Below are 144,179 nucleotides of genomic sequence, written 5' to 3' on the forward strand. Positions count from 1 at the left end.
AAGAACATGCCAAATGCAATATATACATTTATGAAATATACTTACTACACATTGCAAGGCCACCATCCCATGGGGCCATCCCTTACCTCTTTTTGAATCTTTAAATCTTCATTTCAAGAGAGCTTCCATCTTCATTTTCTCTATCTAAGATGGCATCCCAAAAGAAACTTACTTTACATTCAAGCATACTTAAAATAAAGAGAAGAAGGAACAAAGCTTATCTTGATCCTTTCTCTTCTTCTTCACTTTTTCTTTCATGGGAGACTTTCTTATCTCCCTTTCTTTCTTTCCTTCTTTATTTCTTTCTCCAAATGGCCAAAGGAAGACAATACTTCCTTACTTTCCATTTTATACTAGGCCTCCACATTTCAAGAATAAATCTAGGCCATTCACTAAAAGCACAATCATTGTGCTTAAGGGAGATTTAATCTCAACCATCCTTTTCAAATAAGCCCATCCCTTCTCTTGGAGAAAACACAAAAAAGCACAATCCATGTGCTCATTTCTTTTTAAATCCAAGCCTTTGGATTTTCAAGAGCCATCCACCACCCTTGGATCAAGTCCCATAAATAGATTTCTTTTCTATTTATTTAAATTGGACTAATTTCAAGACAAGTCTTGAAATATATAATCACTTTCTTTTCCATTAAAGAAATTCTCTCAAATTTCACACCATTAATGAATGACTAATTTCTTTTTTTTTTTAGATTTTCTTCACCTTTCAAGAGAAGATCTCAACCTTCAATTTAAAGCACAATCCAAGTGTTTTGCTAGGATTTAATCCTAGCCTTCCATCCTTTTTAACTAATGACCTCCACCATTCAAAAATCAATTTTAAAGAGAGATTCCTTAATTGAGTTGGCAATCTATGCCAACTTGAAGGATTTTATCTCATCCATTAGATCACTTCATTTTCCAAGAATAATCCTCCACCCTTGGATCATCTTGAATTTCCATTCCCTTTCACATTTAATTAAATCTCATATTTTCCAAGACATTAATGGTGACCATTTACCATTTTCTTTTGAATTTTCTTTAATCCATATAATCATGCCTCTCATTAAATGCTTGAAAGACCAATTATCATTTCTTTTGCATTTAATTAAATCACCCCATTTATACTTGAACAAGACTTTGCCAAGTGTCACATTTAGACATTAACCTTGGCTTCCAAGCTTCCATCTCCACCATCCATGTGGCATCACCACATTAATCCATTATTTTAGGGAAAATTAATTACTCTCTCAAATAATTGAATATTTATCATTTTTCCTATTTTTCATAATTAAATTCTTTTATGGAATTAATTCAAAAATTACCAAAATACCCTTTGTGAATTATTAATCCCATATATCTCCACATAAATACAAAAGTGGGATTTAATTCACTTACTCACCTAATTCTACATAGGAATTATTTTCAATTTACCAAAATACCCTTTATTGGATTTCACTATCCAAATTACCAAAATGCCCCTCTCATAAGGCATCCTTATTCTAAAGGATCCATCACATTCTCAAGGGTATTTTTGAAAATTTCATACTTCCTTTCTCATTCTCTTAACACCGGTTACACCGGGTGTTACAAAGGCATAAATTTCCCATATGTGGGGGGGTCCCACACAAAGCGCACAAATACAATAAGTCCGATATTTAAAAATCCTTTCGAATATTCCAAGAAAATGATAGATAATTATCCATAGCGAATTCTAAATTCTAAAATGGTTATGAAATATTTGGATAAACATTATCCCTAAGAAATTTTATCCCTAAAAAGGATAGGATAAATACCATCTATCAAGATAAACGTTATCTGTAATTCTGTTACATTTTAAATCATTTCATATTTCTCTATAAATAAGAAGTAATTCATTCTTGAACGGGGGAGGTATTTGATACTATTTGAATACCGTTTCTTTCATCATACTCAATGCCTAACTTAAGCATCGGAGTATTTGCGCGAGGACCTCATCGCGCCCTCTGACTGTTTTCTTATTTTTGCAGGCTCAAGAGGCTTGAAGATGACATTTTTATTTTACAAATTTATTGTTGTATCCATGTCACAACAACCATAATCTGGAGGATGTGGTTCGGTCTGACGAGGTGGGAGAGGAGAAGAAGGTACCGGAGGAGGAGGAGGCGGATGCGGCGGATGGTGCTCCTCGTACAAATACGATGTCAAGCTGTAGGGCGGAGCCAGGACTCCCTCCTACTACGCAACGCGAACAACACGGAGATGAGGTATGATAATGCTAATAAAATTGTTCATGTGTTGTAATTTTGAGATATTATTATTAACATGTTTTATATGTACACATCTAATAGTTGTCATTGCCTTTTGTAGATCACCGATAAGCTGAATCTGACGTTGGAGATGTTACGGTCCATAAACGGTGAACTCAACCAGATGAGCAACACGTTTGGACTGGGAAATCGATCTAATGAGCTCACGCACGATGCTGACTGAGAGGAGGTTAGGGCATGTGGGGTGGAGGTTAAGGAAAGTAGAGATGGGGCAAGAAACACTGCTTACCTAGCTACGCATCCCGCCTATTGTGCATTCCCCAACTGATGTCGATAGTGGTTAGGATGAGGAATCAGATGGTCAACATACACCTCCAGTTGACGATGAAGTGGATGACTAGACATCACCAGCCAGAGTAGGCTCGAACTTCACTTTGAATACGTATTACATTTCAGTCTACAATACCATATTGTAAGGGTTAGTGTTTATACAGTTGCAATTGTAGTGTTGTCGGCCACCATACACCGATCCCACCAGACTTAAGCAGATAAGGGATGTTGTCACGGTGGACAAGACCGACGATCAGCCAGCTCTACTATTGGATGTGAATACAGTGTCGCAGTCCAAATTAGAGGGGACAGTGGACGATGTTCCCGCTCCTCACCCGGACAGTGGGGCAGTCAGTGTATTAGATAATGCGGGTGATGTTACGGAACACCAGCCGGAGCTAGGGAGGACAGGTGATGAAGTTCCTTACACTCTATCACCCACTGATGCTGTCGAGGTGGTGATGCAGATAGCCGTTGAAGTAGCGCATCACCACTTGGACCCACAGGAGGACGATGATCCTAACCCCCCCCAAGGGCTACGGTGATTACATACAGTCGAATGAAGAGATTGCGTAAGTATTCAAAGACCTAAGCATTTTTTACTTGCTAATTCTATTTATATATGTACAGTCTAACTCTTAATTCGTTGTTGTTGTAGGCGTGGCACAAGGTACTTTGTCCATCTATTACCCAATGACCTTCAGTGCATAGCAGATGCACTTAACTAGGTAGAGGCGGTGCACATTGACAATTATATGTGTTGCCTCCGATAAATAATGAAGACGCAGTCTAGTGGTGTGTATGACGTCAACTACGCACTGATGTCGACTTCACTATTTATGAGTGCTATACAGAAATCTTAACTTACTTCTTTGTTGCATATATATTTTATCCATGATCATATATTCCGTCCAGGTACTCATGATATTGCACTGGAACAATACATATAGCAGGAAGCAGTTCGTGCTTGGTAAGGCGATTGTCCCGAACAGTTGGCTGAATTTTGTCCAAGGCCAGGCTAATGATGAACACCCATGGTGGACTATGGACTTTGCAGGTGTTATTTTAACTTATTTATGGAGTTATTCCCTTACAAAAGCTAATGTTATATTATATGTTGGTGTTGGTCCCATGCAGTATAAATAATGCTCACTGGGTCTTTGCGAAGATTTACCTGAATGAGGGGAAAGTTGTTGTATACGACTCCCTTGCGCGGTCAGCAGATAGCAGGAAGTCCAAAGTGACGACCATGCAGGCATTGGTCAGCCTCCTCCCCATTCTCCTAGTGCACAGTGGATATCATAAGCATCTCTCCAAAGCTGTGCTTGCATACAAAAAATGAGTTTTGGAGATTCTTGATCCGAGGAAGGTGTCGTTGCCTCAGCAACCAGATGGGTACTTAAGTTATTTACATTAAATTAATTTATTATGGAGTCAATTTATTATTACTGTCATTCAATGTTTAACTGAATTTGAATATTTCTAATACAGGCACAGATGTGGAGTCTATGTTATGAAATACATTATGGACATCTTATAGCACACCGAGGACCAGTAGGTGAGCAATCACACCATGGGTGACATGAGTACACTTTGCTGGAAGGTTGCGATGCATTTGTATAGATATAGCAGTGTAGTTGATAGTTGAGTGTATATGTTAAATAGTGTATCGTTAAGTTGTGTGCTTATGAATCTTATGTTCCCTTATGGGTGTAGAACAATTGTAATCACAAAGTTACTATATTGTTCTTAATTACCCATTAGTTATTTCTACTTATTTGAATTAAGGGAAAGACAATAAGGCTGCGTTTTCTTTGTTGTTTTCAGAGTAATTTTAGTTTTTAATTTTCTAAAATAATGAAAATGTATTTACTTTATCATTTTAAAAAATGCATTTTCGAAAATATAAAAAAAAAAATTATAAAGAAAACTCAAAACAACAAAATATTTTGGTTGTTTTCAACCAAAACAATCCCTAAATCCATAACATGGAAAACTTAGGTTGCATTCTCTTTGATTTTTCAATTTTTAGTTTTGAGTTTTGAATTCATTTTCAATTTTCTATTTTGGTAGTTTATTTTTAGAAAAATGAAAACGCGTTCTTTTTGTCATTTTGAAAAACTATTTCTTAAAATTGAAAATTAGAATATGCATTTTCTTTAAAATTTTGAAAATAAATTTTTAATATTATTTTATTCAATAAATTTGTATTGAATAAATTAGAAATATTTAATGTTAATATATTATTAAAAATATATATACATTTTAAAGTTAATGAATTTTGTAATATTTTTTTCCCATTACAATAATAAAATATTAATAAATAAATAAATAAATGTGTTTTGAGTTTAGAGTTTATTTTGCATGAAAACACTCAAAACAACTTTTTGTTGTTTTGAGTTTTCTTCACAATTTTTTTTTCTTGTTTTCAAAAATGCATTTTTAAAAACAGTAAAGAAAATGCGTTTTCATTATTTTAGAAAATCGAAAACTAAAAATGACTTGAAAATATCAAAGAGAACGCAACCTTATATGTTTGTCATTTTGGTTACTTTGTCATTTTGATTGTTTTGGCTCTAAAAAAGAAAAGGGAAAAAAAGAAAAGAAGGAAGAAATGAAATTTATTCTTAAATTTTAAAAATAAAATTATATATATAATATAAATTATCACTAAGATATTAGCAATTTATTAATTTAATTTAATATTTAAACGTAATAGTAATTTTTTTTAAAAAGTTAATTTTATCATTTACTAATTAAATTCATTAAATAAAATATTATAAAATAATTTTTCTCAAAATTCTAAAATAGACAATATGTAAAAGGTTCATCCCAAAGTGTTTGTAAAAGGTTCATTAACACACAAAATGAGGTAAGATAGGTATCTTACCTACTGGTGTACATACAAGTCGTAGTCGGGTCGCGTTGGTGTAGTAGCACGGCGGTTGGCAGTAAGGTGGCTCGCGGTGTTGAGGCTTGCGACGGTTTGGTGGTTCTCATCGCAACGGTGATGGTCGCTCACGGCGATAGGGTGATGCTACCTGTACAAACTGAGTTTCGAAGGGCGATAGGCTTGATAGCGGCTAGCGGCAGTAGTAGCACCGAGGTGCAAGTTCAAGCATCCTGGCTGTCGGATTGGAAATGTGTTGAGAATTGTTTTGTAATGGTTAGGATATTTTGGTCTTTGTAACGCTAAGGTCAAAATTATCATTTTCTCATTTCGGTCATTCTTTGGGTAACCTAATTTATATCGGTAGTTTCACTCAAATTAAAATATTTGTGGATAGAGAATCTGTGTGAAATCATGATTCCCAACTATTGTCCATAATGATTTGCAAACGGCCAAATTCATACCTTTTTTTTTTCTTTATTATTTTAATTATATTTTAAAATTTTTATATATAATAATAAAATAAAGTAAAATATACATTATATTCAATCATATAGAGAATTAAATTGATTCAAAAATATAGGTATAAAAATATAATCGAAACAATAAAAAATTTAAATTATGATATGACAAAAGTCAAAATATAAAAGTTAAATTAAATAAAAATATAAGTTTAAATACGTAATTAAAATAATAAAAAAATATATAATTATATAAAAATTAAAAATATAAATATAAATTTAGCAGTCTGCAAACTAGTGGGTTTCTTATTTTATTCTTTAGTTGACATTCAATTACTAGTGGGCACAGAAGCAGTGCATGTGACGACTAAGACTTTAAGAATTAATTCAGCTGTCCATAGACTTTTTAGAAGGAATATAACATCAGCCTTTGCTTTTAGTGCAGGAAACTGTGTTATTTGTAAACATTCGCCAGCCATTAATGTTTGTCTCACATTGCAAAAGAATGTGAGAATGTGAGAATGCAATTGAGTATAAGCATATATTAAACTAAATAAAGTGAGAATAAAACTATTATGTTAATTTATAATAATATTTAAACATGCATGCATCCACGCTGCCGTTACCGACTCTATATATAAAGAACCCTCCCCCACCTGTCAACTTCCAACCCAAAGCATCAAACAAGTTCACCCAGTACTGACAAATTAGTTGAAGACCACAACCCACTAAGCAGAATGGGAGCCGAATTCTCTGTACCGCAGCACGCAAACAAATCTCTGCCGGTGGACGGCCCCCCCGCTGCTTCGCCGGCGATGAGAACTTCGAAGGTTCTTGCATTCCATTCCCTGGCAAGATGGAAAGCCCACTTTGAGGCCTCTAAAGCCTCTTCCAAACTGGTGATCATGCTTGACTACTCTAATTGATTAAACATTGCATGGTAATTAAATTTCTCTGATAGATCATCTGCTGGAATTATGCATGTAGATGTAGTTAACCTTCTCTATTCTGATTGACATATTATATATAATTGCTTGGGCTTTCTTTTGCAATAAACTAAAGATGGTGATCGACTTCTCGGCCTCATGGTGCGTGCCATGTCGAACCATGGAACCTGTCATTGAAGAGTTCTCCGCCGAGTATACTGACGTCGAGTTCATCAAGTTAGACGTCGACGAATTGATGGTATATATGTGTGTGTGTGTGTGTGTGTTATCCTCTTCGAATTTATTGTTTATATTAATTGATTGTGTGTATGTGATTAGTTGCTTGAACAATTTGAAGTTAATTAATGAACTGCAGGGTGTGGCGGGCCAATTTGGGGTGCAGCTACTGCCGACATTCGTGCTGGTGAGGAAGGGGATAATAGTGGATAAGGTTACAGGGGTGAAGAGGGAAGAGTTGCAGAAGAAGATCGAGAAACACAGATCAGCTAGCTAATTATATTATTACTCCCGATCAATTAATTAAAGCTATCTGATGCATGCACCCAGCTCGAGTTTAACTTAAATGGATATAGCAGAGGCCATATATATATATATATAAGTTTGTAACCTGAAAGTGTCAGATATAAAATTAAATAAATACGACACATGCTAACTTATATGCTCCCTCTCCTCTCCTCTCCTTTCCTATGAAGGGGATACGTACCATGTATTACGATGAATAAAACGAATTAGCTCTTTCACCCATGACCCATGCATGTCAACTATATATGATTAAGTAAATAGAAATTTATGCCCCCCCAGGTGTACTGGTCATTTGTGTTTCTTTTTATATCAGATGAAGATATTATTTTCCTTGAAGGTTCTAAAAGATATTATTAACACAGTAGTCAAATAAAGTCTTTATGTGGATTTCAACAACGGAATATGGTCTTTAAGAATGAAGGGAGCGACATTGTTTGAATATTCTCTCGTTAAACCATCAATATCCACTAGGAAACAAGAAAAATAAACGCATCAATGTCCTTTGAAAGACGGCATGCATGTCACCGATCAGTTGCGGACTCTATTCGTCAGTGAATTAGTATTGAAGCAATTCACATATTTTTGTCTTTAAACTTTTAGGTTGTTTTCTAGTGAAATTCTAAATTTATCATTGTTTCAAATGTACTAATAAACTGTGCAAAATCACTTCATTTAGGTTGTCTTCAACACACGAAAAAATTATGTTGACTTGACACTGTGTGTAGTTTTTTTGGATGATTTTGAACTAAAACTCTTTATATTTTTAAGTCTTAATCTCTTTGAAGTTTCCAAAGCAATGTCAACCAAGTAGATGAAAAATTGAACTTAGTGAAGTGGATAAGAGGATGTGAGTGTTTTTAAACCTTCAACAATATCATTTGCCCACAATAGCGTTGAATGATGCGAAACTCTATCATCCATCCCTTATTTGTCAAAATCTTTTCTGACATATATATGTATAGGTTGAGAAGGATTCAAAGTGAATGCTTTTTGATTGAAAATGGATATACGAGAGAGACAGTGAAGAGAGAATACTTTCAGATTGAAAATGGATGCGAGAGAGGGCAACGAGAGAGAATGCTATGAAACATGTCTCATATTAGTGAAAAAGTATAAAATAGGATTAGAAAAGAGAAGTTTATTGTTTGTTCATTTTTAATTCAAAAAAAATCAAGGTGTGCAGTTTTTACTCATATCACTCTCCTAATAAGTACCTATTACTTACACGTTGGTTGTCATTCTGACCAAATGTTTAAATGGAGTGATTTTATATAGTTTAAAGACATATTGATAAAAATAATAGAAAATAATATTGATAAAGTATTATATGTGGTAATGAGATGTGGTGTTGTGTTTAAATTAATGTTAAAAATAAATAATAAATACTTGATTAATATTTTATTGTCGTATTATAGATTTACTTATTAAATAAAAAATATTAAGATATTTTTTTTTTCTTCTTCTTTTTTTCCTTCTAATATGTTCTGGATTTGATTAGTCTAGATCTGAGTTCCATTAAACTCATATTCTTCTTTTTCTTTTTTTTCTTTAGTTTCTATTCTAGATTTGACGGAACCTAGATCTAGATTCCGTCAAACCCCAAATTCTTCTCTCTCTCTCTCTATGTTTTATGTTTGACGGAACTCAAATCTAAGTTCCATCAAATCCAAATTCTTTTTCTTCTTTTCTCTATCTATATTTTGGATTTAAAGGAACTCAAATCTAGGTTTCATCAAATCCATATTTTCTTTTTCTTCTTCTCTTTCTTCCTCTTATTTTATCTCTATTTTGGGTTTGACAAAATTCAGACGAATCTGGATTTTAACTAACCTTTCTTGTTATTCTTCTTTCTCTTCTTCAAATTTATATGGGTTAACCACAATCTGGATAGAACCAACTTGGTTCATTATTGACGCTGATAATGAACGTTTCAGCAATGAACCTTGTGGGTTCCATGCTGGTACTGTTTTATTTTTAATTTTTATTTTTCAATAAGTGTAGAGAAGAGAGAAAAAAAATAAAAAAGTAAGTTGATCATTTTATCTTTTTATTTAACAATTATTACTATTTCGCAAATACCAGGTGATTTCTTACAATTTTGTCAAACCTCAAAAATATTCTTTACAATTTTCCCTAATATAATATATAACATAAAAATTATATTGTGCACATAAAAATACTGTACATAACTGTATAATATATATACATATCTCTTGTATATCATATACCTTTTATGGTATACAATATACTTAAAATTTCTAGCTTCTCTTTCCTCGTTGATTGATTGGGTTGTCCTGTAAGTAACATGCCGAACAAGAGAGGTATCACAGGCTGGAAGCCAATGAAGCTAAAGCACCGAATGTCGTCTGCTAGGGGATATAAAAATGTGCATAATTTCCACCAACGGCCCTTATATGTTGCCCGCCCGACGCAGCTTGAAAGGGGGGTCCCAGACCCTCCCATCCGGCCCACAATCCCCTCTTAATTTTGTCTGTGTCGAATAATGTAAGAGTTGCTCAACACAAATAACATAACAAAAACATTCCACTCACTCTCTATTATGTCATATGAATTTGGGAGTATAAAAAAAAAAGTAATCGTTCTTGCATTTGTTAATCTCTTATTGGATGAATTAAAGTTAGACATCATACTCTTTGACGAATAAGTTAACAAATACATAAAGAAAAAAAATGTTGAGGTAGAGAAATTTTTATAAATTGTATTATATTTAATTATTTTTTAAAAAAATATTATTTTTTAATTAATAAGTCATGGTTCATAAGATTGAACTTATATCTATGTTTATTTGAATGTATTACAAAAGTTATGTTTATTTTTAAATTAAATAATTATTTTTATAATTTTATATATTAAAAATTATATTTATAAAAAAACCTCTATATTTTTCTTATTTACTCATTTTCCCATGTTTATGATTTCTACTATTTTGAAAAATATCATTTTTCTATTTCTATTTTATATCATATTTATTTTTTACAACCTCATTATCTATAAAAATTGAATGACTTTAGTAGATTTACTTAAAATTTAGTGAGTGATTTGACACTTCACCCGTCCTAAACTTAATATGTAACATTTGAAATTTTGAAATAAATGTAAATATTTAAATATAAGACTTAAAATTTAATTTCAAATTTAAAGGCAAAGATATTATAGAAATATATTTGACTCGACCCATTTAATGTCTCTACAATTGTTTTAGTCCCAACTTTTAAACTCCCTAATCACATTTTATTTTCTTAGATAATACTTGTTAAAATAAATAAAATAAGATTAATTAAAATATTTTTTGGATCAAAATATGGAATGGTTAAAATAACATTTGAAAGTACACTACAAGAGTTTTGACTTTTTCCGGCGGTGAGAAAACCGCCGGGAAAAGTTAAAAAACTGCCGGTAAAAGTTTTACCGGCGGTTTTAATAACCGCCGGAAATACCTCCGTCGGAAATTCTTACCGGCGATTAAAAAACGCTGGAAAATATCTTTTACCGGCGGTTGTAGAACCGCCGGCAAATGAAATATTTTACCGGCGGTAAAAAAACTTTTCCTGGTGGGTTAAAAGCGGCTTAGTAAAGTGCTGAATATTTTTACCGGCGGTTTCAAAACCGCCGGTAAAGGTTTTACCGGCGGTTTTTAAACCGCCAGTAAAAGTAAACCTCCAAAAAAAAAATTTAAAAACCTGTATATATTCATTATAAAAAAAAATATAAACCTGTATTGTAACAAAAAACCATGACTGAACACATAGCAATTTGAACTCAGTAAAATGAAATACATAGCAAGCAGATAGTATTAAAACTAGAAACAGGCTGCCGATGCAATAAAATCAAAGCCAAAAGAATTAGGAACCACAGTGAAGTTCAATAGTGATGATAATAATTACCTCATTCAGAGTATCCAACTCTGAAATGGCCTCATCAAAAGCTTGCTTTGCAAGATGACAAGCCCTGACAGAAGCAGCTTATACATCAAATAAGACATTGACCAATTTGTACAGATTTCAATTAAATAAAATGCACTGCTAACCTGGTGAATTCATAATCTCCTAATAAAAGACTGAGAAATTCAAGGCCAATCCCAATCGGATGGGATGTGTTGGAGGCAAATCAGCCTCTGCTGTAGCGGTAGCTGCCTGCAAGAACATTTAGTTAGAGAACATGAGAAAGAGAGAGAGAGAAAGAGAGAGCAGCATTTTTCATGCCATGTCATTCAACCGGAATGACATTGACGATGTCACACTAATATGGCAACATGTACTCCCAGATTTTATTTTCATGCTTCTGACAGGACAGAAGCCTTTGCCACACTAATATGGCAACATGTACTCCCAGAAATAAAGGAAATTTAAATTTGTTATTTGTTATCTTGATTCTGGCTAAATGTCATATAAAACTACCTGTAATCGTCACAACAATGAAAAAAAGAGGTGCAATGCCACTACTAGCAAACTAACAATAATTGTCTGTTAACATTGATGGGCATTTTTTGATCTTTAGGATCTGCTGGTTTTAACCGGGCAACAATGTTATTTGCAACTTTAATCAAAACAATAAAACCAATTCCTGAAAAATGCATGATTATTGTATCTGCTGTATATGAAAGAGACAGCAAGGTACTTCATCAACCGTCTTTTCATTGAATGATCTAATACCATTTCCAGAATCTCCTTTTCCCCTGATGCAATGCCGAAGAGTGTGGATTATTAATGTGAAGAAAAGGAAAATTCTGGAAGCTTCAGATACCTTTCAGTCTCAACCTATGAATTTGATGTTCCAAAACTCTGTGCAGGAATTTTTTTAAGGATTATCCTGAAAAATTGTCTCTTCAGTCTGCTGTGCCTTGAGAGTAGAGCCCGAATAGAGAGAAGTAATCCAAGGTGATGTTTGAAAGGATCATCTTACTTTTAGTAAAGTAGACTCCTTAGCTCGATTGCTATGTCATCTCGAGTAGTAATGAACAGAAGCTGTGGAATGTGGAAACTCTCTATTCTGGAATTGTAACAGAATGATGTGTTTTCTTGTATAAAAATCATATCCGGAATGATGTATGTCTTGTTTATATTCATTCAACTCGGAGCTAAAAGGGGATGTAACAGTCATTTATAATTACAAAAATGTCATTGCAAATCATTTTTAACTCTCTAGATCTTATGAATGTTTTCTTTTTCCTAAATAAAAGGATAAATCCTAGCCATAAAGGACACTAACAGGCTGTTGAAGGACTTGGAACCCTTGACGACTTCTCTACGTTCACTTAGCACCCATGAATCCCTCGATGACTGTCAAGCCGTCCTCGTGCTCTAGGTTAATCCCTTGTTATTTATAGTATCATAGACTCACCCATGAATCTCTCGATGACTGTCAAGCTGTCCTCGTGCTCTAGGTTAATTCTTGTTATTTATAGTATCATAGACTCTCTGTCTCTGTCTCTGTCTCTTTTATCTTCGTTAAATTCCTGGTCTATATAACTAAAAACTTAATCAGGTACAAGGTGAGAGTGCATGTTACAACTTTTTGAGTAGAACTCACCCAAGACGAAAGTGTCTAAGAAATTATAAACCTCACACTAAGAGCTTATATTTTTTTGATGTAGAACAAATTTCATATCTTAAAATAGACCATAATATACGGCCACATTCTACAATTCTGACGTTCACGCCAGCAGGTTCGAGCCACGCTCCACAGCCTCCATGATTTACCTACTTCAGCACAAGCGTGAGAGTATGACCGCATTGTCTGGCAAATGCTGGGTCCAAAAATCTTATTTTTAATGATATATATCTGCTTATGCAATGCATTATTCAAGTGCAGGTAGGAGAGTGCCCCATGTTTAAGATTTCCAATATACATAAAAGGTGATGAGATCACCTCTACCATGGTTTGAAGGGTCATTCATGTCGGAAAGCAAACACACATTAAAGGACAGAAGCAATTATGACAACATTTTCATAATTGCATAAAATGAAGAATAATCCATATAGGCATTCACAAAGCCTACGAGGCGCTATACAAACATTGGTGAAAGACACATTATGGTGAAAGACTTAACGTCAAAAGCAATTCTAGCTCTGTCGAGAAGTATCTCAGCCAAAAACCCTGCCCTTCTGCTCTTAAAAATGTTAACAATAGTAACGCTATCTTTGGCAACAGGCGCCAGAAGGCATAGCATTATGACAACATTTTCAATTTTTACAATCGATTAATCAAAAAAAAACCCTAACCCAAATTCGGATAACGCCAATGCCTGAACAAAAATCAACACGTAATATTCACCCAAATAACTCAGATTCATAACATAAAGGCACGTATACGCGTGAATACACATAGAATTTCAGGGATTTGGAGGAGAATCTACCTGTTTGCGAAGGGAATCCCAAGAAGTGGTTGGATCCATGTTTGCGGAAGAAGAGAAAGGGAGCAACTGCGGATTCTTCTCCTTCCGGTTCCGAATCATGGCACAGCGCTTCGAATTGCAAGGAGCAGAACGAGATCGACCAGTTCTCAAGAATTCCGAGAGAGGCGCTCTCGTTGAGGAAGAAACGAACCAGTCATCAAAGACCACGAATTTGCTACCATTATTAATCAATCAATAGACTAATTAATCTGGTTTACCCACCAGTAATGACACCAAAAAAAAAAAAACAGTAGTAGTTGTTACCATACCAAATGGAGCAGCAGGTAGCAGCGATCGAGCAAGGGCAGTGAGTGAGCAAGAGCGATCGAGAGGCAGTCAGGTAGCGAGGGCAAGCGCGACTGAGAGTGAGCAAGCGAGGGCGAGAGCGACTGAGTGTGAGTGAGCGAGCGAGGGCGAGCGACATTCAACGGCGAGAGTGAGCGAGAGAGACACAGCGAGGCTCGAGCAAGAGGAATTTTGGGGGTTAAGGTTTGCAGAGGGAAATTTTGGAAGAGAAAGGGAGGAGAAGATTTGGGCGCGGGCGGGGGATTTCAGGAGATTTATATAAGTCATATCCCCGGCGGTTTCAAAACCGCCGGGGATTGGTCTAAATCACCAGCGATTTTTCAAACCGTCAGGAATGGGTCTATATTCCCGGCGATTTATAAAAACCGCCGGAGATATCTGTACCATAGCCAGCGATTTTCAAAACCGCCGGTTATTGTGTTAAATCCCCGGCGGTTTTGTAAACCGCCGGGGATTGTAGTGTTTTCCCGACGATTTCTCAAACCGCCGGGAAAAATTCGCCGGCAATACCAATTTTTCTTGTAGTGGTATTTCAATATTTTTATAAGATTGTTTGTTAAGTTTTTTGAAATACATTAAGGGACATATGTTATTTTTTTTCATATTTGTAAAATTTAAAATAAATTTATCTCGAGAAAAGAGATGAATTTATCTGAATAATTTTAAAAAAGAATCATATGATTTTTTTTTAAAGATTGTCAATTTAACAAATACAATAGAGAGTTTTATCTGAAATACTTTTTATATATATATTTTTTTAACATATGTCTTAATTAATAAATAGAAAACTAATGATAACAGACCGTTAAAAATCCTTGTAAGACAAGAGACGGCCTTATCTTATAAAGGTATTCAAAGAAGTGAAAAACATTAGTTTAGACAATCGGATGGCCTAAATTAAAATATTTGGCGACAGAGAATCTCTGTGTGCAATCTTGATGCCCAGCTGTTGTCCATAATCATCAAACACTAAGCACTGTTTCATTGGTATTTTTTTTTTTTAATGAAAAATGGTCATTTCCCACTCAAATTCTAGTTTTTGAGGTATTTGATTGGTCAAATTTTTCATAGAAAATGTTTTCCATATTGGAGTCACGTGACCCTCAATTCTCACTTTTGCTGGAATTGATTTTCCCATGGAGGGCTAGATTTCATTTTCTATGGAACCACACAGTTGTTTTCTCTTCATCCACTGTCCACCAACAGAGAGCAATGAAGATCGGTCATCGACAGTTGCAGCAGCCATCAGTGATGGCGGCGACAGCGATGGGCAGCGAAGATGGCAGCGGTGATGATGGTTGCTGCAACCAGCGATAGGGCGAGGCAGGGAGCAGAACTGGGTTTGGGAATGAGGGGGAGAGAGAGAAAGAGAGAGAGAGAGATGGGCAGCGAAGCTTACCGTGAAGGCTCTAAAAGTGAGTTGGTCCTTCCATGGCGGCACCTCCTTGACCTCCTCTCCTTCCTCTGGCGCCTTCTTATTCTCTAGGTCCCAATTTGAGGTAAGCTTCCATGGCGGCACCTCCTTGAACTCATTTCCTTCCTTTGGCGCCTTCTTATTCTCTAGGTCCCGATTCGAGGTAAGCTTCCATGGCAGCACCTCCTTGACCTTCTCTCATCGACGCTTTGCACTCGCCTGGCCGTGTTGCCGGATTTCTCCATTCTTCGGCAATGGCAGTGATGGGGGGAGGCAGGGAGAACTGGGTTTGGGAAATAGGGGGAGAGAGAGAGAGAAGGGGACGAGGGTAGGTTTGGGGAAGGTTTTTCATAGAAAACAAAATTGTAATCAAACACTTTTAATTAATAATTTTTATGTAAATAATTTCTAGATAATTGAATTGCCTAGAATTTATTTTCTTTCTATGCAAATTACATGCTTGTAATCAAACGCACCCTAAGTCTACAAACGATCCAAGGTAAAAGAAAAAGAAAAATTGAGATGATAAAGGACATGTTATAAAAATTAAATTAATTTAAAAATATATGTCTAAAAATGAAATTAAAATAATACAAAGTTTGAATTATCACACTAAAAAAGGTTAAATTGATTCAAAAATATAAATTGAGAATTACAATTAAAATAAAATTTAAATCATCACCAAAAAAATGTAAAAATATAGGAATAAAAATATAGGATTGGCCGTCTACAAACAAGCTACGGGTTCCTTATTTTATTCTTTAGTTGACATCCAATTACTAGTGGGTACAGAAGCAGTGCATGTGGAGACTAAGAATTTACGAATTAATTCAGCTGCCCACAGACATTTCAGAGGGAATATAACACGACATCAGCCTTTCCTTTTGGTGCATGAAACCCTGTTATTTGTTAACATTCGCCGGCCATTAATGTTTGTTTCACATTGGTAAAAGAATGTGAGCAAAAAGTGTAAATAAAACAAGAGACGCATCAGATTCAAAACAAATGCAATTACGTATAAGTATTAAACTAAACAAAGTGAAAATAAAAACAATTATGTTAATTTATAATAACAATATTTAAAACATGCATGCATCCACACGCTGCCGTTACCAACTCTGTATATATAGAACCCTCCCCCAGCTCTCAACTTCCAACCCAAAGCATCAAACAAATTCACCCATTACTGACAAATTGGTTAAAGCCCATAACCCACTAAGCAGAATGGGAGCCGAATTCTCTGCGCCGCAGTACGCAAAAAAATCTCTGCCGGTGGAAGCTGCTTCGCCGGCGATGAGAACTTCGAAGGTTCTTGCATTCCATTCCCCGGCAAGATGGAAAGCCCACTTTGAGGCCTCCAAAGCCTCTTCCAAACTGGTGATCATGCTTTACTACTCTAATTGATTAAACATTGAATTATAATTAAATTTCTCTGATATATAGATCATCTGCTGGAATTATGCATGTAGTTAATTTTCTCTATTGTGATTGACATATTATATATAATTGCTTGGGCTTTCTTTTGCAATAAACTAAAGATGGTGATCGACTTCTCGGCCTCATGGTGCGTGCCATGTCGAACCATGGAACCTGTCATTGAAGAGTTCTCCGCCGAGTATACTGACGTCGAGTTCATCAAGTTAGACGTCGACGAATTGATGGTATATATATGTGTGTGTGTGTGTGTGTGTTATCCACTTTGAATTTATTGTTTATATTAATTGATTGTGTGAATGTGATTAGTTGCTTGAACAATTTGAAGTTAATTAATGAACTGCAGGGTGTGGCGGGCCAATTTGGGGTGCAGCTACTGCCGACATTCGTGCTGGTGAGGAAGGGGATAATAGTGGATAAGGTTACAGGGGTGAAGAGGGAAGAGTTGCAGAAGAAGATCGAGAAACACAGATCAGCTAGCTAATTATATTATTACTCCCGATCAATTAATTAAAGCTATCTGATGCATGCACCCAGCTCGAGTTTAACTTAAATGGATATAGCAGAGGCCATATATATATATATATATAAGTTTGTAACCTGAAAGTGTCAGATATAAAATTAAATAAATACGACACATGCTAACTTATATGCTCCCTCTCCTCTCCTCTCCTTTCCTATGAAGGGGATACGTACCTTGTATTACGATGAATAAAACGAATTAGCTCTTTCACCCATGACCCATGCATGTCAACTATATATGATTAAGTAAATAGAAATTTATGCCCCCCCAGGTGTACTGGTCATTTGTGTTTCTTTTTATATCAGATGAATTAAGATATTATTTTCCTTGAAGGTTCTAAAAGATATTATTAACACATTATTCAAATATAAAGTCTTGATGCATGTGGATTTCAACCACGGAATATGGTCTTTAAGAATGAAGGGAGCGACATGGTTTGAATATTCTCTCGTTAAACCATCAATACCCACTCAGGAAACAAGAAAAATAAACGCATCAATGTCCTTTGAAAGACGGCATGCATATATGCCACCGATCAGTTGGGCACTCTATTCGGCAGAGAATTAGTATTGATGGAATAAGATGTAAAGTATTATTTTCGGCAGAATGCATATATATTTTTACCCCTGATCTTTTACTTTTTTTTTTTTTTTTTGGGAATCGTTGTCCCAAATGTACCCTTAAATCGTGTTAAATCACTCCATTTAAATATCTGACCAGCCAATGATTTGCATTTTCAACACACAATCACTACCATGGTAATTAATAGGCAGAAAAACTCTATTAACTTAGCACTTCATGCCGTCTTTTTGGAAGATTTTCAATTGAAACACTGCTTATTCTTATGTTTTAATGTCTTTAAAGTTTTCAAAATAATATTAACCAAGCCCGAATAAAAATTGAACTTAGTGAAATGGAGAAAAGAACATGAGAGTGCCTATAAACCTTCAACAATACCATACCATTTGCCCACAGTGGCAATTAACAAATCGGAACTTTATCAAAGCATAATCCATTTCTTATCTTTTGAGATTTTCTTGAGATGTAGTGTCAAAAGGATCCAAAGTAAATACTTTCAAATTGAAAATGGATGAGAAGGGGGGGGGGGGGGGGGGGGGGGGGGGGGAATCCTATGAAACATGGCATGTCTCATATAAGGGAGAAAGCAAGCATAAAATAGGATCAGAATAGATAAGTTTATTGTTGGCTTATTCTTAATTAAAAAAAAAAAAATCCACATATGTAGGTTTTTATTCACATGACTCTCCTACCAAGTGTGTGTTACTTATGTGTTATTTGCCATGCTGGCCAAATGGTTAAATGGAGAGATTTTGCATAATTTAAGGGTACATTTGAAACAATGATAAAAAAAAATAGTAAAAGTTCAAAGATAGAATTATGCGTTTTGTCTATTTTTTTTGTTTGGAGAGAGCTAGAAATTAATATTGATAAAGTACTCCGTGGTGTTGTGTTTAAATTAATGTTAAAAGTAAATAATAAATATTTCACTAATATTTTATTATTGTATTATAGATTTATTTATTAACTAAAAAATATTAAGATATTAAATAGTTATTGCAGAAAGTGGCATAATTATAAAGAGATGAAATAATTATAAAGATAAATATTTTATTAATATTTGCGAATCTCTTTAAAAATTGTATGCTTTTCATGGAGAGTAGGGTCCATTGCTTTTGCATAAAAATGGCTTTTTTTATATTTCGGACTCTTTGAATTATTATAAAATATAGTGTTTCATCCTCGTCTAATTCATTCTATTGTTTATCCTTTAATTAATATTTTAGGTCATTTTTAGTCCAAAAATTAACTGAGAGTAAATAGAAAATTTAACGGTGATACCTTAGTGACTTTATATATCTAAGGCTTCCCAAACTATAAAAAAAAAAAAAAAAATGATGTTTCTTTCCTCATTTAATTCATGCTTAGTGTTCATCTTTAAATCACTATTTTAAGTTATTTTTAATTAAAAAATTAATTTAAAATAAATAAAAAAAATTAATGATAACACCTAATAAAATGAATAAAAAAAGATATTAGACACACCTCAAAAACATCAATTATAACACGAGGCTCAACTACAAACACCTAAAATACACTACTCCTAAGGTACATTTCAAGTGGTTGAATCACGATAAGTTAAAATTCGCATTAATAGGTCATGAGTTTGATTTTTTGTTCTGCGTTGTAAGACAAAATTTATATATATGATTTATTTTTTTTATTAAAATAAAAAACACAAATAACATAAGACCGCGCATGGAGAATAACCAAAAGAAGTGATGCACAGCAAAGAAAAGCAACAAAAGTGGGGACTCAGCAGTCTGCAGATTCTTAGAAATGTTTTTAAAATATTGAATGTTGATTTTGATGTCTCGTTAGGCTTACAGTTGCACCTAAATGAATGCTGGTTGTAGGCTTAATTAACAATATTTATCATTATTTATATTTTGTTGAGTTTAGATATATTTAGAATAATTTGGCCAGACTCACTTTGATATGTCATGAACACATCAGAATGAACTCAACTTGGTTTTTCAAAATTTCGTATATACAAACTGTTTCAATAGAATTAATTGTCAATATACTTTAGAGAGATAAATTTCATATTTCATAAAATATCAAACTTGCATTACAAATTTATAGTCACAAAGACTTGGACAACCTTAATTTCACAATTGCATTTTCTGATGTATCATTCAAATGTTGACATGTCAGCTAAATTACTGATGACATGTCATTTAAATTATTGATATCATTTCAAACTTACCTTTATTTGTATCAGAAGGACAATAAATATTTTAATTACTAATGACATGTTATTTAAATGCTAACATGTAAATATTTTTATAATATGTACAAACTTTTTTGACGAGTATTTGGTATCTTTACTATTTATCTTATTAGGTGACACAATTAAGTTTTTCGTTTATTCTGAGTTAACTTTTAAACTAAAAATAACTTAAAATATTAGTTTAAAAATGAATAGTAAGTATGAATTAGATGAGAGGACAAAAACATCATATTTCTTAATGGTTGGGAAAATCCTCGGATAAATAAAATTACTAAAATATCAACGTTAAGTTTTTTGTTTACTCTCAATTAATTTTTAAATTATTGATATTATTTAAAACTTACCTTTATTTGTACAAGAAGGACAATAAATATTTTAATTACTAATGACATGTTATTTAAATGCTAATATGTAAATATTTTTATAATGTGTATAAACTTTTTTTGACATGTATCTGAAATCTTTACCATTCATCTTATTAGGTGTCACAATTAAGTTTTTCGTTTATTCTGAGTCGACTTTTGAACAAAAAATAATTTAAAATGTATTAGTTTAAAGATGAATAGTAAGCACATGAATTAGACGAGGGAGAAAAATATCATATTTCTTAATAGTTCAAAGAGCCCTCAAATAAATAAAATCACTAAAGTATTAATATTAGGTTTTCTGTTTACTCTCAATTAACTTTTGAATTAAAAATAACTTAAAATATTAGTCAAAAGAGATAATAAGGATGAATTAAATAAGAGACGAAACATTATATTTTGTAATTATTCAAGGACCCCAAATATATTTTACCTATATAAATAATTTAACCTGCTTTTTAAAAGAATCAATTGTGTTTTAAAAGCACATAATACTTATCCAATGATTTTTTTAATAAATTAACAAAAAAATTACTTTACTTGAAAAATAAAGCAATACTAAATACACTTTTTCTTTCCATCCTCCCATTTGGATGATATAAAAAAAAAGTTTGAATAAATATAAATATAAATATGATTTCATATTTTTCAAATAAATATCGTCCAATGTAATTTAACCGAATACTTTTAAGATTAATACTAACTATTGTTCTTACAGCAAAGATTAAGAGGCAATTAATGTACTTTATTTTTAGATAAAATAAATTTATTATACTTTTTTTTTTTGCCACAAGATATTCCAATAGATTGATAAATGTGTTAGAATATGATACATTTATCATTCATTAATAAAATCATTTTGTAACAAATTTATATTTCATAAATACACCTTACTTGAACTTTATTACACTTTAACAACAAATTTTATTGTTTTGAACATAACCACCAGCCTTATTTTTTTGACACATGAGAAACAATTATAACCTAATGGTACCAAGTAATTTGTATAATGTAAAAAGTGTGATATATATTATAAATATAATATTAGAAAAATTATATACAATATCCTTGATGTTTGAAATAATTACAAAAATGACCCTTAATGTTTGAAAATGTCTAATTAATACCCCTTGAGATTTAATATTATGCTGCAAGTTTTTTCTCGTCGTTTATTAACCCCAAAAACATTATGAAAATGACCAAATTAATTTTTTATATAAAATTCTCTTTTTCTTTCTTTTTTTTCTCTACTCTTCTCTTTGATTTCCTTTTCCATTTCTTCTCATTCTCAATGTTGTTGCCTTCATCGCTGGACTTCCTTCACTCAGTTGCCTCCAGCCTCTCTCTTAACCACTATTGGTATTTTTCTTTCACCCAATCTCTCTCTTTCTTTGTTTTTAGTTTGATGAAATTTGGATTTGAGTTTTGTCAAACTTATATTATTTTTCTTATTCTTCCTTTCTATCTCTCTCTCTCTCTCTATCTTTTTTTTTTTTTTTATCTATTTTGGGTTTGAAGAACCTAGATATGGGTTCCATTAAACCTAAATTTTCTTCTTCTCTTTTTTTTTTTTATTCTAGGTTTGACGGAGCTTACAAAACCCAAATTCTTTTTCTTCTTATTATTTATATCTCTCTCCCTCTTTCTATTTTAGATTTGACGAAACTCAAATTTAGATTCCATCAGATCCAAATTCTTCTTCTTCTTACCTCTCTCTATATTTCTTGTTTAAAGAAACCTAGATTTGGGTTCTATCAAATCTAAATTCTTATTCTTCTTTTTCTCTTTCTATTTTGAGTTTGACAAAATTCAAACAAATCTAGATTTGGACAAACCGATCTTCTTATTTTTTTTTTCTTTTCCTTAAACTCATATGAGTTCACCACAGACTAGACAGAACCCACTAAATTCATTGCTAACACCAATAATGTTATGTTGAATGCATCAACAACGAACCCTGTGGGTTCCATGTTGGTACCGTTTTATTTTTATTTTTTCAATCAAATGAGAGAAGAAAGAAAATAAAAAGTAAATTGATCATTTTATCCATTTATTTAATAGCAAAAGTGATTATTACTATTTCTTAAATATCAGGTGATTTCTAACAATTTTGGCAAACCTCAACAATATTCTTTACAATTTTCCCTAATATATAATATAGCATAAAAATTGTATTACACACATAAAAATACTTTGCATAATAACTATATAATATACAAAAATATTCTTCTCCCCACATCAAGTTTGCCCGATCGGGGGACGTCCTTCTTCTGTCGTACAAACATTATGTTATTCGATATAAATAACATAATAATTTGAGTATTATGTATATCAAATACCTTTTATGGTATACAACATATTTAAAATTAAAAAATACTATTGATACATCTTTGTGTATATTTTGAAGTACACAAAGGAGTATCAATGACAAAAAAGTCTTTTATGAGACACGTAAAAATACGTGAGGCGCATGAAGACGAGGGATATTTTGATCATAATATCCCTTCATATAACATAAAACATAAAATATACAAAATATACATGTAACATCACGCCTTAAAATTTGTGGCGTCTCTATCCTGGTTGATTGATTGGGTTGTCCCGTACGTAACATCCCAACCAGGACAGGCATCACAGGCTGGAGGCCAATGAAGTTAGAGCACAGAAAATGGTCCGCTAGGGGATCTAAAAATGAGCGTAATTTCCACCCGTCCATTTTGTCATTGTGCAATCAACTATATATATATATATATATATACACATATTGCCAGCAAAAGGAAAGAAGAACTATTATATAAACTACAAAGATTATATTCTCCCGCCGGTGTTTTTTCTTTAACTTGTGACCACAAAATTACAAAACATTAAACTGTGTGTGTGGGCATAGGTTTCGAAGTACAATGGACTCTGTCCCCTTCACCAACGTACACTTTATTCGCACCCAAACAAAGTCGTCATGAACATGATGTTCTATAAAAGCCGTTCATATAGAATTTTCACGTATGAATTAAGATAATATATTTAATATTCATTTATGCAGAATATAAAAAAGAGAGGTATCAAAGTGGAGTATAATAATAAAAAGGTCATACTTTGTCAAGTAATTGCCAGCTTCCAAATCCAAAAAATAAATAAATACAATAAGAAATGTGAGTGCCCAAGGAATAGACTACTAAAGTTTATGCCCCTACAATCACTAATTTTGATTACTAATTATTTAAAATTTATTTTTTTAATTATAATATCATTAATTCATACTCTATTTATTTTATTATTTTATTTGAACGAGAAAGCTCTCTAACTCTTCTAAGTCTATAGATTATTTTTTAATATTAAATAATAAATAACAAGATGTTATTTAAACGATTTGATAAACAACTTTTTAGACAATGAAAATTTCACCCGGAGAATCCCCACTCATCTGCGCATTAAAAAAATTGATAATTTTTTAATTTGTTAGAATTGGGTGTGGACTTTTCATATTTTTTGTTTAATGAATTCTTATATATGTGTTTTTAGATCTTTTTTTCTTATTTATATTGTTAATTAAAAAATATTTATTTTTTAAACTTGAATATAAAAATTTAATTAATAATTTTATATCTAAAAAAAACAAAGAAAATAAAATTTAAATAAATTTCAATATTTATTTATATTATTAAAAAACTATTAAAATAACTCATATCTAAATGTATAAATATTCTTAAACCGGCCTTGAAAGACGCAGCGAGATGATGGCTTTGGTGCAGAAATATTTAACTCAGCCCGTTTATGGACAGAGATGGTGGCTTTGGTGCAGGAATATTAACTTTTTATTAATCACTATGGCGTTCCAGCCGAGCGAATTTCCTGACAGAGACTTGTTTCAAAACAAAAGCAAAAACTGATAGCATCACTTGATTCATAACCACCATATCCTACGTATATATTAATTAGGATCATCTAGGATAGTGTATAATATAATTTTGGTTTTAGAGGTACATTGATGCTTCCATGTTGAACTTCAGCCGTTGAAAGACAAAAGGGTTGCCTTCCGAGAGCATATTATATGCTTAATTACTTCATATTTTTGGTAAGGTCGTCTCCACTCCCCCATTATTCACCATCACCGACCCCTATAAATGGCCTTCCCACCCTGCTCTTGAATTCCAAACCAGATCGGTGTGGTTGGTGACGATCGAGGAGGAGAGAAAATGGCCCGTTATTCGGCGATTTTCCCTTGGCAACTGCAGCAAGGAGGAGTGGCAGCGGCAAATGGGTCGCCGATGCTGTCGGTGAAGGCTTCCGGCCATGTTCTTTCCTTCCATTCCCCGGCCAAATGGATCGCCCATTTTGAAGCCTCCAAGGCTTCCTCCAAACTGGTAACCTATAATTAGTAGAATACATATAATGAGATAATTAAATAGAGCTTGATATATATAATGTTGTTAGTTTCCTGCTATATATATATATCTAGCTGGCTCCCTATTAATTGTTATGCCTTTGCTTCTCGAATTGGTGTTTGTTCTGCATGGAATTAACTCATGAAGATGGTGATCGAGTTCACGGCATCCTGGTGCTTGCCATGTCGAGCCATGAATTCAGCCATTGAAGAGTTCGCAGCCAAATACACAGAAGCTGATTTCATAAAGATGGATGTGGATGAGATGATGGTATGTATTGATATTGCTCTTCAATTAACGAACTGATCATTAAGAACACTAACATATAATCTTGATATGATGGGTTAATATAATCAAATTCATATACTAATTAATAAGAAATATACATATTGCAGGAAGTGGTGAGTGAATTTGAAGTGCACATACTGCCAACATTCATACTGATGAAGAACGGGAGGGTAGTTGACAAGGTTACAGGAGTGAAAAAGGAAGAGCTGGAGAAGAAGATTAAGGACAACCACCGGACCCCCTACTATTATAATTAACTACGTACTGGACCACTGCTGATGCTAGATGATGCTCTGGGAGAATGATTCTGGCTTATATATTAATCATTTAAAGTGTTCTCGACAATATTATATAAATTGGAGGCCAATCTGAATTTTGTATCAGATATAAATAAGACGGCCATTGATTTGCCTTTTGTTTTGTTGTAATTTATTCCTTCGATATTAAGAGAATATACCCATCTCTACGTTGTTATTTTTTTTCTTTTGCAAGTAATTAATTAATATTACTCACTATTTAGATAAGATCTTTTGCACTGTTTTAATTTTTTGAATCTCTCTCTCTCTCTCATGGAAATTTAATTCATAACTCTTTTCTCTTTCCTTTTTTTTGTTCATTTCTTCATCTAGATAAAAAAATATTTAATGTGGAATTCAAATAATAGAATCAAACAAAAAGTGAATAAATCATTCCAACAAATGTAACCCCTAGGGGTAGTATAGAGGGTCTTTGCCGCATGCATTTGGAAGTTTGAAATATTATTAGATCGTGAGTTTAATTCTATTTTTATATAAAATTGTATAGTTATCCGTGTCTATTCTAGGAAATTAGATCTCGGAATTTAACTCATGACCAACATGTTCGTACACTTAAGTTTGGTCAAGATAGATTATAACTTTTAGACTAGGTGTGAGACGGTCCGGGTCGAAAGCAATATGTGGTTGAGGATCACTAGATTTTTTCATGTTTCAAAAAAAAAAAGTTTAAATAAAAATCGGATGCACAGTCCTTTTATTTATGAAAAAAATAAAATAAAAGCTACTAATTCTCTGATGGCAGTCACACTAACAATTGCTGGTTGGAATCCGACATATATTGTTTGGGTTCAAAAACTTAACCTAATCTAGGGTTTAGTAGATGGTCGACCAATTAAGAACGAAGACAAAATGACTAGTTTACATATTTTTAATAATAGGAGAGATTGTTATAAATTTTTAAATTAAAAAGGGTCTGCAAGGCCAACCTCAAGAATGAAAATTTAATTTATTCTAATAATAATAACAATAATAGTAATTAATTTATTCATATTTATAATGCCTACTTTAAAATCCCATTTCTCGCAATTTTGCAAGTCTGATTTTGACCCGTGGGCTATCCCACTCTTATATATCTCAAAAGTATCTTAGGTTATGTATACATAGAATTGGGTTGCAATTTAGGTGAGGTGATGTGAGATAAGTTAAATTATGAAAAGATGGAGTTAGGGGTGGATTTGGTTATTAAATTGATCAAAATTTAAAAATAAAAAAATGAATTGCTTTTAAGAAAATTAAATTGAACTAACTGAATAAATAAAAAAATCAAACAAATCGAAAATCAAAAAAATCAAATTAATCAAATAAACCGAACAAACACACAAAAAATTGAAAAAACCAAACAAATTGAAAGAACGAACAAATCGAAAAAACCAACAAAACGAATAGGCCGAACAAAATGAAAAACCAAAGAAATTAATGAAATTGAAAAAAAAAAAAACAAGAAAAAATGAAAAACCCTAACTAAAAGTCACCTATGTGGGTTGCAAGATAGAGCAAAAAGGATATGGTATGTGGGTTATGTGGGTTTGTCGCTCGTTGGAGAAAGGAAATGATGGGTTGGTCTTGTAAGGCCCGCTTTCAAATATTTCCACTCAGCATAGGATATTCGAAGGAAGGTTATTACAGAGATGATATAGGACAAAATTGATCTAAAATGACAACTCATTTCATTTCTAGCAGCGAAAATTAAATTAAATTAAAGTTCTACTGGACTCGCCCCCAATAATAGACTTTCCTTTACTTGGAATGGCAAAGAAGATCGAGTGAGCCACAGCTCAACAAGCTCGAGAAACAATGAATAGTATATAGGATCCAAGAATATGATGACACTAAGAAGAGTAATCAAGAACTTCACAATTATATACAAGATTCGTAATTCATGAATTTTATCAATTGAACTTAATATATTATGTCACCATGTATCACTATACAAATGCGCATAAAATTCCAATATCATTATCAATTCTCACAAGCTCGCAAGCCATCAATCAAAACCTATAAGAGTGCATCATTTCATTATCAATATCAATTTTCTCGGCTCGTAAGCCATAAATCGATGTATGTAAAAGTGCATAAGTTTCATAAAACCTCACAATTAAATATGGAGCCAACCTGCCGGGCTATGGCCACCTTGTCCCCCGCCAGATGCTCTATAGTACCCTTTCTCCCTTCATGTAAAATAATAGGTGCGCAAAACATATATATATATATATATGTAATATGTACATGTATGCATCATGTATGCATTTGCCAACCACATGTATTTAAATTCTTGTTTCTCAACATTCATACTTTCAACACCATTTACTTATACTGGGTATTTTACCATCATCAAATAATTCAACATATCTTACTTCATAACATTTACAGCGATCAAGATGTAAATTATAACACATAAATAATTTTAGAAGATGCTATTTAAGGTTAAATCTTGATTCACCATTTGAGGACTAATATAGATTTAATATGTTATTTTTCCCATCATAATAATCTTCAATGATTCATTTAATAATTATGCTAAATTGACATTGATATATATTTTGGAAAATTAAATAGGGTATTCAGATTTTAGCATGTATATTCGGGTATGTGAGAGTGAATTCGAATGGTTTATGGCCTATTCGGATATATTGGAGGAGCATTGAGTGGTATTCGGATAGGTGCAGGTATATTCGGATGTCTCTGGGAGTGATTGAGAGTGATATCCGGATATGGGATGAGACATCCGGATGTTCAAAGTCAAGTTTGTGAGTGATATCCGGATGTTACAGTAGCACATCCATATGGGTATCTGGATATGGGCTAAGTCATTCGGATGCACCATGTTTCAGAAATTCAACTTCGGCGAGGTTTCGTATTTTAGGCATAACTTTCTCGTCCGAACTCTAATTGAGATGATTCAAGATGATATGAAAATAAAAGAAAAATATATACAACTTTTATGTTTTGAGTTTTCAAAGATTTAGGTTTAATAGAGGTCTAAATTTGGCTTGAAGTTTGCTGCTATTGCGTTATATTCGAATGTGAATATACAGTTTGACAGCATTTGGTATTCTGAGCATATCCCTCTCATCCGAACTTAGATTGAGATGATTCAAGATGATATGGAAATACAAGAGGAATATTTACAACTTTTATGTTTTAAGTTTTCAAATATTCGGGCTTTATAGAGGTCTAAAATGGGCTTGAAGTTGCTACCATGGTGATCTATCCAGATAAGGCTATCTTTGGAAGGTAGTATTCGGATGGGTTGATATATATCCGGATGAGACACACACTCATTCAGATGTTACTCACATGGCTTCTCAAGACTCATTCAGATAAACCATTTTCTATTCGGATGACTGATAAACGATTCAGCAACTTGTTTACAAAGACGACGATTTATACAAATATATATATCTATATAATAAGGCACAATTGTTTTTGAAAATGTGTTGATAGATGTCAAATGGAAGGCTGAGATCAATTTGGCTGATACTGATGGCTGAGATTAAAAATTTTCCCGCCTACAGCCCACTCATCTTAGTGTCTCTCTCCATCTTCCTCTATCTTTCTCTTTCACCCACCCATCCATCCATCCCCGTCTCGAGCGCCCTTCCCTCTTTCTTTATCTCTCTCCCACCCACCCATCCCCATCTCCAGCCCCTCTCATACTCCAGTTGAAGTTGTTCGTCGCCTCTTGGTCGCCGCTGCCTAAAGCTCCATCGTAGTCTCCTCGCTGCTCAAAGTCGTCGGCGCTTCAAGCTGCCTCTACGCCGCCATCGCCGCCGCCTCCTCGTTACCTCAACGTCATCGTCGTCGTCACTGCCTCCAACTCCATCACATCCTCACCGCCTCTGTTGAATCGCTTCCGCTGCCTCAAAGGTATATGTATTTTGTGGCCCTATCGCATCCTCCTCACCGCCTTTAGGTACTGGCTCTGTCGCTGCCTTCAGCTCGCGGCCTTTGCGCTGTCATCGCCACTAGCCACCCGTGGTGCTTAAGCCATCGCCGCCTTAACTTCTACCGCTGCCATCAACACTTGCTCCGGTTGCGGCCGACGGATTAACGTGGTCATCGTCTGCTACTTCTTCCTCTTTTGGCTTTCTGGGTTTACACTATTTTTGTATATAAAGCTTCCTCCAGAAGCTCCCATATGTATATATTAAAGGGCTGTTGGAATTTCTCGAAGGACGAACACACCATTGTGCGTCGCACGCATAGCGTGTTCTGCGTTGGAAACGCAAGGGAGAAAGAAAGAGAAGGCTATCTTGACGCCCAACGCACTTTTGAAATTATTGAGGAAGAAGATGCTACAGAAAATATACAATATATACACAACGCACTTCTTGCTGTTGTCTTCTTAATTTTTATTTTAATAATAATAATAATAATATACAATATATACCACCTCCTTTTTCCAATCAATCTTCCCTTTTTAATTCTAATTAAGGCTTTTGAATTCCCAGCAACCCTTCTACCACAATACTTTTTGTGTGTTTGTTAAAATGATTATTATAAAATTTTATTAAAATAATTTATTTATAAATTTAAGATAAATTTTATTTGAAAAGAAAGAATAGATAAATTTATTTTAAAGTTATGTAATTTTTTTTAAAAAATTATATAAATATAATAAAATAGTTTTTATAATTTATTTTTTATTTATATATTTTGATTAAACTTCATTTATATAATAAAGCAGAAGATACATTTTCATTAGATGAGTTTTGGACATTGATGAATGGCTTGCATGAATTGTTCTTCCTGCCCAAGCCAAGCTCTGCCCCCATTTAATTTTTCTATGCGCAATCATGCGCCATTCACCATCAAATCTCATAATAAATGAGTGACAAAATTGCATTTTGGATATCTAAATGAATGCATTATCTTCAATAGTGGAGTTTGAGATTCCCAAAGCTTCTGCAACGTGCATTGCGTTTGTGTGCCCCAATTAATTAATTAATTAAATTAAACAGAGAGGGATAGAGAGTCGCTGACCTCAAGTCCCTACGGCAAGATGGTGACTCTCACAAATACTGCTAAATCATATTGTTTCTGGAATAATTGTAATATGTCATATTGTCATAACTAGGTAACATTATAATTTTATTTAATTAAATATTTTTTTCTTAAAGTATATATCTATATCTATTTTTATTTATTATTTATACTATGAGAGATATTTTTTAAATGATTGAGATGGGTTTCTTCTTTCTCAATGACAGAGATCAATGATTTTTTTCCTCCAAATACATCCCATCCCATCCTCCCTCTCTGCCCAATGTACTCTCTCTCTCTCAAAGCCCCTCCATCATCGCCCTTGTTGCCTACCATTGTCACCCTCCGCCAACCATCCTCCTCCTCCTTCGTCACCCTTGCCGCCCACCGTCGTCGCCCCCACTCGACCACCATCGTTGCTTCCCGCCAATGCCGCTCCATCCCATCCCCCTCTTCTTTCTCTCTTTGTCCCTCTCTCTCAAAGCCATCCTCGCTGTTGCCGCTGCCAGGCGATCGCCTCCACCCGGCCATCGTCGTTGCCTCCCGCCAACGTCGTTCCATCCCTCCTCCCCTTATTTCTCTCTCTGTCCTTCTCTTTATCAAAGCCACCCAGCCAAAGCCACCGTCGTCGCCCCCCCCCCCCCCCCCCCCCCCCCGCGTTAAACCCACCGTTGGCCCCTCCATCTTTGGCAGCCACCATTTCCCAAGCCCTACCTTATCTCTCCCACTTTGACAAAAACACCTCCATCTCACTATCTCCATTGTATCTCTTTCTGTTTATATATATATGTAATTGCCGGCCGAGTTGCTGGGGGAGAGGGGTGGTCGGGGGTGACGGGTGGGTTTGGAACCACAAGAAGAGGGGTGGCTGGGGAGGGATGCCCTATCCCCGGCTGCACGCGGCTGGAAAGGGCACCTTTCCTCGGCTGTTTTTTTATTTTATTTTATATTTTTTTTGTTGTTTTTTTATCCTACACTTATAATTTGTGTAAAAATATTTTTACACAAATATTTAAAGTTAGATAAAATAAAAAGTAAAAATATTTAAAGTTCCTTAATGGATAAAATAGAAAGTAAAAATATTTTTAAATAAAATTACCTCAATTGATTTTTAAAGTTAAAAACATTACATTTATAATTTGTGTTTATTTAATTATCGCTTTTGTTAAATACAAATATTAATACAGATATTAATAATTTAACAAAAGTGATAATTATTGGCTTATTAATACATATATAATTATTTGTGTCTACTTACATATGTCTATTTACTTTTGGAAAATTTTATTAATTTTTTTTTATGTAATAAGTAAAAAGAATTAAAAAATATTTATTTTATGTCTCAAGTCCAAGTAATGATGCATAAATAAAAATTTATTTTCAATATTATTACAAAATATTATAGCTCAAAAAATATTAATAAATAAATAAATAATACTCTACTTTGGTGAATTGATGTTGTGATATTATGACAATTAAATGTTTTTTAAAAATGTTTTGTTGTATTTTGTTTAAAAAATAAAAATTAATTATATAAAAAATATTTTAAACTTATGATGTTTAAATAACAACTAAATGATAAATAATTTTACCATTATATCAACAGACTAGCGTATACCCGTGCCTAAATGCGCGGTTTAAATAATATTAACAGTGTGTGTGAGAATATGTATATGTTTGTATGTGTGCGTGTGTGTGTGTTTGCGACCATGAAGGGGGAAAGTGGTCATCAACGGTCTCGAGGGGGGCGGACATCAACGGCAGCAGGCAGGAGAGGGGGGGTTGCGAGCGTCATGGCCGTCGTAAGGGCTGGCGGTTGCCATGGGGAGGGGAGGAGGGGGGGCTAGCGGCTGATGGGTTTAGGGAATCAAGGTTCCCCGAACCTCAAAAATCGGGGAACCTGGCTCACGGGGTTCGAGGAACTCGGGATTCGGGGAACCTCGATTCCCCAAACCTCGAAAGTCAGGGATCGAGGTTCCATAAACCCAGCGGTCGCCAATGCCTCCCCCCGCTCGTTGGCCGCCACCAACCCCTTCTCGCCCATCAATGTTCCCCAAACCCAGCAGTCGCCATGGGTGACTGCCAACGCCCCCTCTCCCCCGCCTGTCGATCGGCCGTTGATGGTCGCCACCAACCCCCCCTCGCTTGTCGTTGATGGCTACTTTCCCCTGCTGTTAATATTATTTACACCGTGTCTTTAGGTACGGGTATACACTAGTATATATATATATAACACAAGCAATACCTATGGGCTACACCATTCCGAAAAAAGATTGGGGAAAACAATCCCAATGGAAAATAAAGACAATTTGGGGTGATTCAAAGCTAGATTAAAAGTGAATATAACTGGGTGTATATATGTATATATATATATATGAACAATAAATTTACAGAGAAGGAAGAAGAAGATTAGTTCAACTAATCATCTAAATGCATACTCTTATGATCAAAAGAACTCTTGAATGGAAGAATGAAATGAAAATAAAAGAGTGGTATGAGGAGAAGAACTTGCCTGATGAGACTCCTCCATTGAAGCTCCAGTCGTCAACAACAAAAATGGGTGGAGAAGAAGAAGAAGATAAAAGTAGAAGAAGAACATGGAGAAGAATGAGGTGAAATAGAAGAAGAGGAAGGCAGAGAGTAAATAAGGAAAGAGAAATGGAATAGTAAGGAAAGAAGAAGATGATACGCACTAGAATTAGGAGATTTGTATGCGAAACTGGTTTGCACGCCAACTTTGAAAATTACCAAATTACCCTTCCCTTCATATTAGAGACAAAAATATCTAGGAGCATTAGTGACAAATGTTGACTTAATTTATTTATTTATTTATTTTTCCAATTTCTTATTACACCACTAATTTCATTATTGTCAAATTATTTATCAACATGGGCCTAACCCCAAATCACATATACCCCATATATATACCAAGCCCACCAAGCTTGATTTCCCACCCGGGACAACCTGTGACCTCATTAACTAACTAATTGCGGCCCATTACATTATTGCCAATTTTTTTTTAATTTTACCCTTACACTTATTTTCACGATCACCTAAACCATAAAATAAAATTATACAGTCTAAGAATTCTTTCTATGCCTTCAAAGCAGGTTATCATTAAATATTAAGATACTTAAACCCACATTTAAAATACCATTAAACTGACATTAAGTAATAAAACACCTAGACCCATTTTAGGGTCGTTACAGGTCTTGATTGCAACTTGCGGGTCATCGATCAAAGTAGAGAGGAAGGGTTCGGATCGGTCAAGATAGCAACATCTGATGGGAGACTCAATGTAATACCCCATGTTTGTATGAGGTTGCCACATAATTTCGATAAGTTTGGAATACCAAAAGATCAGTTTAATGATAAATTAAGTCGTCGAATCAACTGCAAGGAGTTCCCTGAAGCCGAGATGCCAAAAGAAAATGATACGACATTTATGAGCATCCCGAGATAGAATTTATGGCATCGGAAGAAATCGGATTGAGAACGATTTTTGGTACAGCTAAAATACAGTTGTTATTTAGGTTGCAAAATCGAATTGTCGTAGAGAACCTCCGAGAAATCAACGAAAACATGAGGGGGCTTCAATTTCTCATAAGAAACAATCCTTTAGTGGTTTCAAGATAAAACAAGAATCCGATGAGGGCACATGGACGAAATCGTCCTTATGGAGTAAACTCTGAATTATTAGTTTTAGATTTTCAGTATCAGAATGCAATCTAATTCAGCTTTTGATGATGTAATTGCAATTAAGAAATTGTCCTAGTGAATTTAGGATAAAATGTGAAGTTTAAATGTATAAATTAGTGTAATTTATAGTTATATATATATATATATGTATGCTCGTGCATGAGGTCATTCATGGCCATGCCCTGGAACCTTCACTCCATGTCTTGCAACGTGATGGTTGGTAGTAAGGAAGGATTTACACCCAATAGGTGATGGCCATAGTAGGTTTGGAGCGCTGGGTTGGCTATAAATAGGATGAGAATTAAGAGGGAATGCAAGCAAATAGAGAAGGAAATGGAAGCCGCGACCGAGAGCTTGAGAGAAAGAGAGAGAGAGAGAGAGAGAGAGAGAGAGAGGGAGTGAGAGAGCTAGAAGAGAGGTGGGCAGCAACCATGGCAGCACCGCGATGAGTAGGGGGAAATGACGAAGCAGCAGTAGGTGCGCAAGGCAGCTCGACTGGCAGTGCGTGCATTCATGGAGGAGGCTATAGAGCCCGATGAAGGCCCGAGAAGTGGCCAGAAGCAGCGAAGCCACGGCCATGGCCGCGAGCTTCAGCAAGCCGATGGGTCGCAGAGAGGCTGGCCGCGGTGGAGAAGGCTGTGTGGGTGGTGGTTATGGGGTTCATATGGCCAAGGCGGCTGGCGAAGGGCCGAGTGAGGGCTTGCGAAGGGCCGAGTGAGGGCTGGCGAAGGGCCAAGCGGGCGGCGGCCGCATGGCTGGTGCGCTAGTGCGTTGCAGGCGAAAAGAGGAAGAAGATGGTGGAGAAGAATAGAAGAAATAAAAGAAAAAAAGAAAAGAAAATGAAAAGAAAACAAGGAAAAGAAAAAAAAAGAAGAAAATATGGAAAAATAGGGAAAAAATCCCCCCCAAAAAAAGGAAATGAATATTTATTAATATTTTAGAGATTTTGGATAAAAAAACGGTTCGAGCACGCATTTTTGAGGATATGACACGCAAACCGAGGAAGCCTGAAAAGCTAAGTTAAGGTAAGTAAAATTTCTTAAAAAATTTTAGAAATTCAGAAATATTATTTTATGAATTTTCATAGTGAAATATTTGAGAAAATATTTACTTTGAATTTATTGAGGAAAATAGGAAGAAATAGAGAGAAAAATAAAGAAAATGCAAGAAAGTATAGAAAAATATGTTTTAATGCTTATTTAAATAAATATGGTGATTAAAATGATTTGAGGCTTAAAGTTGAAGTGACTTGTATGATTTTAGGTTGGCACACAAATCAAGACGATACACAAATTTCTAGATAATGCACGAATATCGAGGTAACCCGATAAACTTAAGAAGGTAAGTGTACTTCTACAAGCTTTGTACGATTGTAAATGATATACCCTTAAGTAAGTACTTAGTACTACGTAAGTGATTATATTTAAAACTCGATCCTCGAGAATGTTTTCATCATATTGACATACCCTGATATATATCCATCACGTAGATTGCATACATGACATGACTATGAAATGCATATGTACATGTTGATATCATTGATCATGTGCATTGAATCCGTTGGGAGTACGAACTGACACTGCTACTTTACCAAGGGTGCCCCCATACACCCCGGTTTCGAAAGATGTGGTTGTAAAAATAGTGAGTAGCATGAAGGGTGCAGTTGACCCTTACGAAGAAGAGAGACATTGCATATATGCATGATAAAATATTTTGTGACCTTACTTAGATGATTCATCATCTAACTTGGGTTTTGCCCTTGAAATATTCAAACGTTCCAAATGGAGATTGTAACAGAAATGAGAATGAATGAGACATGAAATGGCACTTAGCAGAGTGCATGATGAATGAAATGTGTGTTATGTAGCCCATGTATTTAAGTTCTACTACTTTGAATTCTGAACGTTTTGAGGAATGATAATGTATAACCTTATTTAGGGTTAATGTTAGTTGAGAACTTATGCTTTGTATTAAGTTATGTTGAGGAGTGATGATGTAAGAACTTATTTAATGTTAAAGTAAGATATCAAGTTTGATCCTTGCTTCTGCATTTGATGTGTATAATGATTATCTTTCGAGAAAATGATCGGGAATTTTGGGACGGATATGAGGAATGATATGGTTTAGTATTAGGTTTTGAAGAAAAAAATTTATTATCCCAGAATTGTCCGAATTTATAGCGTGCCCGAGAAAACAGGGCGTTATAGTTGGTAACAGAGCTTAAGTTTAATAGGAGACTTAAGTGACTCTAATGTAATTGATATGAAAGTCAAACCCTATTTGGAGATTAGGGAATAACAATTTGGAGATTTAAGGGGATCCGATATTGATAGACTCAATTAGTAGGAACCCCAAGTAAAGACTTAGGGGGAAAAATAGGCTAAGGGTTCGTAAGACGAAATCCCTGTTTGGAGATTTGGGGATTGTCGATTGAAGGCTTAGAGATTATTGAATTTAAGTGTTGTGTAGTGGAAGTGCATGTCTAGGAAAGTTCTGGCTAACGAAAGAATTGGTATTTAAATGTGTCCATTTGTGATCCACCTCTCTTTCCTAGGAACTTACCTGATATACTATTCATATACAGACATTATTCCAATATACGGTTACTATTCTCAGTGAATAGTGGAAGCCTGATGAAAACTAGTACAAGCAGAATGATCTAGCTATTGAAGTTAGGATCCGATGATATGATTCAAGTGTAAGGTTGACTTGATAACCATGATTATGGATCCGAGAGATTTAGAGATTGTTGATTTTAGGTCATTAGTTGAAATCCTTACAATGAAAGATAAGATAACTATGGTTATCGAGGATGATTGAATCATGGATGATTAGTCTGATGAGACAGAGCCTAGCTAAAGAGTTGAGATCAAATGATAAGTATTTTCGAGGATCATTTAGTGTCTTAGAAATGAGATGTAAAGATCAGGGATCAAACAGATTAGGTGAAGCAAGAGGCCGAAAATAGCCAAATGATGGTGTATGAGTTGCTCCAATTGATGAGATGACGGTGGTACAACCAACGTGACTCGCAGAAACGGGATAAGGAACCTTAGCAGCGTGATGGCACTACCGGTACAGTGTTCACAATGATAGATCTAGATCTAGGGACCCACGTGCAGAGGGCTGATGGATGGCTTGCGATAAGGTACGGGAAGCTCGTCGATCAAAGCATCATAGCAGACTACATGAGAGACGATCAGATGTTGAAGATCTGAGACAACCCAATAGGGTATGTACCTTGTATGGTTCTAAGTCCCAATGGTCTAGGACGCGAGGTGTGCCACTAGCTGTGATTGATTGAGGCCGGAAGCCTAGGGAATCAACCCAAAATGAAATGGATTGAATATGGACTGAGTGTCCTATTTAAAGAATTGTATCAGGGTTCGCGGTCATCTTGAGAATGGTGACACAACGAACAGTGTGAGGCTTGAGGAGTAGAATACCTCGATATCCAGTATGGCAATGGGATCGTGAGATGGTCGCATTTGTAATTGCCTCAAAGAAAGAGTTGGGTTGCAAAGAAAAAGCTACCCGACATATGAAATGAACATGATAGATTCATGCTTGTGAGCCATTTAGGCGTTACCTATGAGGTGATGAAATCATCGGGCGTGATGAGGGCAAAGAGTAAATGTTCTTGTAAGAGGAGTTAAACTCAGGGCAGCAACGACGAATGATAGTTCTGGGAGGACTACGATGAGACTGTGCAGTTTTCACCCAGGACGTGCCCGTGTGAGGGTCGACGTGTGATGTAGGAATAAGCCTCCTATGTGATCGGGGTGATGATGACAGCTTGTGCTGGCTGACGATAAGTGTAGTGCCTAGGAAGAACTAATTTAATGGTCATATGCCAATAGTCAACTGGATCTGAAGAACAAAATGCGAGAGTCAGTGGATTCTCAATAAATAAGATTTCAGGTAGTGGAGCATGGCTAATCTAAAACCTTGACAATGAGTTGTGAGATGGCAACCTCATACAAACATAGGGTATTAAACTCAATCAATGGGAGACGAAGATGACAGGTGAAGGTCAAAGGCGAAGGGAAAGGTGGAAAGAATGTCGAAAGTAAAAGGGACTCGGTTATCCATTTGACTCATGGGTCTTCAATTGGAACAAAGGGGAAGGGTCAGCAATTGGGATCAATTGAGATGACGATTGTTGACGGGAAACGAGTACGACAACGTCAACGAGTACAGGCAAAGGGGAAAGCAACAGAAGAAATGTTGAAGGTGAAAGGAAGGGGACTCGATTTAGGGTCTCTTTTGTAACGCCTCGCTTTCTCAGGCGCGTTATAAATTGGGACAATTCTGGGACAATAAATTTTTTTTCTTTCAAACTAATCTTAAACCACATCATTTCTCGAATCTGTCCCAGAATTCTCATACATTTATCTCGAAAGAGAATCATTATACACATCAAATGCGGAAGTAATGTTCGAAACCTGATATCTTAATATTGATCATAAATCAATTCTTACATCATCGTACCTCAACATAACTTAATACAAAGCATAAGTCATCAACTAACATTAACCCTAAATAAGGATTATACATCACCATTCCTTAAAACGTTCAGAATTCAAAGTAGCAGAACTTAAATACATAGGCTACATAACGTACATTTCATGCACCTTGCTAAGTACCATTTCATGCTTCATTCATCCTCTTATCTGCTACAATCTCCATCTGGAACGTTTGAATATTCTAGGGGCAAAGCCCAAATTAGATGATGAATCATCTAAGTAAGGGTACATAATGCTATATCATGTGTGTATGCAATATCTTACTCATCGTAGGTGTCAACTGCACCCCTCATGCTATCTACCATTCTTTTTTTTTTTTTTTTTTTTTTAACATAGGAATTGAAGGAAGCCCCGAAACATAAGCCTTTGGCAGAGACCGTCAGCTTCTCCCCTATAACCTATGGGCCCAGCCCAAACCAAGTAATCAGGTCGACTATCTACCATTCTTACGGCCACCTCTTTCGAAGCTGGGGTGTCTGGGGGTACCCTTGGTAAAGTAGCGGTGCCAGTTCGTACTCTCTATGGCCTCAATGTGCGTGATCAATGATATCAACATGTACATATGCATTTCATAGCATGTCATGTATGCAGTCTACGTGATGAATACATATCCGAGCATGTCAACATGATGAAAACATTTTCGAGGAACATAAATCACTTACAAACCAAATATTTTCCATAAAACTAAATTCATTTGGGAAGTACCACTTACCTTCTCAAGCTTATCGGGATACCTCGATATTCGTCCCTTACCTCGAAATACGTGCATCACCTCGATTTGCGTGTCGACATCAAAATTCGCACAAGTCACTTCAACTTAAGCCTCAAAGCATCATAATCACCACATTTATTTAAATAAACATTAAAATCTAATTTTTCATAATTTCTTGCATTTTTTTTAATTTTCTCTTTATTTCTTCCTATTTTTCCTCAATAAATCCAAACTAAATATTTCTAAAATATTTTCTCAAATATTTCACTACGACAATTCATAAAATAATATTATTGAATTTCTAAAATTTTCTAAGAAATTTTACTCACCTTAATCTTAGCATCCTTAGCTTCTTCGGTATGTGTGTCATATCCTCGAAACGCATGCCCGAACTATTTTCTAGCCCAAAATCTCTGAAATATTATCGAAATATAATTTCCTATTTTTCAGAATTTTTTTTAGCATTTTTCTCTATTTTTTTTCCTTTCTTTTTTCCTTTTCTTTTCTTTTTTTCTTTCTTTTCTTATTCTTCTACTATTCATCATCTTCTTTGCTCCTTCTTCACTACACCCGCGCACAGCTCCACACGAACCAGCCACGCCACCGCCTCTCGCTGCCACTATGGTCGGCTTCGCCGTCGCCGGTCACCACTGACTCCACCTCGCACTATCACAGCCACCGCAGTCAGCCTCGTTGTGCGCGACCACTGCTGCTTGCTTGCGCCTCCAGCTGCATCCGGCCACCACAGCCTCTTCGGCCTCCATCGCGGTCCCTGCCCACCGCGTTGGTCAGCCCTCCGCAGGTCGCCTTCGAGCTTCCATAGCAGCCTCTGCCCTACTCGAACTTGCGGGAGCTTGCGGCCATGGTTGCTGCAAGCTGCTACCTCCCTCTTGGCCCCCCCTCCCTGCTCCAGCACACACACTTTCTCTCTCTCTTTGATGCTCTCGGCCACCACTCTCTACAACTTCACATTTCATTTCCTCTTGATGCTTCTCAATCGGCCAAGATGGCTGCCAATTTATAGGCAGTGATGGCTTAAGCTTCACGCACACTCAACACACAACATGCAATCCCCCAAATCCTACTACCATTTCCTCAAATCTTGCTACCATATCTTCCTTAAATCCAGCTGCTCAAATCCTACTGCCATTATCTTTCAATTTGCAGCAAAATCTCAACCAAAAGATGGCCTCACGCGCACAGTCGTATATATAAATATATATTACACTTTAAATTAAGAAAATTTACACATTAAATCTCAATTTTATTATAATATCACTTGGGTAATTTTTTTTATTACAACCATCCCCTCAAACATCAATTAAATTTGCATTTTAATACCGAAAATCCATAATTAATAACTTAAATTTTACTCGATATAGACGATTTTGCCTTTGCGTTCTCTCGGGACCTTTGTTTCATCTCGAAACCACTAAAAGGTTGCTCATTATGCAAAATCGAAGCCCCCTAGGGTTCTGTTGATTTTTTGGGAGCCTCTTACAATAATTTGGTTTTGCAGACTAAATGGCAGCTGCATTTTAGTTGTACTGAAAATCATTCCTGATTCGATTTCTTTCGATACCATAAATCCTATTGCGATACACTCGTCGAGACCATATAATTTTCTTTAGACAATTTCACTATAAGGTATTCCCTGCAGTCGATTCGATATGTATAACTGCTATCAAACCGATTTTTTGATATTCTAAACTTGCTTAAATTGCGTGGCAATGTTACGAAAATATTAGTTCTTATATATTTTCTATTCTTCTTCTTCCTTTCTTTCTTCTATTCTTCTCCTCTTCTTCTTTTCTTCTTTAGTACAATAGTGTCAGAAGAAAACGACGTCATTTTAAAGTTTGGTTAGTTTGATTATTTCAGGTATTTTTAACACAAAAATCAAACCGAACTGAACCAAACCATAATAATCAAACTTTGCAAAAATTAAAATCAACTAAAACCAAATCTTATCAAAATTCAAATCAAATTGGTAATTGTCAAGACCCGCTCCCAAATTTTCCTGCTAGAATAGGAAGTCTGAGAGAAACTCCATTCAAAATGGAGACAAATACAAAAATACTCAAAATTATCAAAAATTTCTTTTCATTTACATATTTGCTCACTATCAATAGGAATCATAATAAATATTATAACATTCTTTACATCATCATCTTAGACTTACCACCTATACATTTTCAAAATAAAAGGGCACTAAGACTTTGAAAAATAAAATGAAACCCTCTATTCCTGCTCTCAATATTACACCTATGGATCTTGAGATTGGGACATCTCTATACAGATCTAACCAGAAACAAAGAAACAAAGTGAGTCACAAGGCTCAACAAGTATATAGAAAAAGGAAGTATCCATAAAATGATATATGAAAGCATGAATAAATTAGAGTCAAAAGAAAATTGCTACTCGACATTTAGACAACTATTGGGTTCATGTCTTTTACACTAGACAACAACATCCTCAAAGGAATACACTTTCTTATGTTTCATCAAAACACATTTTTCAAAGTGAGCCACGAGGCTTGGCAAGTGCATAAAAACAACAAAAAAATGGATATGACTAGATTTTCCTTGAACATCATGCATATCATGCCGTATATGGAAACACACGAACAATATCTCATATACATAAACAACACACAATCCATGCCATGTGGTCATATAACATGATACCTAACCATAACATAAATGCATAGATGCACACATAGGGTCCTTGGGGGCCCACATAAAATGCAGACACTGGCACCTAAGAATCGGTATACAAACCTGCTAGCAACCAAGAACAGGCTACCAAAGACTCCCGAGGTATACACCAGATCAATCCCCGAAGTCTTAAGAATGCCCATGGAGTATACACCAGATCATTCCCCACAGGGCCTAAACAATTTCAATGTCCCCAGTCCAATACCCCCAGCCTTTGGTTAGTACACGATTCCCAGTCTAGTATCCTCAGCCTTTGGCTAGTACACTGTACCCGGTCCAGTATTCCTAGCCTTTGACTAGTACACGATTCCCAAGTCTAATATCCACATGCAATGTAGCATATAAGGAATACAATGGATCTTGCAACATTAACATAATGTTAAGGCCCCCATAAACCAAGTATCAGGCCATGCTACTCTCATGTAGAAATTCAAACACAGGAATGTTTTAATGCATATGCTCACCTAACATATACAAGTTAGCACTCACATGCTAACCGTGTCATGCCAATGCTCATGCTCCCAACACATACAAAGCATGACCCCCCCTCCAATGAATGCAACTCATAACCCAACATCATAATGCGAAGCAATATAGTAATACAATGCAATGCACGTAGCCACAAGCAATATTATAACAAGGGACATTCACACACCCAATATTATTGTCCATTAAGGTTCTTGGCCATTTTACATAATTCACATTTAAATAGGTTTCACCACATCAATTAAGGGCAATTATTTGATAATAGTGGTAATCGGGTCAAGATGGAAGTATTTGATTCCATAATTTAAGTTTGAACGAATTTTAAGGAAGAAGAAAGTTACAGATCAAGCATATATTTCCAAGGAAGCCCATAAGATCAATATTTTCCCAAATAGCACAAATCCTATACCAAATTGAAGATTATCGAGTTAGGGTTGCAACAAAAAAAAAAAAAAAAGGATCTTAATTTCGATATCAAGACAAAAATTTATAATCAAAAGAGTGCAACATGTGTAGTGTTAAAAGAAAAGGAATAGTCGACTAATGGGAGAAATCGTTGACTAATGGAAGGAATAGTCAACTAAGCATTAGTCAACTGAGCAAATTGATTAGTCGACCAAGCCGAAGGCTGGCACAAAAATGAGAGAAAACTGACCTCTACTGGGTCGACTGGACCCCAAAATTAATTAACTCGACGCACACAAAACGCACAAAATGGACCCGAAACACTCCAAAACAACATCCACTAGTTTCCTAACCCACAAATGTCATTCCTTGAACAAAAATGGGGTGAACAAGCCCCAATGAGACCAACAACAAGACCCAACAAAAAGTTTTGACATGACATACGATTAGAAGAAAATATAAAATCGATAATAAAAATAATTTTTAACAATGAGAGGATGAATAACCATGAAGCATTTTGACGTTGCAATGAAAAAGAAGGAAAACTTGCACAAAATAAAATAAAAGTGTAAGGAAAACTTACCTTTGAAGCTTGAACCGAAGAGAAGAAGAAGAAGAAAAAGAAACCTCCTCAAAGCTGCAAATCCTCCCACCTTTAAAGCGCTCCAATTCCACCAAGAATAATGGAAGAAGAAGAAGATGATCTGCAGAGAAGGAGCAAGGAGATGGAGAAAAAGAGGAGAAGTTGGAAGGAAACAAAGGCATGGGAGAGAATGGGCTATATGTCCTTTCTCCAAATTCTAATTTTGCTTCTCATAATGCACACATACACCACCAAATATCCATGCCCTTATTAGTAATTTGCTTCATTTTTTATTTATTTATTTTTTTTAATCTCTCCAATTATGAATTTTCTTATTTTCCCTCACCTTTTTTTTTATAAAGCATGCATCTTTTTGTCATTTGTCACAAATTTTTATTTTCTTTTAATTATAATGCCACATTTTATATACATGAGCCCAAGCCTAAATCAAGGGCCCAATTAAACAAAATAGCCCACTTCCACCTTAGGGCCCAATGGACCTTGCAACTTCATTTCTCATAAATCACAACAAAATTTATATTAGATTTCAACCCAATTTCAAAGCCTAATCTATTAAATTAAACACATAATTTTCTTATATATATTTTGTCATATAAAAATATTTTTCACATTTAATTTAATAGAGTAAATTTTTTAATATTTATAAATAAAATATTAATAAACTCTTAAATTCATTATCAGGTCGTTACAGTAATTTTTATTAATTCAATAGGATTATTTTGATTAATCCAAAATATTGCACACGGCTAATTGGGGGCTGTAGGTTTTCAAGCTCCTCGTGGGGTCATCTTGGATGGGCGCCGCCTTGGTTTGCTGCTTATTTGACTTTCTAGATAAGTGTCGGGATCAGTTTTACGGATAAATTCAAGTTTTTTAAGTTATTTGTGGATCTTTTTTGTATCATGTTACTAAATTTGTTTGTTTAATAATTTATTATATTTTGATAAATTAAGCTTTACTAATTGTGTACTCTTTTGGAACAAAAAAATTAATTAGCAGGGTGACATTGAAAATTAATCCACTTAGGTTTTTTAATTAATATATAAATTAAAAAAAATATAAAAAATATTTCAAATAAAAATATTTTTTATTATATTTATTAAATTTATCTGACGATTTTAAAAAAAATCGCATTACTTTTTATTTAAATTTTTTTAGATAAATTTATCTCACCCCTCTAAATAAATTTATATTGATTCTTATAAATAAAAAAAATAACTTATGAGTCCTGTAGTGTGTCTTAAAAATTTTAATATATAATTTAATAAAAATCTTAAGATAATTTTTAATATTATTTTAATTATTTTATATATTAATTTAAAAAATATTTTAATCTTTTTTTAATACAACTCTATCTTATTTATTATTTTTAGAAATCCTCGAGTACTGAATTAGTATAATTAAAAATTAGCAAAGTTGCTGTTATGATAAGACACTCTTGTAATGTATTATTATTTATTATTTATCTTTATCGAATTCCTGATGGATTACAATACAACCCATAGTGACGGGGTTCAGGATCACTCTGTGATCAAAAAGTGAAATCCCTCGAGGTTCAGGATCACTCATACAATAAACTGAAAGCCAAGAAGTAAAAAGAAACATAGAACACCATAAAATCGAGACAGTAAAGAGAGAGGGAGAGAGCAAGTTAATTTGGAGCAGATTGGGCTTCGGCTTTAAGCCTGGCTTGTTTAATAATGTGAGCTAGCTCAAGGAGCCTCTCAGTCTCCGGAATGACACCCTTCACAGCCTCGTGTGAACAGAACCTCTCCGACCATGCCGCCAGCCCCGGCGTCGCCGCCTCATCTAACAGCTTTAGACCCTCCATCTTCTCCCCCGCCTTCAGCCACCCCAAGAAAGACCCAAATGCGATGTCAACATACCCAATTCTTTCCCCTCCGAAGAAACCGCTTCCTTTGCTGCACTTAGTGAAGGCCTCCTCCAGCACAACCATCGCTTCCTTTACTTTCTCAAATATTGCCGCTTTTGCTTCCTCTCCCTCCGCTGTTCCGAGCTCCCTCATCAGAGGATGCCACTGGAAACGTTTGAATTTCAGAACAACGGCTACATAATAATAAAAAAAAATCGCCAGTGATTATTCACTATATATTAAATAATCACCAGTGATCGATAGATGCAAGGAGAACCCCAGCGAAAAATCACACAGAAGGTCACTTCAGAGCCCGTTTGGCTTAGCTTAAACCGTTTATAGGAGTTCATATGTTTTAAGAGCTTATTTTTATCTCTTAAAAGTCTTTAAATGAAGATCTCATTTTATTGAGGGTCATTTGGACAAATAGGTAGAAAAAAAATTTAAGCTCTTGATGAAGAGCTCACAGCCTCCTCTGATGTGATTTTCAGATAAGCCAAACAAGCCATTAATTCTGCGAGTTCCTAAATTTGTATGAAATAAAAATGATTGATTATTCAAAGTTTACAATATTCAATAGTATTTTACTGTTTTTAATTAATATATTTTAGTCTAGTAAAAGAGCATGGATTAATACCGATTTGGATTATAGATCTAGCGTTGGCTTGATCCAACCCGTTATAATTACGAACAGATTGCTAAAAACGGGAGTCAAAGAAGAAATTAAGATACCTTATCATCAATATAGGCAGCCCAGAAGCGGGCAGTGGCTCGATCGTACGGATCACAAGGGAGAATAGAGCCACCACAAGTCCACACTTCATCTATGTACTGTACTATGATAAGAGACTCACAAACAGGCTTATCATCATGGATCAGAACCGGGACTTTCTTGTAAACCGGATTGGATTTGAGCAGCAGCTCGCTCTTGTTGTCAAATCTCTCTTCTAGGAACTCGTAGTCGACCGACTTCAAGTTGAGGGCTATTTGAACCCGATTCACATACGGGCTGGCCCATACACCGAGAAGCTTTATCTCACTCTTCGCCATGGCAATCAGTTTCTCTGGTTAATAAAATAAATAGTGTTGCCTGTGATGCCTGTGAGTTTGAGTTTGAGCTGCTTTGAAGTTGCCTATGATGCTGGGTTGGGTTAGAAGAAGAACAAGAAGGGGTCGACTTGACTTTCAAAGTCTAGGTCTTGGAATTTTGGGGTGGAACAATAAATAATTAAACACAATGACTCTGTCTAGTTTTGTGCTGGGCCCAAAGAGAGAAGAAAAAAATAGGTTAAGCTACAAAAGATTGTCCTAAGTTATCACTTGAATATCAATTTAATTATGTCTAAACTATGAAATCAGAGGAAGTTAACTGCCTTTTAACAGTGTTAATTAACGAGGACTATAATTAACAGCAGCTAGTTTCGTCCAAACTAAAGGGTGCAAGTGCAATATATATAGTTTCAAGGGTATTTAAGCGTATACACCCATATATAGTTAATGGAATCCCTGCAAGGGTAGTTAATAAATTTTAAAGTATTCTAATAAAATTTAATATTTAATATTTAACAATTAATATCTAATAAAACATTGACAAGTCACATGAGTTTGGTATCTACTGCATTTTCAATCTCTGTTCCCTGAGAAATCCAAAAGGCAGCCAAGGAAGGCATCACCATCAGGTGTGAAAGGCTGAAAGCCGCGGCCAAGGCCCCCCCACCGGTCTTCAAATGTAATAGATTTTTTAAAATCTTTCTTATGATGATGTTATATTGAAGTTATTTAATTTTCTTAAAAAATAATTTATCCTTGGTTCATAATTGATAAATTATTCTGGGTAGGTTACTGAATCAGATAGTAGGTAAAAGGATAAATTTGATTATGCATATAAATCTGAGTTCTCAATCTCAGTTTTTCCCCGGTTTCAGGTTCATTATGTGTGTTGCCATTGGGTTATATTTTCCATAAATGTGACATTTCTAAAAGCTAGCTAGCTATGAAGTACGAAGCAAGAACAGTGATTAATATGAATTATCGGCTGAGTTTAATCCATTCTCTTTCATTTGTAACTGCAAAAAACTTACAGAATCTGAACACTTTTACTCTCATTGTCAACATCTAGATAAAAGTAGACAGAATGCTATTCTGTCATCTGATTTTATGTATATTGGTAATGATTATTTTATTTATCTATATCTATTTTTTGATTTAGTACAGTACAGAGCACAGCCCCAGTAATGAGGCTGAGGAGGGAAGGGGACCCTCCTTCCAACAAACTCAAGGGAAACCAATAAAAAGGAAACATGAAACGCCAGCTTCGAATTAAATAGCAGTAAAGAAAGACAGCAAATTCACTATTTGGGAGCAGATTGGGCTTTAAGTCTGGCTTGAATGATCTTAGCCAGCTCAACGAGCCTATCAGTCTCCGGAATCACACCCTTCACGGCCTCATGCGAACAGAACCTCTCGGCCCACGCCGCCAGCCCCGGCGTCACCAGCTCACCCACCAGCTTCAGACCCGCTATCTTCTCCACGGCCTTCAGCCACCCCAGGAAGGACCCGAATACGATGTCAAGGTACCCAATACGTTCCCCTCCAAAGAAACCCTTTCCTTTGCTGCACTTAATGAAGGCCTCCTCTAGCAAAACCAAACCTTCTTTCAGTTTCTTCGATAATTCGGCTTTTGCTTCCTCTCCTTCCGTCGTTCTAAGCTCCCTCAGCGGAGGAAACCACTGCAAACATGAACTCAGTTTTAGAACAATGGCTTGGCTACATGAATTACATCTACCATATTAAAAATTATATATTTACTGTTAATGTAATTAATCAATAGTACTCTTAAGAGTTAAACTAGAAGAAATTTAGATACCTACCTTATCATCGATATAGGCGGCCCAGAAACGGGCAGTGGCCCGATCGTACGGATCAGACGGGAGAATAGAGGGACCAGAAGTCCACACTTCATCTACGTACTGGACTATGATAAGAGACTCACAAATAGGCTTATCATCATGGATCAAAACCGGAACTTTCTTGTGAACCGGGTTGGATTTGAGCAGCAGCTCGCTCTTGTTGTCAATTCTCTCTTCTTGAAACTCGTAGTCGACGGACTTCAAGTTGAGGGCTATTTGAACCCGGTTCACGAATGGGCTTGGCCATCCTCCGAGAAGCTTTACGTCGTTCTTTGCCATGACAATTTCTGTGGCTGCACAGAGAGAGAGAGAGAGAGAGAGAGAGAGAGAGAGAGAGGGGGGGGGGGGGGGGGGGGGGGCGGCGCTGATTAGGCTGGAATAGAAGGATTTGAGCTGCCTCTAAAGTCCATCCGGGGTCATATATGTATGGTTCTGGCTTGGTTTACACGATTGGGTTCATTTGACTTTCTAGAGTGTTCCGTGGGATATGTGGATATAATAAATAAGTGTTGAGGTGGTCTGAATATATTATGTCACCCAAGTCGTCATAGTACGTCTGGAAAGGCCCTTGGGCCAAGCTCAAATACAGAAAATAGGGTAAATTGCATAAGATTCTCCTCCATTATCACTTATTATCAGTTGAGGCCCTCCACGTTTGGCTGTTAAGTCCAAGATATGAAAGCAGAAGTAGGGGTATACTTTGCTCCGTTAACAGCCTTAAACATGGGGTGGAATAACAGTAACGTCCCAAAAGAAAGGGTGCAGGTGTAATAGTTTTTAATTCAGGGGGATGTAAGTGTATAAATCCATATATAGTTTGAAGGCAGTCGTAGCAATGACAAAAATACGGCACCACTGTGACATATTATAAAGTACAAACCACTGTTTCTTGGTGGGTTTTGGAAATTAGTTTAATTATCTATTAATATAATTATTTAGGTAGTTATATTTATTTGATAAATATCTTTTAAACAATTAAAAATTAATCTCTTTATATTTATCTACTATCTAACAGTGATAACTGCTTTCAAATTAAATTTAAACTAACTTAATGAGCTAGTTTTGATAAAGATAAATATGTGCTCAGTTTATAAATAAAAGAATTTTTTTATTAAAAAAATATATAAAAAATAATTTGAATCTCCCATGAAAGGCAAATTTGAGAGCATACACCATCAATGTGCAATTGACTCATTGATTGGAATAATCCATTTGTTGACACATTTTTGTAACACTCCGCATCGAGAGATATGAAGGTTCGAGATAACTTACCTTAATGGGTCTACGCGAACTTCTAAGGGGGGTCACCCATCATTGGATTACCCCAGGTCAAGTACGCTTAACTTGGAGTTATTTGCCTACATTCAATTTAAAAGGTATCCAACTGGTGTTGTTTCCTTCCTTACTTATTCTCGATATATACTACTTTCCTCTGAGCTCTCGGGGTATTACACATATCGTGTTATCATGGGCCCACAATCACGGTTTAACTCATAACTATCACCATTCGACAACCAAGAGTCACGCCACACTTGTGAGCCTCTCAATCACCCTCTGGGCGACCAAGGTGGGACGAGCCCTGTGCTAACGCACCACCGCCAAAGCCTTGGTTGACGGTGATTCGTTGGCCCGTTCTGGTGTGGTGGATTCGAGAGGGAGAAAACAGGATACTTGGTTCAACGCCTTGACCCTCCAGCCCTTCCCTGCAAAGTATTCCGATGCCCAAGTCAGTAAGCGAGCAAGTAAGTGTGCAAGGTATTCGTCCGTGAAAAAGAAAAAACATACCCTAGCTCTCAGAAGAGCTGGCTGATATATATTTGAGGACATGCCTCCCTACCTATCCTGTACGTATACAAATGATGGGATGGAATAAAGGTGTTGGCGGGGACGACTATGCAGCAACAAGATGTCAACGAGACCCTCATTAATGTGGATAAGATCTGTCATTAATGAGGATGGGATCTGAGGTGAACGCACGAAAACCCAGATGCGGCTGTAATGATATTATAAAAAAAAGGCCAAGATGGGACCGACGTGGGCCGGCCAAATGGGCCGAAATAGTCCAGCTGGGGTGGCCCCTAGCCTACTGATATACCGTGGCATACGCCTTTTCTGTTACGCGAGCTGATCGGCTGTGTCAACAAACTACAAGGATCGCTGGGAGCTCGCCCAAATACGTTGATAAGTTAAAGGCATTATCGGGAGCTCGCTTGGTCCTACTGTATGAGGCTGAGCTTTAGCAGTGACTGCGCTTAACCTTGTGCCATTAATTCAAACAAACACATAAAAATAAATAAAAAAGAAAACAAACATGCAGGCACAAGATGTTTCTACTCACCAGTGTGCGAGTGTACGTTGCAGCACAAATTTATTTACTGGCTGAGAGTCCAGGTCGATTTACTGGGAGATCTTTATTAAGACGGAAATCAAAGTGCGAAAATTTTTATGTGCTGAACAGGTTTGTCAGACCAATTCAACTAATTTTAGGCAAAAGAAAATTGAATGTGCAACTGAAAAAAAAATGTCTCGGGTCAAGACAATTTCAGTGCCAATCCAAATATTTCCCAAGACTTACAACAGATGGTATCATCGGGTTAAATTAATTTTAAAATCTTTGCTATTGATTACGTTTCGGGATGATGATGGTTCTAATTTTAGTAACCGACATACATGGCATGACAACTCTAATTTAAGCAACCACCATAAATCGAATTGTATATATTACACACTTAGATCTGGAGGTGAGAATATTTTCAAATTAAGCAACCCACATACATGGCATGAGGATTCTGAGTTAGACATATACTCCAATCCAAATCCAAATGATTTTGCAAAAATATCTCAAAAATTAAATCAACACCTCAACTATAACGAAGTTCGGTTGTCTCGGGAAATTTTGGCTTTGGACATTGTCTTCGTCTTGGCCCGAGATTAATTAACCACACATGTTTATTATTAAATACAAAAAAATTAAAGACAAAAAAAAATTAAATTGCGAAATTTAAATTACAGAAATATAAATTATTGAATTTAAATTGACAGAAATTAAAATACAAAATATAAATTGCAGTATTAAAATAGGCAAAAATTAAACATTACAGAAAATAAACTACTGATCCTAAATGTTGAAAATTAAACAGAATTGAAGTTCTTAAATTGAAATAACAAGGACTGCAAGAAGAAATTGAAGACAGAACAAAACATGATAACAGAAATTAAAAACAAAAAAAAAAACAGTGCTCGAAATTAAAGACTAGAAACTCCCTTCTATGTGTCTTCTCTTTCCCCAGCACACTGTTCGGTCCTTATTTCTAGCACTATGCGTGAACTTCCCCTCCCAGCGCAGAGTCTCCTTCCAGCACTCTCACTATGCTGTTCCGAGAAAACCAGCGCCGTGCCCCCTTATTCGGATCGCAGAAAGTGGTAAATGGGGGCTTAGGGCTCTCTGTGCGCCCGTTTGTATATATATATGTATATCATGCCCTCCACATTGCCCTTGAAATTGAGTGAGAATTACAGTAGAGGGACCGCATGTTGCTGCCGTGCCTGCTGATTCACGCTGCTGGGCTTTAATTCACATCAGTGGGCCTCAATTTGGACTTCAATTGGCTGGACTTTTAAATCAGGCTTCCAATTAAACATGCGGCTGGGCTTGGGGCTTCCAATTGCAATTTAATTGCTGTGAGCCTCCAAGATTTGGACTTCACGCCTGCAGGTAAGTTTATTAATATATTATATATTATAGCATGGGGTAAATATGTATTAGCTTATATTATATATATATATATGACATGAACGCATGTATATGTATTATATAGATATGTATTATAATATATAATATATTATAAAGATATATTATGTATATTTATATATATATTGTAAATTCTTTTCTTTTTAATTTCTTTTATCAAAAATTAAAGAAGGATATTCTTTTTTTTTTTCCCTAAAATTTCTAATTCACTTCTAATTCCTTTTTAAATTTTATTTTCTTCTAAACCTATATATAACTACTAATTGCACATAAATATTCAATTCAACTAGTTTTAAAATCAAAATAGATGTATAATTAAAATAATTTTTTTACAAAATTAACTACTAATTACACCCTCAACTTAAATATTGTTAGTCCCATAACAATCAGATTTCATGATAACTAATTTTTATTCACAATCTCAACATTAATGTGTAGATTTCAAATTTGATACTAAAAAGTATAAAACAAGAATAAGTTATTATTACACGCAATCAACCATTCCTTGTTAGATTTTCGTCAAAAGACACTCAATCGTAGAAAATAACAATCAAATTAATTATCACACCCACATTACAACTTCTAAAATTTGACTTCAATCCTCTCGGTTATACTCTCAAAAAAGAAAATGATCTCTCATGATTAATCTCGATAATGCATCGTAATAAGATAAAATATAAGCAACTTTCAAATTGGTGTCATCCTAAAATGAAAAATGGAATTATACGAAAGAAAATGGACTTTGACATAACTTCATGATAGAAATAATACACAAATGCACAACTTTAGAATTCAAATTCTAAAATTCAAATCCCAAGCTTCCATGTAACATATGATCTAGAGGGATTGCATATAGGTTGTACGAGGTTTAGGGGTGGATGGGTTAACAAAAAACTAATAAAAGATACAACAAGAAACATGTGTGTTAGGAAATTGATTATCTAAACAAATAAATCTATTTTGACCAAAAGAATCTATTATCCTTTTTTTTCTCTTTTTTTTTTCTTTTTCTTCAAAAATTTAACACACAATCATATATAATCTCCTCAGCATTTTTATTGAATTACTATGCCAAAGTTTGGCCAAGGGAGCTGAGAGAGTTTATTTTTTAATACTATTTTGACTTGAGCTATACAAACCTCAATAATTTTTTTTTTTTGGTAGGATTTGCTATGCTAAGATAGACTATTTCCCGAACACATTAGATAGGGCAAAAATTTACAAGGTTAAGGGGTTGGATGAGGATAAATAAAATAATTTAATTTGGCTCAATGGGGCTATTAAAGAAAAATAATCAGAAAAGAAATAGGCTAACAGGCTCAAAATTTTAACAAAGGAATTCCACTATCATATTCTATTGACACACTTTCACTCAATCATCAAATTTAGAATTTGAAACCAGTTTAAGTTTTTCATTGACATTTTTTGCATTCAAAGCAAAGTAATGTACTGAAGCTATTGAAAAATATGAGACAAGGAAAACTGTAACTAGAGTAAGCGTTTATTCACTTAGAAAGAACGTTAATAGGCTCAAATTGCTCACACTAGGTAACAGTCTCCACTTAAGTTGAGGAATCATGTGGTTCATTAATCAATTAATCATTATTTCTTTAGATTTCATGACTTACAGACAAATTTCTAATCAAAGAACAATTTATGGATGCAGATCACTCATTCTAAATCCTATACATTTATAGGTTCAAATAAGAAATCATAACATCCATGCATCAGATTGCAAACTCAAATTGGGTAATAGCATAAAAAAATCTAATGCGATAAGACTAATACCATTAAAGCACATTGATCTTTAAAAACTACGACAATTAAAACAAAGGCAGACATATTTAGATAATAGATACCTAGATAGCAAGATAGCAAGGGATCCCTAGAAATTTTCATTTTTCAATTTTTTTTAATTTAATATTTTTTTTTTCAAACACACAAAAATCAAAAAACACGAAATTAAATAAACACAAGCAATACAAAATTAAAAACAAAACAAAGTTTGATACTAACATAAACCAAATCATCTCACCTATATATATGATTTCCCCCCAACTTGGACTGCACTTAATCAAAAAGATAGGGATAAGAAATACCTGATGATCATCAAGGTGAGAAATGATTCCTCAAGAAAAACCAAGCTTACAAAAAAAAAAAAAACTCTTATTGTTAGCATCATAGACACACATTCAAAATTAAGACAAACTACATAAAGGAAAAAATAGTAGCCTTTTATTCTTATTTTTTTTATTATATCATTTTTTTCTTTTCTTCCAATTAAGGATCAAATAAGTGGTTATGCCTTGGATCAAAACATTCAGCACCAACCCTGAACCACTTATAAAATTGTTTTCAAAAAAATGTAATTTGATTTTTCTAATTAAAGCACATGCATCTTTTGAAAACTCATAAATCGGAGCTGTTGGTTTTATTTGATCTAATTGTGGAATATTAATTTGCACTTCTTGGAACTCCTCATACATGTCTAGTATAAATTGATCCCCTGATGTGTAGACCAATCTAAGGAACATAAATTTAGGCTCAAGTTTGGATAGACCTATGACATCCTTACATTTCTCCTCTTGGTTTCTATCATCTTCTTCCTCTCGGGTTTTTTCTTCTAAACTTGTTTCTTTTTTGTCCAATTTTTCTTCTATGACAGGGTGCACCATCCTTGGGTCATCGGGTCTCTCAATTGGGTCATCACTCCTAGGGATGGGTGTTGGTTGGACCGACTCATGACCTATGGGATCACTGGACAAAGGTTCCTCCCCAAGGAATTGACCTATGGAATTTTGATTAGGTTGGGTTGAAAACTCGTCAGGCTCACTTACGCTCAAGGTCTGTGTTAACAAGGTCAACTGATCTAGAATATCACCTATGGCCTTAAAGGTTTGGTCTTGAAATTCGGCCACTTGCTCATTAAAGCTTATTTGACCTTGCATACATTCTTGAAAGGTATCTTCTAAAAATTGCTCATCTTGAGGGTGATGCTCATTGGATGTAAACCCTTGTTCTAATTCAAATTGGTGAGGTGATGGAGGAAAAGGTTCATGAGATTGGAACACATAGTCATTGTTTCATGGATGATTCAAATGATTAAAAGAAAACCTCTCCTCACTATGGTGTGTCTGAAAATCAGATGGTTGCCTATTCAAAAATTTCTTGAGAATAGGTATGGTAGGACAATCATCTGTTTGATGATTTGAAGACTCGCACATCGAGCATCTAACCTCACTTAAATTTTGAAAATTTTGAAACTCTAACCACTCCACCTTCTGGGTTAAACAATCCAATGTCGCACTAGGGTTGTCATTAAAATCATGGTGAACAACAGGAAGTGTGGTGTAGGATGGAGTTGGCTGCCTAAGAAGTTTTAGGTAATCCTCAAAGGGTCTAGAAACAGTTTGCTCAATGGGATCGTGATAACCAAAAGCATTTCTAAGCATAAACATGTAATCAAAATACTGAGACATGATGGAATATGACAGTGACAAATCAAAGGCAGATAAGAATTCTAACAATCAATGATATCAATTAATGGTTCATGAATCTTACCTAACTTATGTCTCATGCATTACTTATAACAACAAAAATAAAAGAAACTAAACTACAATATTTTTTTTTTCGCAGCAATAATTCCATCACCGACCTCCCCGGCAACAACGCCAAAATTTGACTGCTCTCTCACTCTGCAATTAAAACACAATAAAAACACAATAGAATTTTTATATTTTTTTCTTTATTTTGGTGAGAGGTTTATACTCGTCAGTGTACGAGTGCAATTGTAATCCAAATTTAAATTTGTATTTTATGGATGAGTCCAGCTCGTCCATTGAAAAATTTATTTATGGAAAAAGAAAAAGAATGTCACAAACACGCACACGCATTTAGACAATTGGCAACAAGATTTTTTTATGAATTTTCAGATAACGGATACTAGGAAATAATGCAAGGCAGAAGTTGAAATAAATACTGAATGTGAGAATATGAAATTGGATAACACTTGAGTTAAGACAATTTCAGTACCAAACCGCTGATCCCCAATTTTTAGTAGAAAAGATTAGCAACATTAATTTAATTTCATATATGAGGGTATGCTATTAAATGCAATTAGAGATTATGATAGTTCTAGTTTAAGAAATCTCATACATGATATGCAGGATTCTAGTTTAAACAACTACCATAAATTCGATTATAATTAATACATAAAACAACTAAATTAATCATCCGAATTTGGGTATGATAACGTTTCCAGTTCTAGTAACTCCTATATGTGGCATGAAAGCTCTAAGTTAGGCTTACGCTCCAATCCAAACCTAGTGATTTTTCAATAATTAATACACACTCATACTGACATTTAAATTAATGTCACTCATTTAAAGCACAGCTTTCTTTGAGAATCATTGACGTTGGACATTGTCCTTACCTTAACCCAAGATTGGATTTAGTCACTCATCTTCATTTGAAAATTAATTGACAGGAATGTAAATGGCGTAATTTAAATGACAGGAATTAAAATAGCAGAAATTAACTAGCTATTTAGGTGGTGAATAATAAAAAAAAGTGAATTAAAAATTATAAAAATAAAATGGCAGAAACTAACCGGCTTTTTAGGTGGTGGATAATAAAGTAACAATAAGTAACATGAGAATTCAAGAGAAGAAAGAAAAGAAGTATATAAGATCACAAGAGAAGACAAGAGAGAGAAAATAAGAACAATTCTCCAAGATAAACTCTAAAAACAAAACTCGACTTGGATTCAAGTAATAACAACCTCCTCACAAATGCACCCAAGTGAGCTATTTATAGCCCACAAGATGCAATACAAACCACACAATTATTCAACTAGACATAATTATATCTAATGGGCACTCGCAAAATATTCACCTAACTAGTGGAAGAAATTTAGCTAAAAGCAAAAAAATACAAAAGACTTTAGGTGGTGGAATACTCATAAGAATACAAAATACTTTAGGTGGTAAATCACTCATAAAAATACAAAATAAAGAAAAGTCTTCTACAATTTGGGCTTTGTTGGGCCTTTGATTAGTTTTAGGCCTTTCTTATGTTGGATTCTATTTGATAATTGAGCCAAGTGCACTTGAAACATCCTCTAGACTCCATAATTGGCCCATGAATTTGAGCAACAATAATGGGTAATCCAACGTCTTCAATTTATGCCCCTAATTAATTGTAGAAGTCAACTTCCTTGCTTCATCCTAGAAAAATATGTAATGCAAATAATTATTTATTTTAAGCATAAATATAAAGCCAAACTGGGATATAATTCATTAAGATTTAGGAAACATTGACCCCTCATTAAGCATCGTATGACTCGCTTTGATGAGCTCAGCTCGAGGTCTCTTGGATCTTAAGCGGTTGGGCGAGCCCACTGAATTAAGTTCAGCCCACACAGAGTAGAGCGAGAAATACCCGTAACATTAAGCCCCCCAGCTCGCAATGCGATCTTCAGGCTAGGAGCTGACACGTACCGACTACTCCAGCTATTAATACATCTTTTCAACTTCCTACCCAATCACTTCATATCACATCGTTTCATGCAGCACGCCCTGTCTGCGGTGCATTTAGTGCACACGTTCCCCCATTACTGCGCATGATTATGCTTGTGGGACCCATAAACCGTCGTGTGGCCGATGGATGCGAAGCACCCCATAAGTCATTTTGATCTGACGGTTAAGATTGGTCGAGCTAAGGGTATAAGTAGCAAGGAAAATATTCATTGTTTCCCTCTTCACGCTATTTCGAATTTTCCTTGCATTTGCTTATATCCTCGAGACTTCTATTGTGATCGGGCTCTTTCGTCTTCAATCATCCAAGCGTCGGTCGTCATTTTTTGGTGTTTGCTTCAAGTTCTCACACCATCGAGGGACCCAGCGATTGCTAAGTTTCCCATGACTCCTCTCTCTCTCCTTTTTTTTTTTTATAAGGTCGTCCATCGTCGGTTTGTCATCGGTGGTCCTTCTGGTTTCCTCGATTCTGCCGGAGTCACTTTTGTTTTCTGGGGAATCGACTTGAATAGGTCTGGTTAGGTGTTTGCCGAGCCTTCAGGCTCAATGAATTTTAGGGTTAGTCCTCTATGGAATACCAGGCTTGTGGTTGCAGCCCCTCTGCCTTAGGCGACACCCTGTTGCAAAGTGCGTGGCCTAAAAAATAGGGGATATTTTTAGGGCTTTTCTAGTTAGTTTTTTTTTTTTTTTGAGGCCTGGTTCGCGACCTGCAACCTAATTGTTATTTCTCTCCCTTTGTAGATGTCTAACCATATCCGTGAAAATTCAGGTCAAAAGTGCTGCAACTATGTCATAGGAGAAAACGATACCTCAAACTCCGAAGATTGCCTTGAGATGGAAGGTCAAGATTTTGAGGGCACGAGCTCGCGATCTCAAGAGGTCGTTGACGTAACTTCTTCCGAAACCGACCTGGAGGTCCAAGATCAGGTCGTTGAAGGAAGTATGGGGCGCGAGGTTTTCAAAAGATTTCCATCCAAAGCCAAACATCACGATGTGGCATCTTGTATTTGGGAGTTTCGTCTCTCCAGGAACTGCTTTGTATATATCCTTGCTTCAAGCTCTCACGCAACCTATCCACCATCTAACTTCATAGCCATTAGTCCTCAGCACTTTGAGTCCGGCTTTAGGTTTCCTGTAGCTCCATACCTTCTTACCCTTCTGAACGATATCAAACTCGCACCTTTTTAATTGATACCGAATTCATATGCCCAACTCACTTCGTTAACCGTTTTACTTATTGGGAACGGTCTTCCCCCTCCATCACCAAAATTAGTCAGATTTCTCTTTTCTTTTAAGAATGCCATGGACGAGCTGTATTACATGGCAGCTAGTCTATCACAATACAAAGTCGTTCTTCCTCAAGGTAGGGCAAAGGGGAAATCCAACATGGGTGACTATAAGTCCAGTTGGTTCTTTGTCTCCTGCCCTTCGCTTTCGTTGCTCAAAAACTTTAGCTTCGTGCTTACTCCAGGTAAAGACACACTAGTTGGCCTAGGTCGCTTTATTTTGCCTTATGTTTCTAACATTTAGCTTTGCCATGCAGACCTTGGAGGCGGGAAACCACTCCTACCAGCCATAGAGATCGACGTTCTGAACAAGCTCGTTGCTGCGGGCTTGGGCTCAGAGAACTTCGAGATAACTGACGAGTTACTTAGGAATCAAGAGCTTGCTCCTCCCCTTGACATCGAGGTTATAAAGGGGGACCACATTGGGGTCCTGGGCGCAAAGGTCCTCCCGTTCGCCTTCCAAGTGCTTGAGTCTAGCAGCCAACCCGAAGGTATGGTGGATCTCGACCTCGTCGAACCGAAAAGGTCTAGGGCCAGATCTGGTGCCATTTCGTCTGCAACCTCGAGCTCTAGTTCGCAGGGTGGGAGGTCGGAGCAGTTGCGGCCACAATCGCAGTCTCAACAGCAACAACACCCACAACAACCCCAGTAATAAAAACATAGCTAACAATAGCGAGAAACAAGGCAACGCCTCCATCTTCCTCAGACGCAACAATAATGGCCCCCACAATAATCAGGGCAACGAGCTTCCGCCTCTCAGGATCGTGGTCTGAGCGGTGGTCCCGGGAAAGAGGTCGCGAGGGAGGTTCAGAAGGTCCCTACTGCAAGATCGAAAAGGAGACCCAACCAACCTTCGTAGTAGGAGGATGATAGGAGGAAAAAGACTAAGGTTCCCGAAGGGGAGCCAGCCTTGGAAGACCTGCCAGGAGGGACCTTCGTCGGACCTCTTCTGAACTCCATACCTACCCTTCTGGGTGCAGTTGTGAAGCCCCTGGATGATGCGAGGTTGAAAGGGGTCGCTCTCTACTGTTAGAACAATAGGTTCTATAGCACACACCAAGAGGGGGGTGAATTGGTTATTTTAAAAACTTAATTGATAGAACTTTGAAATCCTTTTGATTGAAAATAAAAACTCAATGCAAGTGAGGATAATGAAATGCTAGCAGTGATAAACAAATAAAAAGAAACATAAGCAAGAGAGAACACAAAGATTTATAGTGGTTTGGCTTAACCCAAGCCTAATCCACTACCTTAGCTCCTCACCAAGGATTTTTCAAACCATCCACTATCAACCCCCTACTCAACCCGAGTAGGTCCTCTAGTCCGAGACTAGGAATTACAACCTCCCACTCAAATGAGCCCTCTAGCTACACAAGATAGGAAAATAACAACGATACAAATGAAAGAGAGAAGCTAAGAGTTAACACTCTTAGTTACAAGTTCTCTCACAATGAAAACTAGGCTTAAGAATAGATTTACAATGATAGAACAAATCCTTGCATAGAAAAATATAACAATGAAAGCACAGAGAACACTGTAAGCACGAATAAAATGATTTGTAATATTTAGATCATCTCGTTTCCGTCCATTAGCCTCATCTTAGTCATCCATGACTTGTATTTATAAGCTTCCCACAAGATTGAAGAGAAATGAAGCCGTTTGTGACCGTTGGAGAATGAGAAACTAGTCGTTGTAAGTTTCTGTGAAACACATAGTCGACAGAGAAAATAGGTTAGTTGACTATTTTATCAAATAAAACTAGCCATAGTCGACAGACAGAAAAGCATAGTCGACTATCTTATAACACAAAAATCTCATAGTCGACAGATCCTTTTACATAGTCGACAAATCAAAAATTACAAAGAAAATTTTGAAATTCATGAACAAACATAGTCGACAGATGAAATAGCATAGTCGACTATCCTTACACAATAGTCGACAGAATGAAATATAGTCGACAGAGGTCATATATAGTCGACAGATTAAACAAGCATAGTCGACTATCCTTATGCATAGTCAACAGCACTAAACAACATAGTCGACTATCTTCTTGAAAAATCTGGAAACTTAACAGATAACATGTAGAAGTACACTTGATTAATACAAAATATCACTACATATTTACATTTCTTTAATTTAAGTAAATGTCCTTATTTTGTTTAATTTATATTTTACCTTCCATTTGCTTTAATACATAAATGTAAATAAGAAAGTACCCCCCATTTGGATTCAATAAAAATATCTAAAAAATCAAAATCCATAAGAATAAAAAAGTAGAATTTGGATTTTAGTAGGAACTTAGGATTTTGCGATTTTACCACCTCCAAAATATACACTTTCTATTTCTTGAAAAATTCGTTAAAAATCATTTTATCACTAATGAATGTTAGCTATTGAATTACCGGGAGTTAGTTTTCTAAAAATGAAACATTTTCATATATGTCTCCTTATAAGGTGCTAGTATTCCAGACTTAGAAAAATATTGAAGCGTTATCAAAATGAGTTTCAAGACATGATGCATGAACTAAAGGATTTTTCATACGATTAAGTTTCAAACCAAAACCTTTCATGCATGCTTCAAAATATGAAAGCTTATTCTGAAGAATGAGATTAACATAAATGATTTTTCATACTTAAGATTGGATTTTCATCAAACACATTTATGTTCAAGTTGGTCTTTTGCCTTAGAACAATTTTAGCTCTATGTTAACCAATGACTTCAAAGCTAATTTGAAAATCATTTTAGGAGATTCTTTTAAGACTAAATACTTGACTTTGCAAATCTTTAACTAATATAGAAAATCATAAATCTTTTTGGTTTTCATTTTAACAAAACACTTGAGATTGATTTTTGTTGAAACCACCACCTTGATTCATGACTTAGGGATTTAATAAAATATGTTTTTCATCATCAAAACTAATTATACCAAAGTAAAACAACATCTACGATTACATGGCTCGTCACAGCTTAGTGGTAAGTTACTCTTTTTCGTATCTCAATTTCCTAGCTCGCCCTTTTCTTGGGCTAATTCTTTTTTTTCCATAACTTTCTCTCGTCTCCATGAAGCTCAAACAGCAACACTTGGATTTTGACGCGTAGTTAGACGTGGTGAACACATCTTTCTAGGCTGAGCTCGCGAACCTCGAGGGGGAGAAGAAAACTTTAGAGGCCGGGCTCCTTTCCGCTCGGAAGGAGGTCGAGGGCTCTAAGACGTGTCTGAGGGAGGCGATGCAGAGAAACAAAGACCTCGACTAAGAGCTCCGCCGGTCAAAGAATATGTGGGAGTCTGCCAACTCAAAGCTCACCGGCGAGTTGAATAAAGCCAATGAAGGTTTGTAGGAAACCCAAGACAAGCTAAAAGCGACCGAGGCATAGCGAAAGCAGGTTGATGATCGAGTCGTCCGGTGCGAGGTGGGAGCTTGGATGGAATCAGTACGCAAAGAGATCAAGTCTAACACCTGTTCGGCATTCTTGTACACTCTCTGGCTAAACCATCATGAGATGGATTTCTCCTTCTTCGGTGCATAGGCCGTCAAGGAGGTGAGACGATATGCGGCTGAGGCCGCTGAGGACGCCAAGGCTGCCACCTCGCTTGATTCATCGGAGGTCGCTACACCAGCAACTGACAATGAGGTCCAGCCGTCCGGAGCTGTCGAGGTTCAGCTTATGGACGCTACTGAGGCCCAACCTGTCGAGCTCCGGCCTGTCGAGGCTACTGCTCCTGCTCCTGCTCCTTCTAGCTATGCTTCGCTTTCTTTTTGTAATTCAAACATACTTTTCACATTTTGTAATAGAAGTACCTGTTTAATGAAATTCAGTGTTTTTTCGTGCATATAATTTGATATGAGTCTTCGAAAAAGAAAAGAAAAGACTTCTGCATATCGGAGTAGGCCTGAAAATATAACTTTGGAAGAAGTCTTTAGGAATATTACTTGAGAATGAATCGTCCAAACATAAGTCCAGATAGACCCAGAGAATTCTCAGCTCGCAGATTAACAAGCTTGAAGTAGTTCATCAACGATAATTGTAATAATCAATAATCAATATGTGTCATGTGGGTCGCGAACAGTCATACTTAGGCAAATTAAGGTGATCCTTAGCCAACATGTCTTAACAAAGTAAAGAAAACCTTGACGAGATATATGTCCAGGTAGATTGCCTTGCGATCTCAACTAACGTACCATGGCTGAGCAGCTCGTGATTGATGAACATGATAACTGATGATTAGGATGCGTGTCTGGTAGGTTGCGAATATTCTTATTTAGGCAAATTAAGACGGACCCTAGCTAACATGTTTTAACGAGATAACATGTGGGTCATAATGAAAAGTTTACCAAGATATGGGATTGTGTTGCCATCTCAGCTAACATACCGTGACTCCTGACAAGTTTAACAAATCAGGAGTGAACACCCAGGTAGGTTGTAGACCATGGCTTAAGCTAAGGTAAAGGGACCCCAACTAGTGAAACTCCAACTTGTATTGCCAAGTTATATGTCTAGGTGGATCATAGGGTAACCCCAACTAACATACCATGACCTTTAAGGATTTTAGTGAGGTCAAGATGAACACCCAGGTAGGTCACAGTCCATGACTTTTGTCGAGATGAGAGGGCCCCGGATAGTGAACCATGACTCAATGGGCTTTTAATCGAGCTGATAGTTTAATAGGCACCAAACCATGACACTGCAGTCAAGATGAATGGGTTCTGGTACGTCGACCATGTCCTGGGGCAAAGACTAAGATGAATGCTCAGATAAGTCACAAACCATGGCATGTTAGCCTAGTTGAATGGGCCCCAACTCGCAAACCATAGTCTTCTAACCCCCAAATTATTCTCTGATTCTTATTCTCAAAAACCAAAGTATGGGTGTAAAAAGATTTGTCAGAGATAAAAGACACATTAATATATTTCAAACAGAATTTGCCGCTTGATTTAATCCAAGTAGTATCAACGAAGGCGAGACGTCAATTGAAAACTAAAAAAATATGAGAAAGAGAAGATGTTTGCTTATCGAAAATACGGGCTCAAATGTTTTGCGTTCCAAGCTCGCGGGAGAGCTGCTTCGTCCATGTCGGCCAAGTGGTATGCTCCATTGCCGAGGTTTTCCTTCACAGTATAGGGGCCTTCCCAGCTTGGGCCCAATGTCCCCTCATTGCTCTTACGAGCTCCGGGGAGAACAAGGCACAACACGAGGACGTTGTAGCATCGGACTCAGACCTTCCAATTATAATATCTTGCCACATGCTGTTGGTAAGTTGCCACTCTCAAGCGAGCTATCTTCCTTACTTCTTCAAGCAGATCGAGATTTGTGGCCAGTAGTCGGTTATTATTCTCTGAGTCGAAAGTGGCTCTTTGATGGCTTGTTACTTCATTTTCCGCCAGGATCATCGCCTCAGATCCATATACCATAGAAAAAGGAGTTTCTCCCGTGGTTGTGCAAGCTGTAGTTCGATAGGCTCAGAGCACGGTTTGTAGTTCATCCACCTAGGCTTCCTTTCTGGATTCCAACCTGGTCTTTAATATTTGCTTGATTATCTTGTTGACAGGTTTGACTTGATGATTAGTGGTTAATTTTGTAAAAATTTTGTTATAATTATACCCTTCTTTCGATCTTAAATATGGTTTAAATTAGATATTAATATATATTTTATGGTTATATGTAAATTTAAATTGAAAGATGAATGAAATGAAGTTCTAAAGTAAATAATAATAATATATAAAATTATATATAATACATATATATCATTATATGCATGCATGTAATATATATATAATATAATCTAATATATGTATGTGCCATGTGTAATACATATATATAATATATAATTTATTAATAACATTAAATTATTTTTATTTTTTTTAGGCATGAAGAATTCAAGCTCATGAAGACTTAAAGTCCATGAAGAATTCAAATCCATGAAGAAATCAAACCCATGGAGAAATCAAGTCCATGAAGAATTCAAATCCATGGAGAAATCAAGTCCATGAAGAATTCAAATCCATGAAAAAATCAAACTCATGAAAAATTAAAGTCCATGAAGAATTCAAGCCCATGAAGAATTAAGGCCCAATTTGAGCAACCCATGGAAAATATTATTTGGAGAAGGCCCAAGGATTATTTTTAATCCTAATGAAGATTAAAAACCAATTTATAGAAATCTATTTTTATTTTTTATGTGAGAGCTTTATTAGGTGTGTTTTTTAGCTAAAATCCATTTAACTATTAGGTGGATATTATAGCTAAAATCCATTTAACTTTATGAGTGCTTTATTAGGTATGTATTTTAGCTAAAATCCATTTAATATTAGATGTGTATTATAGCTAAAATCCATTTAACTTTAAGTGTGTGAGTGGCCATTAGATATAATTATGTCTAATTGAATAATTGAAATTGTGTGGTTTGTATTGCATCTTGTGGCCTATAAATAGCTCACTTGATTGCATTTGTAAGTGTGATTATTATTCTTGAATAAAAGTTTAGTTGTTTCCTTATAATTCTCTCTTTGAGAATTGTTCTTGTTTTTTCTCATTTTCTTTAGTACTTTCTCTTATAATCTTACTTTTTTTTCTTTCTTCTTTTAAATTCTTATGTCATTTATTATTACTTTATTATTCACCGCCTAAATGGCCGGTTAATTTGTGCCTTTAAATTTCTTGTCATTTAAATTCTTGTTATTTAATTATTCACCGCCTAAATGGCCGGTTAGTTTATGCCTTTAAATTTCTTGTCATTTAAATTCTGTTATTTAAATTACGTCATTTAAATTTATGTCAATTAACTTTCAAATAAAAATGAGTAGTTAAATCTAATCTTGGGTTAAGGCAAGGACAGTGTCCAACGCCAATGATTCCCAAAGAAAGCTGCGCTTTAAATAAGTAACATTAATTTAAATTTCAGTATGAGTGTGTATTAATTATTAAAAAATCACTAGGTTTGGATTGGAGCGTAAGCCTAACTTAGAGCTTTCATGCCATGTATGAGAGTTACTAGAACTGGAAACGCTATCATACCCAAATCCGGATGATTAATTTAGTTGTTTTGTATATTAATTGTAATTGAATTTATGGTAGTTGCTTAAATTAGAATCCCGCATATCATGTATGGGGATTGCTTAACCTAGAACTATCATCATCTCTAATTGCATTTAATAACAAACCCTCATATCTGAAATTAAATTAATGTTGCTAATCTTATATGCTAAAATTTGGGAATCAACGGGTTGGTACTGAAATTGTCTTAACTCAAGCACTATCCAAATTCATATTTTTACGTTTAATGTTTATTTCAATTTTTGCCTTGCTTTATTTTCTAGTATCTGTTGTCTAAAAACAAAACCATAAAAAATCTTGTTGTCAATTTGTCCAAATGCGTGTGCGTGTGTGTGACATTCTTTTTCTTTTGCCATAAATAAATCTCTCAGTGGACGACCTGGATTCATCCAGAAAATATAAATTTAAATTTGGACTACAACTGCACTCGTACACTGGCGAGTATAAACCTCTCACTAAAATAAAAAAAATATAAAAGTTTTATTATGATTTGTTTTTATTGTGTTTTAATTGCAGGGTGAGAGTGCAGTCAAATTTTGGCGCCGTTGCCGGGGAGATTAAGGCAAAAACAAAAAGAAAAAAAAAATAAAAAAAAATAAGCATCTCTTGATAAAATCGGTAACTCTATTTCTCTTTTACTTTATTTTTGTTTGTGCATTGTATATGAGACTGAGATCAGGTAGAATTTTGAAACAGTATTTTCATATCATTCTGAGTCTTTACCTACAATTGGATTGTCAACTTTACACTCATGTCTCAAAATTACTACAATCTGTCTGCACAAGATACTTATCATGATGAAAATTATCATTTTGAATCTGATTTGTCTAGACCTCTTAAGGATTATCTATACCCTCTTAGGCAAACCACTTTTGATTTGCAATCAGACACTACCCATTTGTTACCCACTTACCATGAAATTGAGGTTTGGTGTGCTGTGTGTGAGACTTCAGCTCATTTAACGGATGACTGCCCTATAATACCTGCTTTTAAGGAGGTATTGTATGGTCAATCCAGTTACACACACACACACAACTATGAGAGAATGTATTACCAGAACCATGAGGAAAACTACCATTCGGACTTTGATGCATATCACCTTAATTCACACTTTCATCCAAATTTCTCATGGGAAAATGATTTTGTAGCCCAACCACATGAGCACTTCCTTTCCCAGCCTCAATCATTTCAAACTAATGAAGAGTCTACATTCGATGCATATCAACCCCCTCATGGGAGTTCATTAGAAGATACCTTCAATCTATTTATGCAAGGCCAAATGGAAATTTTTACACAAATGTCCAAATGTCAAGAACATACCATTAGAGTTACAGAGGACATTAGGAACCAATTGACACAGCTAACACAGACTTTGAGCATGTCAGAGCCTGTCCATCCCAACTCACTCCAAATCACATTAATAAAACCCATCATCAAAAGTGAAAGTCAGGAGCAGGACATAGGAGTGACTGTCTTAAGGAATGGAGAAATAATTGAGAAACTTGATGCCCCTAGGACAGTACACCCTTTGGTGCAAGAAGAGAGAGTGGTTGATCACAGTGAGGTAGATGTCAATGAAGCTTTGGAGGAAGAAAAAGACCAAAATGATGTAAGAAAAGAAGAAACCTGGGAGGAAGAAGAGGATAAAATTCGAGAGCCAAAATGTGAAAAAATCATAAGTTTATCCACATTTACCCCTCAATTTCTATCTTTTAGGTTAGTCGATATTATTGAGGATCAAATTAAACCAAACACGTGTGAGATGTTTGTGCAAATTAATGTGCCATACGCGGATATAATAAAACCAACACCTCCGGACGATATATTTTCAAAATATATATGTGCATTCATGAGAAAAATCAATTTATATAATTTTGAAAATAACTTTAAAAGTGGTGTAGTGAATGGGAGATATTATACGATTAGGTGGGCAACCACTCATTTGATCCTTAATTGGAAGAAAAGAAAAAAAAAATTCTAAAAAAAAAATAAATAAATAAAAATATAATAAAATAATTATATATATATATATATATATACATATAGGTTGTTCCTTTTTTGCATTACTTAACTAGTGTTTCTCTATGTGCAGTCTAAATAAAATTTTTCCATACGAGTTTATGTATTGAAGACCGCCAGGTATGCCTATCTTCTATCCTTTTATTGCCAATTGAGGACAATACGCAATTTAAGTTGGGGGGTAAGGTGTCTACAAAATTTTACCTAAAAAAAAAAAAAAAAAAATTAAAACAAAATTAATTAAAAAAAAAATTGAATTGAGAGAGACAGAATTGACGCTGGTGGTAGCCATCTTTTCTTGGGCAGTGCAATCACACTGCCCTATAAAGAAAGAAGGCACACTGCCAAATGTTGAAAACAGAGGCGCCGAGCGTTGAAAAAAAAAAGACACACTGCCAAATGTTGAAAAATGAGACGCTAAACGACGTCAAGTCTGACGGTGCAATTATGGCATGCCTCGAGTCGAGTGTAGAATAGTGATACCCATTGCTCTATAAGAGACTTCATATCTGTATGAGGCAAGTCACCCCTCTTGAGCTCAATCTTCTCTCTTTTGTGTTATTCTCCGATCAGGTACTCTCATCCCTTTTGTAAAGTTTATAGTTCTTTACTTTCTTCTTAGTATAATTTTTTTTAAAAAAAAAAAAAATGGATCTTTATCTCGCAAAAATTCACAAGTACTATCCATCTCTCCCGCAGAATGATTTGAAAAAAATTTATGTTGCTAGGTGTGAAAGACTAAGGTTGTTGATGCTTAATAACATCCTTGAAGATATTCGTTGGCTGATCGAAGCAAAAGTTCGATTAGCTGGTGAAACTTCACCTAGTTTTAAGCATTTTCCAGGCTTAGGGAAGAGTAGTTTTGCGAAGAAAAGAAGAGCGAAAAGAGTGAATGGTTGTTACAAATGTGCTCGATGGACCTGTAACACACGATGCAAATCTGTGGGGTTTACGTCCATAAATCGAGAAGATAAAATTAGTTTCATAAAGGATGGACTGAGTAAGGAGTCTTTGGATGATATCCGATTGACTCTTGAGAAGCATCCATGTGGAATAGTGCAAAGAGAACTTCTTGCTTTATGGACCCAGTTCAGAAGTGACCACCAACGCTATAGTCTTGGGAATCTGACTAAAAACGACCTTGTTTGCCAATCTATAAGAAAATTGGATGGGAAGCTTATCCCGGCTTCATAGAAAGTGTTTAAGCCGTTTCTGGACGTACAACCAGAGGAAGATGTGAGCCACAATCACAACTACTTATACATACGCATGATTTTTGTTTGTATTTATTTCTTGTTGAATTGTTGTATAGCTACTTTTGATCGCCAAACTTCTTTTCAGGACATACAAAAGGAACAAACATGGAAGGCCAGTTAGTTTGTCGAATCAATACCATATGCGTACTTTGTGGCTCTCAACTTGGGAGCGATATTTGTTACGCACTTGCAGCGAACGAACTTGGTAAAAAATTAGGAGAGAAAAAAATTAATTTGGTATATGGAGGGGGAAGTCGTGGATTGAATGGTTATGTTTCACAAGCTGTACATCTTGGAAATTCATCTGTGGTAGGTATAATGCCAATCCCTTTAGCTGAACCACATATTTCCGGGATTACACACGGTCAACTTATAGAAACGACTTCTATGTCTGAGCGCATGGCTTGTAAGATTTATCAGTCAGATGCCTTCATTGCTTTACCAGGAGGTTTTGGAACACTTGAAGAAATCTTTTGTATAATCTCCTGGGCCAAGAGTAATCTCCATACCAAACCCATTGGACTTTTAAATGTTAACCATTTTTTCGATGGGTTACTCTCCTTTCTTGATCAGGCTGTGGACCAACAGTTCATTTCTCGTTCAGCAAGAAAGATTCTCATTTCTGCATCCACCATTGATAAGCTGTTAGAGAAATTACATGCTTATGTTCCACAGTACGATCCTCATGAGCCTCGGATAGACTGGTCTAAGGCAATTAGTAACAAGCGCCAAAGGGGTCCGATTAATTTAGATTTATCACTGTGAGAAATGCTCTTTATTAAGATGGCTGAGTAAGGAGTACTTTTTGTACTCTTGAGACGCATCTAGTTATTGTACAACTCGCAGAATTTTTCTTGATTGTGTTTCTTTAAAAAAAAAAAAAACAAAAAAAAAAAACAAAATAAAACTGTGGAATGTTGTTAGCAAAGTCTTTGATAAGATGGCTGAGTAAGGAGTACTTTTTGTACTCTTGAGACGCATTTTTTTATCTTATGACTTGCATCAATTTTTATTTTGGTATGAAAATATAAATATATATATATATATGGTGTGCTCATTTGTTGTTTAAGTTTTAGCAGTTCACAGCAAAATGAACTTGTGGAGTTACAGGTATTCCTAACAACCCTAATTTATTACTGCAATTCAAGTTGGGGGGTGTAAGGTTTAGTTATGAATTATCTGGTTCATATTTAACTGTGAGTTTGCTATTGCTAGTTTGTAGTCTTGTGTGAATTGATTATCTTTATCTGCTCTTATTAAAAAAAAAAAAAAAACAAATTTGTGTTTCAAATAACGCTATTCCTAAAGTTTTGAAGTTATGCACTGATAGCCGGTTAAGTTTGCAATACGAAATATGGATGCATTGATTTCTTATTTGAAAACGTATGTGCATTAGAATAAGTAATTTGCATTCATCGGGGATTCAAAATTTAAAAATTGGTTATCGGTCATAAAGTCAAAGGTAACAGTAATTAGCTGATTAGTACATTGTATGATCCCTCAACAGAAGTGGAGACTATTACCCAAGCAAGTGTTTGAGCCTAATAACCGTTAATTCTGAGTGAAATAACACTTACTCTAAATATGCTCTCTTGTTTATCTTATCTTTTCAATGGCTTCAAAATATCAATTCGCTTTGAATGTCTAGTATGATAGCGGATGAATTTGACTGGTTTCAAACTATGAATTAGATGACTGAGAAGCATGATAGGGGGATCAATTTCTTTCATTTTGAGCCTATTTTTTTCTTTAAATCAACCTCTTGTTAGCCCATTTGAGCCATTTGTAGTACAACTTCTTTCGTTACCCTCGTTTAACCCATAACCATATGAATTTTATCCAACCTGGTGTGATTTTGGGAATTAGTCTGTTTATCTATTTTCATATTTAAAAAGAAAAAGAAAAAAAAAAGAAAAAAAAAAGAAGAAAAAAAAAAGTGAAAAAAAGGGGGCAAATTCTCTTAGCTATTTAGCATAACTGTTTCAAAATGAATGCTAAAAAAAAAAAAAAAAAAAAATCCCGACACACCTTTTGCACACTCTACCTTTTCTTTGACAACCCGTATTAACCTTATAGCCCCATTACAACCCAGTCCGGTCCCTTTTGATGCTATAAATCATGTGATATCAGAATTCAAGTTTGGAGTAGGGAATCATGTTTAAATTCAGAAGTTACTCATCTAGAGCATTATTCCAATCATGAAGCTATGTCAATTTCCTTGTTCTTTCATGAAAATACGTTCCTTGTATTTGGGATGGCACTGAGTTTTGAACTTGTTCTGCATTTACTCTTATAACGGTGCACCCCCTTGTGTGTACACCTAAGGAATCCTTTTTATTGGAGAGAAAATCCATAGTAAGATTTGAAGTCAAAACTTCGAGGGAGTAAGTCTGTGTGTTGGTTATCCTAATTTCCATTCCTGAGATTGTATGACCTTTAACCAAAAATCTGATTTAGAATGCTAAATTATTTATTTAATTTTATGCATTTCGGTTTCGAATTTGAAATTTTTACATTCATACAGTTATTGTGAATAAAGTTTGGCAGGTGTATAGTCTGATTGCTAAGGGACTAGCAATGTTTAAGTTGGGGGGTATGATTAGTGGTTAATTTTGTAAAAATTTTGTTATAATTATACCCTTCTTTCGATCTTAAATATGGTTTAAATTAGATATTAATATATATTTTATGGTTATATGTAAATTTAAATTGAAAGATGAATGAAATGAAGTTCTAAAGTAAATAATAATAATATATAAAATTATATATAATACATATATATCATTATATGCATGCATGTAATATATATATAATATAATCTAATATATGTATGTGCCATGTGTAATACATATATATAATATATAATTTATTAATAACATTAAATTATTTTTATTTTTTTTAGGCATGAAGAATTCAAGCCCATGAAGACTTAAAGTCCATGAAGAATTCAACTCCATGAAGAAATCAAACCCATGGAGAAATCAAGTCCATGAAGAATTCAAATCCATGGAGAAATCAAGTCCATGAAGAATTCAAATCCATGAAGAAATCAAACCCATGAAAAATTAAAGTCCATGAAGAATTCAAGCCCATGAAGAATTAAGGCCCAATTTGAGCAACCCATAGAAAATATTATTTGGAGAAGGCCCAAGGATTATTTTTAATCCTAATGAAGATTAAAAACTAATTTATAGAAATCTATTTTTATTTTTTATGTGAGAGCTTTATTAGGTGTGTTTTTTAGCTAAAATCCATTTAACTATTAGGTGGATATTATAGCTAAAATCCATTTAACTTTATGAGTGCTTTATTAGGTATGTATTTTAGCTAAAATCCATTTAATATTAGGTGTGTATTATAGCTAAAATCCATTTAACTTTAAGTGTGTGAGTGCCCATTAGATATAATTATGTCTAATTGAATAATTGAAATTGTGTGGTTTGTATTGCATCTTGTGGCCTATAAATAGCTCACTTGATTGCATTTGTAAGTGTGATTATTATTCTTGAATAAAAGTTTAGTTGTTTCCTTATAATTCTCTCTTTGAGAATTGTTCTTGTTCTTTCTCATTTTCTTTAGTACTTTCTCTTATAATCTTACTTTTTTTTCTTTCTTTTTTTAAATTCTTATGTCATTTATTATTACTTTATTATTCACCGCCTAAATGGCCGGTTAATTTGTGCCTTTAAATTTCTGCAATTTTAATTCTTGTCATTTAATTATTCACCGCCTAAATGGTTGGTTAGTTTATGCCTTTAAATTTCTTGTCATTTAAATTCTTGTTATTTAATTATTCACCGCCTAAATGGCCGGTTAGTTTATGCCTTTAAATTTCTTGTCATTTAAATTCTGTTATTTAAATTACGTCATTTAAATTTATGTCAATTAACTTTCAAATAAAAATGAGTAGTTAAATCTAATCTTGGGTTAAGGCAAGGACAGTGTCCAACGCCAATGATTCCCAAAGAAAGCTGTGCTTTAAATAAGTAACATTAATTTAAATTTCAGTATGAGTGTGTATTAATTATTAAAAAAATCACTAGGTTTGGATTGGAGCGTAAGCCTAACTTAGAGCTTTCATGCCATGTATGAGAGTTACTAGAACTGGAAACGCTATCATACCCAAATCCGGATGATTAATTTAGTTGTTTTGTATATTAATTGTAATTGAATTTATGGTAGTTGCTTAAATTAGAATCCCGCATATCATGTATGGGGATTGCTTAACCTAGAACTATCATCATCTCTAATTGCATTTAATAACAAACCCTCAAATCTGAAATTAAATTAATGTTGCTAATCTTATATGCTAAAATTTGGGAATCAACGGGTTGGTACTGAAATTGTCTTAACTCAAGCACTATCCAAATTCATATTTTTACGTTTAATGTTTATTTCAATTTTTGCCTTACTTTATTTTCTAGTATCTGTTGTCTAAAAACAAAACCATAAAAAATCTTGTTGTCAATTTGTCCAAATGCGTGTGCGTGTGTGTGACATTCTTTTTCTTTTGCCATAAATAAATCTCTCAGTGGACGACCTGGATTCATCCAGAAAATATAAATTTAAATTTGGACTACAACTGCACTCGTACACTGGCGAGTATAAACCTCTCACTAAAATAAAAAAAATATAAAAGTTTTATTATGATTTGTTTTTATTGTGTTTTAATTGCAGGGTGAGAGTGCAGTCACTTGACCGTTGGCTTGTGGGTAGTCCACGGCTGTGAAGCTTTTCTTGATCCCTAGTGACTCGCAAAATTGTATGAACTGTTAACTGGTAAATTGGGTCCCGTTGTCGATAACTATTTGTTGAGGGACTTCGAACCTGCAGATAATGTTGTCCCTTATGAAATTTTCTACCTTTGCGGTGGATATCTGTGCGAGCTCCTTCGCTTCTGCTTATTTGGTGAAAAAGTCTGCAACCACCATAGCATGCTTACACCCACCGCGAGCTATTGGAAGTGGCCCGATCAGGTTGATGCCCCATATAGCGAAAAGCCAAGGGCTGCTCATTTGTTGAAGATAGGCGAGGGGAGCTCGTGGCACTTTCGCAAACCTTTGGCATGTGTTACATTTCCTCACCAAGTTCGTAGCGTCTCGCTTCATGGTAGGCTAGTAAAAACCCTAGCGAAATGCCTTCTGAGCCAAGGATACTCCCCCAGCATGATTGCCGCAGTGGCTGGCATGGATTTTAGTGAGAACCACTTGGCAATCAGGCCCGTCGATGCATCTAAGTAATGAGACTGAGAATCCTCACTTATACAACACATCATCGAAAATACAATATATGGCCGCCCAGGCTCGAGTACGCCATTCTTCTAACTTGTTAGTCAACGATCGGCTTCATCCATGAACCTGGCCTTAGCTCAATTGTCAATGTCTCAGTTTTCCTTTTCGTGCTCGGTGTTGCTAGGAACTCTATAGGGATGGCCCCCAATGAGTCTGCATCTCCAACTGATGCAAAATGAGCTAGGGCATCGGCGTGAGAGTTCTGGGCCCACGGGACTTGATTCACTTCACACTCCTCGAAAAGGTGAAATAGCTCTCGAACTTTCAAGAGGTATGCTGCCATCTTCGGGCCCTTTGCCTAATATTCCCCCTGTACCTGACAGACCACAAGTTGGGAATCACTAAAAATTTTCAATCGCTCTACCTTGACTTTCTTTGCCAAGCACAGACTAGCTAGAAGTGCTTCGTACTCAGTTTTATTGTTGGTCGCTCTGAAACGTAACCTCAGTGCGTAAGGAATCTTATGTCCTTTCAAGCTTATTAAGAGTATGCTAGCTCTGGACCCGTGCTCGCTGGAAGAACCATCAACGAATAACTCCCAGATTGGAGAGAGTGAGGGGGCTGGTTCTTCCACTGGTCTTGTGAATTCTGCAACGAAGTCTGCCAGTACTTGTTCCTTTATGGCCATCCTTGGCTTGTACTCTATGTTGAATTGGGTGAGCTCAATAGCCCACTTGAGTAGGCGGCTGGATGAGTCAGGCTTCTGTAAGATTTGCTTCAGTGGATGTTTGGTCAGCACGCCAATCTGATGAGCTTGGAAATAGGGGCGTAGCTTTCAGGATGCGATCACCAGGGAAAAGGCGAGGTTCTCCATGGGGGAGTACTTTGTTTCAGCGTCGAGTAGTTTGTGGCTTATATAGTACATCGGGTATTGCACCCGGTCTTTTTCTCGTACCAATGCGACGCTAACTACGTATTCAGACACTCCCAGGTAGACAATCAATTCCTCCCCCTTTTTTGGCTTTAACATGAGAGGAGCTCGCCTCATATATTCCTTCAGCTGCTGGAAAGCAGTCTCGCACTCTTCTGTCCATTCAAAGTTATATGCTTTCTTTAAAACATTGAAAAATGGGATGGACTTATCAGATGATTTGGAGATGAACCTGCTCAGGGCGACGACTTATTCGTTAAGGCTTTGCACTTCCTTAGTCTTGGTGGGCGATCGCATGTCCAGCAGAGCTCGAATTTTCTCAGGGTTGGCCTCGATCCCCCTTTCGTTCACCATGAACCCCAAGAACTTTCCTGATGCCACGCCGAATGAGCATTTGAGTTGATTTAGTTTCGTCTGGTACCTCCTCAAAATCTGAAATGCTTCCTCTAGGTCGTTGATGTGGTTAGCGGTCTGTCTGGACTTCACCAGCATATCATCAACGTATACCTCAATGGTTTTTTCGATCAGACCTCCGAACATCATGTTGACTAGCCGTAGGTACGTCGCTCCTGCGTTCCTTGGTCCGAAGGGCATTACCTTGTAGCAGTATAATCCCCGATCCATCATAAACGATGTATGTTCTTTCTCGTCGGGGTTCATAGGGATCTGATTATACCCTGAATAGGCATCCATGAAGCTCAAAAATTGGTGGCCGGCCGTTACATCTACGAGCTGGTCAATTTTGGGCAGTAGGAAACTGTCTTTTGGGAAAACCTTGTTCAAGTCCGTGAAGTCGATGCAAGTCCTCCATTTCTCGTTCTTCTTTTTCACCAAGATCGGGTTCGCCACTCGGGTTGGGTAATGGGCTTCTCTGATAAATTTGCTGGCTAAAAGCTTGTTTACTTCTTCCTTCAGGGCTATATACCGTTCAACTATCATTGGTCTTCTCTTCTGACGAACTGACCTCGAGTTGGGATTGATGTTGAGTCGATGTTGCATTATATTTGGGTCTATTCCCACCATGTCTTCGTGGTTCCATACTAACACATCCAAATTTGCTTTAAGGAAATCAATCAACTGGGATTTTATCTCGAGGGAGAGACCTTTGCCCATCTGGAGGTGCCTTTCAACATTGCGAGTACTGACTACAACATATTCCAGTTCATCTGCCGGACTGGGCAGCTCGGTCGCAATCCACGTCGCACAGGTCCAAGTCGTGGCTGACTCCCCGGCTATTAGTGACTCGGGCTTCCCCTCTAAAGACCATATTCACATTTTTTCCTTTGAGTCCTATTTTCAGTGCCTCCTTATAGTAGTGTCTTGCTGAATACTGCTCGCCCCTCACACATCCGGTCCCGTTGGGGGTTGGAAACTTAATGGCCAGAGCCTTGGTTAAGACAACTAGGTCCAGGTTGTTCATGGTAGGTCTTCCCATGACGACGTTGTATGCGAAGGGACCATCAATGATAAGGAAATCCGTCATTGTTGTGGCCTGGAGGCCTGATTCCCCAACTGTTAGCGGGAGTTTTATGCGTCCTTTCGGGACTACTGCGTCGCTAGTGAATCCATACAGCAGCTCTGAAGAGGTTGCCAGCTGGTCTGACTCTAGTCCCACCTGTTCAAAACATCCCCTGTACATGATGTTTACTGAGCTACCTATGTCCACCATGACCCTTCGCACTTCCATGTTGCCGATCCTAGCTCGTAGCTCAGACCACGAGGGCATCGTTGTGCGGTCAGTGCACATCCCAGAAATCATTCTTAGTGAAAGAGATATCATCTGAAGCTGTTGTTGCCAAAATACAACAATTAAAATTTATGAAGTGGGGTCCACTCGAGCTTGGTATCGAGTGAAGTTGGATTGTCGTAAGAGATGTCGCCTTAAGGGAAATTGCCGCTTGGATGCTCGCTGCAGGGCTTCGCCACTAGCTCTGCCACAAGGCTTCGCCACAAGGTTCCGCCACGAGTTTCCGCCACAAGGTTTGCCCCTAGCTCTGCCACAAGGCTTCGCCACAAGCTCTGCCGCAAGGCTTCGCCACAAGCTTCGCCACAAGGTTCCGCCACAAGTTTCGCCACAAGGTTTGCCACAAGGTTCTGCCACAAGCTTCGCCACAAGGTTCCGCCATAAGCTTCGCCACAAGGTTTTCCACAAGCTTCGCCACAAGGTTCCTCCACAAGCTTCGCCACAAGCTTCGCTACAAGGTTCCGCCACAAGCTTCGCCACAAGGTTTGCCACAAGGTTCCGCCACAAGCTTCGCCACAAGGTTCGGCCACAAGCTTCGCCACAAGGTTCCGCCACGAGCTTCCGCCATAAGGTTTGGACCCTATTAATGCTGAAAAAATAGGTTAGAAGGCTCGCGGGAATCTTCCCCGTGAAGACCCTCCGATGCCAAAGTTAGTCCCAAACTCTAATGAAATTGCTCACCAAAAAGAGAATAGTCCTAGTGTATTCAAGATGTCTGGATTTTACCAAAGTTGGAAGTCCTGTTCATTGTCTTCTAGCTGGATATTTATAGGGCGCGATTTTCAAGGGTGGCTGGTATCGACACGTGGCACTTGCCGAGTGGGGCTCTTGGTTTTTCGGGAGACGCACACCGCCGCAAGCTTGGGGGCTTGCGGTAGTGTAGGAGGTTGGGCTCGCGACACACTTGGATTTGTGCCGCGAGCCCCTGCTCATTTTGCGGCGAGCTTGCGGTAATTGCCCCGAGCTTAAGCGGTCAGGCTCGGGATTGCGGCATTTGCCGCTAGCAAGCGGGCGGGGAGTGGCTTGCGGTAGTGTGCCGCGAGCTTGTGGCAGCGTGCCGCGAGCTTACGGCACACTGCCGCAAGCCCGCGTTCTTTGCGCAATTTATTTGCTCAATTTCTTGCCCCCAATTTCTTTGGCCCAACAATTGCCCCCACTCTTTTTGTTTTGTCTATGGACAAAATGAAAAAGAGTAATAAATTTTACATAAGAGGGCCACACCGCTGCTAGGTTGGTTTTTACCCGTGGAGGAATTTTCCTTCCCGCCCATTGGTTCTTCCGGCACCCCTATAAATACTAGTTACCGCATGGGTTTTACTATGTCTTTCTCTGAGTTTTGGCTCCTTCTGCCGCGAGGTTTTTTTTCTTTTGCCCCGAGCTTCCAGCGATTTGCCGCAACCCTGCCTTGGATTTGCCGCGACTTTGCCATGACCCTGCCTTGGATTTGCCGCGAGCTTGCCGCGAGGCTTCCTGGCCCTTGCCGCGAGTTTGCAGCGCTTGCCGCGAGGCTTCTCGTTCTTGCTGCTAGCCTTCCGTCCTTGTCGCGAGCTTCCTTGTCACTTGCCGCGAGCCTTCTCCCCTTGCCGCGAGCTTCCTTGTTACTTGCCGCGAGCCCTCAGGTTGCTGCTGCGAGCTTTCCTTGCTCTTGCCGCGAGGCTTTAAATTCTTAAGTGCTCCTAATCTCTTTAGTTGCCGCAAGCCTGCTGTTAGCTGTTTGCCATTTAGCCTTCTTTTGGCTTTGCTGCGAGTTTTTTCATTTTGCCAGTCTTTCAAGTGAGCCATGTCGCCACTAGCCTCTTTATTTCCTGCTTTCTTTTTTGAAGTCTTTTAGGGCCCTTCCCTTTTTCAAGTCTCTGTCTTCCAAAGATCATGGCACCTGAGAGTGTATACCTTCGTACCCAAGATCTTGAGGGGCGTCGATGTCGACTTCTTATGGGCAAACGTTCCTCTTTAACAGCTGATGATCTTTCCCAACTAGTGAGAAACTATCGCGTTCCTTCCTCTTATCATGCTAGGTTGCCTGAGCTAGGTGAATCTTGTGCCGCCATTATTTCAGAGGGATGTATGGCAGTTCACGAAATAAGTTTTCGTTTAGGATTTCGCCTTCCGCTTCATCCTTTCGGTGTAGAGCTCATTCGTCGAAGCTTTCTATCTCCAGCTTAGTTGCATCCCAATGGCTGGGCCCAATTAGCAGGTTTTTTTGTCTTATGTCATGAGAGGGGGGTGTCTCCTACTGTCGATCTTCTTCTTTCTTTTTACCATTTCCAGCTAGGGCAGTCTCGCTATCACTTGTATACACTTTATAGGGAGCGTGTTGAGGATCGCTTGTTCGAGGGCATTCCACCCAAGGCTCACTTCTTCGACGCTCGTTGGTTTGTAGTAGATCCTCCATCGGGTACATGGTATGCCCCCAGAGGTTGGCGCTCTGACGATCGAGTGGCCAAGCCAATTCTTTCCTTATCCATCCCTACTCTTCGGGAGCGATATAATGATGAGCGGCGTCAACTCTTGCGTGGAGGTCCAGTGAGCCTCTTGGACCTTCTCTCTGAGGACCGGTTGAGGAGGGCTGGCTAGGTACTCCACACGGGAGAATCATCGAGGCGCACAGTCCCTTCGACGCTTCCCCTGCGGCCCCCAGCCCCTTCGGCAACTGATGTCCAAGTAGAATGAGGGGTCGTCACTCTTCAGGAGCGATCTCCTCCTGAGGGTTTGGATCCTTCCTACCGCTGCCCCCTTCTTTCCTTCTCGTGTTTTTTTTTTTTTTTTTATCTTAATTCACAAGTCTTTCTACTTCTTGGTAGGTATGAGGCGAGCAATGCAAGCTTCTCGCCGAAGGGCGAACGAGGGAGTGACGCGTGACGGGCTTCCTCAGCCTATGTCCCTCCCCCCTGAAGGTGTTGTTGCCATCCCAGAGACTCATGCTGTTGAGGGGACAGGGGAAACTGGTGAGGTGCGGCGTCGTCACAAAAGGAGTCGGCATCAACAGAGGGAGGCAGGTCCATCCACTTTCCAGCCGATCATTGCCCTTACTCCTTTGGAACCTCTTGAGTGCGTCCCCTTGGTTCCTCCTCCAAGTGCATATCCCCTTGAACCTGGCAAACTTCCTTGCGAAGGGCACAACTCGATTGCCATGAGCGGGGCTCCTGATGATGCGGGGTACGTTGGTCGTTTCGATGCCACTACGGTGGTCCATGGCGAGCAAGAGATCGAGGTTACCTCTCGCCTTAACCAAGAGGCCATCAATGCAGCTCATGCTGCTGGTCGTGGGCAATTTCGCAGAGGGGTAGTTAACCCACAGCGTACTGAGCATCGGGTTCTACACAATGAGGAGAGGTTACGTTTTCGAGGTTTAGAGCCCAGATTCGCCGAGCTCCCCCCACCAGCTGAACATGCTTTAGATCTTAAAGAGGGTCGATGGGCACGAGGCGAGGAATTTATGGCGCGCCCAGGGCTTTTGGATACGGATTCCATAAACATGCGCGGGGTTGGGGCACGTTTGTTATATTCTACCATTCTTCCTCGAGATGAGGACCGCTATTTTCGGAACCCCCTTGATGACATAGATGATTTCGAACGCCACCTGGCCATTGTAAGCTCCCCCCCCCCCTTTTTTTTTAAGGGTTGCCTGTTTTAATTTCCTTATGGCAGGGTGCTCAAGGAGCCGTGGTGGCAAATGCGATGAATCGGGTGCGCATTGCAAAAGCTGAGGCAGAGATCGCTGACTGAATGAACAAGTCTTGGCAATGGAGTGAGGAGAGACAAGTACTGAATATGAACATCCAGCACTTGGAGTCTGACAGTTCGAACCTTCACACGCAAGTCGAAGGCCTCCAAACCCAGCTTCAGGGTCTCACTACAAGGTGTCAGTTAGTAGAATCAGAAGCTCAAAAATGGAAGGAGAAATCCGTGGAGCAAGGCCAAGCGTACGAAAATATGGCGTCTTCATTTTCTAGTGCTCGGGAGGAGATTGTTCAACTTCGAAGATCTCTTGCCAACTCCGAGGATCAGGTGGCGCAGGCTCGTCAGGAGATATCCAGTCTTGGTGAAAGCAGGCATCGAGAGATCAATGAGGCTGCTCGAGAGGCGGTGAGAGAGTATCGGCTTTCTAATGATTGCTTTCAACGAAAGGAGGCCTACGTTAGCTGCTTCTCTAAGCTAGGCTTTTACCTTGGCCGTAGTCTCCTGGAGTCTCGGCGTCCTGGGGAGTCATTTCCTGAAATGGTGTTTTCAGAAACAGCTTCGCTTGATCCTCCTGACTGGCGGAAGTATGAACCTAACTCATGTGACCCCGATGAGTATATAAGGGCAGCCTTGACAGATGACCTGGCCAACCTATCTGGTCCATGGAGTCCCTATGTACCTGATCAGGAGGATACCTCCGGGATTATAGAGGCTCTGCAAACGATTAGGCATGGGTTGGATGAACCTGATGGCGCCCCCCTGAGTCTGCTTCCTCAGAAGTTGGAGCACCTCCATTCTCGTAGAGGTGATTAGGCCATGCCTTTTTTTTTTTTTTTTTGAATTCCCATCTCGGTTATGTAAAATGGTGGCCCTATTTTTTATGGATGTCGAACTTTTGGGCCACTAATCTCATGAACAAAAGATTAGGTGTGCTTTATTTGTCACATCTACACATGGGCTGTTATCGCTTATTATATATATATATATTTCATTCTAGTATCTTTGGCACCTATCTGCTTGTCATGGCGTTTTTTAAATTTTTCTTCCACTATTCTTGTGTCGGGACGCGCCTTGCTCTTTTTCATGTTCCGTGTTTACGAATCATAGATTACAAGAATTGTGGGCAGCCTTCTTGGGGGTGCCTGCTCTTTCTCTTAAGGATTCATCTGCCATAAGCAATCTAGTTTTGACCCCGGGTCCGATACATGATCCTTCTCAGGCATCCGAGTTTGCCGGGAGGCCTAGGCGCCGGATCGACCAAGGAGTCAGGTCTAGCTTAGGGGCATAGATCGGACTCAAACGAGGGATCCAGGTGAGCCTGCGGGCATTGGTGTCAGAATACTTTGAAGAAACTATGTCGATCCGGGGTCTTAAGCACCAAATTGTCTCTAGGTGACCAGGCATCTGGTGATCCTGGGATGGGTCGTAGCGCATTTGCTGTTGTGTCTTCTGTCTCTATCTTTCAGGGTTAGTCCACCTCAGTGAATCTTGGTTTGACCAGTGATCTAGCACGAAATTCCAACCAGACATCTGAGTTTGCCTGGAGACCTACGCGCCAGATCAACCAAGGAGTCGGATCTAGCCCAAAAGGCATAGCACCGAACTCAAACGAGGGATCCGGGTGAGTCTGCGGGCATAGGCATCGGATTTTCTAGCGATTTCGGGCCAATTCGTGGTCATTAGCACTAGATTGCAACTGGGTGACTCAACTCTGGTAAGAAGAATCATGCCAGACTCAACTCTGGCGATTTCAGGCCTCCACAGGGTCGATCTACCTTAGAGAATCCGGGTTTGACCCGCGATCCAACGTGGGATTCTTGTCAGACATCCGAGTTTGCCGGGAGACCTAGGCGCCAGATCAACCAAGGAGTCGGGTATGGCCGAAAAGGCATAGCACCGAACTCAAACGAGAGATCCGAGTGAGTCTGCGGGCATAGGCATCGGATTTTCTGGCGATCCCGGGCTAGCTCGCAATCATTGACGCCAGATTGCCACTAGGCGGCTTGACCTTTGGGAGCGGGTGGTGCTTGAGCCGTTGTACCTGCATTACATTCAATGACACACAAGCAGTCGAGCACAGAGATTTTACGTGGTTCGGTTTATAGTTTTGCCTACTCCACAGGAATACAGGGGGTATATTCTTTTATTCATTTGGGGAACATTATTACAATGAAAAGATAGAGAGAATCCCGACCCTCAGCTGGATCGGGCAGCGCTTCTGGTGACAGGCTTGGTCCTGCCTCTAGCGCTTCGCCTTCTTCACTGGAGTTTATGGCCGGCAGGGTTGGTAAGTACCTTTTGAGGTGCATGGTATTCCAAGTTTTGCCCATTGTCTCGCCTCGTAGCGTCTGCAGTGTGCACGTGTTAGGTCCCAACATTTTTCGAATTCTGTAAGGTCCTTCCCAATTAGGTCTGAGTTTCCCCTCCTCTCTAAGAGCATTGGTGATGGCTGTTTTTCTGAGTACCAGATCTCCTTCTTCAAGCTTGCGAGGGCGAACCCTCTCATTGTAGTAGTTGGAGACTCTCCTCTGATAAGCTGCCAACTGTACCGCCACCTTTTCCCTCAATTCGTCTAACAGGTCCAAGTTCTCCCGTAGACGATCCGAATTACCTTCTTCCCTGAAGGCCATGACTCGGGGTGAGCCAAGGTCCACTTCCACAGGGATAAGGGCGTCAGTTCCATATGCCAAGCTGAAAGGTATTTCCTCGGTGGGTACCCGACTAGTTGTGCGATATGCTCACAAGATGCTGGGGAGTTCATCGGCCCATCCACCTTTTGCCTTCTCTAGTCGAGTCTTTAAGCCGTGTAGTATGGTCTTGTTGCTTGCTTCGACTTGTCCGTTTGCTTGGGGGTATGCTACAGATGCCATTCTTAGGCTGATTCCCTATCGATGACAAAAAGCTCTGAACGCATCTGAGTCGAATTGTGTTCCATGATCTGTATTGAGTATACGTGGCACGCCAAAACGACAAATAATGTCTTTCCATACCATCCCTTCCACTTTCTTTTTCATGATGGTTGCCAAAGGTTCAGCTTCTACCCACTTTGTGAAGTAATTTGTAGCTACCAGCAGGAATTTTCATTGAGTAGATGCCATTGGGAATGGCCCCAGTATGTCTAGACCCCATTGTGCGAACGGCAGAGGTTGGAATATCGGCTAGATGGGAGTCGGAGGCTTTACTGTCAGGGGAGCATGTTTCTGGCACTTGTCACAGGTTCGAACTTTTGTGGCGGCATCTTACCGTATCGTGGACAAAAAGAAACCGGCTGGCAGGATTTTCCCAGCTAATGCCTTCCTCCGAGGTGTTCACCACAGTCCCCCTCATGCACTTCTTCTAGTGCCTGTTGTGCTTCCCTTAGCCCAAGACATTTTAACAACGGTATGGAGTACCCTCTTTTGTATAATTTCTGCCCAATTATTGTGAAACGGGCTGCGCTGATTTTTAATCTCCTTGCTTCTGCGGGGGTTACTGGCAGTTCTTGGCCAAGCAAATATTTCAATATGGGGCTTCTCCAATCTTCGATCTCCGTAATGCAATGCACCGCGATGTCTTCCTCTCCTACACTAGGCTGTTGGAGGACTTCCATGTGGATTAGGCGTCCGGGGGTGTCCCGGGCAGAGGCTAATTTTGATAGTGCGTCCGCGTGCTGGTTGAGGGATCTATTAATCTGAATCAGCTCGAAATGCTCAAACCTATGGGCGAGTTCTTTCACCTTCTGCAGGTAGCGGGCCAGCACCAGCTCCCTTGCTTCGTAGGTACCTTGAAACTGTTGTACCACCAGCTGAGAGTCGCTGTGGGCTGTCAAGTTTTTTACTTCTAGTCTTTCTGCTAATGTCATTCCAGCAAGCAAAGCTTCGTATTCTGCTACGTTATTTGTACTGGGAAAGGTGAAGCGAAGCGAGTATTCCAAGATTTCCTGTTCCGGAGAAATCAACACTACCCCTGCCCCACTTCCTTTGGCATTTGACGCCCCATCGACGAACAACATCCATTCGTTATTGCGAGTTTCTTCTGTCGCGGGCGGGTGAGTGCATTCGACTATGAAATCTGCCAATGCTTGTCCTTTTATTGCCTTTCTTGGCTCGAAGCTAATGTCATACTCACTGAGTTCAATGGCCCATTTGGTTAGTCTTCCTGAACATTCGGGTTTCTGTAGAATCTGTCTCAATGGTTGATCTGTTAACACTGCCACGGCGTGAGCCTGGAAGTAGGGTCTTAACTTCCTAGCTGCCGCCACTAATGCCAAGGCAATTTTCTCCGCGTAAGGATATCGCATCTCTGCCCCTTGCAATACCTTACTCACATAATAGACCGGGCTATCAACCTGCCCGACCTGCCTGACGAGAATTGCGCTCACCGCCTGATGGATGACTCCCAAATACAAGTATAGTTTTTCTCCGGTTTCTGGTCAGGTCAACAGGGGAATTTCTTTTAAGTACTCTTTCAATTCTTGAAAGGCTTTCTCACACTCAGGGGTCCATTGGAAGTTCTTGCCTCCTTTTGAGGCCTTGAAGAAGGGAAGGCTGCGCTCAGCATATTTAGAGAGAAATCTGCCCAAAGTAGTTAGACGACCTGTTAGGCTTTGAACCTCCTTCACTGAGGTGGGGGATTCCATGTCGATTACTGCTTGCACTTTTTCTGGATTAGCCTCTATTCCTCTGTGAGTAATCATGTACCCCAAGAATTTTCCGAATTTCACCCCAAACGCGCATTTGTCGGGATTCAAGCACATATTATTCTTCCTAAACACGGCAAAAACTTTCTCAAGTTGTCCGACATGTGATTCACCCTACTTGCTTTTAACTATCATGTCATCTACGTAAGCCTCCATTACCTCCCCCAGCAAGTCTTTGAATACCTTATTAACCATCCTTTGATACGTGGCTCCTGCGTTCTTTAATCCGAAAGGCATCACTTGATAGCAATACGTCCCCTTTTCTGTGATGAATGCTATTTTCTCAGCATCAGGTGGATACATACTGATTTGGTGGTAACTTGAGAAGGCATCCAGGAAGCTCAACACAGCATATCCGAAGGTGTCATCAACTAGCCTGTCTATCCGAGGGTGCGGGTAGGAGTCCTTTGGATAAGCCTTATTCAAATTGGTAAAATCGATGCACACCCTCCATTTCCCGTTGGCCTTGGGTACCATCACAACATTAGCTAGCCATTCAGGATATTGGACCTCCTTGATGAATCCCGCATCGAGGAGTTTGTCTACTTCTTCTTCCAAATATCTCAATCTCTCTGGGGCAAGGTGTCTTTTCTTCTGCTTGATTGGCCGAGCCCCCGAACAGACATTCAGGTGGTGAGATATGTTCTCTGGGCTAATTCCAGGCATGTCGGCAGGCGTCCAAGCAAATATGTCTGCGTAGGACCGTAGGCATCTAACGATCTCCTCTTTTTCCGGACCCTCTAGTTGGCTCCCCACTCGCACTTGTCTTTCGTTATCACTGGGGTTTAGAGGGATGGCTTCAAGTGTTTCCATTGGATGAGGCTTGTTAGCTTCAAGAGTTTGTTTGCTGATCATTAAAGTTTCTTCGGTCGTTGTTTTTTCTTTCCCCTTGGTGCCTCTTATAGAGCTCACGTAACACACTCTGGCTTGTTTCTGATTACCTCTTACTTGGCCCACCCCCTGGGGCGTAGGGAATTTCATTAACAAATATCCCGGAGAAATGGCGGCTCTCATAGCGTTAATGAGGGAACGTCCCAGGATCACATTGTAGGCAGGAGAAAAGGTCTTGACTACCATGAAATTAACCTGCCGAGTGATCACTTGAGGGTAGTCTCCCAGTGTAATGGGCAACTGCACCGACCCAACCACTGGCACCGCCTCTCCTGTGAAACTGTATAGGGGCGAAGTGACCGTCTTTAATCGGTCATGGGCAACATACATCTTTTCAAAACAGTTCCAGTATAACAAATTAACAGAGCTTCTGCTGTCTACTAGTATCCTTTCAATGGGATGCTTAGCAATGACGGAAGAGATAACTAAGGGATCATCGTGAGGTAGCAGCACATCCCCCTGGTCTTTAGGTGTGAAAATAATGGGGTCTTCGTCTTCTTGAATCTTAGCCACCAAGTTTACGTGCAACGCTTGTCGCGCATATGCCTTTCTGGCAGAAGAGGAATCGCCTGCTAAATTTTCTCCTCCTAAGATCATGTGTATTTTTTCCATAATGGGCTCATTGTCATTTTCTCCAACGCTCGATCCTGCCTCTTCCCCCTTCTGATTGTTTCTTCCTCCTTCCCTCTGTCGGGGCTGCTGGTTTTCCCTTCTGTTTGCGACATCAAACTTAGGACGGGGGGCCTCCTCTGATTATCCCTCCTAGACCTATCTCCCATATTCTGTTGATTTTTTGGCATATCCAATATAAACCGGTCAAGCTTCTCTTCCCTGATAAGCTGTTCAATCTGGTTGCGTAACTCCCTGCACTGCTCTGTAGTGTGCCCCGTGGACTCATGAAATTTGCAAAAAGCCTCCATGTTCTTGCCCAGAGGCTGGCTGGAATGTGGGGGAAAGTTAATGAGTCCTGTATAGGCAATGGATGAGAGGATTGCAACTCTTGGTTCAGTGAGGGGGGGGAAGCTCCGAAATTGCATCTTTGGGGGCTCATCTCTCCTTTGTACCTTTATAGCTCGATCTGGTCTAACGTCGTTTTGTCTCCCTTTTCTTTTTCCTTCCCAAGCTTCGAGTATCTCCATTTGGACAATAAATTGCTCTGCTCGGGCGAACAATTCGGTCATTGAATCTGGCTCAGAAAATGCTAGAGACCTCCTGAGCGGGGCATACGTGGTTCCGTCAAACAATGCCGAGGCTGCCAAACCGACTGGGAGGTCCCTTACTTCCTGCGTGGCTGCTCTAAACCGCTCAGTGTATTGTTTTAGGGATTCATTGGGCCTTTGTTGCAAGCTCATTAAATACATGGTGCTCTTTTTCTTTGGGACATAGGCAGAGAATGCTTCTAGAAATTCTTTTTTTTAGCTGTTCGAATGATTGGATATGTCCAGCTGGTAAGTCTGTGAACCATTGTTGAGCCTGTCCTGCCAAGGAGAGTGGGAAGGCTCAGCACCTGGTGACTTCGTCCCATCCATGCAACACAGCCATTGCCACAAAGTGTTGTACATGCTTCACAGGATCTTCCTTTCCTAGGTACACCGAGAGTTGCGGTAACTTGAACCCTGGTTGCACTGGTTGTTTCTGGAGTTCCTCGGATAGAGGAAAACCTTTGGTAGGGATTTCTCTTGGCGTCATCACAACCTGTTTCTGCTCTAGCACTTCTTCTATGAGGCGTTTGACGTCGGACGCTCTGAGCATTTCTTTTTCTGTTTCGTTCTTGTGCAGAGATGGGACGCAAAGAGCTCTTGAGTGGGTGCTTTCTGCCGTTTCTTCGTACATGGGGGTTTTCCCTGGTCTCCTGTCGTGATTTTCCCTTGGGTCTGTTGTTTCCCAGACAAGGTCATTAGGCTTAGGAGTCCCAATTCTTATCCCTTGTCTTGGGGTCCTCAGGGGGTTGTTTTGGGATCTCCAGTGTTCTCCCCCGGCCCCTGTTTGTCCCATGCGGGGAATGTGGATGTCCGGCATTAATTCATGCAAGAGGGCAGTAATCCCTTGCAATCTTTTCATGTTCTCCTCGTTGTTTGTCCTCAACTCATCATACTAGTGTTTTAGTTCTTCAAAATTCTTCCGCAATAGCTCGTAATCCGGTAGTGGGACCATGGGGGGGGCTATCCCAGACAGTTCTTGGGGCACTGATGTCGCCGTTGGGTTCCTCCGAGGAATCGAGGACTGTCCCAGGGAGTGTTGTTCTTGATTTGTCGGTATTGGGGGCGGGACCTGCCTCCCTTGTCTGATCGCCTGTCTCCCCCACCCGACAGCGTGTATCTCCCCCTGCTCCGAGTGCTCCAAGCCCCCAAACCCGATAGCCTGATTACCTTCGAGCATTGGAATGTTTCCCGAGCGCACCTCGTTGTCTAGGTGATCTTCCAAAGGTGCGGGTTCTGTAAGGTGTACTTGGCTGGGGTCTCCTGTCTTTGTGCGAGCGCTCCTACGGGTAGGGTTAGACTGGTTTGCCAAACTAGTTGATCTTGTCCCTCTCGGCATCTCGGGCTAAGATTGGATTTTTGTTGCCTTTCCCACAGACGGTGCCAAATTGTTGTTGCCAAAATACAACAATTAAAATTTATGAAGTGGGGTCCACTCGAGCTTGGTATCGAGTGAAGTTGGATTGCCGTAAGAGATGTCGCCTTAAGGGAAATTGCCGCTTGGATGCTTGCTGCAGGGCTTCGCCACTAGCTCTGCCACAAGGCTTCGCCACAAGGTTTCGCCACAAGGTTTGCCACAAGGTTCCGCCACAAACTTCGCCACAAGGTTCCGCCACGAGCTTCCGCCACAAGGTTTGCCCCTAGCTCTGCCACAAGGCTTCGCCACAAGCTCTGCCGCAAGGCTTCGCCACAAGGTTCCGCCACAAGCTTCGCCACAAGGTTCCGCCACAAGCTTCGCCACAAGGTTTGCCACAAGGTTCCGCCACAAGCTTCGCCACAAGGTTCCGCCACAAGGTTCTGCCACGAGCTTCCGCCACAAGGTTTGGACCCTATTAATGCTGAAAAAACGGGTTAGAAGGCTCGCAGGAATCTTCCCCGCGAAGACCCTCCGATGCCAAAGTTAGTCCCAAACTCTAATGAAATTACTCACCAAAAAGAGAATAGTCCTAGTGTATTCAAGATGTCTGGATTTTACCAAAGTTGGAAGTCCTGTTCATTGTCTTCTAGCTGGATATTTATAGAGCGCGATTTTCAAGGGTGGCTGGTATCGACACGTGGCACTTGCCGAGTGGGGCTCTTGGTTTTTCGGGAGACGCACACCGCCGCAAGCTTGGGGGCTTGCGGCAATGTAGGAGGTTGGGCTCGCGGCACACTTGGATTTGTGCCGCGAGCCCCTGCTCATTTTGCGGCGAGCTCGCAGCAATTGCCGCGAGCTTAAGCGGTCGGGCTCGGGATTGCGGCATTTGCCGCTAGCAAGCGGGCGGGGAGTGGCTTGCGGCAGTGTGCCGCAAGCTTGCGGCACACTGCCGCGAGCCCGCGTTCTTTGGGCAATTTATTTGCTCAATTTCTTGCCCCCAATTTCTTTGGCCCAACAGAAGCCATTTTAGCTTTCTTGGAGGATCACTCCTGGCTGCCATTCCCCACGAGCAAAAGGTGACTGCCTTCTCGAACGTAACATTCGTGTGATCTGTTAGAAGTCCCTGCAATATGGGGCCCTCCGTGAATGGTAAAAATGGTTCTTACCGTCGGTGTTTGTTCTGGCTCGGGAGCTTGGTGAGGACTCGGTTGGGCTGGCTATTTGGACTGTTAATTTCTCGGCCGCACCACATAGTCACGCATCCGACCTCTTCTGATTAGTTCTTCAATCGTGTCCTTCAGTGCCCAACACTCGGAGGTGGTGTGCCCCGCCTCGTTATGATAGGCACATAATTTGCTCTTGCTTCTGTATTTGTCGGGAGTCCTTAGAGGGTTAGGCCTTCCAAAGTCTTTTTTGTTGCGCTCTGTGGCAAAGATCCTGTCCTGGGAGTCAGACAAGACACTATAACTTTCATACCGACCTTGGCATGCAGGTCGCTCCACTCCCTGCCCATATCTTGCCTTCTTAGCAATCTGATCATTGGGACTTCACCCTCGACCTTCCTTGCGAGTGTCATCGTCACCTTTCTTCTTATTTTGGCTGGCATGCTCTCCTCCTTTTTTCTGGTCACTTGGCTTTTTCGAGCCGAAGGCTTCTTCCCATCGGACCTCCTTTGAAGCTCGCTCATAGAACTCGCCGAGGTCTCTTACTAGGGACTTGTAAATGCTTTCGTAGAGCTTCCCATCCTTTCGAAGCCCGACGGAGATCGCGATGAGGATACTCTCGTCGAAAGGGCTCTCCACGTTATTCACTTCGCTCCTGAACCTTTCTACATAATCTTTCAAAGATTCGCCAGACCGTTGGAACACCGTAGCGAGGTGGCATGTTGGGGCGAGCTGCCTTCGGAGTGACTTGTACTGATCTATAAATTTCTTCTGGCACTCCTCCCAACTGCAAATACTGTATGGGTGGAGCCTTCTCAACCATGCCCGGGGTATGTCTCCCAATGTCGTAGGGAAATCTCGGCATTTTGCTAATGAGCTTGAAGTTTGTAGGTCCATCTAGACATTGAAGGAGTCCAGGCAGTCATAAGAGTCGTTGTCCTCGTTGTACTGAGAGATACTGGGGACCTTAAATTTGTGGGGAAGAGGCTCTAGCTCAATTTCTCTGGAAAATGGGGTCCTCTCTTCGTGGCTTTCCCTCTGGTTGTGCGCCCCATGTCTTGCCTCCAACTGCTGGATTCTCAGCAGTAACTCTCCTACTATAGGGTCCTGATTTGTAAACCGCCCGGTAGGGGGCTGTCTTTCCTGTGCGGTACCTTGCTCTGAGGGGTGGCGATCCCGCGGGGGAGGTCGCCCCTTATTCTCGCGATCAGAGGAGTAGCGGCTGGCAGTGTGACTACTGCTGATCCCAACCGAGGAATCCCCACGTCGCGGATTCTTAAGTTGGTGACTTCCTCCATGAATACCTCCATAGCGATTTCTACAAGGGCTCGTACCGACCCTTTGTTTGGCGAGGTGCACCGCCGGGTCCTCATCGTGGAGTGGTAGTTCTTCCGTCATTCAAGAGTGTAGGTTGGAGGGGCAGACTGATCTAGCTCGCCGCATATCCCTTCCGACTCCTCTTTCCTCTGGATGAGGTCTTTCGCCTGAAGGTCGAGAGGCCCCCTCTTGCACCTGTGTTGTCTGGGCTTGTGTTTATGCTAGCGCCTTAACCACATTAGCGAGCTACATGACAGTGTTCTCCAATGTTTCTTGACATTGCTGCCAGGTCTGTGCCCCTTCTATACCAGGGGTAGAAGCCACGGGTGGATGCGAACACCATGCGGAGACACCAGGGATAGACCCAATCGAAGGAGGCATGGAGGCAGATGCCACCACTCTCCCAACTTGTGGAATTTTCGGCAGATGGTCAGCATGGTTTACAGGTTGGTTGGTAATCACTTCGGAGCCTCTTGTATTCCTTGTTTTCGGCATTGATGTTGACCAGAAATATGCCCTCCTTCTAGCACCAAAATGTAGACATTTGGAATTAGTCGACGGTGATTCGTTGGCCTGTTCTGGTGTGGTGGATTCGAGAAGGAGAAAACAAGATACTTGGTTCAGCGCCTTAACCCACCGGCCCTTCCCTGCAAAGTACTCAGATGCCCAAATCAGTGAGCAAGCAAGTGTGCAAGGTATTCGTTCGTGGAAAAGAAAAAACATACTCTGACTCTCAGAAGAGCTAGCTGATATATATATGAGGATATGCCTCCCTGCCTGTCCTGTATGTACACAGATGATAGGATGGAATAGCCGGCATCGGCAGGGACGGCCATGCAGCAGCAAGGTGTCGACAAGACCCTCATTAATGTGGATGGGATTCGTCATTAATGAGGATGGGATCTGAGGTGAACGCATGGAAACCCAAACGCAGCTATAATGATGTTATAAAAAATGGGCCAAGATGGGACCGGGGTGGGTCGGCCAAATGGGCTAAGAAAATAGGCTTGAATAGTCCAGCTAGGGTGGCCCTTGACCTACTGATATACCATGGCATACACCATTTCTGTTACGCGAGTTAATCGGTTGTGCCAACGAACTACAAGGATAGCTGGGAGCTCGCTCAAAACGTAGATGGGAGCTCGCCTGATTACGTTGATAAGTTAGAGGCATTACTGGGAGCTCGCTTGGTCCCACTGTATGAGCCTGGGCTCCAGCAACGCATGAGCTCGCTTTGATGAGCTCAACTCGAGGTCTCCTTGATCTTAAGTAGTTGGGCCGGCCCACTGAATTAAGTCTAGCCCACACAGAGTAAAGCGGGAAATACCCGTAACACTTTGATTCTAAACGTGCATTAGAGAGATGTGGGCATCTTATATTGACAATTTTTTGTAAACCCAATCGAAAAAAAAAAAAATCAGTTTACGCATATATTATTACACGTATGTAATCTTTACACATATATTCCTTACGCATATGTACTCGTATAATTTTTATTCTTTACGCATATGCATACGTATTTGTGTAATTTTTACGCATATGCATATGTATATGTATATGTATAATTTTTCTCATGCGAAATTCGTATATAATGACTTTGATTAGGGAAAATATTGAGTCTTTTTATAAAAAAAAAAATTGATACTGGAGTTGATAGGCAATTTGATTGTGAGCATTTTGGTGTCAATTTCTTTGAAAAAAGAGCTTCGAAAGTAAAGAAATCATCAGGTCAAGCTAATAGCAAATCCTTAAAGGTTGGGGATGATTGGAACGACATCGTTTTAGTCTGAAGTAAAAAAAAAAAAAGCTGATCAAAATAGGCATGGGTGAGTGATGTGCCATAGGAGGCACGCATGATCCATGTGCCGCCCTAAGTGGCCACCTTAGCATTCGGTCCCGATTAAGTTTTGAGGTTCCCGATTCCATTAGCACGGTTCGTTTCTCCTAAAGATGCCTCAAACTTCGTGTTTAGATTAACCCGACATAAGGGCGAGATTGGGATTCGTTTTACAACTTGTAAAAATTTAAATTTCAGGCAATTACTTGTATTATTTATTCTAATTCACATGTTTAATTATTAATGCATGTTTTGGTAAATTATTCATTATTTTGGACGATTAACTAACGTTTATGCATAATTAATGATGTTATGTATGCATAAATTTTTATTGCTTATTTATTATATATGCATCATCAGTTGAAAATTATTATAAAATCAACTAAATGTCATGTGATCAATATAATTTTTGATTAATTGGAGACTAGTCATAGCATCTTTAATTAATTAAAATTATATATTAAGTTGTAAAGATCACATAAAGTTAAATGACATTAATTGTGATTAATAATATTTAATACAATAAATTTTATCCCATAGGAATTTTTGGTGTATTTATGTGATTAATTAGGATTTGAAAACAAATTATTTTTCTTAATTTACTGACAAGAATTAATGAAAAGAATATAATTTGTTAGTCACAACATGAAATTTGTATTATGAATCAATTTAAATATAAGAACTTAGCCTACGGACAATTATTATATATTAGTGATTCATAATTTGTTGTATGCTTTACATTGGTAAAACATGACATTAAGTTATAATAGTCTCATATTCATTTAGATAAGCATGATTATTTGTTTTATTCAATGCAACTATTTTACTTATGAATTTTTTTGATATGAAATGTGATATTCCTAATTTAAATGGTGATAACTATAAAATGTGGAAGGAAAGAGTTCTTCTGCAATTAGCTAGTATGGATGGATATCGACTATGCCATTCGAAAAAATGAACCATCTGCAATTACTCCTACTAGCACTTAGGTTCAAATTGTTGAGTATGAACGATGGGAGCAATATAATCACATCAATAAGATGTTCATAATGAAGCAAAATTTTTTCTAGTATCCGTGGTTTAATTTTTGAATGTAAGACAGTCAAAGAATTACTAAAGGCTATTGATGAGCAATATAAGGCACTAGCCAGCACCCTAGCTAATGGTAAAGTCATCATCAACGAAGCTCACCGGAGTTAGGGGTGTGCATGAGAAAATCATGAAGATGAGGGACAGTGCAACCTCTAAAATCTCTTGAGATTGAGATTTCGAAGTCTGTCCTAGTGCATTTCATTTTGAATTCTTTCCTACAATGGTATGGTCCCTTTAAAATATCTTACAATTCACATAAGGATAAATGGTCTATTAATGAACTTTTGACCATATGTGTTCAAGAAGAAATGAGACTGATTATGGAAATAGGAAAGAGTACACATATGGCCACTGAGAGAAAGAATAAAGCTACTCAAGCTAGATGCAAGGGAAAAGGTAAAATACATATCCAATCTGAGATTAAAAAGGAATCCAAGTGCTTCTTCTGCAGAAAGAAATGACACCTAAAGAAATATTGCCTCAAATTTTAGACTTGGCTTGAAAAGAAAGATAATCTAACATCACTTGTATGTTATGAATCTAATATGGTTAATGTTTTCCATAATACGTGATGGATTGATTCTGGTTCTACAATCTATATTTCAAATACCTTACAGTGGGAATGTTGGGAAGATATCAAAGTAACCCAAGTTTGAACCACTGGAAGATTGCTAAAATGGTTATGAGATATCTTCAAGGAACTAAGGACTATATGCTTATGTATAGACGAACTGATCATTTGGAGGCGGAAGGTTACTCGAATTTAAACTTTGCTAGTTACGTTGATTCTTTCAAATCAACATCTGGATACATATTAATGTTAGCCAGCGAAGCCGTGTCATGGAGGAGTGCAAAACAGAGTTTGACTGCTACTTCCATTGTGGAAGTTGAGTTCATTGCTTATTTTGAGGCTACATCACACGATGTATGGTTGAAGAGTTTCATCTCATGGCTTAAAATTGTTGATTCCATTTCTAGGCCACACAAGTTATATTGTGACAATTTAGTTACTATTTTCTTGGCTAAAATCACAAGAGTGGTAGAAGTAAACACATCGACATTAAGTATCTAGCCGTTAGGGAATGTGTTAAGGAAAATAAAATGGTCATAGAACATATTAATTAGTACTGAGTTAATGATAGCTGATCCTTTAACTAAAGGCATACCAATTAAGAGTTTTAAGAATCACGTAGAGTGAATGGGAATTGGTCTTATGATATAATTTAGTTGTATGAACAACTATTGATGTAATGAAACTCTTATTCAATTGTTTGTCTATTTTTCGTTTTGTGTGTACATATTTATGTTTGAGAATAACAAACTGTTTTGGACCTTGAGCAAACAGAGGGTTTGTTCATGAAGTTGTGATATCACATTTGGACTAGTGGAAAAAGAATTGAATACATTGTGATACATGGAAGGTAATACTCAATTCTAGATAACCTATCACCATGATTCATGTATTTAATTATTTTCTTAAGCGTAAGGAACTATTGATATAAGGTGTTACTTTGATATAGAGGTGTCAAAAGGGCCGGGCGGCCCGCGGGCCGCCTGGCCCAGCCCGTTACTGTTCATACGGGCCGGGCCCGGGCCGGCCTCCATTGGGGGGCCGGGCTGGGCCAAAGAAATTGGGCCCACGGCCCGGCTCGGCCCGGCCCGTGGCTCGTTGGGCCCTTATGGGCCAGTAAGGCCCTTACTCATTTTTTTTTTAATTTTGTTATTATTTAGTAATTATTGATATTGGATATTAAAAATTTTAATTTCACAATATATATAAATAATAATCATCAATTAATTTATTTAAAATTTCTAAGTTAAATTTTTTATATATTTAAATTATAAATAAACATTCTCCTTTTTATATGTACATTATTTTTCATATCAATTCACAAGAAAAATTATAAGGCATATAAAATAATGAAATAATATTTAAAACTTAAGAATTAAGATAGAAAATATTTTAAAAAGAAACAAATTAATTTTTATATATGTATATATTATATGTATTATTTTTAAAAAAATTATTTAAAAAAAAAAGAAAAAAAAAAAGGCCGGGCCCGGCCCGTTAGGCCCTGTGGGCTAAGGGCCCGGCCCCTTTGTAAGGGGGCCGTGGGCCGGGCCGGGCCGGGCCCTATCAATGATAAAAGGGCCCCGGCCCGGCCCGTTTAAAAAGCCCGTGGGCCGACTCAGGCCGAACCAGGCCTGGCCGAGCCGGCCCTTTTGACACCTATACTTTGATAAGATAAAATGTATGGATCAAGTGGGAGACTATAATTATCTATTATGTGCTCCTATTTATCTGATAAATACCTTTTAAACAATTAAAGATTGATCTCTTAATATTTATCCACTAGCTAAGGAATGATAAATACTTTCAAATTAAATTTAAACTAGCTTGATGGGGTTAGTTTTGGTAAAAATAGATATGTGTTTAGTTTATAAATAAAAGGGTTTCTCTCTTTAAAAAAATATATAGAAATCAATTTGGGTCTCCAATCAAGAGCAGATATGAGAGCATACACCATCAGTGTGCAATTGACTCATTAATCGAAAACATCAATTCAATTCTAGTGGTTCTATGCGTATAAATAATGGCTAGAGGTCAGTATGTGTATTTTTACTTTATTTTTTGTAAATTTTTTATAGCTGGTATCAGAGCCATGTAATATCTCTATCTTATTTGTTGTTGCAATTTTTACGTTGTTTGTCTCGTTATAAATTGTTTATGAATCTTTGATTCTAAACATGTCTTAGAGAGATAGGCATCTGACAATTTTCTGTAAACCTAATCACAAAAAAAAAAATAAAAAAATTACGCATATATTCTTGCCCATATGTAATCTTTACACGTATGTATTCCTTACACATATGTACTAGTATAATTTGTATTCCTTATGGGTATACATATGTATTTGTCTAATTTTTATGTGTATGTATATGCATATGTATAATTTTTCTCACGCGAAATTTGTATATAGCAACTTTGATTGGGAAAAATATTTAGTCTTTCTATAAAAAAAAAAATTAATGCTGGAGTCGATCAACAATTTGATTGTTAGCATTTTGGTGTTGATTTCGTCAGAAACGGAGCTTCAGAGGAAGAGAAATAATCCGGTCAAACTTATATTTTTGTTCATATATTTTCATGTTTTTTTAATGTGGTCATTCGATCCAGTCATACTTATATTTTTATTCCTATGCTTTCACTTTTTTTTTTTTTTTTTGTTGTCATTCGATCTTTTTGTTATTTTAACTACACCTTTAGACTTATATATTTTAGTCAATTTAATCCATGTATTTTAAATATTTTTCGTATAATAACTCAAAATTTTCATTATTTCGATTACACTCCTGAACCTGTATTTTTGAATTAATTTAACTCATATATTTTGATGTAATCAGAGTGTGATGTGTATTTTGTTATTTTATTTTACACATGAAAGTACAAGAGTTAAATTGACTCAAAAATGTAAATTCATAAGTATAATCAAAATAACAAAAAATTTAAGTTAACACCTGAAAAATATTAAAGTACAACGGTTAAAATTAACTAGAAAATCAGGCTCAAACTAAAGGGTGTGTTGACGTACGAGAAACGTCAACCGAAGTTCGAGAACCCACAATGCAATAACAGGTGCCGGGGAGTAAGGAACAGAAGCAAAGAAACAAACAAGCACAGAAGATTTTTACGTGGTTCGGCCCGGATGATGCCTAATCCACGACTGTTCTCTGGTTCTTCTGGCAGAGTCACAGTATGTAATTTAATGCTCTCTCTTTACAATGACGTTTCCTTCTCTATAAATAGAGTCGTGTTGTTTACAATTTGAATCAGTTCTAAGTATGGAAGGAGTCTATTCTGTTGATGGCGTCTTCCTCATCGGCTCTGGAATATCAGGGATAGGTTCCTTGTCTTCAGGGATTTGAATTACTTCTGTTAGGCAGGTGTATATCGCTTCCAGTTATCTCGCGGTTTCCTAGCTGTTCTAATCTTTGGCGTATCTTTCGGCGAAGCTGAAGCCGTGATGTTGTGATGTTGTTTTGAGTGAGCTTGCTTAGAGCAAGCTCGTTGTCTTGAGGCGACCTGATTTTTTACAGTAAGACTCTTCATTGGTGGTTCTTGATCTCTGGGCCTGGCGGGCCTCTAAGAAATTCTGGCCGGCCTATTGGGCTTTGGGTGTTTTGGGTTTGCCCTACGGGACCGGGTAGCCCGTTAGTAGATTTTCGGAGATCGCCCATAACAGGGTGCGAGTGTATTATATATAGTTTCAAGGGTATTTAAGCGTATACACCCATAAATAGTTTATGGAATCCCTGCAAGAAAGCATTGTTCGTTGGTAAGTTCTAAAAGTCAAGAATTCTGCACCATGTTTGGCTAGCACGCGTAACACTAGTTAGGCGATGATAAAAAAAAACAAAAAACTGAGCAGAAAAGTATGATCGACTAATTGAAGAACAGATATCAAACTTAATGATTGGCTGCCCCTTTACAAAGTTTGGGAAATTTAATCAACTCTCAAATTCACTCAGACTTTAATAAATTTTAATATTTAATATTTAACAATTAATATCAAATAAACTAATAAAACATTGACAGTGTCGCATGAGTTAGGTATCTACTGCATTTTCAATCACTGTTCCTTAAGAAATCCAAAAGGCAAACAAACAAGGCATCAGCTGTGAAAGGCTGAAAGCCGCGGTCAAGGCCCTCCTACCGGTCTTCAAAGGTAATAGATTTTTTAAAATCTTTCTTATGATTATGTTATATTGAAGTTATTTAATTTTCTTAATTATAAAATAATTTATCCTTGATTTATAATTGATAAATTAGGCTGGGTAGGTGACTGAATCAGCTAGTAGGTAAAAGGATAAATTTGATTATATGCATATAAATCAGAGTTATCAATCTCAGTTTTTCTCCGGTTTCGGGTTCATTATGTGTGCTGCCATTGGGTTATATTATCCCCAGGTGTGACATTTCTGCAAGCTAGCTATGAAGAAAGAACCAGTTGAGAGTAGTGATTAATATGAATTACTGGCAGAGTTTAATCCATTCTCTTTCTGTTGTAACTGCAAAAAATTTACAGAATCCGAACACTTTTACTCTTTAACATCCAGATAAAAGTAGACAGAATTAATGGACCAAAAGTCTATTCTGTCATCTGATTTTATGTTATATTGGTAATGATTATTCATTTATATTTATTTCTTGATTTACTACAGTACAGAGTACAGCCTCAATAATGAGGTTGAGGGAAGGGAACCCTCCTTCCAAGTTCCAACAAACTCAAGGGAAACCAATAAAAAGGAAACATGAAACGACAGCTTCGAATTAAACAGTAGAAAAGAAAGACAGCAAGTTCACTATTTGGGAGCAGATTGGGCTTTAAGTCTGGCTTGAATGATCTTGGCCAGCTCAACGAGCCTATCAGTCTCCGGAATCACACCCTTCACGGCCTCATGCGAACAGAACCTCTCGGCCCACTTCGCCAGCCCCGGCGTCACCGCCTCATCCACCAGCTTCAGACCCGCTATCTTCTCCACCGCCTTCAGCCACCCCAGGAAGCACCCGAATGCGATGTCAATGTACCCAATACGTTCCCCTCCAAAGAAACCCTTTCCTTTGCTGCACTTAATGAAGGCCTCCTCTAGCAAAACCGAACCTTCTTTCAGTTTCTTCGATATTTCGGCTTTTGCTTCCTCTCCTTCTGTCGTTCTAAGCTCCTTCAGCAGAGGAAACCACTGCAAACATGAACTCAGTTTCAGAACAATGGCTTGGTTACATGAATTACATCTACCATATTAAAAATTATATATTTACTCTTAAATGTAATTAATCAATAGTACTCTGAGAGTCAAAACTAGAAGAAATTTAGATACCTACCTTATCATCGACATAGGCGGCCCAGAAACGGGCAGTGGCCCGATCGTACGGATCAGACGGGAGAATAGAGGGACCAGAAGTCCACACTTCATCTAGGTACTGGACTATGATAAGAGACTCACAAATAGGCTTATCATTATGGATCAAAACCGGAACTTTCTTGTGAACCGGGTTGGATTTGAGCAGCAGCTCACTCTTGTTGTCAAATTTCTCTTCTTGGAACTCATAGTCGACCGACTTCAAGTTGAGGGCTATTTGAACCCGGTTCACGAACGGGCTTGGCCATGCTCCGAGAAGCTTTACGTCGCTCTTTGCCATGACAATTTCTGTGGCTGCAGAGACAGAGAGAGGTGGGGTGGCGATGATTATGCTGGAATAGAAGGATTTGAGCTGCCTCTAAAGTCCATCAGGGGTCATATATGTAGGTGGTTCTGGCTTGGTTTACACGATTGGGTCCACTTGACTTTCTAGTGTTCCGTGGGATAGGTGGGTATAATAAAATAAGTGTTGAGGTGGTCTCAATATGTCACCCAAGTCGTCATAGTACGTCAGGAAAGGCCCTTGGGCCAAGCTCAAAGACAGAAAATTGGGTAAATTGCATAAGGTTCTCCTCCATTATCACTTGATATCAGTTGAGGTCCTCCACGTTTGGCTGTTAAGTCCAAGATATGAAAGCAGAAGTAATGGTATACTTTGCTCCGTTAACAGCCTTAAACATGGGGTGGAATAACAGTACGTAACGTCCCAAAAGAAAGGGTGCAGGTGTAATAGTTTTTAGTTCAGGAGGATGTAAGGGTATATATCTTGGACTGTTATTCCACCCTTTCTTTTGGGACCACGGTGACATATTATAAAGTATAAACCACTGTTCCTTGGTGGGTTTTGAAAGTTGGAACTTTGCAGCATCAGTTGGTTAGCACGTGAAAAAGCAGTTAGGTGAACCTACTAATTAATTGGAATGGTCGCATAACCAACCCATGTCGTTGATAATGACAATGGAGGTCCTCTTAATCCGTCGCTCACCAAAGGTAATTAACTTGATCGGCAACTACACTATTACGGTCTTGTTGCGCTCGTGACATGCCCAATAAGGGGCATATTGACAGCACCTATATATAACGTGTGATCTCTCGATCCCACAAATCCACCGGGACGTGACTCCATGATGGCAACAATGAGATCGTGGTGGGCAAATAAGTGGAAAATACAAATAAAAGCTAGGCCACAAATAAGTGAAAAAAAATCACTTTGAGACACTTCCAATCGTCGTTTCGCAATGAAGTTTATGGCCCTCTTAACCAAACAAAATCACATCAACTTGGTCCAAATCAATCTAACCCATTATCCAGCCCACAAATATGTTAATGACAAAAATAGACCTCATGAATTAATTAAGTTAAAAACAAAATTAAACTTATAATTAAGGGGTCTTTGTACAAATGATCCAAAATAAAATTTACCCAAAATAAAAACTTATATTCATTTATTTTGAATACAAAGTAAAATAATTTTTTTCTGGGGTCATATTCATTTTATTTTTAGTAATTGCTAGCGCGGACGGAGAAGATGACCGAAACCCAAGAGGTCGGAGTGTATGTCAATGTTTTGCATGGACCCATACTACTGGATGTCGAACTACAGCAGCCTCAGTCTGGCAATGGCGATGTGATTGGCCAGGATTTATGAACAAAGGAATGTCGAATCACAACTAGTTATCGGGTGTCCACCAGGGAGACCACAACCAAGTAGCTAGTTGGTGAATCAAATAACCCACCGCAGAGGAGGTTGACACTAGAGGAGATGGCAGAATGTTGCACTAAAGGTCTGTCCTTTAATTGCAATGAGGTACAGAACCGGCTCAAGAGGTTGGAGCCCTAGGCCATCATTAATTTAGGGCCCAATCTCATAATAAAAAATTAAAAATTAAAAATTAAAAATTAATTAATTTTATTTTAATAATAAAATTAAAATAATTATTTATTAAATTCAAGAGGTTGGGCTGTATGCACATGGCTCACCAGCCTATCCCTTGAGCCGGCCTGATGAGGTATTCAGCCAACCCATTGTTATAAGCGGTTGTTTTATATTTATTTGGTTGTGGAGGAGGATAGCGAACTGGAGCAGGATGAGGACTTTTTACTGGAACCTGCCATTTCCTTACACGCAATTACATGCATGACGACCTCCCAAACTATGTGTAGGTCAGGGCAAATGTAATAGGAATTCCAATTCTTATCCTAATCGATTCAGGCAGCACCCATAATTTTGTGAGTCGCATTAATAGCACACTTGACTGCATATATGGAAGGGAAATAGGGATTTTTAATCATGGTGGCTAATGGCGAATGCGTGCAAAGCATCGGGTTATGCAGAAAGGTTTGAGTTTACAGGACAGCAAACCTTCCGGGGGGGCTAATTTGTTTGTTCTCTGGTTTAGGAGGGTTTGATGTGGTTTTAGGGGTGGATTGGCTGAGCTCGCTAGGTACGATTGAATGGGATTTCAAGCGCATGATTTCACCAAGGGGACCAGGTCGTGCGGCTGCAGGAATTGGTGGATTCAGTTTAGTTTTGGATGAGACTGCTTGTTATGTTGCACGAAAATTAACACTTCATAGGAATCGTTTCCCGTTTCAGAAACATTTTCTATTCTCATTTTAGACCCTATTTATGCTTATTTTTTTAGAAAAATGTCCGTTTCTACGTTTTCGTTTCCTATCAGAAACATTTCCCGTTTTCGTTTCCGTGTAACATAGACTGCTTGTAGAACTACAGGCCACCCTGAATTAATTTGAAAGGCAACAAGATTTGTGATTTAGCGGACTACTAGTAGCTACTAATTGGTGGGATAAAACATCTAAATTATTGTAGTTGTGTGTCTCGCAACCTAATAATTAGAATTCTGATGTATGATATAATAAGTTATTTGACGTCGTGAGATTAATTTATTTTAATTAGTTTGTTTGTTTTGTATTTACGTGTATATTTATGATTTTCAAGATTTGATGCTAATGGAAAAAGCATGAGAGAGAAATCACAGACCGAGAGCACCTCCAAACAGTAAAGTCTTGAATTTTTATAAGGTATTGAAAAAATTTTACACAATAAACCAATTGCACAAGCACCTGACAAAAGAATACACTCTCACAAACCTCTCAAAGTAATAAAAACTGTACAAAAGCACCAAAAGAAATGGTACACTCTATAAGTCGTAGAAATGTGGCAAATGATTTCCTAATCATTAGTCCTGGGGCTGGAGCTATCAATGTTGATTTCACTGAGATTGCTAATAATTTCTTTTCTTTTCGCATCTGGACGAGACTGCGATTGCTCTTTTGGCACAAGTGGTTCAGACCTCCGAAATATGCCGACAAGCATGAGGGTAGTAGGGCAGAAGCAGGTTCTATGCATTTGTATCATGAGCAAAACTGTGACATCTCCTGTCAGATTTTTAAAGTGAAATTCCCATTTCTGCGAAGTCTCTGGCCACTGAAAACAGAAAACACAAGGACAAGATAAGCCAAAATATTGGGGAGAGGAGTCCAGTATAATTTAAAATGAAGAACAATGCACTAATGAAAGAGGGGCCATGATTAAAGCAGAGCATGTTCATGGTTCATCCTTTCTTGGGTTTATTTAGGCTTACATTCCAAAATTGCATTACTTGTTGTCTAATTACTTACTATCTTAGAATGTGTAGACAAAACAAGTGATTACTCCTGCATCGAGAAAGATACTCACATTTTGACGAGGCCCGAACCAAAACAACGTGCATAGTGGTGCTGTTTGGAGGAAGCTGCAAGCGGAGGGGATAAAGCTTCCCATTCAATGGATTTCGCGAGCACACAATAACGTCTTCAAGCCCTGTCTCGTCCTCCAGAACCCGAGTCAATTCATCAACGTTGTTCCCCTTGAACGTAATATTAAGCCCCTCCAAATTCTGCTCTACATTGCCGTAATCATCTGATACGTTGTAATATATAGTCCGCCCATCCATGGCCTTGGGAGGAGAACTAACCAAAGAATCACTGGACTGCAAATTGGAAAACCCTCAAAATCAGAATAGACACTCAAGATAGCACATCAACAGGCCAGTATTCAAATTCTAACAGTACGATGTCTAGCTAATCTAGAAGTGGAAATTCAGAAATCAGGATTTCATTTTGAGATCTAGTATAACTAGGCATTTAAAAGGGAGTGAATTCAATATGTAACGGAAGAATTTGGTAGCAAAAACAAGGGAAACAACTAGAAGAAATTCATACCTCTTGTCTTCCAAAACTGGCGGATTTGGAAGAATAAACAGAAGGCGCGCTCGATTCCGAAGCAAACGAGTCGACGTGCTGCACTGGTTGAACCGGCGGCATCTGAACCGGCAATTTCGGGCGTGGAGATTGCACGACTATCTCCACGACATCAACATCCCAGAGAATCCAATCCTGAGTGGTGGTGCGGTGCGGGATATCGTGCGTGACGGAGTTCCGCCACGGCGGAAGGCCGCCATTGGCGCGGAGGAAGTGGCCGTAGTGAGTCCTGAGCTTGACGTGGTTGCCTTCCCGGACCGGCTCCCACTCCAAGGACGAATCGAGGCGGCCGGAGGGCAGAGTCTGGAGGACTTTCCGGCCGGTCATGCCGAGGAGGAAGGGGACGTTGGAGGCGGTGAGGTACTTGCCGTAGCAGCTCCTGAGGCGGAGGAAGGCGTCGCCGATGAACTCGACGGACCAGCGGGCGTTGGGAGAGACTCCGTCGCGGTCCTGAACGACGGTGTCTTCATCGTCGTGGGCGTGGAGGTACTTGTCGTGGCGGCTGCGGAGGCGAACCGCCTTGGCGTTGCGGAAGAAGTCCATTCCGGTCTGAAGATTCTTTAACACAGAGAAGAAAGAAGCAAAGTCAGAGATCAAAGTAGCTTTCCAGATGAATGAATTAATCCAAATCAAATCAAATTCGTGTGAAACTTTGGATTGGAATCTGGACAATTGGGTGACGATGAAGCGTGAGAGAGAGGGAGAGAGAGAGAGATATAGTCGGAGCGAAGACGCGTTCGGACAACAGATGCCAGCTGGCCAGGTCGTAACCGACGTTCGGTTCGACGCTGCGCTACTATTATACTCCTCTTACTCAATTGCTTCACGTTTGTCAAAACATTTTTTGTCCTCCTACTAATAGTTTTAAAATGGTGTCACGTGGCTGATGACTCACATCATCTATCTATTCTTTTCAAAACGGCCAAAATAATATCTATGCCTTTAAACTTTTATATATTTTTATAAAATTTTAAAATTTTCAGAAATTTAAAAAAAAATCTTTAAATATACCCAAATATGAAGTCTAAGATTTGTGTGGTTCCAAATGTATCCTTAAATTACGTAAAATTATTCATTTAAATCCCTAATTAATAAGTGTTTTTGCGTATGCATATCTCTTGTTGGCACAAAAAATTATTATTTTATTTAAGTCAAAAAATTACTACGTTTTCACTTTTTAATTAAATATTTAAATGAATGATTTTATAGAAACACACTTAAAATCATAAAAAATTTATAAATATAAATATATTTTTAGTTCGGCAACACATTTAAAATTATGAAAAATTTAGAATTTCACAATAAAAAACACAAAAATTGAGATGCATAAATATATTTTTAGCCATTTGAAAGCTATAAAATATACATATACTAATGTTTTTTAATACAAAGACGTCACGTGAGTCCCCAGATTCAAAAACTAGCTTCTAATAATGACTCATGCAATGTAAATGAAAAACCCATTTGAACTTAATTGGTCATTGGTTATATATATAATTGAAAAAAATACAGGTCAAACGACCCAATCCTCAGTTAGGCGACTGGGAAATGAGTGTGAACTTGGCCAACCTTTGGGGCTATTTGGAATTAAATACAGGTCGGCCGGACAGGGTTTGAAAATGTACTTGGCTTTGTGTGAAATTAAAAAAAGATGGCATTGAGATTGCCTTTTCGTGGTGGGTACGTGTAGCCCTGTCCCAGCAGGGGTTGGACCCAGTCAGCAGGCGTATTCGACACAAAAATGATTCGTGTTTTATGTGGTTGGGGATATGATGACTCCTCTCTCTATCTTGCCCACTAATTGAGCTTCTCAATCTTACGAAAAATTGATCTAAACTAAAGCTTATATGATTGATTCGATGATTAAAAGTCATAGGAATCACTTGTTTTACAAGTAAGATTGAAAAACTTGTATACACTTTAAGAGTTAATTTATATAAAAAGATTGCCTTAAAACAATTGTATCGACCACCGGAGCAAGAACCAATCACATATATATTTCATTTCAATATTGTGAAAGCTTGTAGAATAAGAAAATTCAATTACCTTCGACAGGGACAAGGTAGGAGAAGGGTTAATTGAATATGCAGGTGACACCGGCGCCGAGGGTCCATAAAGATCATCGGAGAAAGACGAGACCATCGACACAGAATCCACCGAAGACAAGTTCTCCGGCGACTCCACAATCTCTATGTCCCACGCAACCCACTTCTGGGTTGAACCAATGTGGGGATTATCATGCGTCACCGAATTCTTCCACGGCGGCATCCCACCGTTTGCCCGTAAATAGGTTCCCCCGAAAGCCCTCAGCCTCACCTGAAAACCATCTCTAACCGGCACCCAGTCGATGTCCTGGTCCTTCATGTTCTCCGGAATCGTCTGAATTACCTTGTTGCCGGTCATCCCTAGAAGAAAAGGCGCGTTAGATGCCGTCAGATACCTGTCAACCAACAACGGTTTTCAATTTAGGGGCGATTCAACAGCTTCAACAGTTCAATTCGAATTACATATAGATGAAAATGGTACCGGCCGTGACAGCTTTTGAGGCGGATGGCTAGTGGGTTGCCGTCGACGGGCTCGACGAGCCACCGGGCTCGGCTGGACGATGCGTTGCGGCTCTGCCGGACGGTTTGCTGATCGTCATCGGCGACGAGGTACTTGCCGTGGTGGCTCCGGAGTTTGACTGCCTTGGCTTTGCTGAAGACCTCCATATCGATAGTGCTGATAGAAAATACAAATCTCTTGCTTCAGTTCGATAATTCTTACGATATATAGCATTTATACATTGTGAGAAAGTGGAAGAAAAAGGGGCTCTTCTACCGGGTGTTGGGCTTCACGGAAAGTGGTGGATTCAGAAGTGCAATTTCCCAGAAAACGTCCACGGAAGACCCACATTTTGACCATTGAACAAGTACACTTTAGTTATAATTAAGTAAATAAGTACATAGAAGGGCTAAAACTCGAGCGCTGAAAAACCCACGTTTTGTCACGCTACTATTGTTAAAATTTTAATTTATTAACTAAAATAGCATTTATCTATTAGTAAATCATAATAAGATTGAGATAGTGTTTATTAATTAAGATATAGACTAAAAAAATGAAATATAAAAAATATTTTAATTAAAAATACTTTTTTTATTATATTTATTAAATTTCAAAGGTAAATCTAGAGCCTTTTCTTAAATCTACCCTAGATAAATTTGACCCATTTGGAGGAAAGGAGCTGGCATGATATGTGGATTTGGGGTCAACCTTTCCCCGATCCGAATCCACCCTTATTAAATTTATCTAATAAGAAGTGATGTAATTTTTTATTTTAAATTTTTTATTTAAATAAATTATTTTTTATTTTATAAATAAATTATGTTAATATAATTTTATCTTATTCATTTTAGTTGAGAGTTGTGTTTTAGCTACACGTGAAATTTTTTAAGTATGACACAACAATGTGCGTGACATTTTAATATAATTAATATTAACTAGTTCATTTTCGTGTGATTCACGAAAATTCATATATATATTAAATTTATTTAAAATTGGCAAGCTCACAATTATAAATTTCATCTACAGATTTTAAGAACTACATATTTTTTACAAACTAATAACTATTTTAACATATGATAAATATAAATAATTTATATAAAATAAAAAATAATATGACAACATATAATAAATTAGTAACATAAATAATAAAAATATAAAACATAATAAAATTTTTAAAAGAAATATGACAACATATGATAAATATAAATAGCCTATACAAAATATTAATTTTATCAAAATAACTTAAACAACTTATTTAAAATAATTCAAATTTTCTTAAATAACTAATTTAACATAACCTACAAACTAATTATTTTTTAAAATTAAGTAATAACATAAACATATAGGATTTGTACTTTTTTTGCATGGTTCTAAAACTAATTAAGAGTTTTAGAATTTTGAGTGGTGGTTTTATTGAGAGAAAATGAAAGATAAATTATGGGAAATAAAATAAAAAAATTAAATTTATTTTTTTAAAAAATTTATTTGGTAGTCAGTATTTGGTAATATTGCCTGATATCTCAAGATTTCTTCAGATTAAAAAAAATCTCTTTTTTACGTAATTTATTTTAATTAAAATTTTATATTAATATTTAAAAATTAATAATATAAATTAGATTTTGCCTCTTCATATATTAGCATGGTTACATATTCTTTAAACATTATTTAATTATAAAAAAAATCATTTATAAATTTCAAGAATTACATATTTTTTATAAATTTAGACTTAATTAATGATTTATAAAAATTTCAAAATGAGAACTAGTCCAGGCGGACTGTTGCGCCGATCAATGGCGGTTGTCAAGCTGATTGACCCTCTGGAAGCTGGCTAAGTACAAACCGTCTCTCCTTTTATTTTATTTATTATTATTTATTTTTTTTCCCAGTTTCTTAATGTCTATCGCAACTTTGAATTTAGATATTTTAGGGACAAATAAATTTGGTCGCTCTCTCTTCAATTAACGAATCTTTTAACCTTGACGTGTCATAAGGCAATACGTGTCATAAGGCAATGCGTAGAGGAGTGAAGGTCTAAAATAATTTAGAAAAAGATAAAGTTGAAGTCCATAAAGAGAAAAACACCTCAAAATTTGGTAATTGATTATTTTTTTTTTTTTTTTTGAGATTATTACCTTGACGAATTTTGAGAAATTATTTTAAAAATTATTTACAATCTCTCAAAACTATTAACAATTTTGGTAGACTGAATTCTCCAATAGACGAGAATATCTCTTAGATATCTCCTCTTTCGTAGAAAAATTTTAACTAATGTGTAAATATAATATTAAAAATTCATAACAAATAAATCTTATCTGTAAGGAATCTTGATCCTAAAATTCTCAATATCAATGATGTTTATCTTCAAACCCCCAACTTCCTTTATAAATAGAAAAAACTTACATTAAAAAAGGTACATCATTAATATTAATTTTAAATTTCTATAATTTTTTTTAAGTATTCTTAAGAATTTGATTTAAACATTGGAGTGGTCATGCAGGAACGCCTGCACTGCACTTGTGAGAGTGTTCTTCCTTACAAGAATTTACTAACTTAAAAATAATTTCCCAACATATATATTCTATTGTTATATCTAAGTAGCATGAAACCTAAATGAACCCAAAACAATGAGAAATTATTTACGATTTTTTCTTGTATTAGAACAAGTTTTTTATTTTAACTTAGATTTGAGATATTATTATCATATTATATTTAAATAATATTTTATTTAAATTAAACCAATATAAGTATTAATGGAATGAAGATGAAAAATTAAATATATTATTTGATATATATATATATAGATATAGATGTGCGTTGGGCTAAGGCCCATTAACAAAGAGCAGGCCCAATTAAGGCCCAATAGATCCCCTGAATCCGCCTCGTGAAGGAAAAGCCGCGAGACCCCTCGGCTGCCAGGAGACACAGACACACCCCCTCGAGATATTTCCACCAAAACGGAAAGGTAAATTCTATTCGTAGCTATATTTTTTATTTTTGTAGTCATATTTTAATATATTTAAAATATTTTTTTAAAAAAATTTATATTTATCCTCACACTCACTTTCTCCCTCAATCAATTACCCATTGCCCACCTATTCATAATACAACAAAAAATACCAAATCCGATACAGTCAAAAATAAAAAAATAGATAAAAATATAACAATAAAACGACGTACACATATATATATATACATATATATATTAACAGTCACATACAGGGGCGGATGCAGAGGAGGGCATGGGGCTAGGCTGTGCATGAGTTTTTATATATTTATATATATATATTACTATTTAAATTATATATATATATATTTTACTATTTAGCTGGGGCTGAAGCCCTTGCCAGCCCCCCCTACATCCGCCCCTGATCACATATACACCACATACACAAACATAAATATATATATGTATATATATATATACAGGAAAGAAGCAGCGGCCATGGGACAGCCATGGTCGCCGAGCTTCACTCCTCCGAACCCTGGGGTTTGGAGCGATTGAAGGTTTCCGAACTCTAGGGCACGGGAGGCCTTTGATTGCTATGCAGTCTAAGCTGTTTTTTATTCCCCGGGTGGAACCAAGCCGCAACCCATCAACGACATTAAAATATAAAGCTTGCACTTGAGGATTAAATCAATTTGAATTATCTGAGGAAGTTGAAGTTGAAGTTGAATCTTACCAATTGGAATATTTAATTAATTAAACAATTAGTGGAGTCTTGAAACTTAGCAATTGAAGTTGAAGCCCAAGCTGCCCAACACGTGAAGACAGAATTGGCGCATCATGAATATTATTAAACAATTGGAAGTGCCCAAGATCAAATTGTGAAGTACAAGCCATATTATATATATATATATATATAATAGCATATAGGAAATAAAAAGCAGCTTGGAGGCCTCCCAAACCCCAATCTTTGGGCCCTTCAGTGTGCCTTGAGCTCTAGGTTTCAGGGCCATTAATACTCCCAACTGATTAGTGATTAATTTTATAAAAATTTTGTTATAATTATATTTTTTTTTATTTTAAAAATAGTTTAAATTAGATATTAATATATATTTTATGGTTATATGCAAGTTTAAATTGAAAAATGAATGAAATAAAATTTTAAAGTAAAATTTAATAATAATAATAATAATATATAAAATTATATATAATACATATACATCATTATATGCATGCATGTAATATATATATATAATATAATCTAATATATATATATGTGCCATGTGTAATACATATATATAATATATAATTTATTAATAACATTAAATTATTTTTATTTTTTTTTTAGGCATGAAGAATTCAAGCCCATCAAGACTTAAAGTCCATGAAGAATTCAAATCCATGAAGAAATCAACCCTATGAAAAATTAAAGTTCATGAAGAATTCAAGTCCATGAAGAAATCAAACCCATGAAGAAATCAAATCCATGAAGAATTAAGGCTCAATTTGAGCAACTCATGGAAGATATTATTTGGAGAAGGCCCAAGGATTATTTTTAATCCTAATGAAGATTAAAAATCAATTTATAGAAATCTATTTTTATTTTTTATGTGAGAGCTTTATTAGGTGTGTTTTTTAGCTAAAATCCATTTAACTATTAGGTAGATATTATAGCTAAAATCCATTTAACTTTATGAATGCTTTATTATGTATGTATTTTAGCTAAAATCCATTTAATATTAGGTGTGTATTATAGCTAAAATCTATTTAACTTTAAGTGTGTGAGTGCCCATTAGATATAATTATGTCTAGTTGAATAATTGAAATTGTGTGGTTTGTATTGCATCTTGTGGCCTATAAATAGATCACTTGATTGCATTTGTAAGTGTGATTATTATTCTTGAATAAAAGTTTAGTTGTTTCCTTATAATTCTCTCTTTGAAAATTGTTCTTGTTCTTTCTCATTTTCTTTAGTACTTTCTCTTATAATCTTACTTTTTTTTTCTTCTTTTAAATTCTTATGTCATTTATTGTCTTTTAATTATTCACGGCCTAAATGGCCGGTTAATTTATGTCTTTAAATTCCTGCAATTTTAATTCTTGTCTTTTAATTATTCACCGCCTAAATGGTCGGTTAGTTTTTACTATTTTAATTCCTGCCATTTAAATTCTGTTATTTAAATTACGTCATTTAAATTCCTGTCAATTAACTTTCAAATAAAAATGAGTAGCTAAATCTAATCTTGGGTTAAGGCAAGGACAGTGTCCAACGCCAATGATTCCCAAAGAAAGTTGCGCTTTAAATAAGTAACATTAATTTAAATTTCAGTATGAGTGTGTATTAATTATTAAAAAATCACTAGATTTGGATTGGAGCGTAAGCCTAACTTAGAGCTTTCATGCCATGTATGAGAGTTACTAGAACTGGAAACGCTATCATACCTAAACCTAGATGATTAATTTAGTTGTTTTGTGTATTAATTGCAATTGGATTTATGATTGTTGCTTAAATTAGAATCTCGCATATCATGTATGGGGATTGCTTAACCTAGAACTATCATTATCTCTAATTGCATTTAATAACAAACCCTCATATCTGAAATTAAATTAATGTTGCTAATCTTTTATGCTAAAATTTGGAAATCAACGGGTTGGTACTGAAATTATCTTAACTCAAGCACTATCCAAATTCATATTTTTACGTTTAATGTTTATTTCAATTTCTGCCTTACTTTATTTTCTAGTATCTATTGTCTAAAAAAAAAACTCATAAAAAAATCTTGTTGCCAATTTGTCCAAATGCGTGTGCGTGTGTGTGACATTCTTTTTCTTTTGCCATAAATAAATCTCTCAGTGGACGATCTGGATTCATCCAGAAAATATAAATTTAAATTTGGACTATAACTGCACTCGTACACTGGCGAGTATAAACCTCTCACTAAAATAAAAAAAATATAAAAGTTTTATTATGATTTATTTTTATTGTGTTTTAATTGCAGGGTGAGAGTGCAGTCAAATTTTGGCGCCGTTGCCGGGGAGATTAAGGCAAAAACAAAAAGAAAAAAATAAATAAAAAAAATAAAAGAAAAAGCATCTCTTGATAAAATCGGTAACTCTATTTCTCTTTTATTTTATTTTTGTTTGTGCACTGTATATGAGACTGAGATCAGGTAGAATTTTGAAACAGTATTTTCATATCATTCTGAGTCTTTACCTGCAATTGGATTGTCAACTTTACACTCATGTCTCAAAATTACTACAATCTGTCTGCACAAGATACTTATCATGATGAAAATTATCATTTTGAATCTGATTTGTCTAGACCTCTTAAGGATTATCTATACCCTCTTAGGCAAACCACTTTTGATTTGCAACCAGACACTACCCATTTGTTACCCACTTACCATGAAATTGAGGTTTGGTGTGCTGTGTGTGAGACTTCAACTCATTTAACGGATGACTGCCCTATAATACCTGCTTTTAAGGAGGTATTGTATGGTCAATCCAGTTACACACACACACACAACTATGAGGGAATGAATTACCAGAACCATGAGGAAAACTACCATTCGGACTTTGATGCATATCACCTTAATTCACACTTTCATCCAAATTTCTCATGGGAAAATGATTTTGTAGCCCAACCACATGAGCACTTCCTTTCCCAGCCTCAATCATTTCAAACGAATGAAGGGTCTACATTCGATGCATATCAACCCCCTCATGGGAGTTCATTAGAAGATACCTTCAATCTATTTATGCAATGCCAAATGGAAATTTTTACACAAATGTCCAAATGTCAAGAACATACCATTAGAGTTACAGAGGACATTAGGAACCAATTGACACAGCTAACACAGACTTTGAGCATGTCAGAGCTTGTCCATCCCAACTCACTCCAAATCCCATTAATAAAACCCATCATCAAAAGTGAAAGTCAGGAGCAGAACATAGGAGTGACTGTCTTAAGGAATGGAGAAATAATTGAGAAACTTGATGCCCCTAGGACAGTACACCCTTTGGTGCAAGAAGAGAGAGTGGTTGATCACAGTGAGGTAGATGTCAATGAAGCCTTGGAGGAAGAAAAAGACCAAAATGATGTAAGAAAAGAAGAAACCTGGGAGGAAGAAGAGGATAAAATTCGAGAGCCAAAATGTGAAAAAATCATAAGTTTATCCACATTTACCCCTCAATTTCTATCTTTTAAGTTAGTCGATATTATTGAGGAACAAATTAAACCAAACACGTGTGAGATGTTTGTGCAAATTAATGTGCCATACGCGGATATAATAAAACCAACACCTCCGGACGATATATTTTCAAAATATATATGTGCATTCATGAGAAAAATCAATTTATATAATTTTGAAAATAACTTTAAAAGTGGTGTAGTGAATGGGAGATATTATACGATTAGGTGGGCAATCACTCATTTGATCCTTAATTGGAAGAAAAGAAAAAAAAATTCTAAAAAACAAAATAAATAAAAATATAATAAAATAATTTTATATATACATATAAGTTGTTCTTTTTCTGCATTACTTAACTAGTGTTTCTCTATGTGCAGTCTAAATAAAATTTCTCCATATAAGTTTATGTATTGAAGACCGCCAGGTATGCCTATCTTCTATCCTTTTATTGCCAATTGAGGACAATGCGCAATTTAAGTTGGGGGGTAAGGTGTCTAAAAAATTTTACCTAAAAAAAAAAACAAAAATTAAAACAAAATTAATTAAAAAAAAATTGAATTGAGAGAGACAGAATTAACGCTGGTGGTAGCCATCTTTTCTTGGGCAATGCAATCACACTGCCCTATAAAGAAAGAAGGCACACTGCCAAATGTTGAAAACAGAGGCGCCGAGCGTTGAAAAAAAAAAGGCACACTGCCAAATGTTGAAAAATGAGACGCTAAACAACGTCAAGTCTGACGGTGCAATTATGGCATGCCTCGAGTCGAGTGTAGAATAGTGATGCCCATTGCTCTATAAGAGACTCCATATCTGTACGAGGCAAGTCACCCCTCTTGAGCTCAATCTTCTCTCCTTTGTGTTATTCTCCGATCAGGTACTCTCATCCCTTTTGTAAAGTTTATAGTTCTTTACTTTCTTCTTAGTATAATTTTTTTTTTTTAAAAAAAAAATGGATCTTTATCTCTCAAAAATTCACAAGTACTATCCATCTCTCCCGCAGAATGATTTGAAAAAAATTTATGCTGCTAGGTGTGAAAGACTTAGGTTGTTGATGCGTAATAACATCCCTGAAGATATTCGTTGGCTGATCGAAGCAAAAGTTCAATTAGCTGGTGAAACTTCACCTAGTTTTAAGCATTTTCCAGGTTTAGGGAAGAGTAGTTTTGCGAAGAAAAGAAGAGCGAAAAGAGTGAATGGTTGTTATAAATGTGCTCGATGGACCTGTAACACACGATGCAAATCTGTGGGGTTTACGTCCATAAATCGAGAAGATAAAATTAGTTTCATAAAGGATGGACTGAGTAAGGAGTCTTTGGATGATATCCGATTGACTCTTGAGACGCATCCATGTGGAATAGTGAAAAGAGAACTTCTTGCTTTATGGACCCAGTTCAGAAGTGACCACCAACGCTATAGTCTTGGGAATCTGACTAAAAACGATCCTGTTTGCCAATCTATAAGAAAATTGGATGGGAAGCTTATCCCCGCTTCATAGAAAGTTTTTAAGCCGTTTCTGGACGTAAAACCAGAGGAAGATATGAGCCACAATCACAACTACTTATACATACGCATGATTTTTGTTTGTATTTATTTCTTGTTGAATTGTTGTATAGCTACTTTTGATCGCCAAACTTCTTTTCAGGACATACAAAAGGAACAAACATGGAAGCCCAGTTAGTTCGTCGAATCAATACCATATGCGTACTTTGTGGCTCTCAACTTGGGAGCGATATTTGTTACGCACTTGCAGCGAGCGAACTTGGTAAAAAATTAGGAGAGAAAAAAATTAATTTGGTATATGGAGGGGGAAGTCGTGGATTGAATGGTTATGTTTCACAAGCTGTACATCTTGGAAATTCATCTGTGGTAGGTGTAATGCCAATCCCTTTAGCTGAACCACATATTTCCGGGATTACACGCGGTCAACTTATAGAAACGACTTCTATGTCTGAGCGCATGGCTTATAAGATTTATCAGTCAGATGCCTTCATTGCTTTACCAGCAGGTTTTGGAACACTTGAAGAAATCTTTTGTATAATCTCCTGGGCCAAGAGTAATCTCCATACCAAACTCATTGGACTTTTAAATGTTAACAATTTTTTCGATGGGTTACTCTCTTTTCTTGATCAGGCTGTGGACCAACAGTTCATTTCTCGTTCAGCAAGAAAGATTCTCATTTCTGCATCCACCATTGATAAGCTGCTAGAGAAATTACATGCTTATGTTCCACAGTACGATCCTCATGAGCCTCGGATAGACTGGTCTAAGGCAATTAGTAACAAGCGTCAAAGGGGTCCGATTAATTTAGATTTATCACTGTGAGAAATGCTCTTTATTAAGATGGCTGAGTAAGGAGTACTTTTTGTACTCTTGAGACGCATCTAGTTATTGTACAACTTGCAGGATTTTTCTTGGTTGTGTTCTTTAAAAAAAAAAAAAAAAAACAAAACAAAACTGTGGAATGTTGTTAGCAAAGTCTTTGATAAGATGGCTGAGTAAGGAGTACTTTTTGTACTCTTGAGACGCATTTTGCTTATCTTATGACCTGCATGAAATTTTTATATAAATATATATATATGGTGTGCTCATTTGTTGTTTAAGTTTTAGCAGTTCACAGCAAAATGGACTTGTGGAGTTACAGGTATTCTTAACAACCCTAATTTATTACTGCAATTCAAGTTGGGGGGTGTAAGGTTTAGTTATGAATTATTTGGTTCATATTTAACTGTGAGTTTGCTATTGCTAGTTTGTAGTCTTGTGTGAATTGATTATCTTTATCTGCTCTTATTAAAAAAAAAATTGTGTTTTAAATAATGCTATTCCTAAAGTTTTGAAGTTATGCACTGATAGCCGGTTAAGTTTGCAATACGAAACATGGATGCATTGATTTCTTATTTGAAAATGTATATGCATTAGAATAAGTAATTTGCATTCATCGGGGATTCAAAATTTAAAAATTGGTTATCGGTCATAAAGTCAAAGGTAACAGTAATTAGCTGATTAGTACATTGTATGATCCCTCAATAGAAGTGAAGACTATTACCCAAGTAAGTGTTTGAGCCTAATAACCGTTAATTCTGAGAGAAATAACACTTACTCTAAATATGCTCTCTTGTTTATCTTATCTTTTCAATGGCTTCAAAATATCAATTCGCTTTGAATGTCTAGTATGATAGCGGATGAATTTGACTGGTTTCAAACTATGAATTAGATGACTGAGAAGCATGATAGGGGGATCAATTTCTTTCATTTTGAGCCTATTTCTTTCTTTAAATCAACCTCTTGTTAGCCCATTTGAGCCATTTGTAGTACAACTTCTTTCGTTACCCTTGTTTAACCCATAACCATATGAATTTTATCCAACCTGGTGTGATTTTGGGAATTAGTCTGTTTATCTATTTTCATATTTAAAGAAAAAAAGAAAAAAAAAGTGAAAAAAATGGGGCAAATTCTCTTAGCTATTCAGCATAACTATTTCAAAATAAATGCTAAAAAAAAAAAAAAAAAATCCCGACACACCCTTTGCACACTCTACCTTTTCTTTGACAACCCGTATTAACCTTATAGCCCCATTACAACCCAGTCTGGTCCTTTTTTATACTATAAATCATGTGATCTCAGAATTCGAGTTTGGCGTAGGGAATCATGTTTAAATTCAGAAGTTACTCGTCTAGAGCATTATTCCAATCATGAAGCTATGTCAATTTCCCTGTTCTTTCATGAAAATACATTCCTTGTATTTGGGATGACACCGAGTTTTGAACTTGTTCTGCATTTACTCTTATAACGGTGCACCCCCTTATGTGTACACCTGAGGAATCCTTTTTATTGGAGAGAAAATCCATAGTGAGATTTGAAGTCAAAACTTTGAGGGAGTAAGTCTGTGTGTTGGTTATCCTAATTTTCATTCCTGAGATTGTATGACCTTTAACCAAAAATCTGATTTAGAATGCTAAATTACTTATTCGATTTTATGCATTTTGGTTTCGAATTTGAAATTTTTACATTCATACAGTTATTGTGAATAAAGTTTGGCAGGTGTATAATCTGATTGCTAAGGGACTAGCAATGTTTAAGTTGGGGGTATGATTAGTGGTTAATTTTATAAAAATTTTGTTATAATTATACCCTTCTTTTGATCTTAAAAATGGTTTAAATTAGATATTAATATATATTTTATGGTTATATGCAAGTTTAAATTGAAAAATGACTGAAATGAAATTTTAAAGTAAAATTTAATAATAATAATAATAATAATAATATATAAAATTATATATAATACATATACATCATTATATGCATGCATGTAATATATATATATAATATAATCTAATATATATATGTGCCATGTGTAATACATATATATAATATATAATTTATTAATAACATTAAATTATTTTTATTTTTTTTTTTAGGCATGAAGAATTCAAGCCCATGAAGACTTAAAGTCCATGAAGAATTCAAATCCATGAAGAAATCAAATCCATGAAGAAATCAAGCCTATGAAAAATTAAAGTCCATGAAGAATTCAAGTCTATGAAGAAATCAAACCCATGAAGAAATCAAGCCCATGAAGAATTAAGGTCCAATTTGAGCAACTCATGGAAGATATTATTTGGAGAAGGCCCAAGGATTATTTTTAATCCTAATGAAGATTAAAAATCAATTTATAGAAATCTATTTTTATTTTTTATGTGAGAGCTTTATTAGGTGTGTTTTTTAGCTAAAATCCATTTAACTATTAGGTGGATATTATAGCTAAAATCCATTTAACTTTATGAATGCTTTATTATGTATGTATTTTAGCTAAAATCCATTTAATATTAGGTGTGTATTATAGCTAAAATCCATTTAACTTTAAGTGTGTGAGTGCCCTATTAGATATAATTATGTCTAGTTGAATAATTGAAATTGTGTGGTTTGTATTGCATCTTGTGGCCTATAAATAGATCACTTGATTGCATTTGTAAGTGTGATTATTATTCTTGAATAAAAGTTTAGTTGTTTCCTTATAATTCTCTCTTTGAGAATTGTTCTTGTTCTTTCTCATTTTCTTTAGTACTTTCTCTTATAATCTTACTTTTTTTTTCTTCTTTTAAATTCTTATGTCATTTATTGTCTTTTAATTATTCACCGCCTAAATGGCCGGTTAATTTATGCCTTTAAATTCCTGCAATTTTAATTCTTGTCTTTTAATTATTCACCGCCTAAATGGTCGGTTAGTTTATGTCTTTAAATTTCTGTAATTTTAATTCTTGTCTTTTAATTATCCACCGCCTAAATGGTCGGTTAGTTTTTACTATTTTAATTCCTGCCATTTAAATTCTGTTATTTAAATTACATCATTTAAATTCCTGTCAATTAACTTTCAAATAAAAATGAGTAGCTAAATCTAATCTTGGGTTAAGGCAAGGACAGTGTCCAACGCCAATGATTCCCAAAGAAAGCTGCGCTTTAAATAAGTAACATTAATTTAAATTTCAGTATGAGTGTATATTAATTATGAAAAAATTACTAGGTTTGGATTGGAGCGTAAGCCTAACTTAGAGCTTTCATGCCATGTATGAGAGTTACTAGAACTGGAAACGCTATCATACCTAAACCTAGATGATTAATTTAGTTGTTTTGTGTATTAATTGCAATTGAATTTATGGTGGTTGCTTAAATTAGAATCTCGCATATCATGTATGGGGATTGCTTAACCTAGAACTATCATCATCTCTAATTGCATTTAATAACAAACCCTCATATCTGAAATTAAATTAATGTTGCTAATCTTTTATGCTAAAATTTGGGAATCAACGGGTTGGTACTGAAATTGTCTTAACTCAAGCACTATCCAAATTCATATTTTTACGTTTAATGTTTATTTCAATTTCTGCCTTACTTTATTTTCTAGTATCTGTTGTCTAAAAAAAAAACTCATAAAAAATCTTGTTGCCAATTTGTCCAAATGCGTGTGCGTGTGTGTGACATTCTTTTTCTTTTGCCATAAATAAATCTCTCAATGGACGACCTGGATTCATCCAGAAAATCTAAATTTAAATTTGGACTATAACTGCACTCGTACACTGGCGAGTATAAACCTCTCACTAAAATAAAAAAATATATAAAAGTTTTATTATGATTTATTTTTATTGTGTTTTAATTGCAGGGTGAGAGTGCAGTCACCGACCCTGGAATTTGAGAATCTTCAAGCACCTCAAACCCCAAGGTTCAGGGGGCATGAAACTCGGCGGCCATGGCTGCCCCATGACCACTGCTTCCTTCCTATATATATATATATCTGTATGTGTATATATATATATATGCGTGTGTGTGTCTGCGTGTGTAAGGTGTGCAATCAGTTATAACCGAACCGAACCGTCCAGAAATTTTTAACTGAATCGAACCGCCCAGCCTATAATAACTGAACCGACCAATCCCACTAACCGAAATCGAACTAACTGAAAACTAAAACATAGTAACCTGAACCAAACCAAGAACCAAACTAACCTAGCAAACCGAAGAGAAGAGACTGAACAATGAACATCTATTGTCACCGGCCACCAGTTGGCCAGCCGGTGATTCCAATGATCGGAACTGATCATTGGATTCCCCCAACCACAGTGACTCATATATCTAAAAATAAGTTTGATCGGACGGTTAATTTTTTGTAGATTTAAAAATCTATAGTTAAAAAACTCTCACATTTTTTGAAAAATAGAAGTTGCAGAGCAGAAAACTTACCGAAGAGCGAGCACAATGGTGCAAATCAGAGGAGAGAAAGATGTACCCATAGGCGTTGAAGTCGACGTTGTTGTGTTGGAGGTCCAAGTCGACGTCGACGTTAGAGCGGAAGCATCGAAAGTGGTTGCTTCGACGGAAACAACAGTGTATGTGAAGTTTTAACAGTGTATCCGATCTCCATATGCACACCTTTGTCTTCGTCTTCGTCTTTGCCATCGCCAGATCTATGAAGACTCGATCTGGAAGGGGAACGACCCTTCGTCTTCACCATCGCCACATCTATGAAGACTCAATCTGTGAAGACTCGATCGGAGTGGAGTCTTCGTTCTTCCCCTCGCTTGTATCCCCTCGCAGTATTGTGAACCGAATACTTTGATCGGGGTCTTCACAGACTCGATCGGAGTGGACTCGATTTGTGAAGACGTGAGAGACAGAAATAGATAGAGTGAGAGAGAGATAGAAGAACGAAGACAAGTACAGAGACCCATGGGGTGTCACGCCCGCGTGGGGGGGGGTTCGGTTCGCGCGGGGAGAGGGTTGTGGCCGCTTCGATTTTTTAAGTATTTTGAACAAAATAACCGAACCGAACCGAATAATTGATTTTTGAAAGAAAAAAAAAATAATCGAACCGAACCCTTATTTTTGAAAAACTGAACCGAACCGACCGAATTTTTCGGTTCGGTTCGGTTAGTTCGGTTTAACCAAACTTCTACTCACCCCTATGCGTGTGCATGTATATATATATATATGTTTGTGTGTTTATGTGTATATATATGTATGTGTGTCTTTGTATATATATATAGTGTCTGATTATTTATTTTCATTCATTTTTTTTTTGTTCGCCCAACCACGTATGGTTGCTGACGAGAGAGAAAGTGGGCAAATAGAATATATATTTGTGTGTGTTTGCATTATATATATGTGTTTATATATGTATATATGTGTTTTTGATTTTGTAAACTTGTGTCGTGAAGCTTGTATTTGCGAATCGAAATTGTTAAAATTTGAATATGTGTTATAGAGATGGATGTATGTGAATGGCTATGCCTGTGTGGAAAAGGGTTGGTTGTAAAAAGTAAAAGAATAAAAATAAATTTTTAATGGCTGCAAAGAGTAAAAAAAATGGCTATGAATAAAATTTTCCAAATGCAAAACCATCCTCATCCCAAATAACACCCGAAAAAAACCAAAATGACCCTCCCATGATATGATTTAAAATTCCTAATTATTTGAAAATATACTTTATTTCTCCCTTTTGATTTAAAATTATTATTTCTTTTTAGTTTTTGAATTCCTTTTATAATTATTTTCCTTATTAGTATAGAGTTTCATTTTATAAATAGAGATGCTATGTCATAATTTTTTATCATTAATTTAAATAAAATAATAAGTTTTTTTGAAAAAAATTATTTATTTTTTCTTCTTTTTCCGTCTAATGGATTCCCAAGGATTGAAACATAATGATATCTATGGGATGGCCTATCAAGATAACAATTTGAGGCTCTCAGGGCATAGGTCGAAAGGTCAAACAAATAATATGTCAAGTTCGCATTGATAGATTGTGAATTTAATTTCATCTTGTGCCGTAAAATAAAATTTTATACATGTAATCTACATCTTCTATCAAAATTGAATCTACAAACAGTGGGACCCACACAAAAATAATCTTCCAAGATAACGATTTGGCCATTCATCAGCCACTAATGTGGATAGAGTGGCCCCTCAATTTTATTAATTAATTTGGCCAGCAACTCCTCTCTCGTCCATATGTTATACTTGACGGTCAAAACCAAGGGACGTCAATCCATACCAAGACGTAACGTGGGACAATTCTTGTTATTGCCGAAATTTGTCTTTGGGCTTAAGACAAGGACTGGACATCGTTTGCGGACGGTTACGATCAATGATTAGGGTGACATATGTGAAGGCACCCCAACACCTAACTTTATTCCACAGATTGACCCGACGGAACCATCTAGAAATACATGTATGCCCCCTCTTGTAGACCAATCCTCCACCCCACCTTTAAATGGGCATCGGCAAAGTGATCCAAATCAGCGTGCTTTTTCCAGCTCAATGAGCCAGCCTTTTGCAGCTGCCAGCTAGAGAATTGTTGGCATGGCAAAAAGTGGGATAAAGCTTCTCGGTTCGTGGCCCAGCCCATATGTGAACCGGGTTCAAATAGCCCTCAACTTGAAGTTTGTTGATTACTGAAGAGAGCACTATTAACAAGAGCGAGTTGCTACTGAAATCCAACCCGGTTCACAAGAAAATCCGGCCCGGTTCTGATCCATGACGATAAGCCCATTTGTGAGTCTCTTATCATAGTCCAGTCCATAGATGAAGTCTGGACTTGTGGCCCCTCTATTCTCCCTTTGATCCTCATGATCGCGCCACTGCCCGCTTTTGGGTCTCCTATATTGATAACAAGGTATCCTTCTTCTGTGTACGGGTCGGATCAACTCAATACCCAAATCAAAAATCACTGCACAGATTAATAATTAATTTTAGAGGATAGGCTTTTTCACAGGACCATGGATCAGCCCACCTCGGTGCCCAACTCACCCAGGTCGAGGTATAAGAAGACATGTAAACTACCACCAAACCTCAGTCGTCGTCGTCTCTCTCTCTCTCTCCCCCTCCTGTCCCAGATGTTGAAGTTTCTTTGATTTTAATTTTCAAATCTAACGAGATTTAACCATTGAATTGTTTTGATTTTTGAGTATATTGATCACAAAATAAAGGCAATTTCAATAGTCAGTTTCGATCATTGGAATCTACCATGGACAGCGCGGCCTACGATGCTCTTCCAAAAATGAGCAACTTTTTTTTTTTTTTAAATTAATTTTCAGTGAGATTCAACTATTGGATTGTTTTAGTTTTTAAATATGTTCGTCAAAAGATTTAGAGAGAAGGGACTGTCAAAATGGAGGAAAAAAAGACAAGTCGATAACCGACTACTACTGGTCAGAGAAGAAGAGGAGATGAAGACAGGTAAAAAAGAGAGAGCAACAAGCGGCCTATTAGGGTTTGGTGGGAGTTATGGCCCACTTCCACATGCCGTTTTATATCCCAATCCGACACCCAACCCACCTTGGTCGGGTTAATCCGGATGAACTCAAAAAGTCTTTTCTCTTAATTTAAAAAAATCATTTAACAGAGGTGGATGACTAAATATTTTCAAATAGGATAGGCTTAGTCACCACCGCTAAGGACAGAATGAATATTTCACCACCCATCATTGCAACCTAAAAATTAGGGCCAAATATCAGTGTGGTTCTAAACCTAAAATCTTCACAGTGGTTACCTTTGATGAATGAGCTAAGAAGAGCAGAGGGAAATGAAGCAAAAGTAGCAATATTGGAGAAAAAAACCAAAATGCCTTCTCCCAAAATATAAATTTGCAAGGGATGCCATTGCATTTGCCTCTCTTCTCTCTCCCATCCCATGGCCGTGATGCCATCGTCTCGTCGCCTCACTGCGCCTTGCCTCATCACCTCATCGACCGTTGGAGAATACAATGATGGTCGGTGAGGTGAGGAAGCTATGGCAGCGAGCCGGCGATGTGAAGGCAGCAGCGTGAGACGGTCGACAGTCACATTGTGACTATGGGAAGGGAGAGAGAAGAGAGCATGGGCAGTGGCCCACTTTGCAAATGAGGGCATTTTGATCTTTTTACTCCCATTCGATAATCCTCTTTGTTAATATGTTTGGCCTTGTAGAAGAATTTATATGTATAAAGCCAGACTTAACAGCTCAATCGGCTCCTAATTGAGCTGTATTCTCTCTTTACTATTTGGAATATGGTGTTTGATGTTTCTTTTTAAATTGTAACTACAAAAAAATCAAAATTTAGCGACGATTTTCACCATCCAAAAAGTGATTTTATGGCGATTTTCAGAATTGTCGTAGATACAGCCGTCGTGAAGATTTTAGTGGCGATTTTCAACAATCATTGCAAAGTTCTATTTTTTTTTTTTTGCGATAGTTTGTAACATTTAGCGACAATTTCAGAGCCATCACTAAATTTCACTAAATCATTGAACTTTAGCGATGGTTCTAAAATCTCCATTGTTTTTTATGCTCGCGCGGATGGCTTTTGGTCGTGCCCTGTCAAGCCAACCTATCTCCAAAGCTCCCTTGTTATATACCCACGCATATTAATTATATACTAACCAACTACTATTTTTTAGAATTATATTTTATATTTTTTTAATATAAATTAAAAAATAATTAATTTATTAAATTAAAAATATATATTTTTAAAATAATAATAGAATAAATTAAATAAATTAATTGATTAAAAAATAAAAAGAAGAGTTAACATATTTTTTTTATAAATTATCAAAATTTTATATATTTTTAATATGAATATTAGATTATTTTTTAAAATTTTGCAATGATTCTTCATCATAAATATTAATTTTATTTTATTTTTTAGTTATTAAATTATTTTTTAATGTTTGAGCAATTTTTCAAAAAATTATCACAAAATTTATTAAATTAATAAATTTTACGACAATTTTTCAAAATCATCGCAAATATTAATTTTATTTTATTTTTTAATTATTAAATTATTTTTTAAATTTTGAGCAATTTTTAAAAAATTGTAACAAATTTATTAAATTAATAAATTTTGCAAACAAATGTCAATTTAATTTTAAAATTTAAAATTATTAAATTTTATGATAATTTTTTAAAATTACTATAAAATATTGAAAAAAATCACCTCAAAAAGCGTATTTTGTGACAATTTATAAACAATCAGCAAATACCATATTTTGCAGGGATTTATGATTAAAGAACTTTTGACCACCCCGCCTCAATTGGAACAGGACAGGACGAGTCTCTGCTAATAAATGGAATCATTTTGTCAACTGGGGATAAAAATAGGCCTAGTTTACTTTGTGATCCATGGGATCTTGTTTATGTCAATCGTTGAGGCATTGATTGGCGGAGATTAAGCCACATCTCTAGGAGCTGGTTGATGCGTCAGTGCAAAATTACAGATAGCTAGGGCTTTCTAATCTATTACCCTAAATTAAGAACTATTACCCTAAATTAAGAACTATTACACTAACTCCACTTTCTTATATCAATTATTATTATTATTATATACAAAACCGGCCCAAAGCATAGTGGCCTATGCCTAGGGCTCCCAAAAATTTGGGGTCCCCCAAACCTCTCATCCCAAAAAAAAAATACAGCAACCACTTGAGAGAACAAAACACTCCTTCTCCCCGAACCCCTCGTTAAAAAATAAATAAATAAAATTTGAGGGCCTTCAAAAAATACAGCACCCACCCTCTTTCAAAAAAATTTATTATTGCCTAGGTCTCCATTGGGCCTTGGGCTGACCCCAATTATATATGCCATGATCAACACTATTTTATTACCCAACTTGACGGCCAAAAATTGACATCAAGGGATAATTTTGGAGAATCCTATGCAATTTGTTAACCTATTTTCCGTCCTTGGGTGCAAGACAAGACCAAAACATCGTTGCCGGACGCGGACGACGGTTGTGACGACTTGGGTGACATACCCCAATATTTATTTTATTCCACACAGACCCCCCCCCCACCCATTCGGAACAACCTAGAAAGTCTGTCTCACAAACCCCTCCATCTACCCACCTTTTATATAATGTAAGCACCTTAACAAAGCTCCCAAACCCTACTTTCCCATCATAATTAGCCCTCTGCAGCTACACAAATTGCCAATGGCGAAGAGCGACGTAAAGCTTCTCGGAGTATGGCCAAGCCCGTTCGTGGCCCGGGTCCAAATAGCCCTCAACTTGAAGTCCGTCGATTATGAGTGGCAAGAAGAGAAATTTGATAGCAAGAGCGAGTTGTTGCTCAAGTCCAACCCGATTCACAAGAAAGTCCCGGTTCTGATCCATGATGATAAGCCCATTTGCGAGTCCCTTCTCATAGTCCAGTACATAGATGAAGTGTGGACTTCTGGTCCCTCTATTCTACCTTCTGATCCACACGATCGCGCCACTGCCCGCTTCTGGGCTGCCTATATTGATGATGAGGTATCTTAATTTCTCCTTTGAATTAATTTTCTTCCTACTTAGTTCAAACCTTAATTCGGTAGGCTCAAACACAGTATTATAACGTCATTTAATCATAGTCTAAATTTTTAATACAACAAATTAACAACTAGTTGCCCTTGGGCGCTTCAGGCTGAGTTTCGGTCAAATCGATTAAATTATATATAGCCATATTGGTCTGAATTCTCAAACTCAATCAATGTTTGCAGTGGGTTGATCTGGGGAAGAAGCTAAGCATGATAAAAGGAGAGGAAGAAAGAGCAGCACTTGCTGAGAAGCGGAAAGAGCAGATGATTTTGATGGAGGAGGCCTTCACTAAATGCAGCAAAGGAAGCGGTTTCTTTGGAGGTGAAAGTATTGGGTATGTGGACATCGCATTCGGGTCCTTCTTGGGGTGGATAAAGGCGATGGAGAAGAGGTCCGATCTGAAGGTGCTGGATGAGGCCGCGACGCCGGGGCTGGCGGCGTGGGCTGAGAGGTTCTGTTCACATGAGGCTGTAAAGGGTGTGATCCCGGAGACTGAAAGACTCATTGAGTATGCCAAAATGATTCAAGCCAAACGTGAAGCTCAATCAGCTCCCAATTAACTGCACGCCCCCCCCCCCCCCCCCCCCCCCCCCCCCGGCGAGTTTAACTTAAAAGTGTTTGAATGGAGAGTTCCATGCCTTTTAAGCTTTGTTTAATTGTTTGTTTCCATGCCTTTTAAGCTTTGTTTAATTGTTTGTTTCCCAGTTTTTTCATTAATTCCTGTGGGGCTGGTTTGAATCCGAAAATGTTATTTCTACACTATTATAAACTTAATTTCTCTGCATTAAGAGTGCAAAAGTTCACATCATACAATGTATATAGTCAAATTATGTGTGTAATGAATTGTAGAAACTCCATGTATGATGGCATTTTCAGTTTAAAAATGGTTGTTAAATATCATCAAGAAATATACAAATAATAATAAATTAGTAAGAACGAGTCTAATAATAATAAGTTCGGAATCCTAGTTTTACTTTTTTTTAAGTCTTTATTTGGGAATGAAAATATTATTTGAATATTTAGTTGTGACATTTTTGTAATACTTATACATTGATATATTACATATTTTTATTAATATAATACAAAATATAACATATCAATATATGAGATTTACAACAAAAAAAAAATCATAATTAAGTATCAAAATTACCTTTTCATCCAAATGTACATTAACTTATTAGGGCAAGCTAGGGAACGCGTTGGAACTCCTTTATCTCCACTCAAATATTATCCTCAAAAACTAAAACATGCAGACAAATTAAACGGAAGGGTAGGAAGACACTGCTAACTAGGCATCATATGGTCCCCAATATATCATAAATGTTCATTTCAGCCCAAAAAATTGTTGAACGGAGAAATTTTGATAACGTCGAAGCTGGTTCGCTGGTTCTGGTGAATGGAGTGGCGGGGGAGGGTGGCAACACCTGCAAACACTCTGATGATGAAGTGAATAAGAGATTTAGTTGGCAGAGTGTCAATAAGCTCAAAAGAACATACATTGGCCTTATATAAAGGGAAAAAAGTGTTCCTTGACATTTAAGTTGGCCTTGGTGTCGCAGCGGGGTGGAACGAAGATATCCGACGCTGGCAAGACTCTCTGACAGAAGTGTAGTGATGACGGGACCTTTATTAAATGTTATATTAAATGTCGATGGAACTTATAGCGAGCGTAAGGGTGTTGTAGGTACAAGAGTGATGATAATCACTACTGGCAAGTACAGGGCCAATGTATGTTCCAATGTAGGTACAAGGGTGTTTCTCAAAAATTGCCACTTAATTCAAAAATAATTAAATAATTTAAAATAAAAATTAAATTAACATTTGTAGGGATTTTGAAAAATCGTCGCAAAAATCATTAAAATTTTGAATTTAGCAACGATTTTTTATGAACTGCCGCTAAGTTAAAAAATAATTTAACTTGATGGTGTTGGTGATAACTAGCATTCGCGTCATCGTCGACTTGGTCATTGCGTAGGTTGCACTATTGATCACGGGTTAACACGACTACTTGGTTTTGGAGCTGCTGGACAGCTTACATGAGAACTTCCATGGTGGTCGGAGCTCTTGGCCGATGATTATCTTGGTTGGGGGCTAGGTTGTTTTGACTTCAGGTTCTGGCCATGGTAGGTTCTGGGTGTGGCTTTAGGATGCTTTGGTTAGTTTATGTAATTTGCGGCAGTTATTCCAACGGTTGCTAAAAATTGTCGCTAAATACTTCGCGACGACTGATTTAGCGACGGTTTTAAAAATCGCTGCTAAATTACATAGCAGTGGTTAAAATTGCCGCTAAATGCAAAAAAATCGCTTCTAAATGCCTTTTTTTTGTTATGCTGGTTGAACCGATTCATGAAAGCTCAGAATGACTCATTCTTCCCCTATTTCAGGTTGATAAGGCTGGCTGAAGTTTTGTGATGGGCTTAGCTGGTGGATAAGTGGGTGAGGAATCAAGTGGCAAGTTTTAAAAAGTCATGAATAGAGTTTGGCTTTAGGGTGGAGAACCAAAGCAGGGCATACTTTTTTAAGGTCGGTGGTGTTATCATAAAGTTTCAATGTGCCAGGGAGGTAGAATTCTTCAGGGAGAGGTATAGACACGATGAACTCAGAAAAGGGATGGCTAGGGGTATACAGAGCTGTCAAGGGTGGAGGGACGGGGGTGTGGGTAGTTTGATGGTGTTGGTGATAACTAGCATTCGCATCATCGTCAACTTGGTCATTGCGTAGGTTGCACTGTTGATCACGAGTTAACTCGGCTACTTGGTTTTGGAGCTGCTAGACAGCTTACATGAGAACCTCCATAGTGGTCGGAGCTCTTAGCTGGTGATTATCTTGGTTGTTGGCTAGGTTGTTTTGACTTCGAGTTCTGGCCATGGTAGGTTCTGGGTGTGGCTTTGGGATGCTTTGGTTAGTTTATGTGGTAGGTAAAATTTATCGAGCCCCACAGTGGGCGTCAAATGTTCTTTCCAGCCCAAAGGATTGTCGAACGATGAAATTCTGATAACGTCGGAGCTAGTTCCGGTGAATAGAGTTGGGGGGAGGGGGGTGGCACCTACAAACACTCCAATTGTGAAGTAAAAGATTTAGTTAGCAGAGTATCAATGGGTTCAAAAGAACATACTTTGACTTATGAGTAGATTGACTTATATAAAGGGAAAAAAGGGTTCCCTGACATGCAAGTTGACCTTGGGTGTTGCAACGGGATGAGACGGAGATATCCAACGTTGGCGAGACTTTCTGACGGAAGTGTGGTGTCAACGAAACGTTCATTAAATGTTGCATTAAATGCTAAAGCAACTTATAGCGAGCAAGGGTGTTGCAGGTACAAGGTTGATGATAATCATTGCTAGCAAGAATAGGGTCTAGATTGGGCTGATAGCGATCTTGGACCTCCATCGGGCAGGCCCAATTGGGCTAGTACGGTCCATTATCTTATGTTTTAGGTCGAGAAAATCACGGTACTCGAATAAGATGGGATACAATCATCTACTTAAATGTCATAATTCCATTTCCATAGTTCTAATTATTCATTTCGGAAAGGAAAAGTTAAGAAAAAAAAAAAAAAACAGATGGGATACCATCATCTGCTTGCAAAAGATAGAAAGAAGCCAAGAAAAGAAAAACAAACCGCGTACTAAATCAAAACCCTCTTTCTGGCTATGTCTAGGATAGTCTGTAAAAACTTACTGATTAATATTAGTTCGATCAGTTGGAAGGAGGAGGAGCTCTGAACTTGGCAAAGAGGACCTTAGCAAACTCAGCAAGCTTGTCAGTGTCTGGCATCACATCCTTCACAGCAACGTCGCTGCAAAACCGTACGGCCCATTTCGCCAGGTTGGGTGTTTTGGTTTCATCTAGCAGCTTCACACCATTTGATTTCTCGGTGACTCTCAGCCAACCCAAGAAGCAGCCAAACGCAATGTCGAGGTATCCTATGCTGTCACCGCCGAAGAAAGGCTTACCTTTGCTGCATTTCACAAAGGCATCTTCCAGCAACTCCAGACCATCTCTCACTTGCTGTATTGCTGCCATCTTGGCTTCCTCTCCTTGAGCTCTGGGTATGCCACTCAATGATGGAAACCACTGCTACCACCCAGTTGGATTAATTAATTGCATGATTAGCTAGAGAAGAACCATATACACCATATGATGTAATAAATAGGCTTGCCTTTGCCGCATTTCTCAAATTCATTGAATTTTAATTTACTATATAATTTCAGAATTATCGTCAACTATCATTAAAAAATACTAACAGAATGTTGATGTAGTTAATAATATGAATAGTTAAATAATATAAATAGTCATTAAATTTTATAAAAAATACAAAAATATCACTAAATTTTATATTAAAATATAAAAAAATACTAAATTTTGCTCTAAAACACAAAAATATTAGTATTTTGCTAATTTCTTTAAACGATAATTATTATAAAATTATGTATTAAATTAAAATTCAGTTGCCTACAAATTGAAATTGAATGATATTTTTATACCTTGGTAAAAAGTTTAGTAACCATTCATACAATTTAACCGTTTTTACACACACAGCATTCAAGGTGTTTTCAGCTAAACACACATAGCATTCAAGTTGTTTTCAGCTAAAGGAGAGAAAGAAGTGAGGGAAAATACCTCTTTGTTTGGGTTTAGTGCTGGAGGGTGAAAGTGAAAAAGGAGATCCAGACCAAAAATGAGTAAAAACACTGCACTTTTCTAGAATAAAAACACTATATAAAGAATAACCTTTTTCTTGGTTTCTAGTTATGGAGGGTGAGAGAGGAAGGAAATCTAGGGAAAGGGAATAAAAACCCTAGACTTTTCTCCTTTCTCTCAAATATATGTGTGTGTGTGTGTGTATTATTTTTGTTTCCTTTTCTTCTTTTTGTGTTTTTGTTCATCTTGTTTCCTTCTAACTAATTTCTTTTCCCATATACGTTACAGTCCAAGAGAAAGACAAGAAAAAGTAATCTCCTTTCCACCTCCATTCATGCCATTGGTGAAGTTTTTTATTTCATTTTCTCTCTTTTCCTTTGCAAAACCAAAAGAACCAAACCTTATCATATATCGATCCATTTAAAGTGCTGAGATTTAAAAGAAAATACGCCATATATATGCAGATGAGCTCAGAACTCGGAGATTGAAATAAGAAAACCAAACCTTATCGTCAATATAAGCAGCCCAGAAGCGAGCGATGGCCCGATCGTAGGGATCTGAGGGGAGGATTGAGGGACCAGAGCTCCAAACCTCGTCAACATACTGAACAATAACGAGAGATTCACAGATGGGCTTGTCGCCATGAATAAGAACTGGGATTTTCTTGTGAACGGGGTTGGATTTCAGCAGCAACTCGCTCTTGCTGCCCAGCTGCTCTTGCAGAAACTCGTAGTCCAGTTTCTTGATGTTTAGGGCAATTCTGGCCCTCATCACGAAAGGGCTCGGCCATGCACCAAGAACCCTCACTTCCTTGTTTGCCATGATGTAATCAACTGCAAGAAAGAACCAAGAAACACGAAATTAGTTTGATTTGCGTGGTGGTGTTTGTGTGGATATAAATAGAAGAGCATGGTGAGAAGTGAGAGAAGAGTCGGTTACAGTGTGACCAGGGCAGGGGCAGATGAACCGAAGATTATTATGAGTTCCATTAGCTTTTTCTCTTCTTATTTCACCACAGAAATTTTACGAATAACTCTCAAATTTGTCATTTTTTTTGTCATATTTGATATTTGTAAGAATTATGGGTCAAGCTTATTTATAAGTATAACATTTCTTAACTTTTTACCTTAAAAATTACATTTAGGATAATGGTTAAAGTGTAATAAACTTATTTTATTTTTTTAGTTAATATGTATTTATTACATTTTATTTTTAACTCAAAAATACTTTCATTAGTTACTGATAAATATATTGTATTTTATTAATTAATAAAATTATTTTAAAGCTAAAAATAAAATACAATAAATACATATTATTTAAAAATAAAATATATTTACTCCCTATTTTTTAAATATTAAAAGACTGGTTACCCAAATTTATCAGGTAAAGAGGTTATACAAATGAGTTGGGTCAAATTCATATTTTTATCTCTGCATTTCACCTTTTTTTTTTATGTAGTTATTAAAAAATTTCGTTATTTAGATTATATTATTGATTTTATATTTTTGAATCAATTTAATTTTTATATTTCGATCTTTTTTTCGTATCGTAACTAAAATTTTTTATTACTAAGATTATACCTCTATATTTATATTTTTTAGTCAATTTAATTATTATATTTTTAATTTAAGTATAAAAATTTAATTGATTAAAAATATAAATTTATAAATATAATTAAAATAATAAAAAATTTAGGTTGATATATCGAAAAAAAATTAAAATATAATAATTAAATTAACTTAAATATATAGATGTAAGAATGTAATAAAAAAATAAATGAAAAAAAAAATAGAAATATACATTGATAAAAATATCGGTCTGGCCTGAGTTCTTGTATCAAAATATCCAGAATTTGAGGAACTGGTAGGTAGGGTTTGAGACAGCTTGAGTCTGGGTCTTATCATTTAATGGCAGCAGTGGAAGTTGGCCAATGAAACGTGGACATTTGACCCCACCCATAAATACAGGGCAGCTGTTCACCTTAAATGCACAATTGCTTGGGTGAAGTCTGTCTGAGAACTCCTCTCTCTCTCTCTCTCTCTCTCTCAGTCTATGTCTCAGAACTTCCCTGTCTCGCTCTCTCTCTCTCTCTCCGAACATCGTGTGAATAATTATTGCGTTAAGGGCAGCGCATTCTTCAATCGGGTGACCGAAGATCCGATGGTAGTCACATCTTTTACTAGCGTCTACATTGGGACTGGGGTTGAATTGCCCTCTCGCCTCAAGTAACGGGATAACTCGTGAGTTGTATACTTTTTGAGGAATTCATTCTCGTATGGTCGTTAGCGGGGTGTACATGTGGTACCATAGCCGAGGTGGCTCGGGCGCAAGACCCTATTGTCTTCCCCTTCTAGCTCGGTCTAGTCTCGATTAGCCCTTTTTCGAGCGAGATCTTTATCTGATCGGTGTTGGTGCTCGACCGACAGACACGTTTGCTAACTCAACCACAACAAAGGTATTTGCTGGTAGCTATGGTACCGGGCAACGAAGACCTCCCCAATGTTTATGTAGCTAGTCGCCCACAGCCTGAGGTCATCGAGGTTAGCTGGCAACTTTCTTGCCATGGAGTCAACAAAGGGCCCAGGCTTTAGCCCTAGCATGATGGCATGTGACGAGATGATGGGGTTGAGGTCCTTGATCTAAATCACCTCCTAGTTGAACCGGTTCATAAAAGCTCAGAGTGACTCATTCTCCTCCTGTTTCAAGTTGACTAAGCTAATTGAAGTTTTGTGATGGACTCGACCAGTGAAAAAGTGGGTGAGGAATCGGGTGGCAAGTTTTGAGAAGTCATGGATGGAGTTTGGCTTTAGGATGGAGAACCAAAACAGGGCAGAGTTTTTTAAGGTGTTGGGCTGAGTCAACGGTGTCATCATAAAGTTCCAAGGTGCCAGGAAGGCAAAATCTTTCAATGAGGGGTATAGACATGATGAACTCAGAAAATAGGTGGCTAGGGTTGTACATAGATATCAATGGTTGAGGGACAGACGTGTGGGTAGCTTGATGGTGTTAGTGATAGCTAGCCTCCACATCATCGTCAACCTGGTCATTGCGCAAGTTGCGCTGTTGATCACAGGTTAACTCAGCTACTTAGTTTTGGAGCTGCTAGATAACTTGTATGAGAACCTCCATGGTTGTCGGAGCTCTTGGCTAGTGATTATCTTGGTTAGGGGCTACGTTGTTTTGACTATGGGTTCTGGCCATAGTAGGTTTTGGGTGTGGCTTTGGGATGTTTTGGTAAGTTTATGAGGTAAGTAAAATTTATCGAGCCCTATGGTGAGCACCAAATGTTCTTTCTAGTCCAAAAGATAACGTTAGAGTTGGTTCTAGTGAACAGAGTGGGGAGATGGTTGCACCTACAAACACTCTCATTGTGAAATGAGTAAGAGATTTAGTTAGTAGAGTGTCAATAGGTTCAAAAGAACATACCTTGACTTGTGAGCAAGTCAGCTTATATAAAGGAAAAAAAAAGTTTCTTGACATGCAAGTTGGTCATGAGTGTCGTAGCAAGATGGGACGGAGATATTCAACATCGACGAGACTTTCTGATAGAGATATGATGCCCACGAAATCTTCTTTAAATATTATATTAAATGTCGATAGAACTTGTAATAGACATGCGAGTGTTGCAAGTACAAGAATGATGATCACTGCTAGCATGTATGAGACTAAGATTGAAGCAAAAGGCTAATAAAAGTCTTGGGCCTCCATCGAGCCGAGCCCAATTGGGCTAGCGCAGCCCAGTATCTTATGTTTTAGATCAAGAAAATCACAGTACTCGAAGCAGATGGGATACCATCATCTACTTAAATGTCATAATTCCATTTCCATAGTTCTAATTATTCATTCTGGAACGGAAAAGCTAAGGAAAAAAAAAAAAAGAAAAAACAGATGGGATACCATCATCTGCTTGCAAAAGATAGAAAGACGCCAATTAGAAAAGAAAAACAAACCGCGTACTAAATCAAAACCCTCTTTCTGGCTCCGTCTAGAATAGTTTGAAAAAACTTATTGATTAATATTAGTTCGATCAGTTGGAAGGAGGAGGAGCTCTGAACTTGGCCATGAGGACCTTAGCAAAGTCTGCAAGCTTGTCAGTGTCTGGCATCAAATCCTTCACAGCAACGTCGCTGCAAAACCGTACGGCCCATTTCGCCAGGTTGGGTGTTTTGGTTTCATCTAGCAGCTTCACACCATTCGATTTCTCTTTGACTCTCAGCCAACCCAAGAAGCAGCCAAGCGCAATGTCGAGGTATCCTATGCTGTCACCGCCGAAGAAAGGCTTACCTTTGCTGCATTTCACAAAGGCATCTTCCAGCAACTCTAGACCATCTCTCACTTGCTGTATTGCTGCCATCTTGGCTTCCTCTCCTTGAGCTCTGGGTATGCCACTCAATGATGGAAACCACTGCAACCACTCAGTTGGATTAATTAATTGCATGATTAGCTAGAGAAGAACACATACACCATAGGATGTAATAAATACGCGTTACATATTTCAGCCAGAAAAGAAAAAATACACATTATTACGATTTATTTTTCAAGTTTTAAACACTTTTCATTTAGTTGGTGAGGTGTTTGTGTTTAAAACCCGTCATGTATATTAGAGCTAAGCCTTGTGTAGATCAAATTTTTGTGCGTTTTTACATAACTTGAATTGCATAAATAGTCATTGAATTTTGCAGTAAGGTATAAAAGAAACTAAAGAAGCTAATGGTAAGTTGTTGTAGCTAATAAGGTGGACTACTAAACAGTATAAATGGTGATTAAATTTTGCATAAAAATATAAAAATATTAACATTTCGTTAATATCTTTTAATGATAATTATAAAATTATATACTAAATTAAAATTTAATAATTTTTTAACTATAAATTAAAGTTCAATAACCTTTTTATATCTTAATATAAAATTTAATGACTATCTACTTTCACACACATGAGATTCAAGGTGTTTTCAGTTAAAAGGAGAGAAAGAATTGAGGAAAAATACCCCTTTTTTCGGTTTAGTGCCGGAGGGTGAAAGTGAGAAAGGGAATCCAGACCAAAAATGAGTAAAAACACTATATAAAGAATAACCTCTCTCTTGGTTTCTAGTTATGAAGGGTGAGAGAGGAAGGAAATCTAGGAAAAGGGAATAAAAACCCTGTAGACTCTTCTGCTTTCTTTCAAATGTATGTGTGAGTGTGTATGTGTGTATATATATTTATATATATTATTTTTGTGTTTTGTTCATCTTTTTCCTTCTAACTAATTTCTTTTCCCATATACGTTACGGTCCAAGAGAAAGACAAGAAAAAGTAATCTCCTTTCCACCTCCATTCCTGCCATTGGTGAAGTTTTTTATTTCATTTTCTCTTTTCCTTTGCAAAACCAAAAGAACCAAACCTTATCATATATCGATCCATTTAAAGTGCTGAGATTTAAAAGAAAATACGCCATATATATGCAGATGAGCTCAGAACTCGGAGATTGAAATAAGAAAACCAAACCTTATCGTCAATATAAGCAGCCCAGAAGCGAGCGATGGCCCGATCGTAGGGATCTGAGGGAAGGATTGAGGGACCAGAGCTCCAAACCTCGTCAACATACTGAACAATAACGAGAGATTCACAGATGGGCTTGTCGCCATGAATGAGTACTGGCATTTTCTTGTGAACGGGGTTGGATTTCAGCAGCAACTCGCTCTTGCTGCCCAGCTGCTCTTGCAGAAACTCGTAGTCCAGTTTCTTGATGTTTAGGGCAATTCTGGCCCTCATCACGAAAGGGCTCGCCCATGAACCAAGAACCCTCACTTCCTTGTTTGCCATGATGTAATCAACTGCGAGAAAGAACCAAGAAACACGAAATTAGTTTGGTTTACATGGTGGTGGTGTTTGTGTGGATATAAATAGAAGAGCATGGTGAGAAGTGAGAGAAGAGTCGGTTACAGTGTGACCAGGGCTGGGGCAGATGAGCCGAAGATTATTATGAGTTCCATTAGCTTTTTCTCTTCTTATTTCACCACAGAAATTTTACAAATAACTCTCAAATTTGTCATTTTCTTTTGTCATATTTGATATTTGTAAGAATTATGGGTCAAGCTTATTTATAAGTATAACATTTCTTAACTTTTTACCTTAAAAATTACATTTAGGATAATAGTTAAAGCGTAATAAACTTATTTTATTTTTTAGTTAATATGTATTTATTACATTTTATTTTTAACTCAAAATACTTTCATTAGTTACTGATAAATATATTGTATTTTATTAATTAATAAAATTATTTTAAAGCTAAAAATAAAATACAATAAATACATATTATTTAAAAATAAAATATATTTACTCCCTATTTTTCAAATATTAAAAGACTGGTTACCCAAATTTATTAGGTAAAGAGGTTATACAAATGGGTTGCGTCAAATTCATAATTTTATCTCTGTACTTCACCTTTTTTTTATGTAGTTATTAAAATTTTTTGTTATTTTGATTATATCCTTGACTTTATATTTTTGAATTAATTTAATTCTTGTATTTTGACTTTTTTTCATTTTGTAACTCAAATTTTTTATTGTTTGGATTATACCCCTACATTTATATTTTTTAGTCAATTTAATCATTGCATTTTCAATTTAAGTATAGAAATTAAATTGACTAAAAATATAAATTTATGAATATAATTAAAATAATAAAAAATTTAGGTTGATACACAGAAAAAAATTTAAATTATAATATTTAAATTGACTTTAATATATAAATGTAAGAGTGTAATAAAAAAAATAAATGAACACACAAAAAAAATAGAAATATACATTGATAAAAATATCGATCTGGCCTGAGTTGTCTCAAAATATTCAAAATTTGAGGAACTGGTAGGTAGGGTTTGAGACAGCATGAATCTAGGTCTTATCATTTAGGATGCATTTGATTGCAATAGTAGAATTTGAGTAGAAAAAAAATAAATTCTAGAGAATTGAATTGTAGAAAAAATAAATTCTTGAAAATTAGAAGTTTAAGTTGTTTGATTGATATAATTTTCTACTTGAAAAATAATATTATTTTCCATCTTTTGGTGTTTAATTGGTAATATTTTTCATAGAATTTGATCATTTTTCATAAAATTTGATGATGAAAATGTATTGAAAAATATTAAATTTTGTACAAAAAAATCAAAATAATAATATATTTTAAATTAATTAAATTATTTTCTCAAAAAAAATAAAACTACAAAATTATTTTTTTTGTTTTCCAAAGAAATAATTTATATAGAATATTTTTTATTTGTTTTATATATTTATATTTATTAATTATTAAAAATATAAAATATAAATAATTTATAAACCCTCCCTCCCTACCTAACCTTCTCCCTCATCCCCCGATCACCATCCACCCCTTGTTTTCAATTGCTTAAAAAATTTCATCTCCTTTTTCAAAGAATTTGATTTTCATGATTTAAAAGAAAATGGTCTCACGTGACCATTACAAGAAAAATAATTTTTTTTAAAAAACATGATTATTAAATAATGCATAAATAAAAAATTAGATAAAAAAATTATCTTTTTTTATGAAAAGAACTGACTATCAAACACGCCCTTATGACAGCGGTGGAAGTTGGCCAATGAAACGTGGACATTAGACCCCACCCATAAATACAGGGCAGCTGTTCACCCTGAATGCACAATTGCTTGGGTCAATGGTAGAAATATGTGAAATTCCTAGAATTACTGGGGTAGGTGAAGTCTATGGCTGAGAACTCCTCTCTCTCTCTCTCTCTCTCACTCTCAGTCTATGTCCGAGGACTTCCCCCCCTCTCTCTCTCTCTGTCTGAACATCGTATAAATAAGTATAAACAGGGCCGACCCTGGGCCAGGGCTACCAGGACTGTGGCCCTGGTGAGGGGGCACAATTTTTTTTTTTTAAACTTATGTATATATGTGTATAAAAAATTAAAAACAAATTAACAAAAGAAGCTGCCATTTGTACCCTGTCAAAAGAAGATTTCATTGCTATTTTTATTTTGTTGGTATATGTGATAATTGTTTTTACTTCGATTAATTGTGGAGGATAAAAGTAGAAGTATCAATGGTTCGGATTGGTCTGATTCTATAAGAATCTAGTAACTGAATCATTTTTAAAGGTTCCGAAAAAATAAGAACCATAAGCAAACCATTACATATATAAAACCAAGCCATGACCAATCCGTCAACATTTAACTTCTAAATATTTTAAATATTTTTGCAAAATATTAACTTCTAAATAACTTTGATTTTGGTTCTATCCAATCAACATTTAACTTCTAAATATTTTTGTAAAATATTAAATTACAAACAAATTTGTTAATTAAAATAAACCCATAACTTCATTAATGCTTCAAGTTTTGAAGTAAAAGTAGAACAAAATAATTCATATACTATCTCATCAAATGAGATTACATCGACCATTTAGTATAGCAATAGCGCATAAAATGTTAGAAATAAAAGAGTTAATGAATCTCGCTAGTTTCCTAAGAAGTGATACTATTTATGCATATGTATATATATATATACTAAAAAAATTATAATATATATAAGTATAATATCGGTTTCAGTTTGGTTCGAACCATGGTTTGAAAAAAAAAATAGTAACTAAACTAAATATATTAGTTCTTAATTTTTTAAAACCATAACCTAACCATTGAACCATATAACCAATTCAAAAGGCATGGTTCGGTCCGATTTGGTCCAGTTTACCGGTTTTTGAATATTTTTTGACAACCCTAAATGAAAGGAAGATTGATCAAATTAAGAAATGCTTACGGAGATTCGAGAGGAAGTATGTAGACTCAAATATGTTGTTTTCATTTTTTAATACAATATTTACAATGCAAGGTATTCTTTTTCCTTCATTTGGGATTTTATCCTATTAAATTTTCTCTAAATAAGGTTTTAATGAGGTCCAAATTATTTTTTTGTAAATTCTTATAATTTTAATAAAATTAATTAATTAATAATTTTTATTTTTTTATTTCATTTGTATAATGGGGCACACTTAAAAAATTTGCCCAGGGCCTCCAAAAACCCAGGACCGGCTCTGAGTATAAATAATTATTGTGTTACATAGAAAAGCAGATATTTCTTTTTTATTCGCTTTACCATATAATTAGTTTCTAAAAAATTTGAAGGCATTCTTGAATAACCTCAGAATTTTATACAACTTCCAAAGAATCTGGAAATCATCTACAAGTGGTAGATGAATTATATATGAGGCTCTGCAACCTCTAGGCATGAGCTTGATTCATTTTAAATTTTTCATTGCCAATAATGAACATATAGAAAATGAAATAATGGATCACCTGTCTCAAGCTGCTGCTCCTACTGCTTTTTTTTTTTTTTCTTTTTCTTTTATCTTCTGGTCTCTACTCAATCCATGAGTGAATTCCCCTGGGAACCTAACCTTATCCAAGATCTGGAATATTGTAAATTCATTTTATTAATTTGGTCATAGCTAGGGTATGGCTATGTTTATTTTTCTTGTAATTATAACTCTTTTCTCATCTTTGTTATTCAATTTATGAAACATTTTGTGAATTATAATGGAGTTATTATGGGCCGGGAAAAACCCACTTGATTTTAGCCATTGCACAAGCTTAATGATATGAAATATGTGAACTTACGATGCTTTATGGGATCACAATGCTTTATTCTCTCAATATATCTAATGAAATCACACTTAAAAGGAGTTTGGCTCTCTCACTCTCAGGGCACATTTGATTGTCTCTATTTTTCATAAAAAATAATAATTTTTCATATAAATTCTCATTTTTGTAGTATTTGATTAGCTAAATTTTTCAGAGAAAATAAGTTCTAGTTTTCAATCATGTGATGCAAATTTCTAACTTTTGTTGGAAATGATTTTCCTAGGGAGGCTAGTTTTTCATTTCTAGGAAATTCACTCACTATGACACAACACCAACACCCAAAGACAAGCTTCCATTCAAGCCGGCTTCGTCCCCTTCCTCTTCGTCGCCATCCATCGCTGAAGTTGAACCTCGACTCGGGCTTCGTCACCATCTCCGACTTCCTGTGAGTCGCCATCCACCGCCAAAGACAAGCTTCGTATTGGGCTTCGTCGCCATCTCCACAGAAGACCAACTCTGACTTTGTTTTTGTCATCATCTCCGCAAAAGACCATCTCCGATTTCAAGTTTCAGAGTGACGTCTTCACAATGATAGAGAGAGAGTGAGTGAAAGAGCGAGAGAATGAGAGTGAGAGAGAGAAAGACTCACAATAACAATGGTGCGACAATGTTGGTGGTGGTGAGAACCTCATCGTCGATGGCAACGACGGAGATGAGCATGTCGAGGTAATAGGCAGCAACGTTGCGGCTGACCCAGATGACAACGATAAAGTTGGAGGAGCCAATGGCGAGGATCTGGTTGTTGGGCACGTTGACGACGACTCGTCGTTAGCATCATAAAGCCGGACATGGGCGATCTTCTGCACCTTCAGAAACGCCACGCAACGACGGTGGCGAGAGGGAAACAGAGAGGGTGAGAAAGTGGGTTTGGGTTTGAGTTTATTTTTATTTTATTTGCTATTGTTATTTTTAATTTTTTGTGATAAATACAAATGTATAGAAATAAAAAATAAAAAATCATAAATCATGTATAAATTAATAAATTTGGAAAATAGAAAAAAAATTAATTTTGTGGCTTCATTTTTTGGAGAAAATGGTTTAGTTAACTTAAAATATATTATTATTTTAATTTTTCTGTACAGGATTCGGTGTTTTTTAATATATTTTTATCATTAAATTTTATGGAAAATAATACATTTTCTATGAAAAATAATGTCTATAAAACATGAAATGTCAAGAAAATGATTAAATTCTATATAAAATATTACCAATCAAACATCAAAAGATGAAAAATAATATCATTTTCTAGATAAAAAATTATACTAATCAAATAATTTAAACTTCTAATTTTTAAAAATTTATTTTTTCTATGATTTAATTTCTTAAAATTTATTTTTTTTCATCCAAATTCCATACTCGTAATCAAACGTAAACATATTGCCTTACAGTGATACAAGAAGAGGATGGATAATTGACAGAAGACGTCTACCATCAAGTCTCCCACTTGGGTATACGTTCCTTGAGGCACTATTACAGTAAGCCATTGGTTTGAATTAATTATTTTAATCCATCCATCCTAATTGGGGGAGGAGTCCATGATCGGTGCATGCTTGGCTGATGATGTTTTGATTTTCTAGAGATTGGAAGCATGCATGCATTCTGAGGATATTTTCTTGTAGGATTTGGATGTGTACGTTCTCACTAAGAGAAACTCAAAACAGAAAAACAAGGAAAAATTTTAGAATTTATAAGAGCTCATCACTAAGTCAAAAGTTATAACTGTTAGCACAAGTGTAATTTTATTTTCTTATAATTTTGGTAGTGCAAAACCCCACGCTAAGCGACGGGCAAACATGAAGTGCTGCATCAACATGAGTGCCACTGGGTCGGAATGTTAAGCCCCAGACGATTAGTCCCGCGAGCGCCCAGAAGGATGCTGGGGCCGATAACCCCCCAACAATGGAACCTAGATAAATAAACAGCCAGCATCAAATATTTGTTGTTCATCAGTGATGCACTCAGGAATTCATGACCGACCTTCTTCCTTTGTCCTGAGAGACATTAGGCTTAACTTGAGAATTAGAGTACTGAAGCCATATCAATAGTCCATTATATAAATATATATATATATATATAGTTATTACTTCATTACATAAACAAAGTGGGAGATCGTATCGATGGTCGAGGATATGGAATGTATATATGGCTATAGGTTATAGCTAGACAAGGCGGGCGTGCTAATAGATGTGCCAATTGGCGCTTTCGCAGCTCCCTAGCTATAGCTTGCTGTTTGCCATCTCATCATCCACCACGGCCTGGCATCCCAAAGCCATCACCACAGGGATATTCATTTAGGTAATTTCTGGTTTTGTCTTGAGCAATACTAAGTGGACATAGAGATTTACGCACACTCTTACATACACATAAAAAAATAACGAAAATATCCATTTCTTAAATCATTTTCACATAATCCTCTAGTTTTGAGAAACCCGCTGCCGTTGTTGCCTCGCACCGCCACCGTTGCCCCCACCTATCAGCCATAGTCATCAATTGCACCTACCGTCGTCCCCACCTACCACTATTGCTAACATTTTTGTGCACTTCTCAGCCACGAATTGGATAACTTCATCGTGGCCATGAATGAAGCCCAACGAGGCTTGACCGAATGAAGTTTAATCGGAC

At 37.0% G+C, this 144,179-nt stretch overlaps 8 protein-coding genes across 16 annotated transcripts; 3 read left to right on the forward strand and 5 right to left on the reverse strand.

The window, feature by feature from the left end:
* Positions 1-6,580: 6,580 nt before the first annotated feature.
* Positions 6,581-17,704, forward strand: LOC127798445 (thioredoxin H2-like). Of its 4 annotated transcripts, XM_052332009.1 has the most exons (4): positions 6,581-6,754; positions 16,837-16,905; positions 17,067-17,189; positions 17,309-17,704. In XM_052332009.1, the coding sequence occupies exons 1-4, from the start codon at positions 6,662-6,664 to the stop codon at positions 17,444-17,446; spliced, it is 423 nt and encodes a 140-aa protein (XP_052187969.1). In that variant the 5' UTR covers positions 6,581-6,661; the 3' UTR covers positions 17,447-17,704. The 4 variants fall into 4 exon arrangements, with proteins under 4 accessions (XP_052187969.1, XP_052187968.1, XP_052187967.1 ...); XM_052332008.1 differs by lacking the exon at positions 16,837-16,905 and having other exon boundaries at positions 6,583-6,823; positions 17,309-17,699; XM_052332007.1 differs by lacking the exons at positions 16,837-16,905; positions 17,067-17,189; positions 17,309-17,704 and adding exons at positions 6,987-7,109; positions 7,227-7,662 and having other exon boundaries at positions 6,584-6,823.
* Positions 17,705-24,652: 6,948 nt separating this feature from the next.
* LOC127798444 (thioredoxin H2-like) lies at positions 24,653-25,808 on the forward strand. Its single transcript, XM_052332006.1, has 3 exons — positions 24,653-25,023; positions 25,192-25,314; positions 25,440-25,808. The coding sequence occupies exons 1-3, from the start codon at positions 24,856-24,858 to the stop codon at positions 25,587-25,589; spliced, it is 441 nt and encodes a 146-aa protein (XP_052187966.1). The 5' UTR covers positions 24,653-24,855; the 3' UTR covers positions 25,590-25,808.
* A 19,411-nt stretch (positions 25,809-45,219) lies between these two features.
* Positions 45,220-46,861, reverse strand: LOC127797207 (glutathione S-transferase U17-like). Its single transcript, XM_052329856.1, has 3 exons — positions 46,387-46,861; positions 45,335-45,819; positions 45,220-45,293 (listed from the first exon to the last, which is right to left on the reverse strand). The coding sequence occupies exons 1-2, from the start codon at positions 46,702-46,704 to the stop codon at positions 45,433-45,435; spliced, it is 705 nt and encodes a 234-aa protein (XP_052185816.1). The 5' UTR covers positions 46,705-46,861; the 3' UTR covers positions 45,220-45,293; positions 45,335-45,432.
* Positions 46,862-47,770: 909 nt separating this feature from the next.
* LOC127797208 (glutathione S-transferase U17-like) lies at positions 47,771-100,860 on the reverse strand. 2 transcript variants are annotated; one of them, XM_052329858.1, is made up of 3 exons: positions 100,469-100,860; positions 100,248-100,326; positions 47,771-48,304 (listed from the first exon to the last, which is right to left on the reverse strand). In XM_052329858.1, the coding sequence occupies exons 1-3, from the start codon at positions 100,784-100,786 to the stop codon at positions 48,006-48,008; spliced, it is 696 nt and encodes a 231-aa protein (XP_052185818.1). In that variant the 5' UTR covers positions 100,787-100,860; the 3' UTR covers positions 47,771-48,005. The 2 variants fall into 2 exon arrangements, with proteins under 2 accessions (XP_052185818.1, XP_052185817.1); XM_052329857.1 differs by lacking the exons at positions 100,248-100,326; positions 100,469-100,860 and adding an exon at positions 48,525-48,900 and having other exon boundaries at positions 47,771-48,383.
* A 2,661-nt stretch (positions 100,861-103,521) lies between these two features.
* LOC127798241 (uncharacterized) lies at positions 103,522-107,597 on the reverse strand. 2 transcript variants are annotated; one of them, XM_052331679.1, is made up of 5 exons: positions 107,296-107,597; positions 106,816-107,209; positions 104,731-105,327; positions 104,207-104,498; positions 103,522-103,954 (listed from the first exon to the last, which is right to left on the reverse strand). In XM_052331679.1, the coding sequence occupies exons 1-5, from the start codon at positions 107,478-107,480 to the stop codon at positions 103,917-103,919; spliced, it is 1,506 nt and encodes a 501-aa protein (XP_052187639.1). In that variant the 5' UTR covers positions 107,481-107,597; the 3' UTR covers positions 103,522-103,916. The 2 variants fall into 2 exon arrangements, with proteins under 2 accessions (XP_052187639.1, XP_052187640.1); XM_052331680.1 differs by having other exon boundaries at positions 106,816-107,174; positions 107,296-107,444.
* Positions 107,598-126,825: 19,228 nt separating this feature from the next.
* Positions 126,826-127,829, forward strand: LOC127797756 (glutathione S-transferase U17-like). The gene is made up of 2 exons (XM_052330893.1): positions 126,826-127,216; positions 127,444-127,829. The coding sequence occupies exons 1-2, from the start codon at positions 126,899-126,901 to the stop codon at positions 127,819-127,821; spliced, it is 696 nt and encodes a 231-aa protein (XP_052186853.1). The 5' UTR covers positions 126,826-126,898; the 3' UTR covers positions 127,822-127,829.
* A 2,873-nt stretch (positions 127,830-130,702) lies between these two features.
* On the reverse strand, positions 130,703-137,916 carry LOC127798137 (glutathione S-transferase U17-like). 3 transcript variants are annotated; one of them, XM_052331481.1, is made up of 3 exons: positions 137,831-137,916; positions 132,410-132,738; positions 130,703-131,338 (listed from the first exon to the last, which is right to left on the reverse strand). In XM_052331481.1, the coding sequence occupies exons 2-3, from the start codon at positions 132,725-132,727 to the stop codon at positions 130,961-130,963; spliced, it is 696 nt and encodes a 231-aa protein (XP_052187441.1). In that variant the 5' UTR covers positions 132,728-132,738; positions 137,831-137,916; the 3' UTR covers positions 130,703-130,960. The 3 variants fall into 3 exon arrangements, with proteins under 3 accessions (XP_052187441.1, XP_052187440.1, XP_052187439.1); XM_052331480.1 differs by lacking the exon at positions 137,831-137,916 and adding an exon at positions 132,845-132,961; XM_052331479.1 differs by lacking the exon at positions 137,831-137,916 and having other exon boundaries at positions 132,410-132,838.
* LOC127798139 (glutathione S-transferase U17-like) lies at positions 135,603-137,936 on the reverse strand. Of its 2 annotated transcripts, XM_052331483.1 has the most exons (3): positions 137,831-137,936; positions 137,393-137,721; positions 135,603-136,310 (listed from the first exon to the last, which is right to left on the reverse strand). In XM_052331483.1, the coding sequence occupies exons 2-3, from the start codon at positions 137,708-137,710 to the stop codon at positions 135,933-135,935; spliced, it is 696 nt and encodes a 231-aa protein (XP_052187443.1). In that variant the 5' UTR covers positions 137,711-137,721; positions 137,831-137,936; the 3' UTR covers positions 135,603-135,932. The 2 variants fall into 2 exon arrangements, with proteins under 2 accessions (XP_052187443.1, XP_052187442.1); XM_052331482.1 differs by lacking the exon at positions 137,831-137,936 and having other exon boundaries at positions 137,393-137,824.
* Positions 137,937-144,179: the final 6,243 nt, after the last annotated feature.

This window comes from Diospyros lotus, chromosome 3 (genome assembly GCF_014633365.1).
Source record: "Diospyros lotus cultivar Yz01 chromosome 3, ASM1463336v1, whole genome shotgun sequence".
Taxonomy (NCBI): domain Eukaryota; kingdom Viridiplantae; phylum Streptophyta; class Magnoliopsida; order Ericales; family Ebenaceae; genus Diospyros; species Diospyros lotus.

Coding starts and splice junctions, on each gene's coding strand:
- LOC127798445 (XM_052332009.1), top strand. CDS start 6,662: ATGGGAGCCGAATTCTCTGTACCGCAGCACGCAAACAAATCTCTGCCG. Junction 6,755..16,836: donor CGGCGATGAGAACTTCGAAG/GTTCTTGCATTC, acceptor AGAACTTCGAAG/GTTCTTGCATTCCATTCCCC. Junction 16,906..17,066: donor CCAAAGCCTCTTCCAAACTG/GTGATCATGCTT, acceptor AATAAACTAAAG/ATGGTGATCGACTTCTCGGC.
- LOC127798444 (XM_052332006.1), top strand. CDS start 24,856: ATGGCCCGTTATTCGGCGATTTTCCCTTGGCAACTGCAGCAAGGAGGA. Junction 25,024..25,191: donor CCAAGGCTTCCTCCAAACTG/GTAACCTATAAT, acceptor TAACTCATGAAG/ATGGTGATCGAGTTCACGGC. Junction 25,315..25,439: donor TGGATGTGGATGAGATGATG/GTATGTATTGAT, acceptor TACATATTGCAG/GAAGTGGTGAGTGAATTTGA.
- LOC127797207 (XM_052329856.1), bottom strand. CDS start 46,704: ATGGCGAAGAGTGAGATAAAGCTTCTCGGTGTATGGGCCAGCCCGTAT. Junction 45,820..46,386: donor CTGCCTATATTGATGATAAG/GTATCTTAATTT, acceptor AAACGTTTCCAG/TGGCATCCTCTGATGAGGGA.
- LOC127797208 (XM_052329858.1), bottom strand. CDS start 100,786: ATGGCAAAGAGCGACGTAAAGCTTCTCGGAGCATGGCCAAGCCCGTTC. Junction 100,327..100,468: donor CCGCCTATGTCGATGATAAG/GTAGGTATCTAA, acceptor TCATGTTTGCAG/TGGTTTCCTCTGCTGAAGGA. Junction 48,305..100,247: donor ATCGAAGAAACTGAAAGAAG/GTTCGGTTTTGC, acceptor AACTGAAAGAAG/GTTTGGTTTTGCTAGAGGAG.
- LOC127798241 (XM_052331679.1), bottom strand. CDS start 107,480: ATGGAGGTCTTCAGCAAAGCCAAGGCAGTCAAACTCCGGAGCCACCAC. Junction 107,210..107,295: donor CTCAAAAGCTGTCACGGCCG/GTACCATTTTCA, acceptor GTTGGTTGACAG/GTATCTGACGGCATCTAACG. Junction 103,955..104,206: donor GGTTCGGGCCTCGTCAAAAT/GTGAGTATCTTT, acceptor TTCTGTTTTCAG/TGGCCAGAGACTTCGCAGAA.
- LOC127797756 (XM_052330893.1), top strand. CDS start 126,899: ATGGCGAAGAGCGACGTAAAGCTTCTCGGAGTATGGCCAAGCCCGTTC. Junction 127,217..127,443: donor CTGCCTATATTGATGATGAG/GTATCTTAATTT, acceptor CAATGTTTGCAG/TGGGTTGATCTGGGGAAGAA.
- LOC127798137 (XM_052331481.1), bottom strand. CDS start 132,727: ATGGCAAACAAGGAAGTGAGGGTTCTTGGTGCATGGCCGAGCCCTTTC. Junction 131,339..132,409: donor CTGCTTATATTGACGATAAG/GTTTGGTTTTCT, acceptor GGGTGGTAGCAG/TGGTTTCCATCATTGAGTGG.
- LOC127798139 (XM_052331483.1), bottom strand. CDS start 137,710: ATGGCAAACAAGGAAGTGAGGGTTCTTGGTTCATGGGCGAGCCCTTTC. Junction 136,311..137,392: donor CTGCTTATATTGACGATAAG/GTTTGGTTTTCT, acceptor GAGTGGTTGCAG/TGGTTTCCATCATTGAGTGG.